General features: G+C 42.9%; 1 protein-coding gene across 1 annotated transcript; it reads right to left on the bottom strand.

Annotated features, from left to right (window-relative positions):
* Positions 1-24,960: 24,960 nt before the first annotated feature.
* Positions 24,961-107,210, bottom strand: LOC125461565 (double-strand-break repair protein rad21 homolog). The gene is made up of 14 exons (XM_059652628.1): positions 107,117-107,210; positions 98,294-98,476; positions 91,497-91,626; positions 89,183-89,282; positions 85,962-86,062; positions 73,570-73,761; positions 71,947-72,054; positions 68,973-69,086; positions 63,347-63,576; positions 61,167-61,281; positions 54,598-54,731; positions 51,476-51,583; positions 47,234-47,314; positions 24,961-25,149 (listed from the first exon to the last, which is right to left on the bottom strand). The coding sequence occupies exons 2-14, from the start codon at positions 98,435-98,437 to the stop codon at positions 24,961-24,963; spliced, it is 1,746 nt and encodes a 581-aa protein (XP_059508611.1). The 5' UTR covers positions 98,438-98,476; positions 107,117-107,210.
* Between the last annotated feature and the right edge of the window lie 7,122 nt (positions 107,211-114,332).

Below are 114,332 nucleotides of genomic sequence, written 5' to 3'. Positions count from 1 at the left end.
AGGGAGTGACAAAGGGAGAGTGAGTGAGAAAGGGAGAGTGAGTGAGAGGGAGTGAGAAAGGGAGAGTGAGTGAGAGGGAGTGAGAAAGGGAGAGTGAGTGAGAGAGAGGGAGTGAGAAGGGGAGTTGGGGGCAGAGGGACTGAGAAAGGGAGAGTGAATGAGGGGGAGTGAGAAGGGGAGTGGGGGGGAGAGGGAGTGAGAAAGGGAGAGTGAGGGGGAAGAGCAAGAGAGAGGAAGAGAGTGACATGGGGACAGGGAGGGAGAGTGAAGGAGAGAGTGAGAGGGAGAGCGAGAGTGTGAGAGAAATGGGGAAAGACAGGAGAGAGAGGGGGAGGCTGGGAAGGATGAGAAAGATACAGTGAGGGGAGGGAGAGACAGGAGGACAATAACAGAAGGGGGCGCTGGGGGAGAGAGAGAGACAGAAAGAGAGGAGAGGGAGAGGGGAGCAAGACAAAAGAGTGGAGAGACAGGGGAATGAAGCGAATGAGGAGAGAGGAGAGGGAGAGATGATTAGTGAGGAAATGGAATGGGAAGAGAGAGAGAGGGAGGGAGCAAAATGGCGGGCATGGTTAGAGAGGGACAGGCAGTGAGAGAGAGATGAGATGACAGAAGGAAGAAACAGAGAGGGACAGGCTGTGGGGGACAAGGAGGGGTTATGGGGTAAAGAGGAGAGGGGGAAATGAGAGAGTGGGAGTAGGGGCAGTGGGTGATAGGGAGGGAGGGGAAAGATGGAGAAAATGAAGTGGAGAAGAGTGACATGAGGATGAGCGGAGAGGGAGGTAAGAAAATCACAACCTTGTTATGAGGGAGGCAGAGGCTGTTCAACCTGTTGTGTCCATACTGGCTGTGAACATTTGGACTTCTTTCCCACCTTTTCCCTGTAATCCTGTGTCCCTGAGATTGGTGCCTGCCTTTGCTTCCTTGAACTCTTCTACTAATCTGGCAATCCAGTTATTACATGTGATTTGAGGTAACAAGGTGTAGAGCTGGATGAACACAGCAGGCCAGATCATTTTCTGAAGAAGGGTCTAGACCTGAAACGTCAGCTTTCCTGCTCCTCTGATGCTGCTTGGCCTGCTGTGTTCCTCCAGCTCTACACCTTGTTATCTCAGATTCTCCAGCATCTGCAGTTCCTACTATCTCTGAAACAATTTTAATCCCATTACCTGTGATTTATTGACTTGTGTCCTGACCCAGTCATGGAAATAGAGCATTTTAAGCTCAAATGCACTTGTTAGTACAATATGTTCTCAAACCTACTCAGTGAGGACAGAAATGCTATCCTTTCATACAGTCAAGTTGGGTATTTCTTTATAAATTAGAAATTTATTATATAATCAAGTTTGGTATTTCATTTGCCATTTAAACAATATTAAAGGCTAGAATGGAAATATTTGAAAATGTATATTGCATAAAAAGACACATAAAAATCATTTTAAAAACATCTCTGAGTGAAGGGGCGACTCTAGGATGAAGATGAGGAGGACTTTCTTCAGCCAGAGGGTGGTGAATCTGTGAAACTTACTGCTGCAGGGGGCTGTGGAGGCCAAGTCATTGAGTTTATTCAAGACAGAGACAGATAGGTCTCTCTGATGAAGGGTCTAGGCCCGAAACGTCAGCTTTTGTGCTCCTGAGATGCTGCTTGGCCTGCTGTGTTCATCCAGCCTCACATTTTATTATCTTGGAATTCTCCAGCATCTGCAGTTCCCATTATCTCAGAGACAGATAGGTTCTTGATTATCAAGGGTTACGGGGACAATGGGATTGAGAAACAAATCAGCCATGATCGAATGGCAGAGCAACTCAATGGGCCGAATGGCATTATTCTGCTTATAAATCTTAATGGAGAGACAAAACAAGATTGGTAGAGATCTAAGAGATGGGTGAAGATGAGAATTGAGAGGAAGAGGGAATGTGATAGAGCAGAAGAGGGGAGAAAGAGAAGTGGTGGGGTGAGTGGGGACAGAAGCGGAAGATGGAAATTGGCTGAGAGAGGAGGAGGAAAGAGAAGGTGGTGGTAGGGGAGATAGGGTGGAGGAGAGGTAGAGGGAAGGGATAATGGGGTGAGAGAAAGGGAACAGGAGAGGTGGGCCTGGTGAACAGAAAGCAAGAAACCACAGACCATAGCAAAGGTATAGCACAGAAGAGGCTATTCAGTCCATTAAGTCCATATTAGCTGTGCATTCCAATCTTACTTAGCAGCTCCTGGTCTGATTCCTTGCATGTTCCTGTGCTTCAGGGGCAATGTCCAGCTTCTTTTAAAATGAATTTCGAGTTTTTGCCTCAACCTCCAAAGTGGGCAGCAAACTTCAGACATCCACCACCCTTCTTCATTTTGGATATCTCAGTTAGTGTGCGGACATGTCCATCCTCCCCAGACTGACCTTTGAGAAGGTGACCAAACAGGTAGATGAGAGTAAACCGGTTGATGTGGAGTATATGGATTTCAGCAAGGTGTTCGATAAGGTTCCCCACAATAGGCTATTGTACAAAATGCGGAGGAATGGGATTGTGGGAGATATAGCAGTTTGGATTGGAAATTGGCTTGCTGAAAGAAGACAGAGGGTGGTGGTTGATGGGAAATGTTCATCCTGGAGACCAGTTACTAGTGGGGTACCGCAAGGGTCGGTGTTGGGTCCACTGCTGTTTGTCATTTTTATAAATGACCTGCTTGAGGGCGTAGAAGGATGGGTTAGTAAATTTGCAGACGACACTAAGGTCGGTGGAGTTGTGGATAGTGACGAAGGATGCTGTAGGTTGCAGAGAGACATAGATAAGCTGCAGAGCTGGGCTGAGAGGTGGCAAATGGAGTTTAATGCAGACAAGTGTGAGGTGATGCACTTTGGTAGGAGTAACCGGAAGGCAAAGTACTGGGCTAATGGTAAGATTCTTAGCAGTGTAGATGAGCAGAGAGATCTCGGTGTCCATGTACACAGATCCATGAAAGTTGCCACCCAGGTTGACAGAGCTGTTAAGAAGGCATACAGTGTTTTAGCTTTTATTAATAGAGGGATCGAGTTCTGGAACCAAGAGGTCATGCTGCAGCTGTACAAAACTCTGGTGCGTCCGCACTTGGAGTATTGTGTACAGTTCTGGTCACCGCATTATAAGAAGGATGTGGAAGCTTTGGAAAGGGTGCAGAGGAGATTTACTCGGATGTTGCCTGGTATGGAGGGAAGGTCTTAGGAGGAAAGGCTGAGGGACTTGAGGCTGTTTTCATTAGAGAGAAGAAGGTTGAGAGGTGACTTAATTGAAACATATAAAATAATCAGAGGGCTAGATAGGGTGGATAGGGAGGGCCTTTTTCCTAGGATGGTGACGGCGAGCACGAGGGGGCACAGCTTTAAATTGAGGGGTGAAAGATATAGGACAGATGTCAGAGGTAGTTTCTTTACTCAGAGAGTAGTAAGGGAATGGAACACTTTGCCTGCAACGGTAGTAGATTCGCCAACTTTAGGTACATTTAAGTCGTCATTGGACAAGCGTATGGGCGTACAAGGAATAGTGTAGGTTAGATGGGCTTGAGATCGGTATGACGGGTCGGCACAACATCGAGGGCTGAAGGGCCTGTCCTGTGCTGTAATGTTCTATAATGTTCTATGACCTATCTTCTCCCTACCGCCTCACCTACACTCACCTTTACTGGCTCCATCCCTGCATCTTTGACCGGTCTATCTCCTCTCCACCTATCTTTTCATCTATCCATCTTCTATCCACCTCCCCCTCTCACCCTATTTATTTCAGAACCCCCTTCATTTCTGAAGAAAGGTCTAGGCCCAAAACGTCAGCTTTCCTGCCCCTCTGATGCTGCTTGGCCTGATGTGTGCATCCAGATCGACACCTTGTTATCTCAGATTCTCCAGCATCCGCAGTTTCTACTATCTCTCAGCCAACTTTTGTGTTGTCTAAGATTTCCCAATCATGCCGCACTTATTTAATTAGTGTCATGGTGAGGGATAGTGGAGAGAAGGAAAGCATGGAGGAGAAGGAAAGAGAGATGGGATGAGTGAGGAAGTAAAGGAGAGAGGAGAGGGAGAAATGGAGGGTGTATAGATGGGAGGGGAAGAGTTGGAAGGGAGAGAGGGGTAAGACAGGAGGAGGAGGGAAGGGAGAGAGGACAGGGGAGAGAGAAGGCAAAGGGAGCTGGTGATTCATGACATGGGGAGGGGGAGAGTTGGAGAAGGGGAAAGAAGAGAGGAGAGATGAGGATGGAAGAGATGGGGTTGGGAGAGATGAGGTAGAGGGTAAGAGTGGAGGGGGTGATGGGGGGAGGGGGCAATGGGAGAGAGAGTGCCATGGGGATAGAAGGGGACTGCAAGAAGGAAGGAGAAAGGAGTGGTCGAGAAAGTAAAGTTAAGAAGGCAGCAACAGCGATCTCTGTGAGACATACCAGATCATTGACATGGTACTACCATCACACATTGGAACACCACCCACTGCGTACCTAGTAGGTACTCATGTGACTCAGTCAACATTGTCCACCTCCTACACTGCAGGAAACGTTACCTCCATTAAACTCTACAACAACAGAAGAATGGACAGTGCACAACAATTGCCAGGCAGGAGTGCTCCCTCCCACTCAGGGGACACTTCAGCGGGTCAAGGACATTTAGCTTCTGATCTTTGCATAAGCATCCTCCAAGGCAGCCTTCAAGATATGCAAAATGGGGAGTTCTCATGCAGAAACTGATGGCCAACTTCTGTACCCGTGAGGATGGCCTCAACCTTGATCTTGAGTTCATGTTGTGCTACATGAAACCCCACCATTCTGTTCTGTGTTTGTAAAATCTTCCTAACTGTCCTGTTTTGACACCATCAACTTGATTACTTATGATTATCTCTCTGCCTTAATTAGTTTATACAGTTTTTGATTACTTGTTACTTCTGTTAGACCCTTGTCATGCAACTCTGATACCTACTCATGTTATTCCAGTCAATTGGTTCGTCTCCAGCACCATCTTACTTTGATTTGTTAATATCTCTCTGCCTTAATTAACCAGGTCATAGGTCATTCCTTCAGAGATAATGGGAACTGCAGATGCTGGAGAATCCAAGATAATAAAGTGTGAAGCTGGATGAACACAGCAGGCCAAGCAGCATCTCAGGAGCACAAAAGCTGACGTTTCGGGCCTAGACCCTTCATCAGAGAGGGGAATGGGGTGAGGGAACTGGAATAAATAGGGAGAGAGGGGGAGGCGGACCGAAGATGGAGAGAAAAGAAGATAGGTGGAGAGGAGAGTATAGCTGGGGAGGTAGGGAGGGGATAGGTCAGTCCAGGGAAGACGGACAGGTCAAGGAGGTGGGATGAGGTTAGTAGGTCGGAAATGGAGGTGCGGCTTGGAGTGGGAGGAAGGGATGGGTGAGAGGAAGAACAGGTTAGGGAGGCAGAGACAGGCTGGGCTGGTTTTGGGATGCAGTGGGGGGAGGGGAAGAGCTGGGCTGGTTGTGTGATGCAGTGGGGGGAGGGGACGAACTGGGCTGGTTTTGGGATGCGGTGGGGGAAGGGGAGATTTTGAAGCTGGTGAAGTCCACATTGATACCATTAGGCTGCAGGGTTCCCAAGCGGAATATGAGTTGCTGTTCCTGCAACCTTTCGGGTGGCATCATTGTGGCACTGCAGGAGGCCCATGATGGACATGTCATCTAAAGAATGGGAGGGGGAGTTGAAATGGTTTGCGACTGGGAGGTGCAGTTGTTTACTGCGAACTGAGCAGAGGTGTTCTGCAAAGCGATCCCCAAGCTTCCGCTTGGTTTCCCCAATGTAGAGGAAGCCACACTGGGTACAGTGGATGCAGTATACCACATTGGCAGATGTGCAGGTGAACCTGTGCTTAATATGGAAAGTCATCTTGGGCCCTGGAATAGGGGTGAGGGAGGAGGTGTGGGGGCAAGTGTAGCATTTCCTGTGGTTGCAGGGGAAGGTGCCGGGATTGGTGGGGTTGGAGGGCAGTGTGGAGCGAACAAGGGAGTCACGGAGAGAGTGGTCTCTCCGGAAAGCAGACAAGGGTGGGGATGGAAAAATGTCTTGGGTGGTGGGGTCGGATTGTAGATGGCGGAAGTGTTGGAGGATGATGCGTTGTATCCGGAGGTTGGTGGGGTGGTGTGTGAGAACAAGGGGGATCCTCTTTGGGCGGTTGTGGCGGGGGCGGGGTGCGAGGGATGTGTTGCGGGAAATGTGGGAGACGCGGTCAAGGGCGTTCTCGACCACTGTGGGGGAAAGTTGCGGCCCTTGAAGAACTTGGACATCTGGGATGTGCGGGAGTGGAACGGAGGAAGAGGTGGGGTTTGGGGCCTGTGTAGGTGCGGAAGATGGACTGTTCCACGTAACTTACAAAGAGGCAGGCATAGCTGGGGCCCATGAGGGTGTAGTTTACCTTTGGAGAGGAGAGTATAGGTCCCCCACTGCATCACACAACCAGCCCAGCTCATCCCCTCCCCCCACTGCATCCCAAAACCAGTCCAACCTGTCTCTGCCTCCCTAACCTGTTCTTCCTCTCACCCATCCCTTCCTCCCACTCCAAGCCGCATCCCCATTTCCGACCTACTAACCTCATCCCACCTCCTTGACCTGTCCGTCTTCCCTGGACTGACCTATCCCCTCCCTACCTCCCCACCTATACTCTCCTCTCCACCTATCTTCTTTACTCTCCATCTTCGGTCCGCCTCCCCCTCTCTCCCTATTTATTCCAGTTCCCTCACCCTATCCCCCTTTCTGATGAAGGGTCTAGGCCCGAAACGTCAGCTTTTGTGCTCCTGAGATGCTGCTTGGCCTGCTGTGTTCATCCAGCTCCACACTTTGTTATCATAGGTCATTCCTTCACTGGTTATTCACTGTCAACACTGTACTCACACTGTTTGTATTAGTCTGTTGACACTTTTGATTACCTGCATAGACTTATTATTTAGCCTGTTGACAGTATACTCTCACTATTTGTATTTACCTGTTGACACTCTTAATTGCCTGGAATTATCATGCAATTATCTCTCTACCTGTATATCCTGTGACTGTACCCTTTCTCCATTTCACCTGACAAAAGAGCAGTGCTATGAAAGCTTGTGATTTTAAATAAACATTGGACTATAACCTAATATTTTATGATTCTGACTTTGCAGAAACTCGAGCAGCACAGCATGAGTGATTGGTCCGAGCTAGCAGAGTCTGATGTGTCAGAGTCTGCCTCTTTGTAGGTTATGTGGAACAGTCCCTCTTCTGCACCTACACTGGCCCCAAACCCCACCTCTTCCTCCGTTACACTGATGACTGTATCGGCGCCGCCTCATGCTCCCAAGAGGAGCTCGAACAGTTCATCCATTTCACCAATACCTTCCACCCCAACCTCAAGTTCACTTGGACCATCCCCAACACATCCCTCACCTTCCTGGACCTTTCTGTCTCCATCTCAGGCAGCCACCTACAAACTGATGTCCATTTTAAGCCCACCGACTCCCACAGCTACCTGGAATACATCTCCTCCCACCCACCTTCCTGCAAAAATTCCATCCCCTATTCCCAACTCCATCGCCTCCGCCGCATCTGCTCCCAGGATGAGGCATTCCACTCCCGCACATCCCAGTTGTCCACGTTCTTCAAGGGCCGCAACATTCCCCCTGCAGTGGTCGAGAACACACTTGACCGCGTCTCCCGCATTTCCCTCACCTCATCCCTCACAACCCGCCCTCGCAATAAACACCCAAAGAGAATCCCCCTCGTCCTCACGTACTATCCCACCAACCTCTGGATACAACGCATCATCCTCCAACACTTCCGCCATCTACAATCCAACACCACTATTTTTCCCACCCCACCCTTGTCTGCCTTCCAGAGAGACCACTCTCTCCGCAACTCCCTTATCCGCTCCACACTCCCCTCCAACCCCACCACACGCAGCACTTTCCCCTGCAACCACTGGAAATGCTGCACCTGCCCCACACCTCCTCCGTCACCCCCATCCCAGGCCCCAAGATGACTTTCCACATCAAGCAGATGTTCACCTGCACATCTGCCAATGTGGTATGCTGCATCCGCTGTACACGATGTGGCTTCCTCTACATTAGGGAAACCAAGCAAAGGCTTGGGGACCGCTTTGCAGAACACCTACACTGGGTTCGCAGTAAACAACTGCACCTCCCAGTCGCGAACCATTTCCACTCCCCCTCCCATTCTTTAGATGACATGTCCATCCTGGGCCTCCTGCAGTGCCACAATGATGCCACCCGAAGGTTGCAGGAACAGCAACTCATATTCCGCTTGGGAACCCTGCAGCCCAATGATATCAATGTGGATTTCACCAGCTTCAAAATCTCCTCTTCCCCCACTGCATCCCAAAACCAGCACAGCTCGTCTCCGCCTGCCTAACCTGTTCTTTCTCTCACCTATCCCTTCCTCCCACCTCACGCCGCACCTCCATTTCCTGCCTTCTAAACTTATCCCACCCTCTTGACCTGTTCATCCTCCCCGGACTGACCTATCCCCTCCCTACCTCCCCACCCGTACTCTCCTCTCCACCTACCTTCTCCTCTTTCTATCTTCAGTCCGCCTCCCCCTCTCTCCCTATTTATTTCAGAATCCTCTCCCCATCCCTCTTTTCTGATGAAGGGTCTAGGCCTGAAACATCAGCTTTTGTGCTCCTGAGATGCTGCTTGGCCTGCTGTGTTCATCCAGATCCACACTTTGTTATCTCAGAGTCTGATATGTAGCTGGGTTTTAAATGTGATACTTAACAGTGTGAGCGGTGAACACCTCTGCTTCTCTGGCTGCTGGAGAAAGGAGCCAGAGAATCTGGTCGTGTAATACGAAGAGTGGGAGTTTGTGCAAGAGGAATCTCTGAGTCACAGCAGGCCGTGCTGTACACTTCAACTCGAAATAGGACAATTCTGTCCCAATGTTTATTGAGAGTGGGGTCAAGGGACCAGAAAACGTGTTCCTGAAAAAGGTATTTTTTGATCCTTTCCCCAACCATTAACAGCACATGATTCATCCACACACCAAAACAGAAGGTGCTGGAAAAACTCAGCAGGTCTGGCAGCATCTATGACAAAAAAATCAGAGTTAACCTTTTGGGTTCAGTGACCCTTCCTCAGAACCAGGAGGAAGGTTCACTGAAAGTGGAGTGTTAACTCTGTTTTTTCCTCCACAGATGCTGCCAGAAATCTCCCCCTCTCCCATTGCATCACAAAACCAGCCCAGCTCATCCCCTCCCCCCAGTGCATCCCAAAACCAGCCCAGCTCGTCCCCGCCTCCCTAACAGTTCTTCCTCTCGCCTATCCCCTCCTGCCACCTCAAGCTGCACCTCCATTTCCCACCTACCAATCTCATCCTGCCTCCTTGACCTGTCCGTCCTCCCCGGACTGACCTATCCCCTCCCTACCTCCCCACCTATACTCTCCTCTCCACCTATCTTCTCCTCTATCCATCTTCGGTCCGCCTCCCCCTCTCTCCCTATTTATTCCAGTTCCCTCTCCCCATCCCCCTGTCTGATGAAGGGTCTCGGCCCGAAACGTCAGCTTTTGTGCTCCTGAGATGCTGCTTGGCCTGCTGTGTTCATCCAGCTTCACACTTTGTTATCTTAGCTTTTCCAGCAACTTTGTTTTTGTTCCTGATTTACAGCACCTGCAGTTCTTTTGGTTTTTACAGGATTCATCCACCGTGGTCATGTACCAGAGACTCTCAAACCTCTCTGCCTTTTCTCTTCCCCATCACCTTTTAAAAACTTATTCAAAAATCACCTCTTTGACTGAATCTCCCTCTATTGTACTTTGATGATGTTTTGGCCTTCATAGCGAGAAGTTTCGAGTACAGGAGCAGGGATGTCATCCTGCAGTTATGCATAGTCTTGGTGAGGCCGCACCTAGAATTTTGTGTGCGGTTTTGGTTTCGTTTTTTGAGAGAGGATGCTCTTGGTCTCAAGGGAGTGTGGCAAAGGTTTACCAGGCTGATTCCGGGGATGGTGGGATTGATGTATGAGGAGAGAATGACTAGGTTAGGATTGTTTCACTGGAGTTCAGATGAATGAGGAGGGTATTTCATAGAGACTTATAAAATTCTAACAGGTCCAGACAGGATAGCTGCAGGGAGAATGTTCCCGATGGTGGGTGTGTCCAGAACCAGGGGTCACAGTATGAGAATTCGGGGCAGATCATTTCGGACAGAGATGAGGAGACATTTCTTCACCAAAGAGTGATGAGCCTGTGGAATTCATTACATTAGGAAATAGCTGATGCCAAAACATTAAATGTCTTCAAGAGGCAGCTAGATATAGGAGTTAGGGAGAATGGAATCAAAGGTTACGGGGAGGAAGCACGATTCGGCTATTGAGTTAGACGATTAGCCATGATCGTGATGAATGGTGGAGCTGGCTCAAAGGGCTGAAGAGTGTCCTCCTGCTCCTATTTTCAATGTTTCTGTATGTAAAAGGGCTTCTTTTCATTTTAAAAATGGTATTTGAATGCAGAATTTGTTGCACGGTGGTCTAATATGATATTAATGGTACAAAGCAGCCCAGTTCTAGAGGGCAGCCACGTGTACGTAATTTTCTGCTGTTTATGCCAGCACAACTTGTGATTGATTCATCTGCCCATCTATTCAAATAGGGGTTTCCATGGTTGGTAAGATTTGTGCTATTAACATAAATATTGTTCTATACATATTTTAAGAGTCTTGTAATTCTTCCTGTTTTGATTCTCCATTAATAAAAGAGCGACTGATTTCTCTTAGCACCATGATTTCACAAGGGAGTTCCCCATGGAAATTTCCCTTGCTGAGGCTAATAAAAAATTAATTCCACTGAAGTTTTATTCAATGGGCATTCTCACTCAAACTTTCTTAACTGTGTTTGTGAAGGTGACAGAATGGGAGATTTGACGTCTAAGCATGTTTGTGGAGGGAGTGAGGAAGATGTGAATAGGGCTTTAAATGCTGTGAACAGAAAGGAGAAAAATGGAGTGATGACAGAAAGAGGAAGATTGGATTCAAAATTGACATTTTTTTTGTTCATAGATTTTTGTACATTTTTTTGTGTCAACAGTTAGTCTTTTTGTTTATATATCTAGATTTTGTTTTTGAAGTGAATAGTAGTTTGAATTCATGTCCCTAATTCAGGCTTGTATAAAATCATAATACCGCACTCACTAGTGCATAAATGTATCTGGCCCAGCTACAACAGATTCTATAGCCTTTTCCTAATGGACACATGGCCATGACAATCGACAGCCCAACAAGTACTGTTCAACAATGTAAGGGAAAAGACGATTGTGGGACTAAGGGATGATGGTAAATTCTATCACATTGGAGTTGGTAATGTCACCTTCTCTCTGAGCTGTGTCAAATTACCACTTACCCCACTCACCTCTATTGAACAACAGGAGTCCCACAGCGGGCACTTCTCGAACTCACTTACACAGAATTTCAGGGAGCTTGTTCCCTGACTGCCCACCACATCAGTATTCATGAAGACTCTACATGTAGCTAACAGGGCTGTTAACAATTCTATCTGCAGGCTTTGGATAATTCTGAGGCAGTTGTGGTGTATTCCCATTTCCTGCCAGGATGTCTGCAGTTAAGCTCCACCACAGATGCTTTACTGTGAGCGGCTGTTAAGGTTTTCTTCTCTCACTGGTGATGCCTGCACCTCCTTAGAACCAACAATTGTGTGCCTACCCAATTTCATCATCATACGACTGTGATGGGAAGAATGCACCGATAAGCAAGGCCCACTACTCTATGAGATGGAGGAGAAGTCGGCCATTCAGCCCGTTAAGTCTGCTGCACCATACAGAGAGATCATGTATAATTTGATAGTATTCAACTGCGCTTTTTTGCTGTGTCCCCAGTAACCCTTCCTGATTCTCTTGATTACAAATCTGTCTATCTCTGCCTTGAGCATGCTTGACAACCCAGCCACGATAGCTGTTTGCAAGAAAATAGCCTCCTCATCTCTTTCTTAAATGAATGACTCCTTACTCTGAGATTATGTCCTGTGGCCTGAGGTATTTACACAAGGGGAAAAAAAACCTCTCTACATCTATCCTGTTAAATCCCCAAAAATAATCTTATATGTTTCAATAAGGTTGCCTCTCGTTATTCTAAACTCCAACTAGTATCGCCCAACCTACTCAACCTCTTCTCATTTAAAAAAAACCTCCATATGCGGGATCAACCGAATTAACATTCTCTGGACTGCCTCTGATACCAGTACATCTTTTGTTAAGCAAGAGGACCAAAACTATTCATAATGCTCCAGCTTTGGTCTGACTAGTTATTTGAATTTAACTAGAGCCCCATATCTTTATTAAGAGTCTCACCATTACTGTAAATCTTTAAAATCAGTCACCAAAATAGGCAATTGTTTCTCTTAGGCACTGCTATCCAGAAAAAAAAAACTTTCACCAGTCTTCTTCAATAAACTCAAAATAATTAATTTAATACTTTTTTCTTGAAACAGGTGGCAAATGTGTTAGTATCTGAGCTATGTTCCAGTTTTAGAACTATTTCCCCCTTTCAGCTCTTTGGGTGCCAATCACATAGTTGTTGGCAAGTAGAAGGCCTTTGTCATCAACAAGTGGTCATCACTCCACAGACCCATCAGCCACCTGGTGCCTGCCAAATTGTGCATACACTATCTCACTCCAATTCGTCTGCAATTAAACCTCCCCCAACGGTCGAACAAAAGACAGTGTGAACAGCTCTCACAAAAAGTGCAAATAGCTTTGCTCTTAAGAGGTGCAGAAATCCCTTCCACAGACCTTGGTTTTAAAATAGTCCATTTCCTATTTTAGCCCACAATCAAAAACACAGAAAAATAAAATGACACAGTCTTTACAGTACGGATGAATTTGCAGAATCAATACTGCTGGCCTTGCCATTGTACTTTATGCTGTCTCTGCCACTGTTAGGTGGTCCATCTGGTTTCATTTCTTACTTTAGACTTTAACATTTGATGTGACTGAATGGCTTGCAAGGTCAGTTCAGAGTCGATCACGTTGCTATGAGTCTGGAGTCACATAACTGATCAGACCAATTCAAAGTAGCAGATTTTCTTCCCTAAAGGACATTACTGAACCAAGTTGGTTTTAATGGCAATCAACAAGGTTTCATAATCATCACTAGACTTTTAAATCCAGATTTTAAAAGAAATTTAAATTCCACTACAGCAGGATTCAAACCTTAGGCCCAGAGCAATCTTCCGAATGCCGGCCCAGTCAATACCCCTAGACCAACATCCTCTTAAACAACACAATTAAGAACATTTGTCATAACTTGATTCATGAGTCTTTGGAAAAGTAGCTGGAGCATTTTTAAACCTGAAAGCATGACTCGAGACTGATAGAACGCATTTGGTGTAACAAAAGCAGGTACCTCTTTAGCTCTTGGTGGCAATGCTACTGGTCGGTATCGTTTAAATAAATCTATTTTACTGCAGAATAAAGCAACGTGAACCACTAATACAATCTTCTTCTGAGAAATTGGTATAAATCTGCTTTCGTTATTTATTTACTTTCTTGTATCTTATACAGAATCTTGTTGACCCAACAGGTTTAGGAACGAGGAGAACTTCAACTGCTTAAATATGTTGAATCTGTGCCTATTTCTCTGAGCGGAGACAATAAATATGTTGTTTTGTTGGTGCAGATTTCCCTACAGTTACATCATGTCTGGGTAGAGTTGTGCACCCCGTGCCTAGGATGTCAATTCTACAAATTTTCTTAAATTGCACAAGTGACCTTGCTACATCCATCCATTTTCCTTCCTCTAGGTTTACTGATACATTGTCTTATTGTCTCAGTATTGGCTAATCGGATATAGGAGCTTCAATTTATGAATTATCTACATCCCCTTCTACCTTACTCTCACTGACTCTGCATTCCTCAACTTTTATAGAACATTACAGCACAGTACAGGCCCTTCGGCCCTCGATGTTGTGCCGACCTGTCATACCGATCTGAAGCCCATCTAACCTACACTATTCCATGTACGTCCATATGTTTGTCCAATGATGACTTAAATGTACCTAAAGTTGGCGAATCTACTACCATTGCAGGCAAAGCGTTCCATTCCCTTACTACTCTCTGAGTAAAGAAACCACCTCTGACATCTGTCCTATACCTTTCACCCCTCAATTTAAAGCTATGCCCCCTCGTGCTCGCCGTCACCATCCTAGGAAAAAGGCCCTCCCTATCCACCCTATCTAACCCTCTGATTATTTTATATGTTTCAATTAAGTCACCTCTCAACCTTCTTCTCTCTAATGAAAACAGCCTCAAGTCCCTCAGCCTTTCCTCCTAAGACCTTCCCTCCATACCAGGCAACATCCTAGTAAATCACCTCTGCACCCTTTCCAAAGCTTCCACATCCTTCTTATAATGCGATGACCAGAACTGTATGCAATACTCCAAGTGCGGCCGCACCAGAGTTTTGTACAGCTGCAGCATAACCTCTTGGTTCCAGAACTTGATCCCTCTATTAATAAAAGCTAAAACACTGTATGCCTTCTTAACAGCCCTGTCAACCTGGGTGGAAACTTTCAAGGGTCTGTGTACATGGACACCAAGATCTCTCTGCTCATCTACACTACCAAGAATCTTACCATTAGCCCTGTACTTTGCCTTCCGGTTACTCCTATCAAAGTGCATCACCTCACACTTGTCCGCATTAAACTCCATTTGCCGCCTCTCAGCCCAGCTCTGCAGCTTATCTATGTCTCTCTGCAACCTACAGCATCCTTCGTCACTATCCACAACTCCACCAACCTTAGTGTTGTCTGCAAATTTACTAACCCATCCTTCTACGCCCTCATCCAGGTCATTTATAAAAATGAGACAGCAGTGGACCCAACACCGACCCTTGCAGTACACCACTAGTAATTGGTCTCCAGGATGAACATTTCCCATCAACTATCACCCTCTGTCTTCTTTCAGCAAGCCAATTTCCGATCCAAACTGCTATATCTCCCACAATCCCATTCCTCCACATTTTGTACAATAGCCTACTGTGGGGAACCTTATCGAACGTCTTGCTGAAATCCATATACACCACATCAACCGGTTTACTCTCATCTACCTGTTTGGTCACCTTCTCAAAGAACTCAATAAGGTTTGTGAGGCACGACCTTCCCTTCACAAAACCATGCTGACTATCCCTAATCAATTTATTCTTTTCTAGATGATTATAAATCCTATCCCTTATAACCTTATCCAACACTTTACCAACAACTGAGGTAAGGCTCACTGGTCTATAATTACCAGGGTTCTCTCTACTCCCCTTCTTGAACAGGGGAACCACATTTGCTATCATCCAGTCATCTGGCACTATTCCTGTAGACAATGACGAGTTAAAGATCAATGCCAAAGGCTCGGCAATCTCCTCCCTGGCTTCCCAAAGGATCCTAGCATAAATCCCATCCAGCCCAGGGGACCTATCTATCTTCACACTCTGTAGGATTTCTAATACCTCTTCCTTGTGAACCTCAATCCCACCTAGTCTAGTAACCCGTATCTCAGTATTCTCCTCGACAACATTGTCGTTTTCTAGAGTGAATACTGTCGAAAAATATTCATTTAGCGCTTCCCCTATCTCATCTGACTCCCCACACAACTTCCCACTACTATACTTGATTGGCCCTAATCTTACTTTTGTCATTCTTTTATTCCTTAAATACCTATAGAAAGCCTTACAGATACCAGTCTTCAGCCAATTCAATTCACTCCAAGTGATATCAAGAAATGGTTGGAGACACTGGACACTGTAAAGGCTACAGGGCCTGACAACATCCCAGCAATAATACTGAAGACTTTTGCTCCAGAACGTGCCACTCCCTTAGTCAAGCTGTTCCAGTTCACTTACAACACTGGTATTTACCCAACAATGTGGAAACTTGCCCAGGTATGTCCTGTACACAACAAGTAGGACAAATCCACCCCATCAGTCTACTCTCGATCATCAGTAAAATGATGAAAGGTGTCATCAACAGTGCTATCAAGCAGCACTTGCCCAGCAATAACCTGCTCAGTGATACGCCAACTCTCTGACACCACCTCCTACCGCCCCCTCGATCATGACCCCTCACCCGAGCACCAAACCATCACCTCCAACACCATTCATGACCTCATCACCTCAGGAGACCTCCCACCCACAGCCTCCAACCTCATTATTCCCCAACCCCGCACGGCCCGTTTCTATCTCCTTCCCAAAATCCACAAACCTGCCTGCCCTGGTCGACCCATCGTCTCAGCCTGCTCCTGCCTCACCGAACTCATCTCCACCTATCTGGACTCCATTTTCTCCCCTTTGGTCCAGGAACTCCCCACCTACGTCCGTGACACCACCCACGCCCTCCACCTCCTCCAGTACTTCCAATTCCCTGGCCCCCAACACCTCATCTTCACCATGGACGTCCAGTCCCTATACACCTGCATTCCGCATGCAGATGGCCTCAAGGCCCTCCGCTTCTTCCTGTCCCGCAGGCCCGACCAGTCCCCCTCCACCGACACCCTATCCGCCTAGCCGAACTCGTCCTCACCCTCAACAGCTTCTCTTTTGACTCCTCCCACTTCCTACAGACTAAGGGGGTTGCCATGGGCACCCGCATGGGCCCCAGCTATGCCTGCCTCTTTGTAGGTTACGTGGAACAGTCCCTCTTCCGCACCTACACAGGCCCCAAACCCCACCTCTTCCTCCGGTACATTGATGACTGTATCGGCGCCACCTGTTGCTCCCCAGAGGAGCTCGAACAGTTCATCCACTTCACCAACACCTTCCACCCCAACCTTCAGTTCACCTGGGCCATCTCCAGCACATCCCTCACCTTCTTGGACCTCTCAGTCTCCATCTCAGGCAACCAGCTGGTAACTGATGTCCATTTCAAGCCCACCGACTCCCACAGCTACCTAGAATACACCTCCTCCCACCCACCCTCCTGCAAAAATTCCATCCCCTATTCCCAATTCCTCCGCCTCCACCGCATCTGCTCCCACGATAAGACATTCCACTCCCGCACATCCCAGAAGTCCAAGTTTTTCAAGGACCGCAACTTTCCCCCCACAGTTATCGAGAACGCCCTTGACCGCGTCTCCCGCATTTCCCGCAACACATCCCTCACACCCTGCCCCCGCCACAACCGCCCAAAGAGGATCCCCCTTGTTCTCACACACCACCCCACCAACCTCCGGATACAACGCATCATCCTCCGACACTTCTGCCATCTACAATCCGACCCCACCACCCAAGACATTTTTCCATCCCCACCCCTGTCTGCTTTCCGGAGAGACCGCTCTCTCCGTGACTCCCTTGTTCGCTCCACACTGCCCTCCAACCCCACCACACCCGGCACCTTCCCCTGCAACCACAGGAAATGCTACACTTGCCCCCACACCTCCTCCCTCACCCCTATCCCAGGCCCCAAGATGACTTTCCACATTAAGCAGAGGTTCACCTGCACATCTGCCATTGTGATATACTGCATCCACTGTACCCGGTGCGGCTTCCTCTACATTGGGGAAAGCAAGCGGAGGCTTGGAGACCGCTTTGCAGAACACCTCCGCTCAGTTCGCAACAAACAACTGCACCTCCCAGTCGCAAACCATTTCAACTCACCCTCCCATTCTTTAGACGACATGTCCATCATGGGCCTTCTGCAGTGCCACAATGATGCCACCCGAAGGTTGCAGGAACAGCAACTCATATTCCGCCTGGGAACCCTGCAGCCACATGGTATCAATGTGGACTTCACCAGCTTCAAAATCTCCCCTTCCCCAACTGCATCCCTAAACCAGCCCAGTTCGTCCCCTCCCCCCACTGCACCACACAACCAGCCCAGCTCTTCCCCTCCACCCACTGCATCCCAAAACCAGTCCAACCTGTCTCTGCCTCCCTAACCGGTTCTTCCTCTCACCCATCCCTTGCTCCCACCCCAAGCCGCACCCCCATCTACCTACTAACCTCATCCCACCTCCTTGACCTGTCCGTCTTCCCTGGACTGACCTATCCCCTCCCTACCTCCCCACCTATACTCTCTCCACCTATCTTCTTTTCTCTCCATCTTCGGTCCGCCTCCCCCTCTCTCCCTATTTATTCCAGAACCCTCACCCCATCCCCCTCTCTGATGAAGGGTCTAGACCCGAAACGTCAGCTTCTGTGCTCCTGAGATGCTGCTTGGCCTGCTGTGTTCATCCAGCCTCACATTTTATTATCTTGGATTCTCCAGCATCTGCAGTTCCTATTATCTCTATTATCAGTGATACCCAGTTTGGGTTTTGCCAGGGCCACTCAGTTCCTGATCTCATTACAGCCTTGGTTCAAACATGGACAAAAAAGCTGAATTCCAGAGGGGAGGTGAGAGTGACAGCCCTTAATATCAAGGCTGCATTCGACCGAGTGTGACATCAAGGAACCCGAGCAAAACTGGAATCAATGGCTATCGGGGCAAACGCTCCAGAGGTTGGAGTCACACCTGACACGTAGGAAGATGGTTGTGGTTGTCAGCTGTCAATCATCTCAGTTTTAGGGCATCTCTGCAGGAGTTCCTCAGGGTAGTCTCCCTGGCTCAACCATCTTCAGCTGTTTCATCAATGACCTTCCCTCCATCATAAGGTCAGAAGTGGGGAGCTCGCCGATGATTGCACAATGTTCAGCACCATTCGTGACTCCTCAGATACTGAAGCAGTCAGTACTTAAATGCAACTTGGGCTGACAAGTGGCAAGTAATATTCATGTCACACAGATGCCAGGCTATGACCATCACCAATAAGAGACAGTCTAACCACCACCCCTTGATAGTCAATGGTGTTACCATCACTGAATCCTCCACTTAAACATCCTGGAGATTAGCATTGACCAGAAACTCAACTGGACTCACCACATAAACACATTGGCTACAAGAGCAGGTCCAAAGCTGGGAATACTGCAGCGAGTAACTCCCCTCCTGACTCCACAAAGCCTGTCCCATCGTCTACAAGGCACAAGTCAAGAGTGTGGTGGAATACCCCCCACTTGCCTAGATGAGTGTAGCCCCAACAACACTCAAGAAGTTTGATACCACCCAGGACAAGGCAGCCCACTTGATCGGCACTACATCCACAAACATCCCACTCCCTCCACCACCAATGCTTAGTAGCTGCAAGTGTGTACTATCTACAAGATGCACTGCAGAAATTCACCAAAGATCCTCAGCCAGCACCTTCCAAACCCATGACCACTTCCATCTAGAAGGCCAAGTGCAACAGACATATGGGAACACCACCACCTCCAAGTTCCCCTCCAAGCCACTCACCATCCTGGAAATAAATCACCGTTCCTTAACTGGATCAACATCCTGGAATTCTCTCCCTAATAGCATTGTAGATCAACCTACAGCAGGTGGACTGCCGCGGTTCAAGAAGGCAGCTCACCACCACCTTCTCAAGGGCAACCAGTGATGTGCTAGAAATGCTGGCCAGTCAGTGATGCCCATATCCCAAAATGACTAGAAAAGAAACAATGGTATTATTTCTACATAGGTCACAGCTGATGCTTCTTCCTGTGATCTGGAGTGTCTATCAGAAAATTCTCTTCACTAACCTTAATTATCTTTTGTGGACAATTGAATCTTGCTTTCAGAGATTCCCCTGTAAGTGTAACAATACTAACACTAAATTTACAATTTGAAATATTCAGATTTCAGCACATTTCCTGTTTAGTTCTTGATGCTCCTTCTTTGCAGGCTCCCACAAGTCTTTCCAGGATGACAGACACAAAATGCACACACAAGAGCTCTGTAAGCCATTGCATTATTTAATTTTATATCAATCATTTTGAATTATACAATTGTGCTTTTGTTTCTTTCCTATTTACATCGGTCAAAGGGTCATGAATCTGTGAAATTCACTATGCCAGAGTGTAGTGGATGCTGGGAGATTGAGTAAATTGAAGGAAAAAACAGACAGATTACGGAGGGTCGGGAAGAAAGTGGAGTTGAGGCTGAGATGAGATCAGCCATGATCATATTGACACGGCACAGCAGACTCAAGAGGCTGAATTATTTACTCCTGCTCCTAGTTCTTATGTGCTTACATTCATATGTTTTATTACTGAACATAAACTGGTTGCGCTAAAATTCTGCATGCTGAGTTTATCTCAAGTTGCATCTCAATGGCATCAAAGAAGAGATGAAGAATTAATGAACAGATTATGGCCAAAAGTGTGTATAAAGTAAAAGAAAAAATGTGGAAGAACTGTGCCACATTCTTTCTATGATCATAAAGATAAGGGAGATGGAGATAAAATCCCAGACAACTGTTTCTTCAAGCACAACTTTGAAGAGAGGCCAGAGAGAATATGTTTGGGAATGGCTTCAAACAGAACAATGATATAATTGTAAAACAATTAAATGGGAAGAAGAAGGGATTACCTTCTATGACCTTGGTAAACAACTTGCTGCTGCAGATGGGGTATAGCAGTTTGGTCAACTGCTCCAAAATCCTACCAGGAGATCTGTTTATGGACTGACTATGTCTTACAGACCCAGTGTCATAAACAACGAGTGTCATTGTTTATACCATCATTTAGAAGTGTAATAAACGAATATCATATTAATTAGAACTGTATCCAAGCTGCTGTGTGCCATTGTTTCTTTGTAAAAAACCTTTAGACCCAAGGTTTTCTTTACAGCAATCAGCCTGCCTGAAGTCTGGAAGATAAATTAATAGCAGAACACACTGTTGATAGGTTAGTCATGAAAATCAGGTAGTCCCGGGACTGGGGGACTATTTGGAGGGGTCATCATTGCAATTACTGATGTGAACAGCAGACAGAGTGGTCCATTTGTAAACTCTGGAGAAATGAAACTGAATTGAGACAGAGATCATTGGACTTAAGTGGGAACACCATAGTAACCTACAGGGAAAAAGACTTACGTGTAAGTCACACCCGTGCGTGTTCTTTCTGGGACTGCCCTGTTCTTTGCGTGTTAACCACTTAAAATCAGCAGAGATACATTAACATTTGCTGGTCTAATCCTGTACATTTTAAAGCAGTTCAGTGTTTAATGTGTATAAAACATCTCTGTACAGAATTATAGGAAAATTGGTCTAAAAATAATTAATGATATAATGCGTTTCAGTTATTTGAAAGCAATTGTTTTGCTTGATAAGAATAGAATTTCAAGAAAGATCCCTTTGGCATAGGGGTGTTATATAATAAACTCTGATACTCAAGAGGCAGGAAATTGTTCATCATGGAGACCCTTTCTCTTCCGCCTTGTGGCTGCAAGAATTAGCAGTTTGAAAAACTTTCCTTGAAGCTGTAATGTTACTGATGGAAAGTACACAGCAAGAACTCACAATTGTAAGTTTGGCAGTGTGGAGGAACAGAGGGATCTTGGGGTCCATGTCCACAATTCCTTCAAAGTTGCCACCCAAGTTGATAGGGCTGTTAAGAAGGCATATGGTGTGTTGGCTCTAATGGGCAGAGGAATTGAGTTTAAGAGCCGTGAAGTTATGCTGCAGCTCTATAAAACCCTGGTTAGACCACAATTGGAATATTGTGTCAGTTCTGGTCACCTCATTACAGGAAAGATGTGGAAGCTTTAGAGAGGGTGCAGAGGAGATTTACCAGGATGCTGCCTGGACTGGAGGGCAGGTCTTCGGAGGAAAGGTTGAAGGAGCTAGGGCTTTTCTCATTGGAGCGAAGAAGAATGAGAATTGACTTGATAGAGGTATACAAGATGATGACAGGCATAGATGGGGTGGATAGCCAGAGACTTTTTCCCAGTATGGAAATGACTATTACAAGGGGGCATAATTTTAAGGTGATTGGAAGAAGGTAAATGGGCGATGTCAGAGGTAGGTTCTTTAGACAGAGAGTGGTGGATACATGGAATGTGCTGCCAGCGGTGGTAGTGGAGTCAGATACATTAGGGACATTTAAGCAAATCTATAATAGGCACAGGGGTGATAGTAAAATGTAGGGTATGCAGGGTAATTTGATCTTAGAGTAGGATAATAGGTCAGCACAACATCGTGGGCCAAAGGGTCTGTACTGTTCTATGTCCTAGAGAGTTGGGATAAGGGGGCATCTTCAGGATGGCAGTCTATATCTAATGGAGTGCCATAGGGGTCAGTGCTGGCATCACAATGACTTACAATGTCATGATTTGGATGAGTAAAGTGAATGCACTGAAGCCAAGTTTGAGGATAGCATAAAAACAGGTGGGAAGGCAGTGGTAAGAATGATAGTCTGCAGTGGGGCACAAATAGGTTAAGTAAGTGGACAATAACTTGGCAGATGGAATACAACATGGGAAAATAGAAGGCTATGGAGCTGAATATTATTTAAGTGGAAAAAAGACTGCAGACAGCTATGGAACAGAGGGCTTTGGGAGTCCTCAGCCATGAATCACAAAAAGCTAGCAATCCAAATTTAACAGGTAATAGGGAAGGCATGTAGAATTTTGGCCTTCACTTCAAAGGGAATAGAGTAGGCAGATTTTGCTCAAGCTATATCAGAACACTAGTCAGATTACAGCTAGAATACAGTAAACACTTTTGTGGCTCTTATCTAGGGAAAGATGGACTGGCATTGGAGGCAGTCCAGAGAAGGCTGATACCAATATGGAGAACGATCCCTATTATGAAATGTTTAATAGATTAGGTCTGTACTCATTGGAATTCCGCAGATTCGATTTGATTTATTATTGTCACATGTTCCTCATTGAAATAGAGGATTCTAAGATTACTTAACAGGGTAGAGTAGAAAGGTTCATTCCCCTTATGTGACAGTCAAAGTGTTCTGAAATTAACACAGAGGTGAAGAGGAATTTATTCTCCCAGAGGGCAGTGAGTCTGGAATTCTTTACTCCAGAGCACTGTCAAGGTTTGGTCATTAACTATATTCAAGGTTGAGACAGACAGATTTTTAATCACTAAGGGAAATCAAGGGTTATAGGGATAAGGCAAGAAAGAGGAGTTGAGCATTATCAGATCAGCCATGATCTCACTGAATGATGGTACAGACTCAATGGGCTCCTTCTATGGTTTTATGGTGTTATGGACACTACTGATCCTTATCCATCAACCAACAATCACAAAAGCAGATTATCTGGCCATTATCATGTAGCTGTTTATGACAATTTGTACTGTGTGTACTAGCTCCTGTGTTTCCTATAATTATAATAATTACACCATCTCAGAAGTGCCTAATTGACAGTAAAGTGCTTTTGGAAATCCTAGTACTGTGAAAGGTGACATTTAGATGCAAAACAATCTCCCTTATTCTTTTGATAAATTTACATCAGTTTAGCCCGACAGTCATGGTCTTTTAGCCAGCAACATTTCCACTGATTTGGACAGCTCAGGAAAATGCAGTGAAGTCCTGGCTATTCCTGCCATGTTCGAACAGCAAAAGGGACTTGGAATGGTAATACTGCGTCTCCCTCCAGAACTGTTGCTAAACTAAGTGTATTTCCAAAATGTTCTATTTCTGTCATATTTTGAGCATCCACATTAATTTTTCACTCAGAAGGTCAACTCCAAAGTCTTGGAAATTTTCTCTTGTTGTGGGCACAAGTGTTGGGAAGTAGCCTGAATTTTAATAACCTTGTTGGGCTTAATCATTTATCTGCTCTCGTGGTCATTCAGGATTGTGACAGAATCATATTTGAACATGCTTATAAAACCTTCTGATAAATGTAACTAAATTACCGTTCAACAATATTTGGACACAAAAGTATGGTGTGGTGCCATAAGTGCTTTAAATCTAATCTCTTGACAGATCAAAACATGTTTTTTTTGGCCTCCTTTACTGCTAATTTCTATAATTAATGTAGCAATATAATAAAGTATTCTGTCAGCCCAATGTTTGCAAACATCAGCAAAAGTTTTATTTAGTTACAAAGGTTAAACAATTACAGGCAAAAATCATAGTTCCAAAGACCACAAAGCAAACACTCTCCATTGAACAACAGAAGTAAATACCAATTATTTCATGCCAGTTATCACTGGCCAAACAAAAACCTGCCTTCAAAGTGAGACAGCCACAAGGAATGATTACAACAAGCAGAAAAACACAATGTGGAACAAATCAAGTTATCTGAAAAATACAACCATTTTGAAAAACAAAAAACAGTGCAAATCCAAAACTTTTAAACAAGCATTAAAACAAAATTGCGGTACAAATAATGCTGATGTAATGAAATGTATAATTTTTCTGAACACATTCAATGTTAATGGGATGGACATATTGACAGAATGAGGGCATTCACCATGTACTAACCTAAATAAATGTTTCAATAACCAGGGACTTTTGAGGGCATTTCACCTATATTTGTCTCTAAGCTACTAAACAATCCAGGTGAGGTGAAGTCTGGAAACTCAAGTGGATGCCTTTAGTGCTGCTGAGCCCTTGCTGCTTTTTTCCTGTATTATCTGAACTTCAACATGCGCGAGATGAGGAGAATCTCCCCTTTAAAGTTAACTTAGTGGGATTGAACAATGGAAGTGAGAACATATAGACTAAAGAAACCACCCTGATCAACTGCTATACCCACTTTATCTAAACAATGTGAACTGTGCAATGGTACTGCTAATGCACTTCTGTTGAACATTTGTTCAATGTCCCTTAAATTCTCTTCAGAAGTTAGTGAACGTTGACAACAAGCTATTGTAGTAGAAGATCTGGTGGAAATTTGTTTGCTCAGCTCAACTAATTTTGAGAATTTGAACAGGCTTTTGGATTTTTAATTCACTTGCAACACTGTACCCTCCAAGAGAATTTCTCCCTTCACCTTTATTCCTCGATGAACTTTTTGTTTAATCCAGGAGGACTGTGTGGTATCTCAGGTCAAAAATAAAATAAAGCTCATGGCATTTGTGATATGAGGAATTATCATCATCATCTGAATCCTATGTTGTAATTATTAAACATTAGAAGGTATAAAAATACTTACTCTAATTCTGAAAGCTATTTTAATGAGACATAAAGAGTATAATATATATTCAGAGATAAAATCTCGTTCCTGGGGTTGCAATAATGTCACTATAAGATTCTCTTTGGGTGAGTTCAAGCACCAACTGTTTCTTGAGCATGAGGAAACTATAGAATTTGGCAGCAGCCTGTTTGCGATTGTGATCTCTGCACAGCTCCAGCAAGCTGAAAAACTTTGCACCTGTTGTGTCATGGATCCGCTAGAAAACAGCAAAAGTAGTAGTAAAATAAACCATTTCTCCCTTTGTAAGCATAGAAGATTGCTAGAGGTAAAATGGTGTGATTAAAAAATTGAAACCTAGGTACTGGAGCAATACTAACAACACTGAACAGTGTCAAATGAGAAGCACACGAGTGTGCAAAATCATGAAACAAGGCTATTATGATGTTACATATATAACACTGAACAACAACTGTGTACTTAACTATTCCCAGTTAGCATCCATCTTTCACCCTCTCAAATGTCTACTCACTCAAAAACATGCTAACATTTGGTATCCTAACTTAAAACAAATCTCACACTGTCACACCCCAGTGTTCACACATTGCGTCCAGATCTGGCAACGTCTTCATGTAAAATTCTCATTCAACTTCTTCATTCTTGCTCCTCCTTGTTTCTATAACCTCTTCCAACCCTACAATTCTTCAAGGCAGAAACACAATAAATAGGTGGAGTAGGCCATTTGGTTCTTTGAACCTGCACCACCATTCAATATGATCATGGCTAATCATGCAATTTCAGTATCCCACTCCCGCTTTCTCTCCTTACCTCCTGATCGATTTAGCTGCAAGGACCACATCCAGCTCCCTCTTGAATACTGCAAATGAACTGGCCAAAACAGCTTCCTGTGGTAGAGAATTCCAGAGGTTCACAACTCTATGAGTGAAGAAATTCTTCCTCATCTCAATCCTGAATGGCTTACCTCTAATTCTTCGACTGTGACCCCGAGTTCTGGAATTCTCCAACATTGGGAACATGCGTCCCGCATCTCGCCGGTCCAATCCCATCAGGATTTTATATGTTGTATCAGAGATAATGGGAACTGCAGATGCTGGAGAATCCAAGATAACAAAGTGTGGAGCTGGATGAATACAGCAGGCCAAGCAGCATCTTAGGAGCACAAAAGCTGATGTTTCGGGCCTAGATCCTTCGTCGGAAAAAGGTCTAGGCCTAAAACGTCCGCTTTTGTGCTCCTAAGATGTTGCTTGGCCTGATGTGTTCATCCAGTATTTTATATGTTTCTATGAGATCCCCCCATTCTTCTAAATTCTAGTGAGTACAAGCCCAGGTGATGGTCTTTCTTCACATGTCAGTGCTGCCATCAGTCTAGTGAACCTTCACTGGGTTCCGTCAATCACAAGAACGTCCTTTCCATGACTAGCAGACCAGAACATCCGTCAGGCAGAAGCTGCTGATGCCTGAACACATGCATGAGCAGATTCAGCAACAGCCTCTTCCTGGCCGTTAATAGACTGATGAATGGACTCTCTAGCTGCAAATAATGCTGATCTTGCTAACGCTGATCTCACCTAGCACACGCCCTGTGCAATGTAACTTGTATGCTACTATCTAAGTCTTTTCGATCTGTTCATCCTTGCCTACGAAGATCTGCCGGTACTGATCGTAAACAAAACTTTTCACAGTATTTTGGTACATGTGACAATAAATCAATCAAAACTGTACACAGTACTCAAGGTATGGCCTCACCAAGGCCCTGTATAACTGTAGCAAAACAACCCTATTCCTATATTCAAATCCTCTTGCTATGAAGGCAGGCGTGCCATTAGCTTTCCTCACCACCTGCTACATTTGCATGCCAACCTTCAGCAACTGTTCCACCATGACACTCATGTCTCAGCCCACCTCACCTTGTCCTAAACTGCCACTATTCAGATAATAATCTGCCTTCTTGTTTTTGCCACCAAATTGGATAACCTCACATTTATCCACATTATATGCATTTGCCAAGTACTTGCCCACTCAGCCAGCCTGTCTAAATCACTCTGCAGCTTTTTAGCATTCTCCACCCAGCTTAGTGTCGTCTGTAGATTTGGAGTTATTGCACTCAATTCTTCATCCAAATCGTTAATACATATTGTGAACAGCTGGGGTCCCAGCACTGAACCCTGTGGCACCCTGCTTGTCACTGTCTGCCACTCTGAAACGGACCCAATTTTCCACTTCCTGTTGCCAATCAGTTCTCTATCCACATCAATACTTTACCTCCAATATCATGAGCTTCAATTTTGCTTACTAACCTCTTGTGTGAAACATTGTCGAAAGCCTTCTGAAAGTTCAGATACACAATATCCACTGATTCACCCATGTCAACTCTACAGGCCACATCCTCAAAAAATTCCAGAATATTTGTCAAGCATGATTTCCCTTTAGTGAATCCATGCTGACTTGGACCGATTCTGTCATCAGTTTCCAAATGCTCAGTTATTACATAATTAATGATTGACGCCAGCATTTTCCCCACCACCAAAGTCAAGGTAACCAGCCTATAACGCCCTGTTTTCTCTCTCCCTTCTTTTATCCATGTGTTCTTAAATGCTTGCCATAAGCTATCCCACCATCAACCCCTTAAGTGTCCTTGACCAGCTTATCCTAGTTAATGCATGCCTCAAACCTTCAAAATTAGCTTTCTTTAAGTTCAGGACCCTAGTTTCAGATTTAACCGTGTCACTCTCTACCTTAATGAAGAATTCTACCATGTTACAGTCACTATTCCCAAAAAGATCTCGCACCACAAGACAGCTAATTAATCCTCTCTCATTACAAAATACCCAGTCTACAATGGGCTGCTCTCTACTTGGTTCTTCAACATATTGGTCAAGGAATTGATCCTTCACACATTCCAGGAAATCCTCCTCCAATGCATTTCTACAAGTTTGGTTAGTCCAATCAATGTGCAGATTGAAGTCACCCATAATAGGTGCTGTACTCTTATTGCATGCATCTCTAATTTCCTGTCTGATGCCATCCCCAACCTCGATGACTGTTTGGTGATCTGTACAAAACTCCCACTAACGCTTTTTCTCCCTTTGGTGTTCCACAGCTCCACCCATACAGATTCCATATTGCCCAAGTTAATGTCCTTCCTTACTATTGTGTTAATCTCCTCCTTAACCAGCAACTCCACCTTCCTTTCTTTTCTATATATCTTTCCTGAAAACTAAATACCCAAATTTGAGTTCCCATCCTTGGTCATCCTGGAGCCAGTTCTCCGTGATCCCAATTACATCTTATCCATTAATAACTATGTGACCAGTTAATTCATCTGCCTTATTAAAAATGCTCCTTACACCGAGACACGGAGCCTTCAGGCTCATTTTTTTTGAAATTTATTGCCCTTTCGGCATTATGGTGTAATAATATGGTCCTTTTTGATTTTTATCTCTGGACTTTTGTTTGCAGCCACAGTAATGTCCATCTTATTCCCTTACAATTAAATCCGTTATCATTATAGCGGTGCCATTCTTTTTATAGTGATCTTTGCACCTTTTTGATTCTTACCTCTTAACACCTCCAGTTTAACTTGTTCCACCACTGGTAGCTTTCAGCAACTAAGGGTCTTAATGTCTAGAGTTCTCTCCCTCATGCACTCCCCACCTTAATGGTACTCCTTAAAGTCTACCCATTTTTGCCAAGCTTTTGGAGATCTCTCTCAAACATAGAACATAGAACACTACAGTGCAGCACAGGCCATTCGGCCCTCAATGTTGCGCTGACCTGTGAAACCAAACTGAAGCCCATCTAACCTACACTATTCCATTATTGTCCATATGTTTATCAAATGACCATTTAAATGCCCTTAAACTTGGCAAGTCTACTACTGTTGCAGGCAGAGAATTCCACGCCCTTACTACTCTGAGTAAAAAACCTACCTCTGACATCTGTCCTATATCTATCACCTCTCAATTTAAAGCTGTGTCCCCTCGAGCTAGCCATCTCCATCCGAGGAAAAAGGCTCTCACTGTCAACCCTATCTAATCCTCTGATCATCTTGTATGTCTCTGTTAAATCACCTCTTAACCTTGTCTCTAACGAAAACAGCCTCAAGTCCCTCAGCCTTTCCTCATAAGACATTCCCTCCATACCAGGCAACATCCTGGTAAATCTCCTCTGCACCCTTTCGAATGCTTCCAATATCCTTCCTATAATGCAGTGACCAGAACTGTACGCAATAGTCCAAGTGCGGCCACACCAGAGTTTTGTACAGCTGCAACATGGCCTCATGGCTCCGAAACTAAATCCCTCTACCAATAAAACCTAACAAACCATACGCCTTCTTAACAACCCTATCAACCTGGGTGGAAACTTTAAGGGATCTATGTACATGGACACCAAGATCTCTCAGCTCATCCACACTACCAAGAATCTTATGATTAGTCCAGCACCCTTTATTCCTGTTACTCCTTCCAAAGTGAATCACCTCACACTGTTCTGCATTAAACTCCATTTGCCACCTCTCAGCCCATCTCTGCAGCTTATCTATGTCCCTCTGTAACCTGCAACATCCTTCCGCACTATCCACACTTCCACCGAATTTAGTGTCATCTGCAAATTTACTAACCCATCCTTCTACGCCCCTCATCCAGGTCATTTATAAAAATGACAAACAGCAGTGGCCCCAAAACAGATCATTGCGGTACACCACTAGTAACTGAACTTCAGGATGAACATTTCCCATCAACCACCGCCTTCTGTCTTCTTCTAACTAGCCAACTTCTGATCCAAACCACTAAATCACCTTCAACCCATGACTCCATATTTTATGCAATAGCCTACCGTGGGGAACCTTATCAACTGCTTTACCATCATCCACCTGTTCAGTCACCTTCTCAAAGAACTCAATAAGATTTGTGAGGGATGACCTACACTTCACAAAACGGTGTTGACTATCCCTAATCAAATTATTCCTTTCTAGATGATTATAAATCCTATCTCTTATAATCCTTTCCAACATTTTACCCACAACTGAAGTAAGGCTCACTGGTCTATAATTACCAGGATTGTCCCTCCTCCCCTTTTTGAACAAGAGGACAACATTTGCTATCCTCCAGTCTTCTGGTACTATTCCTGAAGATAATGACGACATAAAGATCAAAGCCAAAGGCTCTGCAATCTCCTCCCTAGCGTCCCAGAGAATCCTAGGATACATCCCATCTGGCCCAGGGGACTTATCTATTTTCACACCTTCCAGAATTGCTAACACCGCCTCTTTGTGAACCTCAATCCTGTTTAGTCTAATAGCCTGTATCTCAGTATTCTCCTCAATAACATTGTCTTTTTCCTGTAATAATACTGACGAAAAATATTCAATTAGCGCCTCCCCTATCTCTTCAGACTCCATGCACAACTTCCCGCTACTGTCCTTGATTGGACCTAATCTTATTCTAGTCATTTTTTTGTTCCTGATAAACCTATAGAAAGCTTTAGGGTCTTCCTTGATCCTACCTGCCTAAAGGCTTCTCATGTCCCCTCCTGGCTCTTCTTAGCTCTCTCTGTAGGTCCTTCCTGGCTAACTTGTAATTCTCAAGCATCCTAACTGAGCCTTCATGCCTCATCTTTACATAAGCCTCCCTCTTCCTCTTGACAAGAGCTTCAACTTCTTTAATAAACCATGGTTCCCTCGCTTGACCACTTCCTCCATGCCTGAAAGGTGCATGCTTATCAAAGACACACAGTAGCTGTTCCTTGAACAAGCTCCACATTTCAATTGTGCCCATCCCCTGCAGTTTCCTTCCCCATCCTATGCATCCTAAATCTTGCCTAATCGCCAGATAATTGCCTTTCCCTCAGCTATACCTCTTGTCCTGCGGTATATACATATCCCTTTCCATCGCTAAAGTCAACGTAACTGAACTGTGGTCACTATTACTGAAGTGCACGCCTACCTCCAAATCTAACACCTGGTCCGAGATAATAAAATGTGAGGCTGGATGAACACAGCAGGCCCAGCAGCATCTCAGGAGCACAAAAGCTGGTCTGGTTCATTACCCAGAAGCAAATCCAAAGTGGCCTCACCTCTTGTTGGCCTATCTGCATACTGTGTCAGGAAACCCTCTTGCACACATTGGACAAAAACTGACCCATCTAACGTACGTGACCTATAGCGTTTCCAGACAATATTTAGAAAGTTAAAGTCCCCCATAACAACTACCCTGTTACCTTCACTCCTAATCATTTTGGCAATCCTTTCCTTTACATCTCTGGAACTTCTTGGAGGCCTACAGAAAACTCCCAACAGGGTGACCTCTCCTTTCCTGTTTCTCACTTCAAACATCTCCATTAGTAGATTATTGTCAAATTGTATTTGGTGGGATTCCTGTGGTAGCCTGGGATACTTCACTATGTTAAAGGTGTTATGTAAAATGAGGAAGGCTGAAAAACATAAGGGGTGTGTTGCTGGTAGGAGAGGAGACCACGGTCTGTGAAGTTCACAATGCAGTGAAAGTATGGATATTGCAAGAAAGTATTTGACCATTTCCATTCTCAGTGAAATTATTGGCACAACCACACATTTGATGTTAGCATTCTGCATTGGTTAACATTGTCAGAGAAATGTTATATTCATTTACCATAATGAATTGCAGCTAACAAAAAGTGAACTCACTTCCTATTAGGTACAAAATGGATATGGAAATATGTCATTAAATTCTACATAGCTGATAACCATGGAAAGCAGAGAATTGTAAACTAGTTGGTCTGGTATCTGTCATTGGAAAGTTACTAGAGTCCTCAGAATGACTGAAAACTTTCAACTGTTTAGAGATATGCATGGATTTGCGAAAGGGAGAATATGCCTGTCAAACCTGATTAAGTCAACTCTTTGAAAAGTTCGAAGTACTGGAATGTTTATGGATGTTACTTAAATGGACTTCCAGAAAGCATTTAGTAAAGTCCTTTATAGTAGACTATTAGTTAAACTTGAAGCTCATGGAACTGAAAGCAAATTATTGACCATATTGGGTTTGATTCCACCCTGTGTCTTCTGGGTGCTCCGGTTTCCTCCCACAGTCCAAAAATGTGCAGGCTACGTGGATTGGCCATGCTAAATTGCCCATAGTGTTCAGGGGTGTGTAGATTTGGTGGGTTATAGATAGATGGTTGGTGTCAGACGCCCTGAGGGTCGGTGTGAACTTGGTGGGCCAAAGGGCCTGTTTCCACACTGTACGGATTCTATGATTGGAAAATAGGCTGAGCAGCGAGACAAGAAGTAGGAGTAATGGGCAAGTACTTTCAAGTACAGCGTAAAAGACATTTGGACAGGTACACGGATAAGAAAAGGTTTGAGAGATATGGGCCAAATGCAGGCACATGGAATGAGGTCACCTTAGGAAACTGGTCGGCATGGTTGAAGATAATAAAATGTGAGGCTGGATGAACACAGCAGGCCAAGCAGCATCTCAGGAGCACAAAAGCTGACGTTTCGGGCCTAGACCCCATGGTTGAAGGGCCAGTTTCTGTGCGTTACACCACTCCGACTCTATTGCTCTCATGCGACTAGTGTTTCCCGCAAGGATGTGCTGGAGCATAAGCTATTCTATTTATTACCAACTTAAATGGTGGGATGGAAAGCTATACATCCAGGTTTGCCAATGACATAAAGATACACATTTCAGGTGAAAGCAAAGTACAAAGAGATTTTTAACAAGTTACATGAATGAGAAAAACTGTGGCCAATAGATTTCGACTAAGGCTAAAATGAGATTATCCACTTGGATCCAAAAAGTATAAAACAATATGAAAAAACTCCACTGAGGCCGGTATCCCATCACAATTTCACCCTTCATTTACATGTGGAGAGTTCTCGACACTGATTCAGCTCGCTCAGCGAACAGAACCTCTAGCTGTGTAGAGAGGTTGAGTAGATTCGGATTATTTACATTAGAAAGGCAGAGGTTGAGGGTGGACCTGATTGAGGTCTACAAAATCCGGAGAGGTATAGACAGGGGGACAGCAAGAAGCTTTCTCCCCAGAGTGGGATTACTCAATTACTAGGGGTCAGAGTTTCAAGGTGAGAGGGGAAAAGTGGAAAGTTATGTGGCAAGTTCTTTACACAGAGGGGGGTGGGTGCCTGAAACGCGTTGCCAGCGGAGGTGGTAGAGGCAGGCTCAATAGCGTCATTTAAGATGTATCTAGACAAATACATGAATGGGCAGGGAACAGAGGGATACAGATCCTTGGAAAATCGATGACAGGTTTAGATAGAGGATCTGGATTGGAGCAGGCTTGGAGGGCCAAAAGGCCTGTTCCTGTGCTGTAATTTTCTTTGTTCTTGGCACTCCTGTTGTACCTGTAGCCAGGGTTCCCTGACTAGACCAGGTTAACAGCCCCAATCAGAGAACACATGCTCCTCAAGGTCCACCTGCTTAACCTCATTACAATCACTACATCCCTTCCCTTGAGTCCGAGGGCATAAGCTGGTACATATTTTTGTAGGTCCTCCTTGGGCATTTTATCACTGGGTCAGGTTCCTCCAATTTTGCCTCTGATATCAGCAGCGCGTAATGTATAGCAGCTCGCCTCTTATGCCTGGAGCGTCACAGATGCTCAATTTTAGATGGCAAAGGCATCGAGGCAGCGACATCTGTCATGTCCATCTCGTATCCCAAGGTACTTCAAAACTTGACAGACAGTGAGAACCCATGAGTTCTGGAATAGTTGGAAAGGCTGTCAAAGAGTCGGGCATGTTTTGCTCCCACCCCATTTATGAGTTTGCAGCTTTCATATGGTCCACTTACTTGCCTAGGACTGTTGCATCGAGCCAAACTATAAACATCACTGGACCTGACCTCGCGTCGATAATACCTCTCATCCCTGCAGGGTCATTCCTGTGGTTCCTGCAATAAAATTCGTAAACTGTTTCTCGCGTAGCTCAGAGATAATGGGAACTGCAGATGCTGGAGAATTCCAAGACAGTAAAATGTGAGGCTGGATGAACACAGCAGACCAAGCAGCATCTCAGGAGCACAAAAGCTGACGTTTCGGGCCTAGACCCTTCATCAGAGGGTCTAGGCCCGAAACGTCAGCTTTTGTGCTCCTGAGATGCTGCTTGGCCTGCTGTGTTCATCCAGCCTCACATTTTACTGTCTCGCGTAGCTCAGTGTTGTTTCTGGCACTGGCATTCCCGATGCCATTTCACCATCTTCCCCAGGTCCAGGAAGATCGGATTTAGCTATGTGTGGAGTCTTTTCCTCATGAGCAACTCTCTTGGAGATATCACAGTAGGCGAACAAGGAGTGGTCCTATAATCAAATAGGAGCCAAGACAGGGATCGTAGGAAGAAGGGTCTCGGCCCGAAACGTCAACTTTCCTGCTCCTATGATGCCGCATGACCTGCTGTGTTCAGCCAGCTCTACACCTTGTTATCTCAGGAACCAGAACAATCTGGTATCTAGTGAAGCTGTAGGCTGTTTCCTTAAGCCTGCCTTCACAGTTTGAATTGCTCTTTCTGCCAGACCGTCGGATAATAGATAGAATGAAGCTGTCCTTATACAACAAATACTATTCATTTTTAGGAAATACTCAAATTTCCTGCTGGTAAACGATGGCTCACTGTCCATGACCGACACTTCTAGGAGTCCGTGTATTGCAAAAGGTGTTCACAGCTTTTCTATCGTCGTCCTCGTGTTTGATGAATGGGCTCTACGCACATCCAACGACTTTGAGTGGAAGTCCACAGTGATTAACAACATTCAGCCCATGAAAGGACCTGTACAGTCAACATGTAACCAAGTCCAGCGTTTACCTGGCTTTTCCTATGAATGTGGGGAAACTGCCAGCAGTAAATTTTGTCCTTGCTGGCACTCTGGGCACTACCCCACCAATGCAGCTTTGTCTGCACACAATCCTGGCTACCAGACATAACATTTTGCCAATATCTTCATTTTGGAAAACCCCTGTATAACTCTGGTGGAGTTCAAGCAGTGTGCGGTGGCGACCTTTGCTCAGAACCATCACATTTGCTCACCATAATAATATGCCTTTGTCCACTGTGAGCTGTACTCTCCGAGTCCAGAAAGGTTTCAATTCTGGCTGTGATGGTATTTGGTTTCCCCCATCACCACCAGCTACTTCAGTTTTGCCAGGGCTGGATCTTTCTGCATCCAAAGTCTGATATTGTCAGCTGTGACTGGAAGTGTGTCCAGAAAATTTAAAACTGTTACAAATTCTTCCAATGGTGATACCACCGGCAGTTTATCTCCCAATGTGAGGCAGCTCAATGCATCTGCTTTTGCTATTTGGCCTCCCAACCGGTGTTCCAACATGTATACATATGCATTTAGTATTAGAGCCCACTACTGAATTTGGCCTGAAGCTATGGGTCACACTGCCTTGTCCTCTTTAAGTAGACCTAGCAGGGGTTTATGGTCCGTTATTATTACAAATTTACATCAGTAAAGGTATTGGTGGATATCCTGACTCCAAATACGACCGCTAAACCTTCCCTATCTGGGCATATTTACACTCTACTTGGATCCATACACTATTTAGGTGTTCCTCTCCATTGGACCACCTTTGAACTAATACTCCACCAATGCCATATGGTGAGGTATCACATGTCAATACCAGATCTTGCTTGGGATCATACAGTGCCAACACCTTACAGGGTGATAGCTGTTTCTTTACTTCCCTGAAAGCTTTACTTGGTTACGCAGCTGTTTCCAAGGCTGGCCCTTTTTAAGGGTTGATGCAAAGGTACAGGGATGGACACTAGGTTACGTATGAACATTCTGTAATAGTTCACCAGCGCAAGTAAAGACCTGAGCACAGGTACACGTGAGAGCCGGGACACCTTTGATCACCCTTGGTTTATTTTTCAACAGTTGTAACCTGGTTTTGTCACCTCTGTAGCCCACATTCGTCACCTGGAACACAATTTTTTCCCTTCTAAGGTGTATGCCCACCTGGGAGAAATGTCTGAAGACTATGTCTACGTTCTCAAAGTGCTCCTTTTTGGTCTCCCCTGTTATTAGCAATCGTCTAGATAAATGACGACCTGGCTTAGACCTTGTAAAATGTTCTCCATTGTCCATTGAGAAATTGCACAGGCTAACGATACTTCAAATGGCAGTCCTGTATATTGGTATACACCTTATGGATATTAATTGTAGCAAACCTCTGGGTATCCTCATCTAACTGCAATTGCCAGAATGCATGGCTCATGTCCAGCTTTGCAAAGGAAAGTCCCCTTGCCAGGCTTCCGTTAAAATCCTCTATGCGAGGGATTGAGTATTTATACAGCTTTTGAAAGCAGTGTATCATTTGTTTGAAATCCAATCAAAGGCAAATCAACCCGTCAGGCTTCACAATTGATATGATCAGTGTTGTCCATTCTGCATACTGGACTGGTCTGACGATTCCTTCATTTTCCAACTTCCTGATTTCTGCCTCAACTTTTCCCCATAAGGCAAATGGCACTTGGGGGTCCTTAGAGAATCATGGAATTGCTTCTTGGTCAACATGCAAGGTGGCCTTTGATAGTCCCTAGACCTTCAGGAGAAACCTCTGAATATTTAATTAGGATCTTATTCCAGCAGCCATTTTCTAATCAAAAAATGTGAAGCCAATCTAGGTGAATCTTTCTCAACCAACTTTGCCCAATCAAGCATGGGCCTGAGCTTTTCCTACAGTCAATGGTATCTGAGCCAGCTGCTTATCATAAAAGACCGGAACGGAATGATACCTTTAATCTGTAAAGGTTACCCAGTATACATTTAGGCACGGTGAGGTCCTGCAAGTGAAGTGGTGTGAGTTTGACTTGTAGTGGGGCCTGTTGGCCTCGGTGTTTTGGCCCAGTGACCCTGGGGGCAGTTATAACAAGACTGAGGAAAGGATCGGCAGATATCCAAAACACTGCTGTGATGTGGGAAAATGCATGTTCAGTGAGTCTGTCCACTCTACTTGCGGTGACAGCAAAAACAGCCTACACCAATACCTGAATTTATTTCATATATTTGCTTACTTTGCAGAAAGGTACATTTGAGAATAATTATTGTACCTTTAATTGCCAGGTCACAAACTCCCAATGCATTTTTGATACATTGAGAAACATAATTAGAGGAATATATCCTCTTTTGCAGGAACTAGAGTAATGGAAGTTAAGATAATACAGGAAGAAACAGGTGAGATGAGATAAAACAAGGAGCAATTAGTTCTGAATTTAAAATGACTGAAGATTTATTGAGAGGGATAATCAATTCCACTGTTCCATGAAATGCAAAGGATTGAGGATGGTGAACTGACATGACTGGCAGACAGGAAACAGACAAGGAATAAATAGGTCATTTTTTGAATGGCAGCTGGTTATCAGTGGGCAACTGCAGGGATCAGTGCTTAACTTGAGCGATTCACAATATATATTAATGATTTAGATGAGAGAACTAAAGTTTGCAGACAATGGAAGGGCAAAGTGTCAGGAAGATGCAAAGATGCTTCAGTGTGACTTGAACAGGTTGAGTGCGCGTACAAATGCATGGCAGATGAGGTACAATGTGTTAATGTGAGGTTATCCACGTTGGTAGCAAAACCAGGGAGATAGATTATTTGAATGGTGATAGATTCAGAAGTTGGGAGGTGCAACGTGACTTATGTATCCTCGTACGCCAGTCGCTGAAAGTAAGCATGCAGGCGCAATAGGCGGTGAAGAAGGCAAACTAAATGTTGGCCTTCAGAGCAACAGAGCTTTTGTACGGGAGCACGGATGTCTTGCTGAAAATATTCTAGGCCTTGGTGAGGCCAAACTTGTAGAAGTGCATACAGTTTGGACTCTACCTGAAGAAGGACCTTCTGGCTATCAAGGAAGTACATTCAAGGTTTACCAGACTGATTTCTGGGATTACAGGACTGACATACAAAGAGAGACAGAATTGGTTAGCACTATATTCAGAGTTGAGAAGAATGAGGGGGTGTCTGATAAAAACCTCTTTAATTCCAACAGGACACACAGGACTATCTGTTTTCAAGAAGAGCATTCCTGATGATCAGGAAGTCCAGAACCATAAGTCACAGTCTGAGGATTCAGGTAGTCAATTTAGGACTGGGATGAGGAAACATTGCTGCACCCAGAGCGGTGAACCTGTGGAATTCTCTAATACAGAAAACAATTGGGATCAAAACACTGGATGTTTTCAAGAAGGAATTAGATACAGTTCTTTGGGCTAAAAGAATCAATGGATATGGGGTAAATGTGGGAATGGAGTACCAAGTAGGACTATCAGCCATTGGAACAGACTCAAATGGCCAAATGACCCACTCCTGGGCTGGTTTTGTGATGCAGTGGGGGGAGGGGACGAACTGGGATGATTTTGGGATGCAAAACCAGCCCAGCTTGTCCCCACCTCCCTAACCTGTTCTTCCTCTCACCTATCCCCTCCTACCACCTCAGGCCTCACCTCCATTTCCCACCTACCAACCTCATCCCGCCTCCTTGACCTGTCCGTCCTCACCAGACTGAGCTATCACCTCCCCACCTATACTCTCCTCTCCACTTATCTTCTCCTCTATCCATCTTCGGTCCGCCTCTCCCTCCGTCCCTATTTATTTCAGAACCCTCTCCCCATCCCCCTCTCTGAAGGAGGGTCTGGGCCTGAAACGTCAGCTTTTGTGCTCCCGAGATGCTGCTTGGCCTGCTGTGTTCATCTAGCTCCACACTTTGTTATCTAGCAGCAATTGTGATGTTTGGATGAGTTTTAGAAACCAGCAAAGGACTCCAGAAAATTGGTAAAAATTTAAAGCATAATTGTAGTGAGCAAATGAATACACATCGTAAAATCTTTTATATATAGAAAAAGAGAGAGTGGCTGAAGTAAATATGGAACCCTTAGCAACAGCAACGGGAGATATTTCATAGGGAAGGAGGAAATGCCAGAAAAATTGACATATATTTTGAATCAGTCTTCTCAAAAGACAATAAAGTTGCATACCTGAAATACAGAGCAAGTGACAAACTTATTAGAATTTTTTTGAGGATGTAACTAGCTGGGTAGAGAAAGAGAAAACACTAGATATAAAATTTGTGGATTTCCAAAAGGCATTTGATAAGGTTTGATACAATGAATTAATATTCAGGTTAAAGGTTCATGGAATTTAGGTATGTATTAGCATGGATAAAAGATTGGTTAATGAACAGGAGGCAAGGAATGAACATAAGCCAGGCATTTTCAAGCTGTGAGAAGTGGAGTCACAAGTATCAGTACTCAAGCCTCAGGGATTTACAATTGTTTTAATGACTTAGGCAGACAGGGAGTAATGTATCAAAATTTGCAGATATTACAAAGCTAAGCTATGGGGAGGACACAGAAAAGTTGCTGATACCTGGTAAACTGAGTGGCAAGAAAATGGCAGATGGAATATAATGTATAAAGTATGAAGTTATTCACTGGTCATAAAAACAGAAAAGCAGAATACTTCTTAAAAAGTTAATAAATATTGGTGATAATGGGAACTGCAGATGCTGAAGAGTCCAAGATAATGAATTGTGAAGCTGGATGAACACAGCAGGCCCAGCAGCATCTCAGGAGCACAAAAGCTGACGTTTCGGGCCTAGACCCTTCATCAGAGAGGGGGATGGGGTGAGGGTTCTGGAATAAATAGGGAGAGAGGGGGAGGTGGACCGAAGATGGAGAGAAAAGAAGATAGGTGGAGAGGAGAGTATAGGTGGGGAGGTAGGGAGGGGATAGGTCAGTCCAGGGAAGACGGACAGGTCAAGGAGGTGGGATGATGTTAGTAGGTAGGAGATGGAGGTGCGGCTTGGGGTGGGAGGAAGGGATGGGTGAGAGGAAGAACAGGTTAGGGAGGCAGAGACAGGTTGGACTGGTTTTGGGATGCAGTGGGGGGAGGGGACGAACTGGGCTGGTTTTGGGATGCGGTGGGGGAAGGGGAGATTTTGAACCTGGTGAAGTCCACATTGATACCATTGGGCTGCAGGGTTCCCAAGCGGAATATGAGTTGCTGTTCCTGCAACCTTCGGGTGGCATCATTGTGCCACTGCAGGAGGCCCATGATGGACATGTCATCTAAAGAATGGGAGGGGGAGTGGAAATGGTTTGTGACTGGGAGGTGCAGTTGTTTATTGCGAACCGAGCGGAGGTGTTCTGCAAAGCGGTCCCCAAGCCTCCGCTTGGTTTCCCCAATGTAGAGGTAGCCACACCGGGTACAGTGGATGCAGTATACCACATTGGCAGATGTGCAGGTGAACTATACCACATTGGCAGATGTGCAGGTGAACATGTGAACCACCGCATCTGCTCCCATGATGAGGCATTCCAATCCCGCACATCCCAGATGTCCAAGTTCTTCAAGGACCGCAACTTTCCCCCCACAGTGGTCGAGAACGCCCTTGACCGTGTCTCCCACATTTCCCGCAACACATCCCTCACACCCCGCCACCGCCACAACCGCCCAAAGAGGATCCCCCTCATTCTCACACACCACCCCACCAACCTCCGGATACAACGCATCATCCTCTGACACTTCCGCCATCTACAATCCGACCCCACCACCCAAGACATTTTTCCATCCCCACCCTTGTCTGCTTTCCGGAGAGACCACTCTCTCCGTGACTCCCTTGTTCACTCCACACTGCCCTCCAACCCCACCACGCCCGGCACCTTCCCCTGCAACCGCAGGAAATGCTACACTTGCCCCCACACCTCCTCCCTCACCCCTATCCCAGGCCCCAAGATGACTTTCCATATTAAGCACAGGTTCACCTGCACATCTGCCAATGTGGTATACTGCATCCACTGTACCCAATGTGGCTTCCTCTACATTGGGGAAACCAAGTGGAGGCTTGGGGACCGCTTTGCAGAACACCTCCGCTCGGTTCGCAATAAACAACTGCACCTCCCAGTCGCAAACCATTTCCACTCCCCCTCCCATTCTTTAGATGACATGTCCATCGTGGGCCTCCTGCAGTGCCACAAAGATGCCACCCGAAGGTTGCAGGAACGGCAACTCATATTCCGCTTGGGAACCCTGCAGCCTAATGGTATCAATGTGGACTTCACCAGTTTCAAAATCTCCCCTTCCCCCACCGCATCCCTAAACCAGCCCAGTTCATCCCCTCCCCCCACTGCATCCCAAAACCAGTCCAACCTGTCACTGCCTCCCTAACCTGTTCTTCCTCTCACCCATCCCTTCCTCCCACCCCAAGCCGCACCTCCATCTCCTACCTACTAACCTCATCCCACCTCCTTGACCTGTCCGTCTTCCCTGGACTGACCTATCCCCTCCCTACCTCCACACCTATACTCTCCTCTCCACCTATCTTCTTTTCTCCATCTTCGGTCCGCCTCCCCCTCTCTCCCTATTTATTCCAGAACCCTCACCCCATCCCCCTCTCTGATGAAGGGTCTAGGCCCGAAACGTCAGCTTTTGTGCTCCTGAGATGCTGCTGGGCCTGCTGTGTTCATCCAGCCTCACATTTCATTATAGTGAATAAATATTGATGTTCAAAGAATGAAAGATATGTTCATAGCAGCAAAGTTAGCTTGCAGGTAGAGCAATTAAGAACAAACAAAACTATTTAACTCATTCTAGAATATATTCAATTGACCCAGCCTCCGTTGTTCCCTAAGGCAGAGAATTTCAAATATAAGTAACCTTCTGAGAGGTGTTCAAAATGCACTGATTCTCAAGCCCCACTGTTCCTGGGCGGCCACAAAATTTAATGATTTAATCAATGCATGCAATTTACCTAATTGTTGGAATCAAATTTTCAGAAAAAATGGGAGATAGCAAGAACTGCAGATGCAGGGGTCAGAGTCAATATATGTGGAGCTCGTGGGACACTGGTCAGGCAGCATCAGAGGAGCAGGCAAGTCAACATTTTGGGTTGACACGTTTCATCAGGACTTAATGGAGGGTGTAAACCTGAAACCTTGACTTTCCTGCTCCACTGATGCTATCTGATCTGCTGTGTCCTTCAGAAAAAACTGATCAATTATTGTTTATTACAAATACCCAAGTTCTAATTGAAATGAAACAGTCAAACAAAAAAAATGGTTTAACAGGTGGAGGGAAGAAAACTTAGAAACACAGTTCAAAAAGCACAGTTCACACATTTGCTGAGATATCGCTTTTGTTTGCCAAGCCTTTCTTTCATTTCTTCACAGGACACACAGGGTGGTTGGCACATTATCTATGGGCTCTCTGTTCCTAGTTAAAGGCAACAGTTTACAACTGGCGGGAAAATATACCTGGCTTTCTTCAGGCTTTTTTCTAAAATAGTGTAGTATGAGACATATGTAGACACCACTGATGCTTTCAGCTAACTTTCTGTTTTTCATGCAAAAGGACATTCAGATCCCTCTGTACTGTAACACAACGTAGTCTCTCTCAGTGCAAACAGTATCATGCTTTACTATTCTCTGAACAGAGTGGCAGCCTTATATTTTCCAACATTATACTTCGTTTGTCAATTTTTCCCCAATCAACATATCTATAGCCCTTTGCAGTCTCAGTGGGTAGATTATTCTTTGTTAGATAGAAGCCTCATGCATGGCTTGCAGAAATGCTGAGAAATCTATGTTTACTCCTAAGAGCGGCTCATCAGATCTGAGATAATGGGAACTGCAGATGCTGGAGAATTCCAAGATAATAAAATGTGAGGCTGGATGAACACAGCAGGCCAAGCAGCATCTCAGGAGCACAAAAGCTGACGTTTCGGGCCTAGACCCTTCATCAGAGAGGGGGATGGGGAGAGGGAACTGGAATAAATAGGGAGAGAGGGGGAGGCGGACCGAAGATGGAGAGTAAAGAAGATAGGTGGAGAGAGTATAGGTGGGGAGGTAGGGAGGGGATAGGTCAGTCCAGGGAAGACGGATAGGTCAAGGAGGTGGGATGAGGTTAGTAGGTAGATGGGGGTGCGGCTTGGGGTGGGAGGAAGGGATGGGTGAGAGGAAGAACCGGTTAGGGAGGCAGAGACAGGTTGGACTGGTTTTGGGATGCAGTGGGTGGGGGGGAAGAGCTGGGCTGGTTGTGTGGTGCAGTGGGGGGAGGGGACGAACTGGGCTGGTTTAGGGATGCAGTAGGGGAAGGGGAGATTTTGAAACTGGTGAAGTCCACATTGATACCATATGGCTGCAGGGTTCCCAGGCGGAATATGAGTTGCTGTTCCTGCAACCTTCGGGTGGCATCATTGTGGCAGTGCAGGAGGCCCATGATGGACATGTCATCTAGAGAATGGGAGGGGGAGTGGAAATGGTTTGCGACTAGGAGGTGCAGTTGTTTGTTGCGAACTGAGCGGAGGTGTTCTGCAAAGCGGTCCCCAAGCCTCCGCTTGGTTTCCCCAATGTAGAGGAAGTCGCACTGGGTACAGTGGATGCAGTATATTCATCAGATCTTCATCCCATCAGGCACTTAAGTGAACATCAGTGGGCCTTCCATCTGTCTGAAGAACTGAGGATACAAAGCCCTGACGATCCAGCACTCGGCAACACACTTAAGAGTGAATAGAAGCCAAGGCAGGTATTGAGGGGAAGGGTAGATTGTCACAGGGTGGAGGTCACAGAAAGAGGGAGGACACAGGGTTTATATTATGCAGATACTACTGCAGTTCAGTCCCTTCACTCCCACCCCTCCAACTGACTGTACAGCCTGCATAGGTTTACCTACTGAATAGATTTCCTGCTAATTGTCTCACCTGGAGCACAGAATATTACAGTTCAGCCGAGGACAGGCCGACCATAAATGGTTTTTAAGTCTGATTAATTGACCACTTAGAGGTCTGAAATGATGCAGAAGAGATTCACCAGGATGTTGCCTGTTGATGAAAAGTTTCAGTTATGAGAAGAGACTGTATTGGCTTGGATCTGTTTTTCTTGGAGCAGATAAGGCTCAGAGAGAATCTGACTGAGGAATACAAAATTGTGACATACATTGACAGAGTAGATCATAAGAATCTTTTCCCCATGGCAGACGTATTCAGCACAAGTTCAAGGTGAGGGGGAAGTGGTTTAGAGGTGATCTGAGGGAGTGAGGATTTTCTTGACGTTTACATCAACAAGTCACATTTCTAAAAAGTCCAGAACTTGAGACAAGGTTCTCACCAGTGAGTGGTGAGAAACTTACTAACAGGGGTTACGTACCCCATCTCCATGGACGCTGGCACTGTGCCAGCCCCTCCGCACCATCATGCTACATCTTGGATCCACTTACAGTATGTTTCTGCACATAAATACTAAACTTTGAATTGCCTCAGCACTTATCATTGGAATGAAGCTGCAAGGACATTATGTATAGGGACAGGCACCCAGCTCACCAAATTAACCAGAATACATTTCAGGGCTGCTCGTTTATTTTCTTAGCATTCACTCACTTTAGTGCCTACCTGGATGCTAGTGCATTCCTACCTTGTATTTTTTTGCCCACTCAGCTAGAGCTAACAGGCTCAAAGTACTTCAATCTTGACTTGTCTTTTAGCACAAACACAAAGTCATGAAGATCTTCATGTCTATCAGCAGTCATCAATCAAGGAGGTGGATATGTTGCTGTATGGCACTATGTTATGTCAATCACACACCGGCAGCATCCATATATGGCAAACACACTGCATGTGCTTGAAGCAAACAACTGTATCCCAAAGTCTTACAGGAGTAGTCCTGAGTCAAATCAAGGATGACACCCTTCAATTAGTGGGTGACAGCACAATAAGTCAAATGCAGCTCCTGATATCAGTCCAAGGGTTTGGGCATGATCATTCAGTGGTGTGGTGCTGTCAGGATCAGGTTCCTCTCTGCATAGGGAGTGAGGAGCCAAATACCAAGTACTCCACAACTTGTCTACTTATAGTCTTTATACTCGAAACTGTTTTCTCTTGGGACAAGAGAAAGGGAGGGATTGAATGAGATAAAAATGGGTGGCAGGTAGGAGAAGATGGTGAGGTGTCCTGAGAGAGTTAGTAGGCACTACAGAGGCTATGGAAGATTAATGGTGTCAGAAAAGAGGGTGGATAAGGATATATGAGGGGAGATGTTGCATGCAAATATGTGAGTGGAACAGAATGAGCCTTGGTGGAAGGTGTGTGAAGTAGCACAGGGGAGATATAGCAGCGCAAAGAATGTCATTGAACTATTTCCTCCACTGCTGTGTATTCCTGGCTGAGACCGCACTAACCTGGATGGCAACCTCTGAAGAGATTGGCAAGGTCTGGTGTTACGGCCTCTGCTATTATCTGTGGGATACGGATGCCCCCTCTCTGAACTAGCCTTTGGGTCCTGTCCACAAGTTCTCTTGTCTGTCATGATAGAACTGAAATGAGGAGGAATTTCTTCAGCCAGTGGGTGGTTAAATTGTGGGACTCATTGCAGGAGAAGGCTGTTGAGATCAAGTCATTGAGTGTCTTTAAGACAGAGATAGATAGTTTTGAGATTAGTATGGGGTCAAGGGTTATGGGGAGAAAACCGGGAGAAAGGGGCTGAGAAACATATCAGCCAGGATCGAAAGGCAGAGCAGGCTAGACAGGCTGAATGGTCCAACTCTGCTTCTACGTCTTATGGTCTTATGTTTGGCACAAATGTCATGAGTTGAAGCACTGCAGCTCAGGAATGATGGTTCTTGACCAGGTGCATACAGCTTTGTAAAGATTCAGCCAGCATTAGTTCAGAAATCCCAGGATATTCCAGCAGTGATTAGTACTTCAGCAACTGACAGTCAGAAAAATCGGGTTAGCACTGGTCAAGGTGGGTGTGGTAAGTAAGTAATGAGGAAAGCTCAGGACTCCAGGCATGACAAAACACACTGGATCTCGTGGACAGAAAGCTTCCACAAAAGGCAATAAAAATGACACTCTGGCAAAACATGGTAAGTTGTTTTTGTACAATTTCTTTCTTAATCTGTTTGCATATATCATTCTTTACCTCCCTCTTACTTCAGGCAGGCTTTATTATCCATTATCTCTATTCATACGGATGCTGCATTCCATTTTTCAATGTCATTCCCATAATTCTTAGTGAGTATAGTTACATTATTTCCCATTTTGCCCTTTTTTAAAATAGATTATAGCCTACTACCTAAACACTGTTTAATTCAAAGTCCTGATTTTGTTGTAGCCACGTCTCAGTAATATTCACTATGTCTGCTTCCCGCTCCCATTTTATTATTGACACTGTGCATTACGTAGACATAGAAAGCAGAAAAATGGAGTTGAACCTGCAGTGAAATCTGCCATTATCTTAAGGAACAGTGCAACAGGCTCAAGAGACTGAATTTCTACTCCTGCTCGTTAGGCAACAATGCTGTTCTAAAATTAGCTACTGGCATAGAAAAGTACTGAGAAAGGTGGGAGAGATCAAAAGCAGATAAATAATAGCACAGACAATGGGTCTCAGGCTGAAGGAAATGGGCTGAGGCTAGGGTCTCTGAGTCAGGTAATGACTGGCAAGCAGTTACTGGATTGTTCCTTATAAGTTCTCAAGAATGACAGTGTCTTGGACTTGGGGGGTATTCATAGAGATTGAACCAGGAAGCAATGGATGGGATGGGAGCTGTAATTTAGGAGACATAAGTTGACTAAAAGTCTGGATGCATCTGTGGGGAATGTAGAGCAACACAAGTGTATGGAAGCAATAAGTGAAAGGAGGGCCTCCCACCATGCGAAGTCTTAGATCTGAAAGAACTTCCGATGTGGCAGCATTTTGGGTCAGGTTAGAGGCATCTGCCAAGGAGCACTAGGTAATCTAGAACTTCAAAGTATCGGACAGAATTGGATGGTTGGCAAATCTGGTGGGATGTAGACTTTTCTCTGCGTTCACTACAGATAGAGAGAGGATGCAGTAGTGAGCAAAAGGGGCTAAGCGGTAACAAAGAAAATGATCACTGCTGCAGTGCTAGCGGCCAGTCACAGAAATTGCAAGCAGCAGAATCAGAAACAAACATAATGACTACACAAGACTGGAAAAGCTGACAGTGATCACATTTTGACTGAGAGTATATATTGTGACTTCCCTGAGTGAACTGTTGTTCTTCCTGCCTGATTCCTCCTGCTCCTATCTGAAGACGATTGTTGATATCACAACAGTTCAATATCAGTATCTAATTCACCTGTGGGGTTGGAGCAGATGTCCACAGTTTGCTGGTTCAACTTAAATACACCATAAGGTCCAATCAGGGTCAAGCCTAGATGTTCCAACGGATTGTTTCCTGCACCTAATTTGCATTGAGGGTCCTTAATCCAATTTCCCATCGCTGCAACTTCACCATTAATCATTAGCATATTAAAACAGCTATGACAAACAGAATTATTTTTATATTATTATGAAGATAATTACCTGTAGGCTACGCCAAAGATGTTGTGATCTTTTGTTGCAATGCATCTCATCATAATCTTGATTTCCTGTTCTATTTTGATTCTATTCAATAAAACCAGAGTAAAGATTAAAATTTTAACTGTTCCTACTTTAAAACCTCCAATTGACTAAACCTAATATTAGTAGTGAAATGTGGGTGGACTAATAATCTAAGGGCTAGCCAATAATTATAACAGCGGAGAATCCAGTCATGAATTTTATGTCAGAACATGTCTGATCTTCTACTTCAGCATTATTTTGCTATACATTTCCCATTTATTTAATACTTGGAAATATATTCCATCTCAATCTTGAATAAACTCAATTAATGAGCCTCCACAGCCTCTAGGACACAGAACTCCAAAGATTCATCACCCTCAATTAAGAAATTCTTCCTCATCTCAGTCCTAAATAGCCTGCTCCTTCTTCTGAGACTGTACCCGCTGGTTCTGTACCTTCCAATAAGGGGAAAAATTCTTATTGTTCCTGTATGTTTATCTTGTAAGAATGCTTCATGTTTGAATGAGATCAACTCTCACTCTTCTGAACTTCAGGGAATGTCGACCCAATTAATTTATTTGTTCATCAAAAGGCAATCTCTCCATTCTAGGAATAAGTTTGGTGAACCTTCCCGGCACTCCCTATATGGAAAGTAGATCTTTGCTTGGGAAAGGAGACCAGAACCGCACATAGTACTTCAAAGTGTAGTCTCACCGAGGCTCTGTATATTTGTCTTTACCCCATACTCAAATCCACTTATGATAAAGGCCAACAATACCACTGCCTTTTAATTGACTTCTGTTCCTGTACGTTAATTTTCAATAGCTCAAGGACAGATACTAAGTTCTTTTGAAGTTTAAAAGTTTATAGCAATAGTCTGTGTTCCTGCTTTATTTACTATCCGCATTTGTCCATATTGTATTCAATCCACAAAATGTTTGTCCACTCACTTGGTCTTTCAAATGCCTCAAAACCATCTTTGTACTTTTTTCATAACTGACTCCAACCTAGCTTTGAGTCATCTGCAAACTTGGAAATATTGCATTTAATCTCCATATCCAAACCATTAACACAGATAGTGACTACTTAGGGCTCAAGCACGGTACTTGACTAGTCACCCCAGAAAATGACCCATTTATTTCGACTCGGTTTTCTGTCCACGAATCTGATCCATGCCGCTAGATGCTTCATAATCTCACGTATTCTAATTTGATTTATCAATCTCTTGCATGGACACTGACTGTAAGTCTGAAAGTATAAACACATCACATCCATCATTTTCCCTCTTATCTATTTGCTAGTTATATCCTCAAAATAACTTTAACAACCTTGACAAATATGATTTCCTTTTCATTAGTCTATCTTGACTCTATCAATCCTCCCATATTTTCTAAGTATCATACTATTGCATGTTTTACTATAGATTCTTACACTTTCTTACGACAAATGTTAAACTAATAAGTCTGTAGTTCCCAGTTTTCTCCATCTCCTTCCTTTTCTTAAATGATAGAGTTACATACAGAAGGGTGATGGTCTCATGGTATTATCGCTGGGCTGTTAATCCAGAGACCAGATAACGTTCTGGGACCTGGGTTCAAATAATGCCATGGTAGATGGTGGAATTTGAATTCAATAAATATCTGGAATTAACAATCTCATAATGACTGTGAATCCATTGTCAATTGTCGGGAAAAACCCATCTGGTTCACTAATGTCCTTTGGGGAAGGAAACTGCCATCCTTACCTGGTCTGGCCTACATATGACTCCAGACCCCCAGCAAGGTGGTTAACTCTGAACTGCCCTGTGGGCAATTAGGGATGGGCAATAAATGCTGCCTTGCCAGTGATACCCTCATCCCATGAATGAATAGAGGGGAAAAAAATTGCCACCTTCCAATCTGCTGGGACCATTCCAGAGTCTACAGGTTTTGAAAATGACCACCAATGCATATACTATTCCAAAGCCACCTCTTTCAACATTCGGGCATGTGGATCATCAAGTGAGGGAGTTTTATCTACTTTAAATTCCATTAATTTATCCAGTACTTCAGTTCATTCATTGTATTTACTAGTTTCTAGATTCTCCATTATTTCCGGAAGTTTTTTTCCCCTCAAAGAATTTTTTCCCCCATTAAGACAGTGTATTTGTTTAATTTCTCTGCCATTTCACTATTCTCTATTATAAATTAACCCAGCTCTGATTGTAATAGATGTATATTTAATTTTGCTAATCTTTCCCTTTTTACATCTCAAAAAAAAAAGATTTTAAAGCTTGTTTTTACATTTCTCACTAGCTTACACTCATTCTACTTTTTCTTTCTTAATCATTTTCTTGGTCAACTTTCACAGAATTCTAAAATACTTTCTATTCTCAGGTTTACAACTGTTGGCAATTTTCAGACGTTTTCCTTTGATTTAGTACTATCAGAAGACCATAAGATATGGCCACAGAATTAAGCTATTTGGTCTGTCGAATCTGTTACACCATTCTATCATGGATCCTAGACTACTTTTGTTTACGACAGTCAGAACACATTCCTTGCTGGGTTTTTGTGCACTAAAGGTAGGCATTATTGATGTAAACTGTGTATTGAGCTCTGAGGAAGGGTCACCGGACCCAAAACGTTAACTCTGATTTTTTCTTTACAGGTACTGTGAAACCTGCTGAGCTTTTCCAGCAACTTTGTTTCTGTTCCTGATTTACAGCATCTGCAGTTCTTTGGTTTTTAAACTGTGTATTTGTTCTTTAAATGAACAACCACTCTCATCTACATTCACATCCTTTTTGACCAAATGCTTTCACTTCAAACTTAATGTAAAATGCTATCATATTATGGTCACTCTTTCCCAAAGGCTCTCATACAACAAAATTATTAATTGGTCCTTTATCATTACACAGTACTAGATTTAAAACAGACTATTCCCTACATGGCGCCCTAATGTACAGTTCTAGAAAATCACCTTGTATAAATTCCAAGAATGTTTCTCCACAACATTCATATTAATTAGGTTTTATTATCCAGATGTGGATTAAAACCTATTGTATTAACTATATTAAACTCACCTTTAACTTCCTGATTTATCCCACGATTTACATTACCATGACTGATTGGTAGCCTATAACAATTCCTATGAATTTTGTGCTATTTTTGTTTCTTAATTCCACCCAAATTGATTCTACAATTGAACTTTCAAACAAAGGTAATCTCTGACTATGGTTCAAATGTCTCATTTAACTAACAAAGCTATCCCATAATATCTATCCCGAATGTTACATACAATTGGATAAACAGATACAAGCTTTGGTTTCCTTGTAGCCATGTTTCTGTAATGGCTAGCAGGTCATACATACAAATTTCTATTTGAGCTGGCAATTCATCTGTTCACTTGCAAATTGAGTACTCATTCAATTTTATTAAAACATTCTTTTGTCAACTCTGCTCCTATCTGTTGGCACACGCTCAAGTATGCAATCATTATCCCTTCCTACGATACTCTATTTTTCATTACTTGTATCACTGATCATATTGATCTATCACCTCGCTACTTACTTTTACTTTACTCAATCTTCTCCTACATCTTCTCCCCTATATAAATATACATGAGTCCATAACTTTGACTCAGCAAAAATGAAGTAAAGTTGATGTAGTTCCAAGTCAGCTGCTGGAGGGAACCTTGGAGACTTGAGCATGAAGGTTAACATATTTGATTTGTTGTTTTTCTGGTCATCCAGTCTACACCATCACAGAATCATAGTGCATTGAACATAATTTGGCACATCATCTCTAAGCTTAATGTTATCTCTAAATTTTAAAATGCTGTGCTTTCCTAAATCATTTCTATGAAGATGGAATGATGTGGTTCCATTGTCAATGTCTGAAGGATGCCATTGGCAATTATTCATCAATCTAAAAATATCCTTTTTACACTACTTCTTTCTTCCTATCTTCTAACCAATCTCTTCTCTAGACAATGTGATTGCCTGCTCTTCCATGCAAATCATGTTTAGCTAGATTTGTCTTCTAACATTCAAGTATACGAGATCCATTATTTCTCACCCAACACCTTGATGAATGTATCAAATGACTGTTAAGTTAGATTAACATGAGTTGCTTTTAACAAGATTTAATCATGAAATGCTCTTACTGCTTACTCAGCTGTTTAGCCTTGGGTTTTTTTTTACCTCTCAGTCTATGATGTATGAAACATTTGCATTTTACTCACCTCTGTAACTTCATTTTGCTGACTGTCTCTTTCTTCTCCAGTAGGAAGTTGAACAACTAATGAATCTTCAAGAAGTTCCATTGGTATTAAATCAACATCCAATTTTTCCTATTTAAAGACAACAAAACTGTGACCATAGACTTGTTGATGTAGTTCCAAGTCAGCTGCTGGAGGGAACCTTGGAGACTTGAGCATGAAGGTTAACATATTTGATTTGTTGTTTTTCTGGTCATCCAGTCTACACCATCACAGAATCATAGTGCATTGAACATAATTTGGCACATCATCTCTAAGCTTAATGTTATCTCTAAATTTTAAAATGCTGTGCTTTCCTAAATCATTTCTATGAAGATGGAATGATGTGGTTCCATTGTCAATGTCAATAAAGTGTGAAGCTGGATGAACATAGCAGGCCAAGCAGCATCTCAGGAGCACAAAAGCTGACGTTTCGGGCTAGAACTGTGACCATGCCTATTATCACACACAGTTTATTGTTCATGGTCAGAAACCACACAACACCAGGTTATAGTCCAAAAGGTTTACTGTTCATGATCATTTATATTACAAAATAATTTCTTTCCTCCCCAATTCTCACAATTTCACCTCATATAATGTTCTCATGGCATGCCTGTAAACTCCCCACTGTAAACACAAATTATATTTCTGTACTGGTAGGTTTGAGACCATATGAATACTATGCTGGGCTTTGCAGAAAATACAATGTTGCACAACTTTCTGCAGCTTTTTGTGCTTAAAAAAAACCTAGCTTTGTAAAAGATATGTGGTGGCTACCTTATGCAGTATGCTGATAAACTATTACTTACATCACAAATCTGTCAGGAAAGTAATCCTCTGAAAGCCTATCTATAGATGGTTGCAGAGTCCAGTACTGGTCAGTTTTTATATTTTGGTCACTCATCAGAAGGCACCTTGAGATTTAAGAATCCACAACTAACTGAGTTTAACCCAGACAAATGAAAGATGATGCATTTTGGAAGAACAAATTCAGGCATAAATTACAATATATGACATAACGCTTAGCAGCACTGACATACAGAGGGATCTGGACATATGGGTCCACAGATCCCTGAAAACGGTAATACAGGAAATGGTCAAGAAGGCATACAGTATGCTTGTCTCCACTGGCTGGAGCATCAAATATAAAGTTTGCAAGTTATGTTACAGCTATATAAAATTTCAGTTAGGCTATATTTGGAATATTGCATGCAGTTCTGGTCGTCATGCTACCAGAAGCACATGGATGCTTTGGAGAAGGCGCAGAGAAGGTTTATGAGGATGTTGCCTGGTCTGGAGGGTTTTAGGTATGAGGAGGTTGGATAAATCTGGATTGTTTGCACTGGAAAGATAGGGGCAACCTTATAGAGGTCTACAAAATTATGAGAGACAGGGTGGAATGGTCAACTATAAGAGGACATCAATTCAAGGTGAGCGGGAAAAGTTTAGGGGAGGAGTGTGGGGAATATTTTTCACAGAGGGTGGTGGGTCCCTGGAACACACTGTCAGTGGACATGGTGGAAACAAGCATGTTAGCAACATTTAAGGCACATCTTGATAGACACATGAACAAGAGGCGAACAGAGGGGTAGAAACCACATATGGACAATAAGTAGTGGGTCTAAATAAGGATTACGAATTGGTGCAGGCTTGGTGGGCTGAAGGGCGTGATCCCATGCTGTATTGTATTGTATAAAATTACCTTTGAAACACATTTCTTCCCCTATAAACAATTTCTTTATTGCTTTATGTTGGTCTCAACTTCTCCCCTACCTGTTACCATTTATCCTCATATTAGAATTGGTTAAGGATGTTATAAACAGAAGGAATAAAAGGGGAGCCAGTCGATGTAGTACATTTGTATTTCCAGTTGTTATTCCATAAACTGTCACGTAAGAGGCTAATATACAAATTAAGACTTTGTGAAGTCAGAGTTAATATGTTGGTAGCATGGAAAGAGAATTCGCTAATTAATAGGAAACAACAGGATTTATGGGTCACTGTGAGGTTGGCAAACTATAACCAGAGGTGTGCCACAGCAAATAGTGTAGGGTCCTCAACTACTTGCAATTTATACTAATGATCTGGATGAATGGCAGAGTGCATTACAACCAAATTAGCTGGTGATACAAAGACAAGTGGAACTCAATGCCCCAACTCTCTGAAGCAAGTTCAAGTGTGTTGGGAATGGGGTGGGTGGGGGTGGGGTGGGTGCTGTTTCATTTGGTGAGACAGTTTAATTGGGCTGGAGAATGAAATGTGGGGGCACCAGTGCACTTATGCCTCCCCAATTATGACTACAAGAGCAGAAAAGTGGCGAGGAATTCTACAGCAAGTAAGTGACCTTGTCTCTCCAAAGCCTGTGCACCATAAAGCACAAGCCGTTACAACAGATTACTGTCCACTTGACTGTACAGGTGCAACAATACTGAAGCGGCTCAACATCATTCAGCCTGTTTGATTGGTACCTCATCTATTACCTTTTAATACTTAGACTCTTCACCACCAATGCAATGGTTTCTCTATTTTTTCTCCTTCCTGTGCATTCCCCCATGGGAATATATATAGCACTGGCCTCTGGAAGCAGAAATAATGTAGTGCATGACTATCAGCAAATGCAGCTTTGAGGGAATGTTACACAAATGCTCAGTGGCAGCAGTGCGTCCCATCTCGAACAAAGTCCAAACCCACAACCTCTACCACCCAGAAGGACAAGGACGGCAAATGTACGGAAACAGCAGCACCTCCAATTCCGCTCCAAGCCAACTCTCTATCCCATAGGAATTATATCACCACTTGTTTACTGTCTCTGGTAAAAATCTTGGAACTCCTAACAGGATTGTGGACATAACTACACCAGCAGTTCAAGGAGGCAGCTCACCACCACCACCTTCTGGAGGATAATACAGGATGGACAATAAATGCTGGTCTAACCAGCGACACCCAGATCGTATAAACTAAAAAATTAAAAAACCTCAGAATGGCTTAATTCTGCTCCTATATCTTACAGTTTAATAAATATTATAGATTTCCTACTAGGCAGTGATAAAAGCATAAGTATGTTGTTGCTAATTCAAAGAGTAGAATTGCCAAATAGTGACACTTACAGATCCAATGATCTCATTTTCAGATGGAAAGTCATGCTCTTTACTTATTTCCTGTTCATGATCAATGCTGCTCCTTCTGGATTCAATTACTACAGAATCTTGTAGATTATAAGGCTCTTCCATAGTAGGCAAATCTTTACCAAACCAGGTAAGAGGTTTGGAAGAGAATAGGAAAGGAAGAAAAGAGAAACAAGTAGATGTATAATTAAAAATCAAATATTTCAAAACTAAATTTGCTTAAAGTAGTCATATTAATATTTTGGAAACTATTTTTTATTTTATATTAAAGATCTTAGCACTGTAATGGGCCCAACTGATGGCAAAATTGTACAAGTCAGAACCCTGGATGAAATCTGGCTGGTTAATCCTTTTTTTGCCTTTAAATTTCTGTGGTGGGCAACTACTGACCATATTCACTTGAAGGCACCAGGTACTTTAATAAAAATGAAAAAAAAACAAACTCATCTGAAACAACAAGGTGCAGAGCTGGACTAACACAGCAGGTTAAGCAGCATCAGAGGATCAGGAAGGCTGACATTTCCAGCCTAGACCCTTCTTCAGAAAAGTTGTTAAAAATATTTAAAGACTTCCACAAACTAAAGTAGCCCTTCTATTGTTAGGACTTTTCTTCTGAATCCAACCTGCAAGTGGCCCATGACCATCTGTTTCCCAGTGGGCCATAAAACTCAACTTAGAAAAGTTCAATAATTAATTAACTCCCCAGATAGTGTGCTTGTCATTTAATTTATGGAACATGATTTCTTGGATATGATGTTTCACTGTTAATTGACTTTCATACCTCTTTAAAAAGTCACCTTCACAAAACTGAAAACTGAAAGTAAAATCCACTTTTCCACTTTTGAATCTAAATTCCCAAATAATAACATTATAAAATATTCATCATAACCATGTGAATTTATCCTCTGAAAATCCTTTTTAAAGATTAGATTAGATTAGATTACGTACAGTGTGGAAACAGGCCCTTTGGCCCAACAAGTCCATACCGCTGTGAGGCTGCAGTGCTAACCACTGAGCCACCGTGCCGCCCCAAATTTAGTATTTAGGGCAGCATGGTGGCACAGTGGTTAGCACTATTGCCTCACAGTGCTAGGGACCTGGGTTCAATTCTGCCCTCAGGCAACTGTCTGTGTGGAGTTTGCACATTCTCCTAGTGTCTGTGTGTGTGTTTCCTCCTACAGTCCAAAGATGTGTGGACTAGGTGGATTGGTCATGCTAAATTGCCCAGAGTGTTCAGGGATGTGTATATTAGGTGGGTTTATAGGGGGATGGGCCTGGGTGGGATGCTCTGAGGGTCAGCATGGACTCACTGGACTGAAGGGCCTGTTTCCATACTGTTGGGATTCGATGATCTATTGTCACATATTTTTCAATCATAATACTGGGGTTCAGATACAGTAGTGTAGCAGCTATGTAACTGGACAGGTAATCCAGAGGCCTGGGGTGATTAACCCGTGTGTCAAGTTGATAATCACTGCATGTCAGTTTGAAAATTTGAATTCACTGTAGTTAAAAAATAAGTCTGGAATACATGACTGATCTCAGTGGTGACGACTATAAAATTACTGACTGTTTTGTCATAAAAAAACAACTGGTTGACTTCTGCTGGTTTTCTTTAAGAAATATACAACTCAGATTTACATTACACCTTTAATGTAGCAAAACATAGGAAATACCAGAGCTTAACAAAGTGTGGAGCTGGATGAACACAGCAGGCCAAGCAGAATTTTAGGAACATAAAAGCTGACATTTTGGGCCTAGACCCTTCGTCATTATCTCAAATACCAAAGTTTAATGACTAGGCAAATGAATCCAGTGGTAGGGCAATATAATTCAGGGTTGCACAACAGGTCAGAGGTATGGATGTATTGATTTCTTGGTATTTTAAAATTTAGTCTTAGATGCAATGATCTAAGACAAGACAGGCTACACTATGGATATGGAAATCTGTGAGCTTAATGTTGGGGCGCATATTTAGCTAGAAGCTCATCTTTGAGTCAAATATGACATTGAGGTTGCAAACAGTGTGGTTCTATATCAGACAACTACCCAGGGCAAAGATGAAGTAGGTAGCTAGAGACCAGACAGACAAATGGCATTGGAGGGGAATATTGTGATCAATGGCATCTAAGGTTAGCCAGTGAAGAATGATGAGAGTGCTTCACCATGGCTCACAGCTGCAATTGGCTGTGACAGTTCAGTACAGTGGCAGGGGCAGAAACCTGTCATTCTTGTCTGGTCAAGCTGGCACCAGACCCACAAAATTTGATTGACTCTTAACCATCCTCTGAGCAAGTCATTCAATTGTGTAAAACTGATACAAAAAATAAGGAAAATTACACCCTTTTCAATAAGATGGTAAAAGAACCTCAACACAGGGAGTGCAGTGGTTGAAGCAGTACCACAGTACTATATTAATAAGGACAATTAGGCATAGATTGTAATGGGTGTGAGTTTGCTCGCTGAGCTGGAAGGTTAGTTTTCAGATGTTTCGTCACCATTCCAGGTAACATCATCAGTGAGCCTCCGACGAAGCGCTGGTGTTATGTCCCGCTTTCTATTTATCTGTTTCTGTTTCCTTGGGTTGGTGATGTCATTTCCAGTTCTTTTTCTCAGAGGGTGGTAGATGGGCTCCAAATCAATGTGTTTGTTGATGGAGTTCCGGTTGGAATGCCATGCTTCTAGGAATTCTTGTGCGTGTCTCTGTTTGGCTTGTCCTAGGATGGATGTGTTGTCCCAATCAAAGTGGTGTCCTTCCTCATCTGTCGTTTTTGGGACATGACCCACTATCACTCGTATCCTTACATACAGATAAGGAAGGACACCACTTTGATTGGGACAACACATCTATCCTAGGACAAGCCAAACAAAGACATGCACGAGAATTCCTAGAAGCATGGCATTCCAACCGGAACTCCATCAACAAACACATTGATTTGGAGCCAATCTACCATCCCCTGAGAAAAAGAACAGGAAATGATATCACCAATGCAAGAAATGACATCACCAACTCAAGAAAACCTAAACATATAAATAGAAAGCGGGACATAACACCAGTGCTTCACTGGAGGCTCACTGATGATGTTACCTAGAATGGTGACGAAACGTCTGAAAACTAACCTTCCAGCTCAGCGAGCAAACTCACATCCAGAATCTCAACCTGAGCTACAAATCTTCTCAAAACTCGATAGATTGTAATTGTGATGCTCACAGCCCATAAATAGATAAATAATATTAACCCATCCAATCAACTTGAAATGTTAACTCTACTTCTCTCTCCACAGTTCCTGCCTGACCATACTTCCAGCATTTTCTGCTTTTATTGCTTTACCGTCCCATCTCTTAGTGTTACAGAAGGGAAATGGCCCTCTGATAACTAAACCAAAACACAAGCCCCAAGCTGTTCTGATGGGAGCAGAGGTTCCCTTCTAATAATTACCTCCTGAAAAACCCAGAGCAGCTTGCCTTTTCCCTCGGATTCTGTTAAAAGAGAGGTTAAAACAAATATCCCTGGTTCACTTCATAAATAACAAGAAACAATTTTATTATTTAACCTTAACAATGAACAAATGAACAGAATTACTGACAAACCAAACAATTGCCTCCATACTATGAACTACTTCTTAACAGGTCTAAATTCTACTGGAATGCTGTTCAAATAACCACAAGTCCCATCTATTTAACGCCTATTAATAAGACAACAGTAAATTAAAAATCTCTCCACGTTCGCAAACGTGTTGTAGAACACTCTGCTTTTTCGAGCCTTTCTTTGTTGACTTCATGTTACAATGTCTTTCTGCTGCCAATTCTGCAGTCAAAGATTCCCTATAATTGCTTCTGAGGACTTTTTAGCTCAGAAATGCCTTGATACCATTTTAATTAGATGGTGTTTTCTGTAAGAACAAAAAGTGTTGTCTTTTGGCAGCTGGCTGTCCCCATTCTTCAAAAAAACCTGTCTTACATATCCCAATGAAACAGCAAATTCTTATATGATTGGTTTCAGGTTGTCAACACTGTCAGGTTCAAGTGTATTCGCTTCATAGTATTGAAGGGCTTGGTTTAAATTGATTGGCTAAATTTGAAAAGATTTGTTATCTTGGAAAAAATGCTGCTTGGCTGTTCGATACAAAATGTTTCCATTTGAGCACTCTTCGTACACCTGCACTTTATACTGCTGTTCAGATATCCATTTTAACTCTAAGCACCAAAAAAAACTATCTTTTAAAGGGATGGCACAGAGTTTGTTTTACAAGCACAATCTTGCTTCCTGCCATCCAATTCATGACTATTCTATGCAACTTTGTAATATTAGTTAACTTCCAAAATTATTTGGTTTTCAACTCAACTTTTGAGTTCCTTTAAAATGGGTATTTTAAAATTTTTCATATCAGTTAGTCTCCCTTATAATGGACCTGCACAGCTTCCATATTGTTACAATGCTAAATATATTCTGATCCTTGAGACAGTAATTGCCAGCAACAATAGTTTTTTCTTCGGTTGAAAGTTGAGATCCTTTCTTCAAAAGGATCATACAGCACAGGAACAGCGTCCTTTGGCCCTCCAAACCCGCGCCAACACATCTTTCATGTCCATAGGAGATTGCAGTCACAAGCCTTGTAAGGTCAATAAGCATGTCTTACAGGGCTATCAATAAGAACTATAGTGATAAGAATTACAACACTAGAGATAAACATGATAATCCAATGGACTTTTGCAGACAGTTGTCATAAAAAAACATGAAAGCTATAATGTTGTAGGCCACTTCCAGCCAATTCAATCTGCAAATAGGTCTTGCATACAGGTTGGCTCATTATTAACCATTAATTTATGCAGCCATTGCAAAAGAAATGTTGGTAAATTTTTACTAGCTCAGCAATACAATTATTTACTCCCTAGATACAATTTTTCTAAGGCAGTGTCTGAACAACTGATGAATACCACTGCAATACGAAGTATTTGGTCCCTTGTAACATTGTTCTATTGATATAATCAATACAATGCGATGGAATAATGAAAGATATTTCCATATTTGTAACTATTTTTTCTGTAAATAGTAGAGAAATAATTACAGCAAAGTATCTTTAGCAAACTGAAAACATCTGCAAAAAATACAGAATTGTTCAAGCAAACATTATGCATAATATAAGATACACAAAATAAATGCCCACTGGCAAGAAAGTACATTCACTACAAGCTCCAACTATCACAGCTTTATTTTAAGGATTATGTCAAAGTGGATCAGGCTGGGTCTGTTGTATATTGATTTTATGTGAGCAAGGTACTGCTCGAAATTTATAATATTTGTAAATCTTAGTGTAACACTTTTTTCTTACATGGGATGAGTATGTTGCTGATAAGTATAACTCTGCCCATCTCTAAATGGCCTTTGAACTGATTCACAGGGCAATCACATTGCTGTGGGTGAAGAGTCCCAGGTAGATTAGACTAGGTAAGGATGCCAGACTTGCTTCTCTAAAGGACATCAATGAACCTGATGGGTTTTTATCATAATTGATAATAACTAACATAAAATGATTAACATCAATTAAGACTAGCTTTATATTCACACTTTATTAACTGAATTCAAATTCCACCAGGTACCATTGCTGAGAACTGAACCTATGTACCAGAGCACTAGCTCAAATCTCTCAGTTAATAGTCCAGTAATATCCTATCTGGATGTATAACAGCATGGTATGGCAACTGCTCTTCCCAAGACCACAGGATACTGCGGAGTCATGAACACAGCCCAGTCTATCACACAAACCAGCCTTCCATTCAATGACTCCATTTATACTTCCTGCTCCCTCAGGAAATCAAAGATCCATCCCACCCCAGTTACACTCTCTTCCACCATCTTCCTTTGGGCACAAGATAAAGAAGTTTAAATATATGTATGAACAGATTCAAGAACAGTTTCTTTCCTGCTGTTATCAGACTTTTGAAAGAACCTCTCAAACATTAATGCTGACCTCTCTCTGCACCTCTTTTGGCTGTAGCACTGTATTCTGCTCTCTGTTCTGCTACCCTGACACAAAGTGTATGGTATGGTCTGTCTGTACAGCATGCTAAACTACATTTTTCACTGTATCTCAGTACATGTAACAACAATAAATCAAATTATCTCCCTCACACCAATACTTCAAACATTTAAATGCAACTTCCATTTGATCAAATCACAGACTCATTTGACTGAGCAGAATAACACATTGGAAAATCTGCTGTAATACATATCAAGCACACAAGGTCATACATTTCATTTGTGAATTGCACCTGCCACCAGAGACTCTGCAATGGTGACGCAAAATTTTACATATTTTGTGATGATTGAATTTAAAAGCTTAACCTTGAAGTAAACTTTTAATCGATACTTCCTCATTCCCATTCAGGTGTATCAATAAAGATGAAGAAAATTGTCTAAAACAAAAGGAAATTAACAATGGATCCTTCAGTAGTGAAGGTCTTCTGCTGATATGATAGTCAATTACCAGAAGGAAAACAGTAAAACTCTACTTAAAACTGGTCATAAAAGAAAATTTTCAATAACTCACCAATTACATTGTGCTCCTCACTTCTCATTTCTTCAATCTCGGATCTTTTTTCTACATTGTCACTGTGATCACTTTGCTCTCTCCACAGATTTTTTCTAAGGCAATGGCTGAACAACTGATGAAAAATGAAATTTTAAAAACTTAAATTAGAAGAATGTACAAAGTTATATTATTACACATATAGGCCTGAAGAATAGAACACAAAAAAGTACTTGTTAATATTTTGACATCCACACACTTGCCTAAAAACCTACAGTCTTAATTTGCAATGGCAGCAAAATTGGAGCTATATTCACCCACAAATGTAAGTAAACCTGCAGAACACAGTGGACTCAGTGAATTTTGTGAGACTACTTTCTAATTTGAATAAAAATGACTTATATGTAAAGGGTACTTCTTATGACCTCAAGATATCCCAAAGGTGCTTCACATGAATTAAATATTTTTTGAAGTGTAATCACTGGCATCATTGTAAGAAATGCAGCAAGCTCGAACAAGCAACAATAAGCTGATAACCAGATATCTGTGTTTTTCAGTTGGTGGAAAATGGGCATTAAGAGTCTAACCAACAAAGCATAATGGTGAGGTAATCACTGGTGTAGAAGCTTTTGAAGATGTCCTGCTTGTTACTAGACAACGGTTTTTCTCTGACCATCTTTTTATATGCTAATTTATTTTAAAAAATCAAAAAAAAGCAGACATTTTGTGGATTACACAACTGCATAAATGTGGCATAAACTAACATATTCATATAGGACTGGTCATATAAGTAACTATATAGGTGTCTAGCTACCTAACATAAAATTTTTTTTTGGAATTAACAATCAATTCATACAAAGATGCATAGTCACCTCCCATATATCTTTAATCAGTTGGTGATCACAAACTCTGGTTAAAGTACACATTCCTCAATCCATTCATGTTCCACTAGTGCTTTTTCAGTGGTGTCTACTAACAGTTACTTACAATCATCTGTTTAATCTATTTGAGCCTTTGCAATAGAAGTACTGAAGTCATAATTGGACTACATAATAGAGCTACAGTGTTATCACATAGAACTAATAATCCAAAGAACTGGACTAATAATCCATGTCAATGAATTCACATGGAGGCTGGGAAAGTTAAATGCAATAATTAAATAAATTTGGAATGAAATGGCCCATAAAGTTCCATCTGGTTTACCATGTCCTTCAGTGAAGTAAATCTCCTGTTTTTACCTGTTTCTGCCTAGTTATGATTCCAGACTTATAAACATGTGATTGGCTCTGAACTGCCATCTGAAATTACCTAGTAAGCCACTCAGATGTATTTAAAAAGGCAGCGCATCACCAGTTCTCGGGGAAATTTGGGAATGAGAAAAAATGCTGGCCTTGCCAACCCATGAATCAATTTTAAAAAAATAAAGGTGGCGTCAGTGCTATTCAAAATACATTTCTTGCTAATTAAACAGAAAGCAAATCAAACACTGACAAACAATAGTAGCCAGAAAATGTAATTACCATTGTAATGTAATCATCCAGATAACCCTTATTCTTTCACTGATGTGTATTACATGTACATTAGAAGCTGAACCTAGTCCTGATCAATATTCTGAGAAAAACCTTACGATGAGTGTTCCCTCGAAATGATCTTTCTGAATTCAAAGTAATGTGATGAAGGCTGATACTAGTCTTCTCACTCTAATATTCCAAATAAAGCCCTCACTTCACAAGGCAAGAGGTGGTTGAACGTTGTTCACTGTCCAAATACCATCCATTTCTGAAGAAGGGTCTGGGCCCGAAACGTCAGCTTTCCTGCTCCTATGATGCTGCTTGGAGTGCTGTGTTCATCCAGCTCTACACATTGTTATCTCACCATTCATTTTACCATGTGCTCTCTACTCCAGTTGATTAACAGCAACCTCTGGTACTATATGTAGCCTGGCCATAGTTAATCTGATGCATTCTCTGCTGGATTATCATCCTATTTCTCTTCAAGTCAAATCAGCTATTTTAATAAAGCTAAAATATTTTATGGAATATCTTTTTTTTAAAGAATGATCTATAGATGAAAGAGGATATTTTCTTTTAAAACACCCATCAGAAATAATGGACTAGTGAAGCAAGTTGCTCTTTAATGACAGGCTGTTTTTAATTTTCACTGCATTATGGTACCTGCTTAAATAAAACACAATAAATTACCTTTAATAATCTGTAATTTATTAAGGTCTGGGCAGGGTGAGAGTTGAGCCTTTCAACTCCACCTGTCTCCTTCCATATCATCAGTTTCTTAGTAGGTGGAGCCAGATCTATTGTCGTAATTATGTCAGAGAAGTCCTCAATCTGTTCTCGAATGGTTTTACTATCAAGCTCCTTAACACAATCCACAGTAAGCTTTCTCCTCCTTTTATTCCGTTTCCTTTCTGAAGAAACTAAAAGAAAAGAACACCAGTATTAACAATTACTAGTCACAAGTCTCCCACTTATGCTGTCACTATGGGCAGAATTGTATTCTTTTGGCAAGTGAGACTTTTGTCCCTGGCTGCTTGATTGCAAAGGAAGACTTATTGGTCTAAACTGCCTGATTGGAAGAAGTTATGCCAGGCCTTCCTCTGAAGAGTTTCTGCAGATGACTCACCAACTTTTAAACAAGTGAGTGAAGCACCGAGCAAAAATGGAAGAATCTGTTGAAATATACAATTTACATGCATCAAAGACTTGCTTAAATAATTGCATGACATACAGGACGGACGGAAGTTTTGTGCAATTGAAGTTGCAGACTTCGTTTGATATTTATATAAATAATATCTCATAGTTATAGTCTATTCTCTGCATCGTTCTTTCATTAATCATTTTGCCCTGAGAACCTATATGTTTTGCTATCAAAGTCCTAAAGCATATTATGTTATGGCCACTATTACCTAGTTGTCTCCCTACTTTAACTTCTCAAAGCATGTGGTTCATTTAGGATTATTAGATCCAAAAGCAAATGTTCCTTTGTTGGGCTTTTCACCTATTAAGTTAAAAAGGAGTCCTACGCAGAGTACAGGAAGTCTATTCTCATGTGTCCTTTATTTATCTCATATATCTAATTAATACCAGAATAATTAAAATCTTTGTGATTAGCATTCTATGCTTTTTCACTCAACTCCCTAATTTATCTGCATATAATTTCATCCATCTCTCCTCCATTAGTAGGTTGTCTCTAGGTTACACCAATTAGTACAATTGACCCTTTAGTCCTTTAATAGAATCCAAATGTTTCACTGCATTGCAATTGCATTAAATTTTTCTACTGCCATTACTTTATCCCAGCTACAACAAAGCTGCTAAATCTCTACTTGCCCTTCTCTTTTCCAAATGTAATACCAAGCACCGTATAATTCTTAGTCCTGATTTTCCTGCAGCCAATTTTCAGCAATCCCAGTGTCTGCTTTCACCCAATGCATGATTGCCTGCAGAAGTCTTGTTTTATTACATGTACTGTGTGCACTGTTGTACAGATGTTGTAATTAATTTTTAATTGAATTCTCACTTTGTGTATACAGTGTGTAAAACCTTCTGTTTTACAACTATTTATTCCCTTTCCATCAAACGACTCCCTCTATTTTATTGTTTCTTGTATTTCTGCCGTTTTGTTTATCCCGCATGTTTCCTGAAGATCCCTCACCTCCCGACAATTTTAAAACCTTTCCTCTCTCGCCTTATACACTTTCTGGGAGTCAGTGCCCATTTAGTTTGTCTTGAACCTTTAATGGAGGATCTTATCAATTCAGTTATAACTCAGGAAAAACAGCAGACCATTGAAGGGCCAGGGCAGCATGACAGAAGTCCTATTCCGATCTTCATGGGATAGACTACTGAAAACCCAGTTCCATTAGCTTTGGTGTGTTATCAATGATGAACACAGCAAGAATAAATACTTGTAACTGTTATATACTCAAAATGGAACAGAAAGAGGCTAATCGGCTCATTTAGTTTATACCGGTTCTCCGCAGAACTGTCCAGTTGGACCCAATCTTCCATCTATTCACACAGCCCTGCAAGATTCTTTTCCCTCGTGATTATTCAATTTCATTTTGAAAGCACCGTCTCCATTTTCACAACTTTTGTTGGTCGACAGTTCCAAATCATTACAACTCATTGTGAGATAAGGTTCTTCCTCACTGCCCTCCTAATTCTTCTACTATCAGTCAATAAGAATAAGTTATCTTTGTAAATCCCATTATAATCATGTAGTCACTATTAGATTTCCCCTCAAATTCCATTGCTTGAAACAGAATATCACCACTTTCTTTGAACTAATATCGCAGATGAATTGCTTCATGCCTGGAACATTCCCATGAATTACCTCCACACTCTTAAGGATACCTGCTTCTCCAGATTAATGCTATCATTCCTAGAGCCACTCTAATGAATTTCTTTTCCACCCTCTCAAGAATATTCACATCTTTCCTCAAATGGAGTAAGAAAAACTGGAAGCAACATTCCAGGTACTGCTTAATCACAGCTTAACGAAGTTTCAGCTTCCGTTTTTATACACAATGTCTCTATTAATGAAGCCCAGAATACAATTTCAATTTGTCATGCAATCTTAAAAGATCCAGCTCTCTGTTCTTGGATATGTTCTATGGCTACCATTAAAGATCAAAGATCAGATTTTCACAAGGCAAGGGGTATAGTCAAGTCAGGTAAGTTCCAGATTTGGCAGACTCATTTCAATCGAGACTTATATTTTGAGGAAAAAACAGAGTAAACGTTTCGGGTCCGGTGACCCTTCCTCAGTTCTGTGGAAGGGTTACCGGACCAGAAATGTTAACTCTGTTTTCTCTTTCACAGATGCTGCCAGACCTGCTGAGCTTTTCCAGCAACTTTGTTTTTGTTCAAAGTTTGACTGCTCTTTCCACCAGACCATTGGACTTAATATTGAGTTCAAAATCTTCAGATTGTGAAACCACTCCCATTCCTTCTTTTTTTTAGCTTTACTTGTTAGATTCTCTGTCACTACGTCTGCTCCAGCCTCCACCCCCCCCAACTATCAACATCCTTTATCACCCCCAGCACTGCACCCTCTTCCCTGCCCTTCACCCACCCCCTCCACTGCATAAGTTCTGCCCCCTCCACATTTCACATCAGCTCTGAAGAAGAGTCATGTAGACTCAAAACATTAGTTTGCTTTCTCTCCTCGGATGCTGTCTGACTGCTATGATCTCCAGCATATTTTGTTCTCAGTATAGGTAGAATGTGACTGCACGCAGTGAATGGTGCATGTAAGGAATGAGCTGCCAGAGGAACCAGTGGAGGCGAGTACAATTACAACATTTAAAAGACATTTGGATAGGTACATGAATAGAAAATGTTTGAATGGATATGGGCCAAAAGCATGCAAATGGGACCAGTTCAGTTTAGGATAACTGATCGGCATGGTTGAGTTGGATTGAAGTGTCTCTTTCCATGCTGTAATTGTCTATGATTCTATGGAAGGGGTGCAGAACAGATTCACCAGAATGTTGCTTGGTTTGGTGCATTTTACCTGGAATTGTTCTCTTTAGATAAGGCTGAGAGGGAACCTGATTAAGGTGTATAAGATAATGAGTTGAAGGATGAATTTGTTTTTCTTCGACTTTTGTGTCATAAAGTTCCATCCTGTTGTTAAAGAATCTCTGCAGTCTGATAGGACTGACAACCATGTTATATGGTCAAAGTCATACAGCACGCAAATAGACCCCTTCGGTCCAAGCAGTCCATGCCGAACATAATCCCAAACTAAACTAGTCCCACTTGACTGCTCCTGGCCCATACGCCTCTAAACATTTCCTTATCATACATCCATCCAAATGTCTTTTAAATGTTTAATTGTACCCATACCCACCAATTCTTCAGGAAGTTCATTCCACACACGAACCACTCTCTGTGTAAAATGTGCCCCCTGGTCTTGAAATTCCCCAACTTATGTTAATTATATTTTTAAAAGCTGATCAATCAAGACATATTTCATTCTGGGATAACAAGATGTAGAGCTGGATGAACACAGCAGGCCAAGCAGCATCAGAGGAGCAAGAAGTCTGATGTTTTGGGCCTAGACTCTTCTTCAGACCCTTTTTCTGAAGAAGGGCCTAGGCCCGAAACGTCAGTGTTCCTGCTCCTCTGATGCTGCTTGGCCTGCTGTGTTCATCCAGCTCTACACCTTGTTATCTCAGATTCTCCAGCATCTGCAATTCCTACTATCTCTGAAAAGATTTCATTCTGGGATCTGGTATGTCCAGTAATACCATCAGCTTGATTATAACAAGTAGGGGCTCCTACTGAGACTAAATTCATATAAATTTAAGAGGGTACGTGGAGGAAAACACACGACTTTTGTGTTGAAGTTTATTACGTGGTTTGTATTTTCAAGATGGCACTGAATGTTGCCAAGAGCTTTCTGGGAATAGAAGGCACAGCACAATTATTTGAAATCTTTGACTCAGGCTAAACTGAGATCTAGCAGATAAACTGAAGATAGAAATAAAAGCAAGGTCTTGCAAGGTGGAGATGCTGTGAGTAATTGACCAATATTTAGAATTAGAGTTGTACAGAAGGTTGAGAAGAGGAGGAAACCTGAAACTGAGATGTCTCAGCTGGAATTAGACAAGAAACAGCTGAAAATTTAAAAAAAATTAACTTAGAAGAACATGAACGAGAAAGGCTTAAATTGGAAGAGAAAGAGAAAAGCAAAAACAGGAGACAATGAAAATAAAAGAGAAATGGAAATGGAGGAAAAGCAAAGGAAAAGAGAGTCGGAAATAAGCAATTTTAAAATGGAAATGGAAGAGCAAAAAGCATAGTATTGGAAATGAGATGAAATTGAAATAGTTTGAACACAAAAAAGATCAGAAAATTAGAAATCACTGCCCACTCACCATATGTAAATGAATAATTAAGGGTCACATAAACTTACTAATAGCTCAGGTGACCTTTATGTAACTCTGCCATAATATAGTTGGCTTGGATAGGCAAGTGGGAGTGGGCAGTCTTTTTGTTTAATTTTGGAAACCATTGGAAGGAAACAGAGTACTACCTTCAGAAGGTGTCCTAGGCACATTAAAGTTTACAAGCTCTCCCCATGCAATGTCTACGGATTCAATGAGCTTTCAACCCTGGACTAGTGTCAGTCCCAGCAGTGCCTATTATGCTCAAGGAGGAATGAAATTCTCATTGCTCACTAATTAGCCTACCTGTAGTGTGGTATGGCTTTGAGGGAGGTTTGATTGAAGTTTGTCAAGCAGATGCTGACTTTCCTTCTGGGTGGACAAGTTATCCAATCACTCCCTTCCCTTTAACACTATTCCTGGGTCTGCAATAAGCCTTCCTGCCTCACTTCTCTCTGAAGTACCATTACAGAAGGCTTCCTCTAAAGTTTGGAGGGGAGGATCACAGAATTCCTGGAAGTATCCCATAGATGTATGTCAACTGCAGATAGTTTCTACTTGTTTTCTCCCTTGGGTTCAACTGGCTAACACTGGCAAGTTTCAATTCACATTAAAAGCTGGGAAAGTGGTTCAATCACAAGAAAGGAAACCAGCCATGTAAATGAAGTGAGCCAGAAAATAGGAGCAGAATCATTCCCCTGTAAATGTAGAACATCTCTGGAGCACTGCACCAGTATGTTCCAATAGGAGAACATCAGAACTCAATAATAGTGATTGACTTTGTTAGAGGATAGTTCCATAAATAATATCATGGAACTGAAAATCGGCATATCATTGATACAAATATGCATCACTGATTAAAAAAAACTACCCAGTAAAATTATATGTTTTATATAAAAAAAGAGAGTGAAACTAACCAGTTGTATCGACTGGCTGCAAGGCAAAGCCCTCCTCTTCATTGAGCAGCAGAGTTGCTTGGTCACATTCAGTTCTATCTTCTTGAAGTAAAGTATCAGGAACATGTGACTTACCTATTGAAATAATGAAATGCAAAAATAAATCATAAGTACCTTAGCCTTCTCTTTACCTATCTTTACATGTTTCTGAGGAAGCAGAGCCACAATGTACTTATTTATGATTCTAGTAGCTGCATGTTGTTCATGGGTGTTATGCTGATGTATTGTCTGAAATTCATAACATCTTTAGGTCTTCAAGAGGCCAACTTTATTAAGTCAACTGATGGTGGCTTAGTGGAATATCTTATTCTGTCAACTTTATAATCTTTTTGCTTCAAGTAATAGTCAAGTTCTGCAATAACCATTACCAACACTAGCATGTGGAGCAGTCAGGTTTCAACTTATCACACAACACATATACTGGCACTGTCATGTGACATGATAAACAAAGACATCCTCAGCCATTGTTGCAACAATGAAAATTCAGGGCAGAATTCCTCAAACAAATGCATGTTAATGAACATCAGTGTGGGCATTAATGACAAGTTTCACTTATTCATGTCTGCTGCTGTGCTATCAGGCAACTAACTAACCTTTGATTCTCCTCTTTCTGGGCAGAGAAGATAAATACAAAAAGTCTCAATATGATAACCTCTGTGTGAGCATAATTTACATGGACTAAACATGTCACTCAAACTTCAAAGAAGTATGTTGAAATAAACAGGTAATTCAAATTAATAACCATTATAAGAACATAAGCGCAGGAAATTTTCTGACAAGTTGTCCAGTCACAGCAAGGCATCACTAATGACAGGGAGGTTTTCCCTCGCTTACTCAAAAATGCAGGTTACAGGTGTGATATTTAGATAAAAAGAAGCCATAGACTCGTGACTAAAATTGCCTATTTCATGCAAGATGAAATAACAAGATTTGGGATTTGGTTGTGATATTTGAGAGCTAAGGCTATTAAAAAAATATGAAAGAAAGGCAAGGCAAGACAAGTGAACCACAGGGGTACCGATATCCTGGGGGGGAAATTTGCTAAGGCTGTTCGGGTGGGTTTAAACTAATTCAGCAGGGGGATGGGAACCAAAATTGTCGTTCGACTGTAGAAAAGGTTGAGAGTAGGGTGGTCCGAAATAAAGTTTCAGGGAAGCAAGATGGCATCGGCAAGCAAGAAGTTGGATTGAAGTGTGTCTACTTCAATGCCAGGAGCGTCCGGAATAAGGTGGGTGAACTTGCAGCATGGGTTAGTACCTGGGACTTCAATGTTGTGGCCATTTTGGAGACATGGATAGAGCAGGGACAGGAATGGTTGTTGCAGGTTCCGGGATTTAGATGTTTCAGTAAGAACAGAGAAGATGGTAAAAGGGGCGGCGGTGTGGCATTGTTGGTCAAGGACAGTATTACAGTTGCAGAGAGGATGTTTGGGTACTCGTCAACTGTGGTAGTATGGGCTGAGGTTAGAAACAGGAAAGGAGAGGTCACCCTGTTGGGAGTTTTCTATAGGCCTCCGAATAGTTCCAGAGATGTAGAGGGAAGGATAGCAAAGATGATTCTCGATAGGAGTGAGAGAGACAGGGTAGTTGTCATGGGGGACTTCAACTTTCCAAATATTGACTGGGAACACTATAGTTCGAGTACTATAGATGGATCAGTTTTTGTCCAGAGTGTGCAGGAGGGCTTCCTGACACAGTATGTAGACAGGTCAACAAGGGTCGAAGCCACATTGGATTTGGTACTGGGTAATGAGCCCAGCCAGGTGTTAGATTTGGAAGTAGGTGAGCACTTTGGTGATAGGGATCACAATTCCGTTATGTTTACTTTAGTGATGGAAAGGGATAGGTGTATACCACTGGGCAAGAGTTATAGCTGGGGGAAAGGCAATTACAATGAGATTAGGCAAGATGTAGGGAGCACAGAATGGGGAAGGAAACTGCAGAGGATGGGCACATTAGAAATGTGGAGCTTATTCAAGGAAAAGCTCCTGTGTGTCCTAGATAAATATGTACCTGTCAGGCAGGGAGGAAGCTGTAGAGTGCGGGAGCCGTGGTTTACGAAGGAGGTGGAATCTCTGGTCAAGAGGAAAAAAGGCTTATGTTAGGATGAGATGTGAAGGCTCAGTTAGGGCACTTGAGGGCTACGAGGTAGCTAGGAAAGACCTAAAGAGAGAGCTCAGAAGAGTATTGCGTACAGTTCTGGTCACCGCATTATAAGAAGGATGTGGAAGCTTTGGAAAGGGTGCAGAGGAGATTTACTAGGATGTTGCCTGGTATGGAGGGAAGGTCTTACGAGGAAAGGCTGAGGGACTTGAGGCTGTTTTCATTAGAGAGAAGAAAGTTGAGAGGTGACTTAATTGAAACATATAAAATAATCAGAGGGTTAGATAGGGTGGATAGGGAGAGCCTTTTTCCTAGGATGGTGAGCACGAGGGGGCACAGCTTTAAATTGAGGGGTGAAAGATATAGGACAGATGTCAGAGGTAGTTTCTTTACGCAGATAGTAAGGGAATGGAACGCTTTGCCTGCAACGGTAGTAGATTCGCCAACTTTAGGTACATTTAAGTCGTCATTGGACAAGCATTTGGGCGTACATGGAATAGTGTAGGTTAGATGGGCTTGAGATCGGTATGACAGGTCGGCACAACATCGAGGGCCGAAGGGCCTGTACTGTGCTGTAATGTTCTATGTTCTAAAGGATTTGAGATACAGAAAGACTAGAACTAAATGAATAGTGGATAGACTCAAATGGCAAATGGCCTCTGTTTCTACATTTCCTTCACCTTTAGATAAAATACTTGAAAACCATTATCCTATGGAAGGATTTCACTGGCGCTGCAGGAGCACTGCTTAGATTTGTGATCTTTTCGGCCAAAGAGAAATGACGTGGAACGTACAAATGCAAAACACGTATTTTCACTTTAAAATGCACACACCAGACTTACAAGTTGGTAGGTTTTTATTCCATAAATCGTTCGCCATGCATCCGTTAGTATCTGAAAAATCCATAAAGGCATTTTCAGCTTCGCCACTGAGAAACTCCTCTGAAAATTAAATCAAATTTTCATTAGCTTCAATGGAAATAATTATTTTTGTAAGTCATCTAAACACATACCTCAGCAAATAATTTATTGATGTAGCATGTTTTCTGGATTATTGTTTTGTAATAATGCCACATCAGTTAATTAGAAAAAGCATTATGCGTAAGTCACAAAAACCTGTTTGGTACATGGATAACCAAATGCTCTTCCTGTTATAAAGTTGAGAGGTTTACATTAGTTTATATAGGGATGCCAACATTTTCCACATCCAAAACAGCCAAAGAATAGGGCAGCAGCAAAGGAGGGAGTGGGGACATGACTTAAATTCTCAGATTGTTCCATTTACTCCATGAAAATGTATTACAGGTACTTCTATAGTGCAATAGTTGCGTTCTTGCACAATCTTGCGCTGTAGAAAATCGCCACAAGAAATCGTGTTATTGGGAAATCACTTAACTTGTACAGTAGAAAGCTCACATTATCCAAACAGTGTCCACTTTTCATCAATCAGCCAATTCGAGTTAACAGAACACGCATTCTAGTAGAACTACCTGCACAGACATTTTAATAACCTATTTGTTAAGTCCTGATTCAGCAATCTTTGATTTAAGACGGAAGTGTTAACACTCAAATTATGTGAGAGTATGGCAGTAGACAGCTTCATTCAGCTAGATACCAAATACCAAATAATTTTAATAATCTGCAACAGGTGAAATTACACTAGATGATTTGTCCAGCAAAAGGCCATAGATGGGACCAGGAGTACTTCAATTGCTTTAGTTTTTAGCCAAAGTTAAGATTCGGATAAAATAATTAAAAATGAGCACAATATTGTAAATCAATGTCGTGATGAATGTTTCACAAATATAGGCTTTTGACCTTATTATTCATTATGACTATCGTTTTTCACCCGACAGTGAACAATTGAAAGAACAGAAAGAAATGTGACAGATGATCAATGTGCAAACCAATGAACTACAAACAGGCAAAATGTTTTGAAACCATAAATTTACAGTACAGCTTGCAGTTCAATGCTCCTTTCACTACTATATTACGTGCTCATCATACAAATGTTCACAACACAAATACAATTCATACAAGTGGTTTTGTGCACAAATGAGTTTTCACCATCTCTCACTACAGGTTACTCTACACCTGGATAACTCATCACTATGCAAATAAACATGACAGATAATGCATGTATTAATATAACATACATTTAGTCTGAAAGGCTAACTTTTCCCATGTTACCAAATTTGTACAGATGGGGAAAAAAAATAATCAGACGACATTTAAAATGGCCTGCTGGATTCACCATCACTTGGTTTTAGCAAGATGATAAAAGTTAGATACTCCATTGAGACATTTACACCAAATTATTATCACATTCCTTCAAGATTAAAACAAATTAAAAAAAAAAGACCAGGCAGTTAAGATTAGGAGACAGTGAAGGAACCAGAACAACCTAAATTCAAAGAATTTGAAATAAGCATTATATGTTAAAAATATGAAACAGACCCAACATATAAGTGGCTCCTTCATCTCCAAATCCATCATTTTGAAAGTTATTTTTATCTCCGTTTAATGTAAACGTGTCTTTCACAGCATTGGAATTATTATTTTCCGGAGTTTCAGCAAGTATAGATTCACTGGTGCTCATCAGATTGTCATCCAATATTCCATTATTACTTAATGTTCCATAATCATCACCTGGCAGGAACAAAAAGTATTTATAAAATTCTGTTTTTTTTTCAAAGCATACAAGTAATGTGGTACAGCAATAGGCAATTCTAAGGAGAACACAAGAATTTTTTTCACTTGAGAAGTTCTCAAGTGAAGTGAGCTTCTTCTCGAGTAAGATGGGAAGTATTCACACTTGGGAGTACTATGTGCAGTTTCAGTCTCTGTAAAAAAGGAAGGCCATACTTAGAACATGGAACATTACAGCACAGTACAGGCCCTTCGGCCCTCGATGTTGTGCCGACCTGTCATACCAATCTGAAGCCCATCTAACCTACACTATTCCTTGTACGTCCATATGCTTGTCCAATGATGACTTAAATATACTTAAAGTTGGCAAATCTACTACCGTTGCAGGCAAAGCGTTCCATTCCCTTACTACTCTCTGAGTAAAGAAACTACCTCTGACATCTGTCCTATATCTTTCACCCCTCAATTTAAAGCTATGATCCCTCGTGCTCGCTGTCACCATCCTAGGAAAAAGGCCCTCCCTATCCACCCTATCTAACCCTTTGATTATCTTCTATGTCTTAATTAAGTCACCTCTCAACCTTCTTCTCTCTAATGAAAACAGCCTCAAGTCCCTCAGCTTTTCCTCGTAAGACCTTCCCTCCATACCAGGCAACATCCTAGTAAATCTCCTCTGCACCCTTTCCAAAGCTTCCACATCCTTCTTATAATGCAGTGACCAGAACTGTACGCAATACTTGAAGTGCAGCCGCACCAGAGTTTTGTACAGCTTCACCATAACCTCTTGGTTCCGGAACTCGATCCCTCTATTAATAAAAGCTAAGACACTGTATGCCTTCTTAACAGCCCTGTCAACTTGGGTGGCAACTTTCAAGGATCTGTGTACATGGACACCGAGATCTCTCTGCTCATCTACACTACTAAGAATCTTACCCGTTAGCCCAGTACTTTGCCTTCCGGTTACTCCTACCAAAGTGCATCACCTCACACTTGTCCGCATTAAACTCCATTTGCCACCTATCAGCCCAGCTCTGCAGCTTATCTATGTCTCTCTGCAACCTACAGCATCCTTCGTCACTATCCACAACTCCACTGACATTAGTGTCGTCTGCAAATTTACTAATCCATCCTTCTACGCCCTCATCCAGGTCATTTATAAATATGACAAACAGCAGTGGACCCAACACCGACCCTTGCGGTACACCACTCGTAACTCGTCTCCAGGGTCAACATTTCCCATCAACTACCACCCTCTGTCTTCTTTCAGCAAGCCAATTTCTGATCCAAACTGCTATATCTCCCACAATCCCATTCCTCCGCATTTTGTACAATAGCCTACTGTGGGGAACCTTATCGAACGCCTCGCTGAAATCCATATACACCACATCAACCGGTTTACTCTCATCTACCTGTTTGGTCACCTTCTCAAAGAACTCAATAAGGTTTGTGAGGCACGACCTACCCTTCACAAAACCGTGCTGACTATCCCTAATCAATTTATTCTTTTCTAGATGATTATAAATCCTATCCTTGTTCACAAGGGCATGCAACAAAGGGATCCACTCAACCGGTTCCTAGGCTAAAGGGATTACTCTATGAACAGATAGCGAGGAGACCAGGCCTACATTCCTAGAATTTGTAGGAATCACAACTGATTTAATTGAAAGACACAGATTCACAAGGGGATTGACCAGGGTATATGCTGGGAAAATGTTTCCCCTGCCTAGGGAAATTAGAACGAGGATGATGCCTCAGAATAAGGGTTAAGTGTCAGGCATATACACCATTTCTCCACTGAAAGGGCTATGAATCTTTGTGGAGATAATGGTGTTGTGGCATTGTCACTGAACTGGCAACCGAGAGACTCAAGCTGATGATCTGTGGGTAAATGAGTTTGAATCCCATCATGGCAAATGATAAATTAGAATTCATGGAATCCCTATAGAGTGGAAACAGGCCAATTGTCCCAGCAAGTCCACACTACCCCTCTGAAGAGCACCCCACCATGACCAAAACCCCTTCCCTTTCCCTGTAACACTGCATTTCCCATAGCTAATCCACCTAACTTACATACCGCTGGATACTATGGGCAATTTAGCATGGCCAATCCACCTAACCTGCACATCGAGGGTGGCATGGTGGCTCAGTGGTTAGCACTGCAGCCTCACAGCGCCAGGGACCTGGGTTCGATTCCAGCCTCGGGCGACTGTCTGTGTGGAGTTTGCACATTCTCCCCGCATCTGCGTGGGTTTCCTCCAGGTGCTCCGGTTTCCTCCCACAGTCCAAAGATGTGCAGGCTAGGTGGATTAGCCATGCTAAATTGTCCGTAGTGTTCAGGGGTGCATGGGTTACAGGAGGATGGGTCTGGTAAGATGCTTCAAGGGGCAGTGTGGACTTGTTGGGCCAAAGGGCCTGTTTCCACACTGCAGGGAATCTAATCTAATCTAATCAAACCGGAGCACCCAGCAGAAACCCACACAGACATGAGGAGAATGTGCAAACCCCACAAAGACTGCTGCCTGAGGGTGGAATCGAACCCAGGTCCCTGACACTGACCACCGAGCCACTGTGCTACCCTGCAAAGGCATCCTGCCCCATCACCATAACTCATATGGGGTTTTTACCGTGGCCAATCCCACCTAACCTGCACATCTTTTGACGGTGGGAGGAAACAGGAGCATCTGGAGGGACCCACACAAACACAGGGAGAATGTGCAAATTCCACACAGGCAGTCACCTAAGGCTGCAATTGAGCCCAGAACCCTGGTACTGCATGGCAGCAGTGCTAACTGCTGTGCCGCCAAGCAGAAAATACCTGGAATTAAAAGCTAAGAATACAAAGTGCAGAGCTGGATGAACACAGCAGGCCAAGCAGCATCAGAGGAGCAGGAAGGCTGACATTTCGGGTGTAGACCTTCTTCAGAAATGGGGCAGGAGGAGGGGTTTCTGAAATAAATAGGGAGAGAGGGGGAGGCAGACAGAAGATGGATATATAGAACATTACAGCACAGTACAGGCCCTTCGGCCCTTGATGTTGTGCCGACCTGTCATACCAATCTGAAGCCCATCTAACCTACACTATTCCATGTACGTCCATATGCTTGTATAGAGGAGAAGATAGGTGGAGGGGAGACAGACAGGTCAAAGAGGTGGGGATGGAGCTAGTAAAGGTGTGTGTAGGTGGGGAAGTAGGGAGGAGACAGGTCAGTCCAGGGAGGATGAGTTTAGTAGGTAGGAGATGGGTGTGGGGCTTGAAGTGAGAGGAGGGGATAGTGGGAGGAAAAACTGGTTAGGGAGTTGGGGACAAACTGGGCTGGTTTTGGGATGCGGTGGTGGGAGAGGAGATTTTGAAGCTTGTGAAGTCTACATTGATACCATTCGTCTGCAGGGTTCCCATGTGGAATATGAGTTGCTGTTCCTGCAACCTTCGGGTAGCATCGTTGTGGTACTGCAGGAGGCCCAGGATGGACATGTCGTTTGTGGAACGTGAGGGGGAGTTAGAATGGTTTGAGACTGGGAGGTGCAGTTGTTTAGTGCAAATCGAGCGTGGGTGTTCTGCAAAGCGGTCTCCAAGCCTCTGCTTTGTTTCCCCGATCTGGATGAGGCCACAGCGGGAACACAGATGCAGTATACCACATTAGCAGATGTGCAAGTGAACATTTGCTTGATGCGGAAAGTCTTCTTGAGGCCTTGGATGGGAGTGAGGAAGCAGGTGTAGCACTTAATGCAGTTGCAGGGAAAAGTGCCGGGTGAGGTGGGGCTGGAGGCGAGTGTGGAGTGGACAAGGGCGTCACAGTGAGTTTGGTCCCTCCAGAAATCAGTTAAGGGTGGGGAGGGAAAAATGTCTTTGGTGGTGGGGTCGGATTGCAGATGGTGTAAGTGTCGGTGGATGATGTGTTGGATCCGGAGGTTGGTGGGGTGGTACATGAGGACGAGGGGGATTCTGTTTTGGTGGTTATTGCGGGGACGGGGTGTGAGGGATGAGTTGTGGGAAATGCGGGAGACATGGTCGAGGGCGTTCTCGACCACTGAGAGGAGGAAGTTGCGGTCCTTGAAAAATGAGGACAACTGACATGTATGGGAGTGGAATGCCTCATCCTGGGAGCAGATATAGTGGAGGCAAAGGAATTGGGAATAGGGGATGGCATTTTTGCAGGAAGGTGGGTGGGAGGAGGTGTATTCTAGGTAGCTGTGGGAGTCAGTGGGCTTGAAATGGATATCGGTTTCTAGGTGGTTGCCAGAGAAGGAGACAGAGAGATCCAGGAAGGAGAGAGAGGTATTAGAGATGGTCCAGGTGAACTTAAGGTTGGGCTGGAAGGTGTTGGTGAAGTGGATGAACTGTTCGAGATCCTCATGGGAGTACAAGGCGGTGCTGATACTGTCATCAATGTAATGGAGGAAAAGGTGGGGTTTACAGCCAGCGTAGGTACAGGAGGGGGGATTGCTCCACGTAACCTACAAAGAGGCAGACATAGCTTGGGCCCATGCAGGTCCCCATGGCCACCCCAAGTGTCTGTAGGAAGTGGGAGGAATTGAAAGAGAAGTTGTTGAGGACAAGTTTGGCTAAGCAGATGAGGGTGTCAGTGGAGGGGGACTGGTCAGGCATGTGGGATAGGAAGAAGCGGAGGGCCTTTAGGCCATCTGGATGGTGAATGCAGGTGTATAGGGACTGGGCGTCCACGGTAAAGATGAGGTATTGGGGACCGGGGAATTGGAAGTTCTGGTGGAGATGGAGTGCGTGGGTGGTGTCACAGACATAGGTGGGGAGTTCCAGAAAATGGAGTTCAGATAGGTGGAGATAAGTTCGGTGGGGCAGGAGCAGGCGGAGTCAATGGGTCGACCAGCGCAGTCAGTTTTGTGGATTTTGGGAAGGAGACAGAAGTGGGCAGCGCGGGGTTGAGGAATGATGAGGTTGGAGGCTGGGTGGGTGGTCACCTGAAGTGAGAGGTTGTGGATGGTTTGGGATATGATTGTTTGGTGGTTGGGGGTGGGGTCATGATCAAGGTGGCGGTGTCAGACAGTTGGCGCCTGGCCTTGGCAATGTAGAGGTCAGTGCGTCATACTACCACTGCACTTCCCTTGTCCGCAGGTTTTATGGTGAGGTTGGGATGGGAGCAGAGGGAGCGGAGGGCTGCACATTCTGCGGGGGAGAGGCTGGAGCGGGTGAGAGGGGTGCAGAGGTTGAGATGATTGATGTCACGACAGCAGTTGTTGAAGATGAAGAGGTCAAGGGAGGGTAGGAGGCATTAGGGTGGTGTCCAAGAGGAGGGGGTGCGTTGGAGATGGGAGAAGAGGCCAGTAGAGTGAGGGTTAGGCTCATGGTTGAAAAAGTAAGGAGGCGGAGGAAAAACTGCTCTATGCCCAAACGTGTCCGGTATTCATGGATGTGTGGGTGGAGCGGGGCAAAGGGAATTAAAAGCTGGAGGCCATGTGACTGTCAATTATTGAAAACCAGCTGGCTCAATAATGTCCGTTAGGGAAGCAAATCTGCTATCCTTAACTGGTTTTGCATACATTTGACCTCAGACCCACAGCAATATGTGGGCTGAATGTTATCAGTAAATGTCAGTTTCATCAAGTTACTGGAGGGTTTCTCGCCACAAGGCCTAGTTAATTTTCTTAAGCGATCATTCCAAACATGCCCATTAAATAGATAGCTTGACCCTGTGCCGCCACTCTTGTCCAAAACCAGTTTGATTCTCCCATTCACTATAGACTGCCTATTCAGTCAATTAGAACTCCCCACCATGTTTCTCCCACCTGTACCAACACTAACAGCTGTGCCACCCACATTTGCCTCACTCAATCCTCCCTCTCATTATGTAATAAAATGGCTAATAATAGGGCTGGAAGAGTGAAGTCAGATGGTAGGATACCAGTAATGTGCCTTCTCACCCACTTAGAGGAAAGGATCTTGACACTGGTAGGGGAAGACCAGGACTCCTTATGTCAAGATATCAAAAGTCTCAGTGACAACTGAGTTAGAAGCATTTTTCATTATTATGCTACTCTTCCACTATCTACTGCACTATTAACATACCAAAATTCTAATCCTTTGTCTCAACGTTTCTCTCCTTTGTCACCTGCTGGAACCAGCAGCATGTCAACAGTGTGTGTCAAGGCCCAGTCTGACATCGCCCTTTTCCACTTCTGAAGAAGACAGCATGGAGACCTCAGAGGAAGCACTTCACGACTCCTCAGATACTGAGGCAGTCCATGTCCAAATGTAACAAGATCAGGACAACATCAGGTTTGGTATGACAAGTGGTAAGTAACATGTGCACCATGCAAATGCCAGGCTATGACAACTTCCAATAAAGACACAATCCAACCCTTGATTTTAAAGGTGTTACCGTCATTGAATCCTCCACTATGAACATTGTTGGTGGGGATGGGCATTGGTTACTCTTGATCAGAAACTCAACTACACTTGCCACTTACGCACAACGGCTACAAAAGCAGGTCAGAAACTGGGAATCCTGCAACAAAAAACTCAAATCCTGACTCCCAAAAGCCTGTCCACCATCTACAAGGCATGAGTCAGGAGTGTGTTGGAATATTTCCCACTTTCCTGGGTGGGTGCAGATCCAAAAACTCTCAAGAAGCTTGACACCATTCAAGAAAAAACAACACACTTGATCGGCACCACATTCACAAGCATCAACTCCCTCCATCACTGATGCTCAATAGCAGCGGTATGCACTATCTACAGATGCAAAGCAGAAATTCACCACAGATCCTCAGACAGTACCTACAAACCCATAACCAATTTCATCTAGAAGGTCAAGGGCAGCTGATACATGGGAACACCACCACCCGTAAGATCCCCTCCAAGCCACTCACCATCCTGACTTGGAAATATATCTCTATTCTTTCCCTGTCACTGGATCAAAATCCTGGAATTGCCTCTCTAAGGGCCTTGTCAGTCCACCTCCAGCACATGGGCTGTAATGGTTCAAGAAGCAACTCACCACCACCTTCCCAAGGGCAACTAAGGGCAGGCAATAAATGCTGGTAAGTTAGTGATGCCCATGTCCCACAACTGAATAGGATAAAATGGTGCATCTTTGTCACAAGGAGACTGGGCACGGCTATTAGACATACATCTGGAGGAGAAGCTGCCAACAAGGCCCCAAGAAGGCTCCTCTCAAGACATTCCAGAGAGGGCCTGCCTTCCACTTCCAAACTGCCCTACATCCTCAATCCTGTGGGAATTCAGGTTGAGGAATCTGCACCTACCTCTGGGCAGGATATAGTCTGCATGTTTGGGCTCTCTAGCAAATGCACCCCATGGCAGGAGGGGAAGAAAGAAGAAAAACTCCTGGAGGTTCATAGGTGTCACATCAATGTAAGAAAATGTTCATTTTTCACCATCAGCTGCGGGGGCAAATCTCTGTCTAGCCAAAACTGCAACACTGAAGGTATAGACCCACATCCTCAGTGCTACACAATGTTTCATAATCCAAGGTGTGAAGTGAACAGCTCCATAAATCAATTACAATCCAACCATAAGACCATAATATTAAGATAACGAAACAGAAGTGGGACATTCAGACCATCAATGAATCAGTCATTGCTATTTTAAGAATTGTTCTTGTTGGCTAAACAATTCTATTGCTTCACAGGCATTGTTATCTTGCATACCATGGTCAGGAGTGCTTGGGCAAAGATTTGGTTTGCCCGCAACAGGCCAACGTCTAAGTTCACAAAGTATTTCTTATTCATAGATGTGCTTCAGCTCCAGTGTATGGGTGTTCATATGATGGTGTTCTGCTTTGAAGACCCTCACATCACTCAAAATTGAAGCCCCTCCTCCCTTAAAAACTAAAGCACTTACCCCACACACTCCGCATATGGTCGCAATAATTATCATTTATATTGCCTACTTGCTATTTACATCATGATGGAAGGAAACAGCATCCATAACTCAAATATGTCATTCTCAGCCTATTTGTGTTGGTGAACACACAAACGTAAACATTCCCTTTCCCTACTAGGTTGAACCGAAAGTACAGAAAAAGCACAGCTGCAATTTTTCAAGCATCCAGATAAACACAGAGTGAGTCAGTGTTAAGAGAACAAACAAGCAGCCTGGGATACAGCCTGGTCCAATCTGTGAACTAAGTGCCTGTCACTCCACACAAAGTATCCTTGCAACAGCATTCTAATGGGAAATGATGTTGACTTCAAATGGCGCAATATTAAGCGTAGAAACATACTGTAAGAGGATCAGAGACATCCATGATGATGTGGTACAACTTGTACCATGATGGATGGCAATATCCATGGACAGGAGTGCTTGTGGCCGCTGCTATTGAAGAGTGCCCAAAGATTATGGTGTTGGGTGTCCAAGATAGAGGTCTGGAGGAGCAAGTGGAAAACTGGAGTCAACAGGTCCCACTCAGACTGCTATATCTGGAATTCCTGTGGTCTAGTTTTTATTTGGCAGGTGAGAACATGGAAGCCTGCATATTAATCATGTTAGACCAGAGCATAATAACAATTGATAATGAATGTCAACCCTTGTAATCGGCTTCTCACTGCTCACAAGTGAGAATCGTGTCTCAAATGTTCACGACTTACTTGGAAAGTACAACTTTGAAGTCTTAATATAAAGAAGAGCCTCACTTGGTATCTGTCCCCAAATTTCTTGACATAGGACAAGTCATTCAGAGGCTTGGCCAACTTGTACTTGACTCTAAATTGCCCTCTGAAATGGCCCTATCAAGCCATTCGGTTCAAGTGATAATCAGGAATAGGTAATAAGTGCTGGCGGAGGCAATGACACCCACATTCCATGAAAAAATAAAGAAAAATCTTTGTAATTTTCTACCTTAGTGAACTGTAGATGTTTTGCCATTAAACACATTCAAGACGGAGGTCAGTAGATTGAGTAGTAAGGGAATTGACAAATATGAGAAGATAGAGTTGAGGTGGGTAGAATCAACAGCAAGCCTGAAGGGCCAAATAGCCTACTCTCTCTCTTACTAAAAAATACCTATTTACTACAAGATGAATAAGCATTATTCAGCTCAATTTGCTTTTGATGTTAACTACCAAAAATGTAACTCTCTTTCTGGTTGATTCTTAAATCTGTGGATTCGAGTCTCATTCCACACACCTCAGCACTAGACAGTATTGAGGAAGTGCTGCACTATCAAGAGCTCTACCCCCATTAAGACATGCCACCAAGGTAGTATCGTCTCCACAGTGTTCTCCGTTAACCATCATGAACAGGGAGAAACAATTTGGATATATTTACTTCAATATATGTTAATGTCAGGACTGTATTGTCTACATGAACCACTAAAACATTAATGTATAAGTTTTCTTCTAAAGGAGAATGCAAATAGTATCATTAAGGTACTTGCAGAAAAGGGGACGAGAAGGATCATCGAGATGGTTCTGTAGTGTTCTGGTTCTGTTGTTTGAAACAACAACATTGGGGCAAAGGATGTTCCATAAGAAGTTTATAACTTTTTAAGAAGATTCATATTAACGATCATTCTTGTCACAAAGTCAAATTATGTGAAGTCCTTCACCAAATTAAACCCTTCACAACTTTAGTGACTGTTGTTACATGTACAAATTAAATAACAAAATAAAGGTGTAAAGTCAGCCTTGCAGATTCCCTCTAGTGTGTCCTTAAAATCAGCAAGCAAGTTGGGACAGCTAATGAAATAGTACTTAACAATAACATTTTCTACTGCAACAAAAATGTCACTGAATCATGTTAGAACATAGAATATAGAACAGTACAGCACAGAACAGGCCCTTCCGCCCACGATGTTGTGCCAACCATTGATCCTCATGTATGCACCCTCAAATTTCTGTGACTATATGCATGTCCAGCAGTCTCTTAAATGTCCCCAATGACCTTGCTTCCACAACTGCTGCTGGCAATGCATTCCATGTTCTCACAACTCTCTGTGTAAAGAACCCACCTCTGACATCCCCTCGATACTTTCCTCCAACCAGCTTAAAACTATGACCCCTTGTGTTAGCCTTTTCTGCCCTGGGAAATAGTCTCTGGCTATCAACTCTATCTATGCCTCTCATTATCTTGTATACCTCAATTAGGTCCCCTCTCCTCCTCCTTTTCTCCAATGAAAAAAGTCCGAGCTCAGTCAACCTCTCTTCATAAGATAAGCCCTCCAGTCCAGGCATCATCCTGGTAAACCTCCTCTGAACCCTCTCCAAAGCATCCACATCTTTCCTATAATAGGGCAACCAGAACTGGATGCAGTATTCCAAGTGCTATCTAACCAAAGTTTTATAGAGCTGCAACAAGATCTCACGACTCTTAAACTCAATCCCCCTGCTAATGAAAGCCAAAACACCATATGCTTTCTGAACAACCTTGTCTACCTGGGTGGCCATTTTAAGGGATCTATGTATCTGCACACCAAGATCCCTCTGTTCCTCCACACTGCCAAGAATCCTATCCTTAATCCTGTACTCAGCTTTCAAATTCGACCTTCCAAAATGCATCACCTCGCATTTATCCAGGTTGAACTCCATCTGCCACCTCTCAGCCCATCTCTGCACCCTGTCAATATCCCGCTGCAGCCTACGACAGCCCTCTATACTGTCAACGACACCTCCAACCTTCGTGTCGTCTGCAAACTTGCTGACCCATCCTTCAATCCCCTCATCCAAGTTATTAATAAAAATTACAAACAGTAGAGGCCCAAGGACAGAGCCCTGTGGAACACCACTCACCACTGACTTCCAGGCAGAATATTTTCCTTCTACTACCACTCGCTGTCTTCTGTTGGCCAGCCAATTCTGTATCCAGACAGCTAAGTTCCCCTGTATCCCACTCCTCCTGACCTTCTGAATGAGCCTACCATGGGGAACCTTATCAAATGCCTTGCTGAAGTCCAATGTTGCCAATGTTTTGTTATTACTGAATTAGAAAAATGTGCCTAGATTGGATTCTGTTAACTTGACATGTTAACGACATTTTAGCGTTCGTACAATAGTATTTACATTTCTCCTTGATCTTATTAAAAGCAGAAGGAACAAAAAGTAATTTTGGAATGAGTTCTCAATCCAGCCACATTATCATGCCAGTCCAATCCAGTGGCTATTCTGAAGAATAGTGACACTTCCAGCTGAAACAAGTGCTATCATGGGAACAAGTTCATTTTAAGAAATTGTAACTCTGTGAACTGGAGGTTTCACAGAAGAGCTAAATTCAATCCTCGTAGAGACACAGGTAATTTTCATCTCATTGCCTTAACAGTAAACTACTGCAAAAGAATGCCTGCAATTTACAGAACCTTCAATTATAATTCCCCTTAATGAAATTAAAAATCGGGCATGCTTTACAACAAATGGGTGTTCTATTCCACTATGTTACTACGAGGTTGTGAAGATAAAAATCTACACCACAATAAATGGAGCTCAGTCTGATTAGCTTACTAAATCCATTTGATAAAGTGGGCTCCAAAAATTTTACTTCAGATGAATATGCTCTGAAAACCAATGGCAATGAGTTTAGATTTCACTCTGAAGTGAATGCTTGACCACTAATGCCAATCAATCCCATAAGATCATGTTGATCACCATTTCAAGAGTTAAGTGTGTGATAAGAAAGACTTCATCCAGAGACTCCTGAAATGCAAAAGGAGGTTTTCAAAATTTCAGCATTCTAGGGCACAACTACTTAATTCTGCGAATTTATTTGGTGGGCATTCTATTCTATTTGAATAGCATCCCAAACAGAGTGATGTCCCTCCTATCTCAATGCAAATATTATCTTCAGACAAAATTACCAATGACAGAAAATCCAAAATCAGGAAATAATACATTAAGCATCTATTCCTTGCCTCCTCTTCAAGTGAATATTTCTGCCAAGTTCCAATAATATTGTTCTCACTCTCACCTTCAATAGCTTAAAATTTTCTTTATCTATTTCATTCTTCCCCTCACTGTAACTACCATTCTTCCTGCAACATAAAATGCCTTGGGATGTTTTCAACCATAAAAGCACATCTAAGTGTAAGTTGTCATTCTACAGTTGCATTATTTTACAACCATTCCAGTCAAACATCTGCTGCTAATGGCTAGGAGTACCTGCTTAATCTAAGGACAGTCACATACTCACTATGTAATGTCTGGAAAAATTTCTAGGTGTAATTGTAAATCATGGGTTAGTTAGGCAGTAGGTTTAAAGAGCCATCATCTGTCCTCACCAAAGCCATTACACTGAAGAATACTGTGTAGATTTTCTCTAAGGGTGATCGCCTCAGCTGTGCTCTGGTTTAATGTAAAGTGTTCTGCAACATCAATAGCACTGGAGACAGAGTCAAATGTAATTAAATGAGTATCAACAATAGTTTACATGCTGTAACATAAAGAGTACATTTAATTCTTCAGCATCTTCATGCAGTTTAAATCTGCAACATAGTTATTGAATAGCAATTATCATATATATCCTTCATTTATCTTATTTCATGTTCTAATAGAGGTAGTTATGCCATTGGCGAATAAGCTAAAACTAACACTAGTTTTATGTCCATAAATCTTTCAAATCCTTTTACATTTAGCATTAGTATATATAGCACAATGATTATGAAGTAAATTCTTTAATGCATAAGTAATACACAAGATAAAAGTTTCAGCCTGGGGCTGAGAGTTTGTACCTATAAATCTCTGCACTTAATGAGCTCCAAATCTGAAACTTCAACTAACTGAAGCGAATCATCGACATGACAGGAGTAAACAAACATACTTCCCTTTGGCGATAAGTGATAATGGGAACTGCAGATGCTGGAGAATCCAAGACAACAAAATGTGAGGCTGGATGAACACAGCAGGCCAAGCAGCATCTCAGGAGCACAAAAGCTTTTGTGCTCCTGAGATGCTGCTTGGCCTGCTGTGTTCATCCAGCCTCACATTTTGTTGTCATACTTCCCTTTGGCGAATTCTTTTGCATAAATGTTGCAGCGTTTCACAGATAAGTGGTAAACTCTTGACAATCAATTTAATGTAGACACAGTAAAGCACATTAACTTTGCTATGGTTGGAGTCTTGTGGACGACTTTCTATTCTTTTTTCCACAGCACTACTAGAAATCAGAATGTTCTAATCAAAGCATGGGGCTAGGTGAAATTCTGAGGATGAGCTACCTGTACTCCAAAGTAAAGTCAACAGAAAGCTGCCAATATTCAGCTCTTAATTCTGTAAATCAAGATGAATTTACTGCTCTATCAGTCTGGAAGTGGACTGAAAACGGTCTTCAAGCACAATCTCTGTGTACAATATCACTTTAATTGTCTTTGTGAATGTTACGACATTTATGTATCTACGGTGATAAAGCTGTGTACTAATCATGTTTGAGCTGGTAGTAGGTCAGCACAAAGGAACTGGAAAGCATGGGCAGAAAAGTAGGTGTTAATATGCTCATTTAGAGCCTAAGCGTGAATCAGACACAGTAGTGAAATGGATGACCTCTAATTACTACAATCTCGTACTTACAAGCATGATGACAATGTTAAAGAAAATGAATCATCATACTGACAAAATAAATTACTACATTTGGAAATTTCGGAAGTCATGTAGAATGATAAGTGATAATGGTCTGGAATTTAGCCTAAAGGTAACTTCCACATACAGCAATGGGGAAAAATGGAACCCAGAGAATTGGTTTCCCAAATGTCTTACAATTTTATCTAATGGATATCTTTAAGGTACTTTCCCCTCTTGGGTTCACAACAGCAGGCTGTCTGATTGACAGGAAACGAGGAGGTGTATTGGAGGAGTGAGACCACAAACGGGCAGAGGTCCAATAGTGATTGGACATGAGACAGTAGGAAGAAAAGGCAACGAAGTGTGGAGCTGGATGAACACAGCAGGCCAAGCGCATCTTAGGAGCACAAAAGCTGATGTTTCAGGCCTAGACCATGCTGGCGCTTTGGGCCTCGACCCTTCAGATGAAGGGGCTAGGCCCGAAACGTCAGCTTTTGTGCTCCTACGATGCTGCTTGGCCTGTTGTGTTCATCCAGCTCCACACTTTGTTATCTCGGATTCTCCAGCATCTGCAGATCCCATTATCTCTGATACAGGAAGAAAAGGTACATTTGCAAGGAAGAGATTTGGGTATTTGGGAAAAAGGTTAAAAAAAGTTAACTCTACTTTCTCTCCACAGATGCTGCCAAATCTGCTGAGTTCTTCCAGCAATTTCTGCTTTCATTGAGGATTTAGCAAGCCTTGGTGGCCTGCAGAAATCTCTCCTGATCTTCCTTGCTCACAAGCAGTTTTCCTGAAGCTTAGGAATTAACTGAAGTCAGCTAATAAAAAAGATGTCAATACTTCCCATGAGGTCATTGGTCACTATTCCCGTATTCCATGTCATTACAACTGAAAGGGGGTATGTTTGAGGGACCCTGGATTCCTGGTCAAGATTTATTGCATCTTAAGCTCTGAAATGGTCCCAATGAAGCCACTTTTGGGAAAAGTAATTTAAGGATTCAAGTGAATTAATGGTACTGAAATATTAATATACATAGGTGCTAAACAAAAAATATAAAACACTCAATGATAAAGTGGCACATTTTGTCACCTTAAGTACTTCATTCAACCAGTAAGTGAATGGTCAGTGACAGCCAGACACACCAGGCACTGTTTTGCAAAATAATCTCAGAAGGACAATTCCAAAAAACATGAATGGCTTCAACCACAAAATGGCAAAGTATGAATGAGGAAAAAAATAAAATGGTTAGGGCTTATATATACATTGCAGTCAATGCACAACAGAGAAGAACAATAGGTCCCTTATCCCACCATACACATTCTCACTTTCTAAAATATGGATATTGTATACATTATTTAAATAACAAAGGTTAAAAGGCAAATCTTAAATATATAAAATTATATAGGATATACTGCATGATACCAAGTCATTCAGTCCAACCAGCTTATGCTTTTCTGATGAAGGGTCTAGGCCCGAAACATCAGCTTTTGTGCTCCAAAGACGCTGCTTGGCCTGCTGTGTTCATCCAGCTCCGCAATTTGTTATCTCAGATTCTCCAGCATCTGCAGTTCCCATTATCTCTGATCACAGCTTATGCCAGTGTTTATATTCCACTCAAATCTCTTCCCATCATCTAAATCAATCATACCCTTTTGGAATCCAGTCCCATTGGGAATTCTTGGTGCTTTTATTCTGTTTGTGGTCTTGCCTTACAGTCTTCACAAGGGGAAAGGAATATTCTCTGTGTATTTATTCACCAATTTTAAAGATCACTATTGGCTTTTATTTAAAACACAAATGGAAACCACTCCCTGCAGATCAACAGCAAACTAAACAGCTTTAAGAGCACAACTTTAGCTGTGAGACATAAAATTCCAGCATCTACACAAACCGCGAACTGGTACGGATTTGCCCACCAGTGTATAAAGTTCAGGGACTCACTCCACATCAGGGAGCTGATTGGAAAATTCATGGAACTCCTCTGGCAATGTTATGGCATTGTAGGTGGCTTCAAGGTTTTCTTCAGCAAGATCCACAATATCTGTAACATCAAACAATGATTCAGAATACAGTATATGGGTCAATTTGAGTTATTTCCAGTTTGCTTTCCTAAATTTTCAAACAACAATGCTTTTCTTTTTCATTAGTTTCTGCAATTATTTGATTTCAGCCCAAAAGCAATTTCTGAATTGCTGCTCACTGTAAATTAAAATTTCACATTTGTCAATCATCCTACTGTTATCTATCCATCGTACTGGGAGTCAGGCAACTGATCACCATTCATGCATAAAACTTGGTGGAGCATTTAACCATGGGATAAGAATACCTAAGCTCATGTTTGTCCACCCTTAAGCTTCGTACACTTTGGAGATTCTAACTGAGGTAAATACTAGTGATTAGGAAGAGAAACCTGGCTGATTTTCTTCCTCATAGCCAGGAAGAGCAGTTGAAGTCAGTTATAATGCCTATGATTCTGCTTCAGATAATGTAGTTCATTCAGCACATTTCAGACATCTAATCAAATATCTTTCTCAATTAGATGACTTGGCTAATCAGTCCCTGTAATACAAGACAAAACTTAAAATAACATTTTTAGCAAATTATAGGTGGTACATTTCGAGGATATGGTTTAGTGTGCAAAACTATGACAATTTCCTGAAGCAGAAAATTAATAACATCTTTCTTTCAATAATAAAAAGATTAGTCTCATTTTGTTATCTGCAGTATCATCATGGGGACCTTATAATCACACACAAAAATATTTAGAAAGACTTAGAAAATATTTCAATCTGTTTTGTATTCTCTTCAGTCTTAATGACATTTTTTACTTAAGTTTTTCTACCATTGTCTCATTTATTTGTTCAGTGTGGGGGTGAGCATGATAAGAGATATCTCACTCGATACTCCATTGCCAAGAAAACCCACTATATCACCTGCCAATCAGTTCATTAAGAGTTAACTGCAACTTTCAGTGAGTTTCTCAGCAAAATAGTGACTGAAACACTAGCATGGTAAGTCAGCAGAAGCTGCTGGTCAGTTCCATTTTGTAGCTCACAACAAGTCCCATTTCTTTAAAGTGTTCACTGACCTACACTGGCTCCCAGTCAATACCTTGACTTTGAAATCTCATCTTTGATATCAAATCCCTCCATGACCTTGGCTCTCTCCATCTGTGTAATCTACTCCAGCCCAACAAACCTCCAAAATGTCCATGTTCCTCTAATTCTGGCCTCTTTCAAATTCTGGCATTCCCAGTTTTATTTGACCATTGATGTCAACAGCAATAGGAAATTGCTACAAAGGACAGAAGGTTATAACATGCAGCTAGATACAACATGGATTTAAAGATGAGCATTTTTAAACCAATTTAATAGCTTTACAATAAACTGAAAATGTTGACGCGGAATTGTTATTTCTTTAGAATTGAGGAAAGTCATTCATGAAGGGCGTGGACTTTTAAAAATCTAGTCTGCTTATTCCTATGTTGTAAAATGGAATGCTGCCAATCCTATTACAAGTTCTTATGCGTGGTCAGGCCAGACGATACATGGAAACACATAACTGCTGACAAAGTACATGAATAGCAGCATTTAGCTATGACAATGCAGAAGAGGCCCCTATAAGAGAAAAAATTTCTTCAGTTTCTCTAGTGGAGAAAGGGTCATAGTGAGGGGCTGTAAATTTGATTGAATTACAAAAGGTTATCAAAGGATGCAAGGTTCTGAATGCAATTTTTATGGGATTTAGTGGATTTATATGTATTGAATGGGAATTTTTGAATAAGAATTTTTTCTATAATATAGGGAGCGTCCATAACAGTTAGAACTTTTCTTTTATTTAATCTCCACATGGCTCTTGAAACTGCCCATTGTGCTTACTTGGTGAATTGGCATTGAAAGTGGAAGAGCAAAAGGTCATGAGGGCATGAGACACAGTAGCAAGATGGGCTTAAGAAGGTGGGTGTGGAATGGGCTGACATGTACGGGCATTTGGAGTGGTCAAGCAACTGCAACCAAGTCCCAGAAAACAGTGATGGCTTTTCAGTAAGGCTGCCTTAACATTCAGATGCTTTAGAGTGGATGATGCAACACAAAGGTCAAAGCAAGCCCCTAAATCTCTGATGTTCCTTACACCAATACTTAACCTATTATTTATTTAATTTAATGGACATCTAAATGCAAAAATAATCTTTCACATATCAAAAACAATCCTTTTTTAATCAAATATGCTTAGAGCTCAAGTGAGTGTACAGTACCAGGACGAAAGGCTATCTTGATTTTTGTGAATGCCTCATTGCAGTCAGCTAAGAGGTACTTTGCCTTCCGATGGTAAATCCTCACTACTCCTAAAAGCAGGTGTCCTGAAGTTCTCAGTGCTATTTTAACCTAAACAGGGCACATAAACATTACTGATTTTTTTTTTTGTACAGTAGTAAGCTACCTTATCATGTCTAACCTTATGTTTGTACTTCATATATTTCTCTGCATATCCTTCATTAAAAATGCACAATATTCCATCTATTTTGATACCCACTGGTATCAAGTGACAACACAACTTTTAAGTTCCCTTTGAGATTTTAATTGGTTTTAGTTTATTTTAATTGGGCTGCAGCAGGTGATGAGAGAACCATTAAGAGGGAAAAACACACTTAACTTCAACCTAACCAAGTCGGTCTGCCAAAAATGCATCTATCCATGAAAGTATCACTAAGGCTGACCACTGCACAGTCCTTGGCGGGGTGGGGAAACGACACACACTTTTGTAATGATACTGTCTTACATCAAGATGTATGGCACTATCACCACGCTAAATGGGACAGACTTCGAACAGATTGAGCAACTCAAGACAGGGCATCCACAAGGCACTGTGGACAGGTCTGAGCTATAGGGAGAGCTGAATGGGATCGGGCTATTTTCCCTGGAGCATTGGAGGCTGAGGGGTGACTTTACAGGGGTTTATAAAATTATGAGGGGTACGGATAAAGTGAATACCGAAGGTCTTTCCCCCGAGATGGAGAAGTCCAAAACTAGAATGCATACGTTTAAGATGAGGGGGAAAGATTTAAAAGGGACTTAAGAGGCAACTTTATCACACAAGTGGCGGGCTTATGGAATGAGCTGCCAGATGAGATGGAGGAGGCTGGTACAATTACAACATTTAAAAGGTATCTAGATGTGTATATGAAAAAGAAGACTTTAGAAGGATAAGGGCCAAATGCTGGCAAATGGGCCTAGAGTAATTTAGAGTATCTGGGTGGCATGGACAAGTTGGAGTGAAAGGTCTGTTTCCATAAAAACCAAAAGTGCTGCAGATGCTGTAAATTAGAAACAAAAACAGAAGTTGCTGGAAAAGCTCAGCAGGTCTGACAGCATCTGTGAAGAGAAATCAGAGTTAATATTTTGGGTCAGGTGACCCTTCCTCAGAACTGTTTCCATGCTGTACAGCACTACTGTCACCCAATTTGAGTTCTGCAGGGCTTTTCAGCTCCTAGCCTAATTCCTGCATTAGTATAAACATGGACAAAACAGCTAAATTCCAAGTGAGGTGAGAGTGACTGCCCTTAACATTCAAAGTGCATTTGATCAAGTGTGGCATCAAGATGCCCCAGTAAAACTGGAGTCAACTGAGAATTTGTTTCCATGCTATACAACTCTATGACTAACAGCAGCATGAGATTCATACTCAAACACAATTTGCAACCTCATGGCATGGCATATCCCCCACTCTAGTACTGCCATCGAGCCAGAGGATCAATTCTGGCTCAACGGAGAGTGCAGGCACACCTAAACATGAAGCGTCACCTTTGTGAAGTTACATAGAGCTCTTGCATGCTAAATATGCAGAGTTAAGCGATCCCGCAACAAGAGAACAGATCTAAGCTCTGCAGTCACCACATCCAGTTGTGAATCGTGGTGGACAACTAAATAACTCACTTGAGGAGGCTCCACATATATCTACATCCTCAACTAAGGAAGAGGAGAGCACATGGGAGCAAGAAATAAGACAAAAGTATTCACAACAATCTACAGCTAGAGACGCTGACTGAAGACTCCATCTCGACCTCCTTCAGATGTCCCCAGTATTATGTATACCATTTCAGCCAATTTGATTCACTCCACGTGTTAGGAACAAACAGCTGGAGGCACTGGACACTGCAAAGGCAATGGGCCCTGACAACATTCCAGCAACAGTACTGAAGAATCCTGGTCCAGACTTGCTGCGCCCCTGGCCAAGCTGTTGCAGTACAGCTGCAACATTGTCATTGACCAAACATGGAAAATAGCTCAGGTATGTCCTGTATACAAAAAAGCAGGAGAAATCCAATCCAGCCAACTGCCACCCCATCAATCTACTCTCAATCATCTGGAAAATGATAGAAGGTGTCATCAACAGTATTATCAAGTAGCACCTGCTCAGAAATAACCTGATGACTGACGCCCAGTTTGGGTTTTGTCAGGGCTTCTCAGCTCCTAACCTAATTACTACATTAGTATAAACACAGACAAAATTCCACAGGTGAGGTGAGAGTGACTGCTTTTGGCATCAAGGTTGCATTTGACCAAGTGTAGCATCATGGAACCATCGCAAATTTGGAGTCAATTGGGAAAAGTGCAAAAAATTCCACTGGTTGGAATCATGAATCACATAGAAGGAAGATGATTATAGCTATTGGAGTTCAATCATCTCAGCTCCAGCACATCACTGCAGGAGTCCCTCATGGAAGTTCTGAGTTGCTTCATCAATGACATTTCCTTCAATTTTAAGGTCAAAAGGAGTCTGCTGATGACTGCACAATATTCAACATAATTCATGATTCCTCAGATACTGACATAGACAATTTCCAGGCTTGGGCTGAAAAGTAGCAAGTAACATTCACACCATACAAATGCCAAGCAATCTCCATCTCCAACAGGAGAGAACACTGCCTCATCACATTCAATAGCATTGCTATCTCTGAATCATCCACTATCAACGTTCTGGGGATTACTACAGACCAGAAATTGAACTAGACTAGCCATAAAAATACAGTGACTACAAGAACAGATCTGAGGCTAGCGATACTGCAGTGAGTAACTCACTTCCTGACTCTCTTTATGATCCAACAATTCACCCGATAAAACACAAAACTGGAAAAACTCAGCCGGTCTGGCATCATCTTTAGATGATGGAATTTTCCAAGCCTTGCATGACGTGGTCAATAGCAGGTCAGCTTAGAAAACGTGATGAGCTTAGAATAATAATATTCTCAAAAGTTGAGAACGAGGCAAGAATCTACAGCCTGTTTGCACGCATTTATATCCACTAGAACCTAATCTCACTATATGCACTTTTCTGTTCTCCTGAAGGATGGAGAAAAAGTGGCAGTGACAATTCCCGACATGAAAATCAGAACAAGTACCTGGCAGCTCCAGTTCGTCACTTGCTCCTCAGTAGCTACATGTCGGCCAGCAGTCCCCAATGCCTCAGAATAACCTCCATGGAGATCTGCATCTCCATCTCAAAGTTTGACAACAGACACATGCCAGATTCATCATATCATTATGGCATGCCTCCAACTCACTTAAAACATAGTTATCCACTTCAATGCTACGGGCTGGAGCACATAAAGTAATGCTGCTGCCAGGCTGCTTTGAGCACAGAAACAGGCACCTATTTCATGCATCAGACCAGCATTCCGCTTACTTTTTTTAAGCACTTTCTCACATAGTGCCTACTGGGAGGAGGGGGGGTGCTGATCACAGAATTCCAAGGCAGTATGCTGGGATGCCAGAGGGTACAATAAGTATAACACAGACAAGTCAACATTTAAGAGTTAGTGAGTGTGAGAGAGACAGAGGGAGGGAGAGTGTGAATGAATGATCCAAATGACTCAGTTGAGCCTATGATTCACTTTGTGAAACATAATCTACTCTAGCGTCCATTCTCATTCAAATTATAAATGCACAATAAAAATTAAAAATAGCTGAGACCACAAGCAGAGTAGACAGACTAAGCTTACGCTTCTTTCTGAACAATCTGGTTCGACTCGTCAGCAGTGTGAGGCAATTCAAGAGACAAATGCATAATCAGGCACTTACATACTACATGCAATTTGCAATAGGTCACACTGCTTCATCTTCTTTTCCCTTGACAAAGTCAGTGCTGCATTCTGGGCTGTAGGCTTTGCTAATATAACTGACTTTCCCCAGGTGCGGAACCCTATTGTCTATATACTCGTCGCACTAACACTACCATATCATAATGACATAGTCTTCCTCAATAGAACAGGATTCCATTCCAACTGTATACAAATCACGATCTACCGGCTTGGTGAAGGTGATTCCAAAGCGGTCTCCCGATCTCGAGATGAAGCCAGGCGCAGTCTAGAGTGAACGCTTGGTCTGCACTGGAGGCTATGTGCCAGTGTGGACTGAGTGGGAAGGACTGTTGTTCCAAACTTTTTAAATTTCTCTATTTTCTAATTTATTGCTACAATCTGAAATTTTGGACTTATTATTTCTTTATTTTTCTAACATTTTTCCCCTTAAGAACAGTTACTAGGTACTTTGTACCTAATTTGGCACTGTAAGTGGCGACTTGTAAACTTTTCACTGTAGTCATTTGAGTACGTGACAATAAAACTAATTCAAATTAATCTGATGATTGGTACCACATTTCACAAGTCTGTGCCAAGTATCCTGGAAATTGCCTACATCCTTACGTTTCTCACATTCCTGCTCTGCCGGGCTGGATGTCTTTCAAGGGTGGTCCCTGGGAGACAGGGATTGTTCCCAGCAACCATAACTGAGTTTGAGTAAATATAGTGCAGTCCTGATGAAGGGTTTCGGCCCAAAATGTTGACTTACCTGCTCCTCCGATGCTGTGTGACCTGCTGTGCTTTTCCAGCCTCACACCTATAGACTCTGGCTTCCAGCATCTTCGGTCCTTATTGTCTCCAAGCCCATTCTTCCACCTGGGCTGTGCTGGAGCAGACACTAGGCTTCCTGAAGATAAGGTTCTGATATTTATATCAATCTGAGGGCAGTCTTGCAATACAGTCGAGACAAAATGTACAGCATAATCAATACCTGCAGTGGCCTGTACAACTACAGCAGGCATTGAGTGATGGACTCTAAAGAGCTGGGAGAGCAGCAAGTCTTCCAGATTGGAAGGTGAGGTCATTGGCCAGGAGGAATATCACCTTCAGCATGACAGAGTAGTACAGTCTCAGGCACAACAAACCAGACAAGACTTAACTGACACCCAGTTTCAACAGATGAGAGCTAGTGAGGCAATCATTGATTTTTGTTGCTCATAAGACAAGAAACCCTGTTTGTTCCCAGAAGAGCAACATCTTTTTTGCTTTCCTTGTTGTTCAATAAAAAAATTACACTTTCAACTGTTTGAAGGCTTTCAAACATGTGATGCTGTCACAGTGAACAATGCAAGATTGTGTGCTATTCTGCATTTTACAGCAGCACTCCCTTAGCCAGGGTATGAAACTAAGAATGGATAGACTGTGCAACATGATTCTTGTAGCTGCAATTTCAATGGCAATCAAACAGGTAATGTTATAAAGAGGTAAAACGCTTTTGATAGTGCGATCCTATTAGATGTAGCCTACGCTACCTATGTGCACTCAGAAACTTTCCTTTATCAGTTTCCTCCTACAATGTGAACTATGAAGGACAATCATGGCTGGCAACAACTGACCTAATGCACAGTTGGGTTTTAAATATGGCACCAGCAGCAGGGACCTCAGAAGGTCCCAACTATAATGAGTACTTCTACCACTGGTCAGCACCTGACTGCACAGGTGCAGTACCTTAGAGGTACCATACATAATGAAGTGTGTCGCAGAGAAATGAAAGAGATAACTCATTAGAGCATTCACAGAGGAACCTTCTAAGAAATCCTTCATTATTGACATGTAGCCAGTGTTTGGTAAATTACAGCCTAGGATTGAGTCCAGTATGATCTTTTGGTACAAAGTAGAGTGAAACAGAGAAAATGTTTTTTAGATGATGTGCACAAAGGCAGATCTTGGGTTTTAACAAACCAATTTAGTTGTAATCTGTTATAATTCAAAATATTCATTTCAGAACAAGCAAACACCTTTTGTATTTACCAATGTACATTACCTGATTACCAAATATAATCACAGACTTTACTTAGTTATGACAAAGACCACAAACATTCATTCAAATAAGCATTCAGTAAATATGTGACGTGCATTCCATTGGATGTCTAATGATATGTAGCACAGCTAAATGTTAAAAAGCCATCCAACTTTCATGTGTAATTTAAATTTATATGGGTGTCAGGGAAATATACATCATATTTAGCCATTGAGCAATATTTAATCCACATATTTGTTTTAAAAACAATTTAACTCCTTGTAATGTCTCAAGCAGGAATCCAGTCTCTCTTGTGGATCATTGTCACCTCTGGTGGGAGAAATTACGCAGAGGCAATCGACTACCAATGCCTCTACAGCCTTGGCTGACAGTGAATCTTGGATGATGAGCTGGGCCACAACACTACGGTCAGAGATGGAAGATATTGAGTATACTGAAATGAACAAGAAACAGTTTTCTCTTACCAGTGACCTGAGTCACTGCATTCTTTTTAGAATGTGATAGCAAGTTGACAAAAACATTATCAAACAGGGAAATCAACACACAAGACTGAATAATATGAATATTTGAAATGTGAATAGTTACAGATATTTGTAATTGATATTACCTTTAGTAGCAAGTCAATTGTAAACATTCTGCTTAGCTTTGAACAGAAAGTAAAACAGACTCTAATTAATAAAGAAAGCCAAAGTCAATAAGGAAGAAATATTGCCTCAAACTGCTAACTAAACAGTGCATAAACTTTCAGTAGCCATTTTGAAATGCCACAGGATGTCAACTGAATACTATAGATCACATGACATGAACTAATTTTTGAACCATTGATTTAAAACTTATCTGAAACTAAGTTCCATGTATGAAACAATTTATACTAACAACTGTGATATATAATATTTCAGCAAAAGCTCATTTAATGCACATTCAATTACTTTACCTTAGGTGAAATAATGTTTTCCACAGTAGTCTCCAGGTTGCACTCAAACACATGGGCTTTTGTAAGCTTTTTGTCCCAATGGGCAGCTAGCCAAATCTTTGCCAGTGGCCCACGCTTGTTCAGAAATAAGGTAGCATAAAACATCGCTGCAGCTGCTACAACTACCTCAAGTTGGAGAAAATGCTGGCAAGGGAAATAGAAACAGTGAACCTATTGGATAATGCATTATACTAAGAACAAAACAGTTATATGTAAGAATCTTAAGCACATGGCTACATCACTAGAATGTACTATCTTTCTCATTTCCTGGTTATTACTGACACACACATGATATAAGGTATTAGGGCTTGACTAAGTTGATCCACAACATACTAGCAATATATTTGGAATTCCCTAATTTGTTAATCCACCTGAAGCTACACAATATCTTGACCACTGAACTGGAATACAGGAACTCCCTTCCTGAAGCAATGTGTGTGTGCCTGCCACACCACTCACTATCATGTTCTCAAAAGGTAATTAGGAATGGAAAATGAATGCTGAGCCTACCAGTCACACTCACATCCCATCAAAGAATCAAAAGATGATGTGGGACTTTGAATCTGATCAGTTTAGTCAACTCTGTTGTTGGAGGTTCAGTATAAATATTTATGTGAAATTGTTTTTATTCAGGCAGTCACAACCATCAGTGTGCATTGTTCACAGGCTACTTCTCTGTTTCATAAATATATCACTAGCCCAACTGTTATTTATGTTTGCAACTTTAATTTGGATTGCAAACAAATGGAATGATTGCCGAAGTACAAACATTGGAGGACACATATACAGTTTTAACAGTTTGAATATTTTGTGAATCTAAATATTATTCCTACTAGGGAGAAATAACTGTTCATTACCAACAGATTATATTCTCAAACGTCATACTACACTTTTAGAAACCCAAGATTTTCTCCACAATTGTAAATCATATTTTTGCCAGCATTTTAGGGAAAAAAACTTAACCATGGCTGTGTTTTCTTTTTATTTTGTATTCAAAAATAATGTACAAAATGGAATTGGATCAATATTTAAATCAAAGCAACATAGTGCAGACTCTGGCAATTTTAAATAAAAACAGAAAGCACTGGAGAAGCTCAGCAGGTCTAGCAACATTTGTGGAGAGAGAAGCAAATTAGTCACATCAAACTCAAAAATTGTGATCAGAGATAATGGGAACTGCACATGCTGAAGAATCCCAGATAACAATGTGTAGAGCTGGATGAACACAGCAGGCCAAGCAGCATCTTAGCAGCACAAAAGCTGACGTTTCGGGCCTGAAATGTCAGCTTTTGTGCTCCTAAGATGCTGCTCCTGCTGTGTTCATCCAGCTCCACACTTTGTTACATCAAACTCAAAACATTGATTTTGTTTTTCTCTCTCCATAGATGCTTCCAGGCTACTGAATATCTCCAAACATTGCTTTTATTGAATAAACATTTGATTGCTTGAAAATGTACAGGGCTCTGGGTGACAAAATACAGTATATTAATGCAATCCACTTTCAAAGAGCAAAAGAAACAATGAGGTGAATGTCATCCTATGCACTAATACTTTATTTCAAACACACAAATTTATGCTTAGAATCAGGATTCGTTATAAATATTAGAAGGTTTAATGATCTAAACAGTGCAACTTATGCAAGGGAATTGTAAAAGTAAGTTCCATGAGCTAAATGGTATTTATTCATTCAATATAATAAACAGAAAATATGAAAAAATTACAAAATGAAAACATGCATTTGACCAAACTATTTCATGCTGGTGCTTATAAGTAGTAGACTGAATTCAGTGTTTTTACAATGTTTACAAATTTCTTTGGACTGTTCTAAACTTCCGAAATGTTGCCATGCTCTCTGCTTCAATCACAGCTGGCAACCTCTATGTAAAGCTTTCCTGCTCCTATGAAGCTGCTTTGCCTGCTGTGTTCATCCAGCTCTACACCTTACTATCTCTAACCTCTATGTAAAAATGTTCCTCCAGTTCTTTGTCTTAAATTTTTCACATTCAATCTTATGACAATGCCCCCTTTTTTTGAAATCCCTCAGGCACTGAAAAGCTTTATTTTTTGCAGAATTCTATTGCTTTCTAATCTTAAACATTTCTGTCAAATCACACCATTTACTCTAATGAGAATGAACTTAATTTTTCAGGTCTTCCTTTATGCTTGTTTGAATTTGCCAAAATGTCATACAGATTCACAATTACATCTTAACTACTGCAACTTTCACAATAAAATTCAGAATTCCACTACATTATTGATGGTTTTTCAGACTTGTGGTGTGACACGTAATGTCTGAGGAACATAATGATATCTTCTACCACTCTACATAATCCATTTCCTTCTCTGTTATTAAAATGTCCAACTTTCCTCAAATTCAAAGAATTATTACCTTTTCAATGCAGCTGAATGTACCAAATTAAAATTACTGAAACTGCATTTCATTTTCCTCGTTTCTGCATGCTATTGTATATCTTGCAGCCCCTTTATACCTAAGAATGACTTACTATGCCTATTTTGTTATTGCCAGCAAATGTGCGCACTACTCCCTCCAGGCCTATATCCATAAGTTACAAAATGGGTCCTTTGAGATTGCTGCATACTTCCAAACTCCACATGTACTGTGCTAAAAGCTTTGTTTCTTTCTTTCTGATCAGTTCTGAAGTCAATTTGGTGACACTCCCTAATGTATTTTTCCTCATTTGTTTCCAATAATTTTGTGACACCTTGTTAAATGTTTTCTAAAATGTACATAATTACAGGCAAGATTTATCTAAAAAACACAATCAGGACTGCATTTTACTTTTCTGAGTCCAAGTTGTGTTAAATGTGTGGAGGGTTTGGTGTCAAGACACCTTGCAAGTTCTCCTCCTCATTAATTGCCTATCACACTCTATGGTATCTCTTGTGTCTAATTTCTGCCTGTGTTACTGCGCATGGTCCCAAAAAACATGCCACTCGGGTGTCTTTGAATTCACCAGCATTCATTGCAGCCATGCTAATTTAGTAGCCCATTGTGTACCCTGACAATCACTGTCAGTCTGGAGCAACCCTATATGGTTCCTAACATTTGCTCCTGACATGATAGACAGGGGGCATACTGGCACCCTGCTCAGCTTACAAAGTCCTGTAGAATTTGCTATATAGAGTGATGCCAACGCAGGACTTCCTTTTCCACCTGGGCGATATAAAATCATGTCAGCCTGCTCTGAGGTTGCCAACCAGCTTAAAGCAATCTCAGCCAGAGGATTGCATAGTACTGTAATGTGGAGGTCAATAATCTTCTCCACTCCACTACCACACACGTCACCTTCTTCTTTGTGATATCCTACACTCATTCTATCTCTGCTACTGTACCGACCTTCCAACAATGCTCAAGCTCTACCAATTTCACTACTGCCTGTAAGATCTTTTCTCACTCACTGTCATCCACCCCAACCCCTGACACCAATGACAATACATGCCTTCTGTGCTGCCTACTCACTTGATTAGACACCTCTCCATATGCATTAACAGTAACAGCAGAGCCACCCACTTTCACTTTCCGTAATACCTGCCTGTGTCTCTTTCCATGAGGAAAACAGATCACAGCAGGGCAGAAAGAGTTAAGACAAGTGGTGTACTGCCTAATTTCAGCTCCTCAACCGTTATGAAGAGAAGATCCTGACTCTGACCACTCTGAGCAGGGCTTAGTCTACAATCAGAGGTTGCCCTGACTTACTATGCCTGGAACCTTAAGTAAAATCCTGCTGACAACTGTGACACGCTACATGGCTTCGCATCTGTACTAAACAGCTGGGCAAGGCAACAGCAATATGGGTATGGTATGTCCTTCTGAGGGGGCAAAGCGCAAAAAGTCAAGGCAAGGCATGGAAGGTAGGGTTCTGTGAGCGTCCAGGTTGAGTCAAAGTAAGTGAGTAATATGACAGCAAGCAGAGTCCAGAGATGTAGCCTGGTTCAGTTCTGAGTTGGATGTCTGCCCCTGAGAACACAGCATCAAGTTTGGAGGGGGACTTCCAAATGTTCCAGTCAGAGACATGAATGGTAGGCAAGGGGGGCTCCCTAACCCAAGGGTGATAACCCCACTCCTCAATAATAAAATAAAATTTAATGACCTTTATCATTGGATTTCCTCAGAAGAAGAGCTTGACAGACCACCTGGATCCTGAAGCTGCCAGCATCTGATTGGCCAGTGGCTTCAAGTGAGCTTCATGTCACTTCATGTTGCTAACAGGGTTAACTTGCTTAAGCGTTGCCTGATCAGCTCCTAATGAGTTGATTGACAGCAATAGATTACGTCATTTCAGCAGCATGGCCTTAGATTTTTATTCTGTATCCACAATGCTTTGGAAGATTGACTAATATAAGTCTATATTATATTGAAAATAATGCATTTACATATACTTTCTGCTTCAAAGCCTTTGGTTCCAGTTCTCAGTCTTATTTAAATTTTAACTCTATTTAATGAAATTGCAATTTGCAACACTAAATGAATCTTCCTGTCACTGGCAGAACTACAGTGCTTCAGTTTTCCATGTTCTAAGCCCTCAGTCTACAGTACCAAGAAACCCATATGTTCCAACCAACTGTATTTCATGAACTGCTGTTTGTACTGATATTTAACTATCAATAATACAAGATCAAACTGTGTTAGAGCAAGAATAGTTTTCAAAATAGGTCCCTTTTTTTCCAGCTGCCCTGGGTTCAATTGATCCCTCAACATTGAATTTTATTTCACTTGGTTTTCCATGTACAATACTAAAGAAGATTGAGTAATAGACATTTTAATCTACATACAAACATCTCGGAATTACTGAATTAATAGCCCACATAAAAAGAAGATTTCGGGAATGTGGGGTTCAGGCTGGAACAAGGCAAAAGATAGCTACAAGCAGTTGGAATGGAACCACTGGATATGAGCAGATGCTAGCAGGCCTTAGATGGGTGTGGTGAACATTGCACCAACTGCCTTCGAAATGAAGAGAATTCATTGTCAAGTTAAATGCAGAACAGAACTTTCCACAGCATAACAGAATTAGCTTGATGGAAGTGGCATGACAAGAAATGTCACGTTAAATAGTACATGTATCCAAATACAGGACTTTTGCATTTTCATAGATGCATGCACAAACAAAATCACAAGAAATATATCATAATGTAACCAAGTTGGTCACACTGTCCACCTTCAAAAGATTGTGCCTTCAGCTGAAAGTGCTAAATGGATGATCTATCTGAGCTTCCTCCTGCGGTCCCCAGCATCACAGAGCCCTGCTTCAACCAATGCAATTCACTGCCTGTGTTATCAAGAAACTGCTGAGTGCACTGGCTTCTGCAAAGGCTGTGAGCACTGACAATATTCTGGCAATAGCACTGAAGGCATGCTCTGGAAATAGCTGCAGCCCTTACCGAGCTGTTCCAGTATAGTTGGAACACTAACATCTACCTGACATTGTAGAAAACTTCCCACATACATCCCGTTCATAAGAATAAGGTCAAATCTAATCCAGTCAATTATCAACCTATACTCTGCCATCACCAAAGTAATGGAAGGGTCATCAACAGTGCTTATCAAGCAGCACTTGTTCAATGACATTCACTTTAAGTTTCAGAGGGTCACCCACTCCTCACCTCATTAGAGCCACTGTCTAAAGAAGGACAAAAGAGCCAAACTGTAGTGGTGAAATAGGAGTTACTGTACTTAACATCAAGACAGCATTTGACTTGTGGCATTAAGGACCCCTAGAAAAATTAGAAGAAACTGGAATCAGGGAGAAACACTCTGTTGGCTGAAATCAAACCTAGCACAAAGGAGGATGGCTATGGCTGTTGGAAGTCAATTATCTTCACCACAGGCAATGGCACACAAACTCCTCAGGGTAGTGTCCCAGGCCATTTCATCTGTTTCACCAAACCCTCCACAATAATGTAAAAAATAGGGATGTTTGCTGGCAATCCAGGGAACATTCAGGTTTGCATTGTTAGGTCATAAGTAATATTCACACTATACATGTGTGAGGTGATGACCATCTCAAAGATTCTCAACGACAGTCTGACAATTGCTTCTTAAAGTTCAGTGAATTCCCAGTACTATTAACATCTTGGATATTAGCACTGACCAGAAACTGAAGGGGACCAACCAAATCAATACTGTGGCTACAAGGGGAGGTCAGAGGTTGGGAATTCTGAGATGAGTAATTCCTGACTGACCAATGCCTGCCCACCATACACAAAACACAAGTCAGAAGCTAATGCTTATTTGCCTGGATGAGTGCTGCTTCAATGACTATCAAGCAGCATTCGCTTGATTGGTAAATCCACCACATTCAACATTCATTTGCTCACTACCAATACTCCGGCAACAGTAAATCCCATGTACAGGTTGTACTAGAGTAACTCACTACAGCTCCTCTGACAGCATCTTAAAAACCTGCAAACTCTACCACCTAAAAAGACAAAGGTGGTAGATGCACGGGAACACTAACATCTGAAGGTTCCTAGCTGAGTCACATACTAACCTGAAATTATATCACATCTTAATTATCTCTCAGTCAAAAGCCTGATCTCCCTCCGTCACAGCATGGTGGATGGAACTATACCCTCAGGTCTGCTGTGGTCTGCAGACTGATTACTACCACTTTCTCCATGGCAAATATGTATAGACAATAAATGCTGGCTGAGACAGTGATGCCCACATCCAATGAATGTATTCAAAAAATAGTATTAAATTACCATCAACATAAGCTCATAGTTTCTGAGTAGTACCAAATGGGATTGTTTCATTGATTCAGTAGTCGCATCTTGATTGAAGTGTTAAATCTACTGTCTACCTATTCTGATGTATTGTTAAAGGTCCCAGAATACATGAACTGTACATTACTTTCACCTTCAAGTGACATCGCAAAAAACTGCATCAAAATCTTGTGAGATGTCATTATGAAATAGCTTAAATATTTATCCATATAACAGTCACAACATTTCAAATGAAATTTTCTTTCTCAAGCACTTTGATAAGCTTTGATATGGTAATATGCCATATCATTTTAAGCATTACATGTAAGCACTTAGGAGGAAATTATCGTATCGAGGGATTCAGCTGCACCTTCAATTATACTGTTTTGGTAGTCTTAGCCACTACTATGTAATGGACAGCCTGGCACCATTATGTGCATATAACTTATATAATTTATCACAAATATAGAATAATGAAATTATGATTCAAAATTATCTGCCCAGATATGTTAGACCACTATATTCAAATACAGCAGGGTTAGAATCCCACCACAGCAGATGGTGGAATGTGAATTCAATAAAAATAACTGGAATTAAGAACCTAATGGTGACCATGAATCCATTGCCAATTGTTGGGAAAACCCATCTGGTTCACGAATGGCCTATATGTGACTCCAGACTCACAGCAATGTGGGTGACACCCAACTGCCCTCTGGGCAATTATTGATGAATAATAAATGCTGCCTAGCCTGTAATGCCCTCATCCCGTTGATGAATAAAAACAAATAACTGAACTGTAAAATCATATATTTTGGCATCCCACTTAAATTCTGTGGATGTAATGCCAGATTTTTCCTGCTTAATAACTGGCTAATTACTAACTCCAAATTAATTTGGAGCATTATGGCATTTAGTGATCCCACGAGAGTAAGAGGAACTCCTGGGTAAAGGGTCACATACCTTATGGGTTTAAAGTGCTATGCAATCTTCTAAATAAATACAAATGTGATTCAACCCATAAGCAAAAAAATCTTTCCAACCTTGAAAACGTAACTGTAAATCTGCACAAAAAGTCTACATTAATGACCATATGCACTTGAATCCCAGGTAATATCCTTGTACTCCACAGTTTCCAAGGCAGTGACCCTGCACTCCATGGTATCTTGAGCAGTAGCTAGGTTCTCTCCGCCTCCAACACCCCCAACACACACACAGTGTCTGGGTCTGTGGTCCTGTAACTTTTCACTGTCCAGGACAGAGATCCTGCTTTAACTTCTCCTCACCTCCCCCATCTTGTCCAGTGTCCTGTTCCTCCAAGTGTCGGGGCACTGAACCTACAACTTCCCCATGTCCAGGGCACTGACCCTGTAACCTCCCAATGTCCAGGGTAGAGATCCCGTTACTTTCCTGTGTCCAGGTAGTGATGTTAGAACTCCCCTATATACCAGATACTGACCCTGTAACCACCCCAACCCCAGTGTCCAGGATGCTGACCTTGTAACTGCCCCATGATCCAGCATGTTGGCCTTCAAACCCCTAGTGTCCAGGGCACTGACTCTGACTTCTCAGTGTCCTGGAGCAGTAATTCTGTGACATTCGCTGTCCAGGACGCTGAACCTGTAAGCCCCCAGTATATAGTATGCTGACCCCGTAAACCCCAGGATCCAAATGTGTTTCCCTCCATCAGAATCACCAAAGTTGTGCTCTGAACAATAGGGTTGCACAAGAACGGCCAAAGAAGCACGATGCAAAACAGCGCCAACGTCCAAAGCTATAAAGTTTCTGAAAATCAAGTCTGCATCGTCATTTGCGAATTTGAGTGAATGACGATTGCAGCGATCATCACTGTTGCAACTGAAAGATGATGGTACCGAGTTTGGAACAGGACTTGGTAAGGGGCCAGATTCCTCATCATGTGTTGAAATCCCCTTCACTGTACCCGCTCCCAGACCCTGGATGCACTCATTCATGTGCAATGGCTGTCGCTTTCATTCACATTCCCACAGCCTGAGGGTGCGACAGAAAAGTAGAGTCGCGCCTTTCAGCAACGCTCATCACCTTGCCAGCCTTGAGTAAAAGCGGCTACAGTTAGTGCAGCCCCCGGTTAGCGTTTACTCTAGCCGCTGTAGGCTCAAATCCAGGACTACTCCTCACAGACGGTCCGTCCCCAACTTCGCGCCAAATCTGCGCGCCCTTCTCGCGGTACGGGGGCGGGGTGGGAGGCTGTGGACCTCGGCACGCGGCTCACTGACCGTTAGAATCACGCGGTCGGCGGTTGGAGCGGCGCGGTGGAAACGGCCGCGTGCCAGCCCCGCCCCCTTCCTCTCCAACACCACACCCCGCCCATCGCCACCTCAACGTCCACGACGCCACCTCAACACCCCCTTCCTCCTCCTCTTTCCCAAACTTCCTCGTCCTCTGCTTCTCCGTACCCATCCCTCTATCACCTCTCCGTACCCTCCCGTCTCCATCATTCGGTTCCCCCACCGCTATACATCCTGACCCCTAAAGTATCATTCCCTGAACCTCCTAAAAACTGAACCCCCTTCTCCAAAACTGTCCTTCCCGTCATCCGTGCTCTACCATCTCTCCTGTCCGTACTCGCCCCTAATCTCTACGCCCGTCGACCGCCAAACCCCCAATTTGTTTCCTATCTTGGCTAGACACATGGATTCTTCGGTGTTACGAATCAAGACTGCTTGAACTCCACCTGTGCGATGGAATGGATGAATGCACAGTGCTATCTTTTAAACCGTGTTACCAGCACAAAGGGCAATGGCAGCTAAGTTACACGCACAGTATTGTCTACAGAAGCCCTGTGCTGGGAAATGCTGCTGAAAGGAGATTAGCAGGTTATTATTGTCACAATAACGAAAACCACAAGCGCTTAAAAAATGTAAGTATGTCATGTGAACACCTTTCGCCTCTAAATTTTCCCTTTTGGTGACAAGCCACCCTTATTTTTGGACAAACCAGGTCGTTATGAGACACCATCAGTATCAGTAGTGCAGAGGTCCAGGAGAAATTCTACCACCAGTCTTCATAGGGCAACTATCTCCTGTATCATAGCAAGAAAAATATTTGACAGAATTAAAATATGAGAGAGAACAACTTCTGGCATAATCTGGCATCAATGAATTAGGGGATAAATCTTTACTATTTGGAGGCGGGCCTATTGTAAAGGAAGACATTTAAGGTTGTTGGAGGGAAATTATTTCAGCTGTAGAACATCTCTGCAAGGATTCCTCAGTGTTCAAGGCCATCCACCTTCAGATGCTTCATCGAGGACCTTTTCCTCCATTACACAGTCGGAGAGACTACTCAGAGAATAGCAAGGGCCTGGAATGCCTTGCCTGCAACAGTAGTAGACTTGCCAAAAGGGCATTTAAATGGTCATTGGATAAACATATGGATGATAATGAAATAGTGTAGGTTAGATGGGCTTCAGATTGGTTTCACAGGTCGGCGCAGCGTCAAGGGCCTGTACTGCGCTGTAATGTTCTATGTTCTAAGTTGCTCTGAGGATTGGGGTGGATTTGTTGGGCCGAAGGGTCAATTTTCGTACTGTAGGGATTCTGTGGATTCTATAGGGATGTTCACTGATGATTGCACAATGTTCAAAGCTTTTCCCCAGTTAATATCTAAATGCAGCAACCTGGATAATATTCAGACTTGTACTGATAGGTGGCAAATAACATTTGTGTCACACAAGTGTCAGGCAATTACCAGCTCCAACAAGAGATATTAAGAGAGATCTGCCATCTACAATCCGACCCCACCACCCAAGACATTTTTCCATCCCCACCCTTGTCTGCTTTCCGGAGAGACCACTCTCTCCGTGACTCCCTTGTTCGTTCCACACTGCCCTCCAACCCCACCACACCCGGCACCTTCCCCTGCAACCGCAGGAAATGCTACACTTGCCCCCACACCTCCTCCCTCACCCCTATCCCAGGCCCCAAGATGACTTTCCACATTAAGCAGAGGTTCACCTGTACATCTGCCAATGTGGTATACTGTATCCATTGTATCCGGTGTGGCTTCCTCTACATTCGGGAAACCAAGCGGAGGCTTGGGGACCGCTTTGCAGAACACCTCCGCTCGGTTTGCAATAAACAACTGCACCTCCCAGTCGCAAACCATTTCCACTCCCCCTCCCATTCTTTAGATGACATGTCCATCATGGGCCTCCTGCAGTGCCACAATGATGCCACCCGAAGGTTGCAGGGACGGCAACTCATATTCCGCTTGGGAACCCTGCAGCCCAATGGTATCAATGTGGACTTCACCAGCTTCAAAATCTCCCCTTCCCCCACCGCATCCCAAAACCAGCCCAGTTCGTCCCCTCCCCCCACTGCACCACACAACCAGCCCAGCTCTTCCCCCTCCACTCACTGCATCCCAAAACCAGTCCAGCCTGTCTCTGCCTCCCTAACCTGTTTTTCCTCTCACCCATCCCTTCCTCCCACCCCAAGCCGCACCTCTATCTCCTACCTACTAACCTCATCCCACCTCCTTGACCTGTCCGTCTTCCCTGGACTGACCTATCCCCTCCCTACCTCCCCACCTATACTCTCCTCTCCACCTATCTTCTTTTCTCACCATCTTCAGTCCGCCTCCCCCTCTCTCCCTATTTATTCCAGAACCCTCAACCCATCCCCCTCTCTGATGAAGGGTCTAGGCCCGAAACGTCAGCTTTTGTGCTCCTGAGATGCTGCTGGGCCTGCTGTGTTCATCCAGCCTCACATTTTATTATCTTGGATTCTCCAGCATCTGCAGTTCCCATTATCAGAGATATTAAACTATTGCCTCTTGACATTTAATGACACGACCATCACCGAATCCTGCAAAATCAGCTATTGTTGACCCAAAGCTGAACAGCACGAGGAATATAAATACCATGAACACTGTAGCAGGTCAGGAGCTGGGCATTCAACAGTGAGTAACTCATTTCCCAACTCCCTAAAGCCTGTGCACAATCTGTAAGTGACAAGTCAACTGCGTGATTCAATACAGCCAACATGCCTACATAAATGCAGCTTCAACAACACACAAGAAACTTGACACCATCCAGGACAAAGCAGCACCATTTGATTAGCTCTACATCAAACACCTTCAACATCCACTCCTTCCACTACCTTTGCAAAGTGCCAGCAGTGTGAACTATCTACAGGATACTCCATAACAACTCACCAAGTCTCTCTGCGTAGCATCTACTAAACCCATGACCTCTGTCACCTAGAAAGACAAGGATAGCAAATGAAGCAGAACAACACTACTGGACGATAATAAAATGTGAGGCTGGACGAACACAGCAGGCCAAGCAGCATCTCAGGAGCACAAAAGCTGACGTTTCGGGCCTAGACCCTTCATCAGAGAGGGGGATGGGGGGAGGGAACTGGAATAAATAGGGAGAGAGGGGGAGGCGGACCGAAGATGGAGAGTAAAGAAGATAAATGGAGAGAGTGTAGGTGGGGAGGTGGGGAGGGGATAGGTCAGTCCAGGGAAGACGGACAGGTCAAGGAGGTGGGATGAGGTTAGTAGGTAGCGGGGGGTGCGGCTTGGGGTGGGAGGAAGGGATGGGTGAGAGGAAGAACCGGTTAGGGAGGCAGAGACAGGTTGGACTGGTTTTGGGATGCAGTGGGTGGGGGGGAAGAGCTGGGCTGGTTGTGTGGTGCAGTGGGGGGAGGGGACGAACTGGGCTGGTTGAGGGATGCAGTAGGGGAAGGGGAGATTTTGAAACTGGTGAAGTCCACATTGATACCATATGGCTGCAGGGTTCCCAGGCGGAATATGAGTTGCTGTTCCTGCAACCTTCGGGTGGCATCATTGTGGCAGTGCAGGAGGCCCATGATGGACATGTCATCAAGAGAATGGGAGGTGGAGTGGAAATGACGCAAACCATTTCCACTCCCCCTCCCATTCTCTTGATGACATGTCCATCATGGGCCTCCTGCACTGCCACAATGATGCCACCCGAAGGTTGCAGGAACAGCAACTCATATTCCGCCTGGGAACCCTGCAGCCATATGGTATCAATGTGGACTTCACCAGTTTCAAAATCTCCCCTTCCCCTACTGCATCCCTCAACCAGCCCAGTTCGTCCCCTCCCCCCACTGCACCACACAACCAGCCCAGCTCTTCCCCCCCACCCACTGCATCCCAAAACCAGTCCAACCTGTTTCTGCCTCCCTAACCGGTTCTTCCTCTCACCCATCCCTTCCTCCCACCCCAAGCCGCACCCCCCGCTACCTACTAACCTCATCCCACCTCCTTGACCTGTCCGTCTTCCCTGGACTGACCTATCCCCTCCCCACCTACACTCTCTCCACCTATCTTCTTTACTCTCCATCTTCGGTCCGCCTCCCCCTCTCTCGCTATTTATTCCAGTTCCCTCCCCCCATCCCCCTCTCTGATGAAGGGTCTAGGCCCGAAACGTCAGCTTTTGTGCTCCTGAGATGCTGCTTGGCCTGCTGTGTTCGTCCAGCCTCACATTTTATTATCTTGGAATCTCCAGCATCTGCAGTTCCCATTATCTCTAACACTACTGGACGAGTTCCTTTCCAAGCTGCAGTTTCCTGGCTTGGAATTATATCACTGTTCCTTCAGTGTCACTAGGTAAAATTTCTGGAACTCCTTCCTTGACAGTCTGTCCTCCTCCCCCCACCCCATCCCCAACACATTGCAGTAGCTTGAGAGGGCAGCTCAATACCACTTCCATCAGAGCAGTTGGGGATGGGCAATAAATGGTGACTTAGACATAGTCCACATCCCATGAATGAATTGAAGAAAATTCTACTTTTGTTCAAAAATTGTCATTTCATAATTGTCTTTACCTAAATAATACAAGTGTATCTCTGCTGTTTTGATGCAAACGTAGCTGTGCATGTCATTGTGAAATGGATATTTGGATAAATTTAAACTTAAGCTCACAACCTACGAATAAATTTTTAGAAATGTATTGGTGGGAGTGATGACTGCAAATCCCACCAAACCATATGAATACTGTTCAGCCTTCAGCAGATGAGTAAATTTGCCATAGCCTTGCCAGACTATTGGGCTGCTCACTCCTGAGAGAGAGATGGCTGGTGGTGATTTAATCTGAGGGCCATTGCACTTTAGCTGAAGGGAGAGATTGAGATTGAGAGTCCTCCATGGTAAAGTGAAGTGGTGGGAATTGAACTCACCATTGGCACCACTAACTGGCTAACTGAGAGAACAAGGTGCAGATCTGGATGAACACAGCAGGCCAAGCAGCGTCAGAGGAGCAGGGAGGCTGACGTTTCGGGCCTAGGCTCTTCTTCAGAAATGGGGGAGAGGAGGGTGTTCTGAAATAAATAAGGAGAGAGGGGGAGGCGGATAGAAGATGGATAGAGGAGAAGATAGGTGGAGAGGAGACAGACACGTCAAAGAGGTGGGGATGGAGCCAGGGAAGGTGAGTGTAAGTGGGGAGGTAGGGAGGAGATAGGTCAGTCCAGGGAGAACGGATAGGTCAAGGGAGCAGAATGAGATTAGTAGGTAGGAGATGGGGGTGGGAGGGGGGGATAGGTGGGAGGAATGACAGGCTAGGGAGGCGGGGACAAGCTGGGCTGGTTTTGGGATGTGGTAGGGGGAGGGGAGATTTTGAAGCTTGTGAAGTCCACATTGATACCATTGGGCTGCAGGATACCCAAGCGGAATATGAGTTGCTGTTCCTGTAACCTTTGTGTAGCATCATTGTGGCACTGCAGGAGGCCCAGGATGGACATGTCGTCTGAGGAATGGGAGGGGGAGTTGAAATGGTTCGCAACTGGGAGGTGCAGTTGTTTAGTGCGAACCGAGTGTAGGTGTTCTGCAAAGCGGTCCCCAAGCCTCCGCTTGGTTTCCCTGATGTAGAGGAGGCCACAGCGGGAATAGCAGATGCAGTATACCACATTAGCAGATGTGCAGGTGAACATCTGCTTGATGTGGAAAGTGTTCTTGAGACCTGGGATGGGGGTGAGGGGGGAGGTGTAGGGGCAGGTGTAGCACTTCCTGGGGTCGCAGGGAAAAGTACCAAGTGTAGTGGGACTGAAGGAGAGTGTGGAGTGGGCAAGGGGATCCTGGAGAGATTGGTCCCTCTGGAAAGCAGATAAGGATGGAGAGGGAAAAATGTCGGTGTTGGGGTCGAATTGCAGATGGCGGAAGTGTCAGAGGATGATGCGTTGGATCTGGAGGTTGGTGGGGTGGTATGTAAGGATGAGGGATATTTTGTTTTGGTTGTTATTGCAGGGAGGGGATGTGAGGGAAATGCGGGAGACACGGCTGAGGACGCTGTTGACCACTGAGGTGGAGGGGAGGTAGTGTTTCTTGAAAAACGAGGACATCTGAGATATACTGGGAGCAGATGCAGCGGAGGCAAAAGAAGTGGGAATAGGGGATGGCATTTTTTCAGGAACGTGGATGGGAGGAGGTGTATTCTAGTTAACTGTGGGAGCCACTGGGCTTGAAATGGATATCAGTTTGTTGCTGGTTGCAGAGATGGAGACAGAGAGGTCCAGGATGGAGAGAGAGGTATTGGAGATGGTCCAGGTAAACTTAAGGTTGGGGTGGAGGGTGTTGGTGAAGTGGATGAACTGTTCGAGCTCCTCGTGGGAGCACAAGATGGTGCCGATACTGTCATCAATCAGAGGAAGGATGGGGTTTAGGGCCACTGTCGGTACAGAAGAGAGATTGTTCCTACGAAGAGGCAGGCATAGCTTGGGCCCATGTGGGTACCCATGGCCACCCCCTTTGTCTGTAGGAAGTGGGAGGAATTGAAAGAGAAGTTGCTGAGGGTGAGGATGAGATTGGCTAAGAGGATGAGGGCGTCAGTGGAGGGGGACTGGTCGGGCATGCGGGACAGGAAGAAGCAGAGGGCCTTTTGGCCCTCTGTATGGGGAATGCAGGTATATAGGAACTGGACATCTATGGTAAAGATGAGATGTCGGGGACCGGGGAATTGGAAGTTCTGGAGGAGATGGAGGGCGTGGGTGGTGTCACGGACATAGGTAGGGAGTTCCTGGACCATTTTCTCCCCCTTGGCAATTGGGGCCCAATAAGATCCCAGGAGAGGATTCCTTTAAGATGCTTGGTGATATGGGCATCAATACCTGTTCATCCCTTCAAAATGGAATGGTCTAGGACAGGTGACAGATGAATGGAGACAACATTCCAGTGCTAATTTTCAAATGGAAAAGAAATGTTCAACAATGCACAAGGTATCACAGGTTCACTTCGATGCCCCATACCCTAAAAGTGTGGAGACATGTGGTCA

The sequence above is a fragment of the Stegostoma tigrinum genome, chromosome 19 (assembly GCF_030684315.1).
Source record: "Stegostoma tigrinum isolate sSteTig4 chromosome 19, sSteTig4.hap1, whole genome shotgun sequence".
NCBI lineage: Eukaryota > Metazoa > Chordata > Chondrichthyes > Orectolobiformes > Stegostomatidae > Stegostoma > Stegostoma tigrinum.
The sequence above is the reverse complement of the archived record's forward strand: the minus strand, read 5'-3'. Positions and strand labels throughout refer to the sequence as shown.

Bases quoted from the DNA above. Each gene is read 5' to 3' on its own strand.
- LOC125461565 (XM_059652628.1), bottom strand. From the start codon at position 98,437: ATGTTTTATGCTACCTTATTTCTGAACAAGCGTGGGCCACTGGCAAAG. The intron at 91,627-98,293 runs GTAAAGTAATTG...TGCCCTGTTTAG, and splicing joins AAAACATTATTTCACCTAAG to GTTAAAATAGCACTGAGAAC. The intron at 63,577-68,972 runs GTTAGTTTCACT...CTTTTCTTTTAG, and splicing joins GCAGCCAGTCGATACAACTG to TTTCTTCAGAAAGGAAACGG.